General features: G+C 43.0%; 2 protein-coding genes across 2 annotated transcripts; one reads left to right on the forward strand and one right to left on the reverse strand.

Annotated features, from left to right (window-relative positions):
- Positions 1 to 13,110: 13,110 nt before the first annotated feature.
- CHRNA9 (cholinergic receptor nicotinic alpha 9 subunit) lies at positions 13,111 to 19,527 on the forward strand. The gene is made up of 5 exons (XM_041458445.1): positions 13,111 to 13,180; positions 15,322 to 15,467; positions 16,301 to 16,455; positions 17,113 to 17,645; positions 18,971 to 19,527. Exons 1-5 carry the CDS (start codon positions 13,111 to 13,113, stop codon positions 19,525 to 19,527), a joined length of 1,461 nt encoding a protein of 486 aa, XP_041314379.1.
- Positions 19,528 to 42,106: 22,579 nt separating this feature from the next.
- On the reverse strand, positions 42,107 to 119,648 carry RBM47 (RNA binding motif protein 47). Its single transcript, XM_041459430.1, has 6 exons — positions 119,589 to 119,648; positions 119,291 to 119,431; positions 50,785 to 51,944; positions 49,099 to 49,302; positions 45,311 to 45,513; positions 42,107 to 44,937 (listed from the first exon to the last, which is right to left on the reverse strand). The coding sequence occupies exons 3-6, from the start codon at positions 51,911 to 51,913 to the stop codon at positions 44,692 to 44,694; spliced, it is 1,782 nt and encodes a 593-aa protein (XP_041315364.1). The 5' UTR covers positions 51,914 to 51,944; positions 119,291 to 119,431; positions 119,589 to 119,648; the 3' UTR covers positions 42,107 to 44,691.
- Positions 119,649 to 122,452: the final 2,804 nt, after the last annotated feature.

The following is a 122,452-nucleotide window of genomic DNA, read 5'->3' on the forward strand; positions in this document are numbered from 1 at the left end:
GCAAATTAGAGGGTTTTTGACTGTGGAATGTAATTATTCCCCCTCGAAGACACTCATATACATGGCAGCACTTTCTTATTTATCAAAATTGACTGGTAACGCTGATCCTCTGGAAGATCCTATAACCTGTTGCATAGTGACAGGGTTGAAACATCGAGCGGGTATCCTGAGGGATAAATACTTGCCTGTAACAATTGAGATGTTGCGATCTCTCTTAGGAGTTCTGGAGTCTGCATGCATAACTCACTATGAATGCTTACTGTTTCGTGCATTATTTACTGTAGCTTTTTTTGGGGCACTTCGAATAGGTGAGATGGTGGCAAAGCACCGTAATGTACTGCAGCCTGAGCTGCTGTACCTGAGTGATCTCCAGCTGATGGAGAGGAAAGTGCTGCTTTTTCTGCCTTATTCTCCCGTGGATGAGGAGAGACATGTCATCAGCCTGGCGCTCTCTGGAGAGCCGTGGGTGTGCCCTGTTCTGGCCCTCCGGAGCTATTTGACAGCTCGTCCACGGCAGGAGGGGCCGCTCTTCGTGCACTCGGACTTGAGGAGTGTAACGAAGAGGGAGTTCCTGGCGGTCCTCAGACGTGCCCTGTGCCTGCTGGGGCTGTCTCCGGAGCAGTACGGCGTGCATTCCTTCTGGCTGGGGACGGCTGTCACCGCTGCGCGCTGCGGCTATCCTCGGGAGGACATCACTCGCCTGGCAAGGTGGCCCTGTTTGATCCCAGGAAGATTCTTGAGAGAGAGACCAAAGGAGAGTAGAAGCTAAGCGATCATCTTGTTTATGTAGAGTCAAATTTAGCTGTATAGTTTCTAACTTTCAACATGAATTTAGTATTAACACCCGAAATTAATTTTCTACCTCACAGTGGGGTGATCCTAAATTCACCCAGAACTTGTTTGTTCTGTCTGTATTTGAAGGCAGGGGGAATGTCAAACGTTTGTGCATAGACTGCATTTTTATCTTGTATAGTATCTTTATTATCTTGAGATAATAAATATTGCCTTTTTTAAAAGTTTCTGCCTACTAGTACTATTTCTGGTCTTTACTCAGAAATCAAGCTTAGCTTTGAGAACAAAGAATGACAAACTGACTTTTCTCAGTTTGTCATTCTTTGCTCTCAAAGAAAAATGGAGCTTTTAAGGTACTAGATCTAAAGAGGAAGGAGTTAAATGCTATTATAATTTGGCATATCTGTACACGTTTTAACACTAATATTTCACTAAGGCCAAAAGGCTACATTATAGTTACATATACATACATTATAAGCTACATTATAGTCAAATAACAGACACCAAAGGATGATCATCTTAAAATGTTGATCATCATAAAATGTTAGAAATTATACCTTTTACTGTTTAAATGGATGATAGTAACTTTTCATCAAATTCTGCCTCTGAAAAGATTAAATTAAATCTTCTAGATTCAATTCCCTGTGAGCATAATTAGCTTAATCAGTATTTTAAATAACAAAAATAGCACATGGTTCACCTAACAGTTAATGATTTCCTTAGGATGTGATACATGCTGGCCTTAATTTGGCCTGCTTTTCCCTGAATTTTAAGTTACTTTTTAAAATTGAGTTTTCAATGAGAACCATAAAGTACAATGGCTTGAATATTTCTAATTTTGGTGCTAATAGCATTTGTAGCACTTTGATAGCCTCTGGTGGAAAATATTTTTCATCATATGGCTGGATGGGGACAGGAGTTGGTGAGTCAGACAGTCTTTTGTCTGAGAACTGTGGTGAGCAAGCCTTTTAGATCACCCTTATTACTATCACTGCTTCAATCCCGTACTATGATTATAGCTCAACAGGATGGTTTTGTATCTTGCTCTGCACTATACCCTTCTCTAACAAAATTGGGGAAACAGAAGGATGGTAGCTAGCTGAAATTTAATGCTGGTTTGACCTCCATGTGGGTGATCAGCCGTGATTTCTGAGACTTCTTGTTTTCAGTTGAAATACACCCTGTCCATGCAGGGCAGCCCCTCCATCTCTGCTGTGTGTGGTGTTGGGCTCACTGTGGGAGTTCACTACAGTGCAGCAACACTTCTGTGGTCATGCTGATATCAGACATGTCAGCTAAAAGCTGTCTTTTGCTTGTTTGCACAGTGATGTCCATTTCTGTGCATGAAATCTGAAGTGTAAATAGAGCTAAGCAAATGTAGCATCTCCCCAGGAATTATCCTGAGGTGCCCACCAACTGCTGCTGCTCTTTAGGCCGAGCAGATACTTAGAACACACCTGCATAAAGAAGTGCTTTGTGCTCTGTGGAAGCTTTGGGTTTTTGCTGTCCCCTGTGTATGTGATGTGTCTGCTCACTGGCTCGTGCTCTATCTGGGCAGGCCAGTGTCTAGTACTGTTCCCTTGCTCGGAAAGGTCGGTGTGTTGGCCTTATGTTGCACAGCTTTACTAGAGAGTAGTGGTGGGAGGGGGGACTGTGGGGATGGCCTCTGTAGAAAGAGGTAAAAGGGGCTGCCCATGTCATATTTTTGTTTCCCAGTACCCAAATATTTTAACAGCTTGACCATTTAACTACCTGCTAGGACTCTTCCATTTAATTGATTTCAGCAATAAATTGTGCTTCCCAAATGGGGATACAGGAAAGTTTTTTGCAAGTATTTTAGGAGTGTGAGTAGTTGTCCTAGCAGACAGCAATGGCTGTATTAATGCTTGCACCTTTAATATAGGTGCTGTTATGGAAGCTTTTAGGTAAGTCTGTCTGCTGGGGAACCTGGTATTTGGCAAGCAAATGTCATGGTGATTGCTCAGGAATACTGGGAAAGTGGATGTCTGTCTTATCTGTAATTTCTACATCGCTGACACATGAAGCAGAAAAGATCATTATCTTTGTTCTTATTTCTGCCTACATTTTATACCTATAGCCAGAGTTTTGATCTTGCACTCCCAAGTAGAAGTAAACTTCAGAAGTAGCACCTCCTGCCCCTCCTTCTCCACTCGCCTGGGTGTCTGCAGAGTTGTTCCTTTCACATATTCTCACTCTTCCCTGGCCACACTTACATCTGCACAATAACTTTCTTCCTTCTTAGATATGTTATCACAGAGTCATTGCCACCATTTCTAACTGGCCCAGCCTTGGCCAGCAGCACGGCTGTCCTGGAGCCATCTGGCATTGGCTCTGCTGGACACAGGGGAAGCTTCTGGCAGCTTCTCACAGAAGCCACAGCTTTAGCCCCCTGCTACCAAAACCCCCTGGCCATGCAAACCCAACACACTAGTTCTTTTTATTTAGCTGTTCTAAAGCATAGAAAAAGAATAGGTAATAAGAAGGGTATTTACTTCAAGGTGTAAAATAGGGAACCATTTCAACTCACATTTTTCCCTATCATGTCAGTTAATGGTTTCATGCATTTTTATAATGTTATGGGTGAAAGGCTAAGTGTACTGGCTCTAGAAAAAACTGCAAAATTCTTTGTCATAGGATGCAATGCAAGATGTAACCAAATGTATTCTATCACCATCAGTTAAAACCAGGTAGAGCAGTGTTCTTTATCTCTTCCATGACCCATCCTTGATAACTCCAGAAGGGATAGCTCTGAATAGGCCAGCTATCAAAACCAGGTAGGGTAGTTTTCTTTATCTCTTCCATGACCCATCCTTTGTCCAAGGCAATATCTTCTGTTAATAGGCCATTAAGTCTCACTACATCTACACCACCACTAGACTGTCAGAAGAAGACTTCACCCTTCTACAAAACCACTGCTTCAACAAAACTACATCTGTCACTCCAAAAAGACTGCAGCCACCACTTAATCAGACTGCTACCAACACCCCCACCAACAGTGTCAGGTTGTATTCTGACTCTGTAAGTGTTGTTTTGTTTTATTTTAACTTTCCTAATAAAAATCTGTTATTCCTATTCCCATATCTTTGCCTGAAAGCCCCTTAATTTCAAAATTATAATAATTCAGTAAGAGGGGGTTTACATTTTCTGTTTCAAGAGAAGCTCCGGCCTTCCTTTACAGACAGCTGTCTTTTCAAACCAAGACACTCTTGTATTACTGATGACTCTGCTGTGGGATTTCACTGTATTATGTGCAGATACTGGTGAATCATTCATGCGGAAGCTCAAACTCTTAAAACTTCTAGAATTTATAATTGCTAATTTAAGTAATTAGACTCTTCAAGAATAAAGGGGAAGTAATAGAATAATAGAATCACAGGAATTTTTGTGTTGAGATCTTTAAGACCATTTAGTTCCAAACTCCATGCCATAGGCAGGAACACCTTTATTCACTTGACCAAGTCACTCAGAGCTCCATCCAGCCTGGCCTTGAATACCTCCAGGAATGGGGCATCCGCAAGTTCTCTGGGGAAACTCTGGGAGTACCTTACCACTCACAAAGTTAAAAAAGAAAAATATGTATTTTAGTTGGATCCATTTCCCATTGTCCTGCCACTACATGTTCCTGTAAAAAATTCCTCTCGATCTTTCTTTTAGGCTCCATCCAGTTACTGGAAGGTCACAATTAGGTCACCCTGAAGCCTTCTCTTTTCCAGGCTGAACAATCCCAGTTCTCTCAGCCTTTCCTCACAGGAGAGGTGCTCCATCCCTCAAATCAGCTTGGTGGCCCTCCTCTAACAGGTCCCTGTCCTTCCTGTGCTGGGACCCCAGAGCTGCTGCAGCCCTGCAGGTGGGGTCTCAGCAGGGCAGAGCAGAGGGACAGAATTCCCTCCCTCCCCTGCTGCCCACGGTGCCCTGGATGCAGCCCAGGACACGTTTGGCTCTCTGGGCTGGGAGTGCCCATGGCTGGGGCCTGTCCAGCCTCTCACCCACCAGCATCACCAAATCCTCCTTGGCAGGGCTGCTCTGGAACTGTTCATCCCCCAGACTGGGCTGATAGCAGGGGCTGTTCTGGCTGAGCACACCCTGTCCTTGGTCTTGTTAAACCATGAGGGCTCACTTCTTAAGCTTGTCCAGGCCCTTCTGGATGGCATCGGGTCCCTTGGGAGTGTTAACAGCACCACTCTGCTTGGTGTCATCTGCAAATTTGCTGAGGGTGCACTTAATCCCTTAATCTATGTCCTTAATGAGTTATTCAATAACAATGGCCCCAGTACAGATCCCTGAGGGGCACCACTGATGTCCATCAGGACTCTCAGCCATTGCCCACTACCCTCTGGATGTGACCTTTCTACCAACTTCTTATCCATCTAACAGTCCACCCATCAAATCCACCTCTTTCCAATTCAGAGAGAAGGATGTTGTGGGGGACTGTGTCAAAGTCTTTACACAAATCCAGATAAATGATGTCTGTAGCCCTTCCCTTGTACCCTGAGGCAGTCACTCCATTGTAGAAGGCCACTGGCTTGGTCAGGCAGGACTTGCCCTTGGTGAAGCTGTGCTGGCTCCCTCAAATCACCTCCCTGTTCTCCATGTGCCCTAGCACAGCTTCTAAGAGGGTCTGTTCCATGATTTTCCCAGGCACAGAGGTGAGGCTGACAGGTTGGTAGTTTCCAGGGTCTTCCTTTCTACCCTTTTTTAAGATGGGTACAATATTTCCCTTTTTCCAGTCATCTGGGACTTCACCTGACTGCCGTGACATTTCAAATATCACAGAATGTGGCTTAGCAACTCTATCAGCCAGTTCTCTCAAGACTCTGGGATGCATCTCAGCAGGTCCCACAGGCTTCTGTGAGTGCAGGTTCTTCAGGTGGTCATGAACTTGATCTTCTCTTACAAGCACTGCTTGCCCACTCCCCATCCTCCTGTCCACCTGCTCGAGAGGTGTGGGAAGAAAGGTTGATATTAGAGACTGAAGCAAAAAATTTGTTGAATAGCTCAGCCTTTTCCTTATCCATTTTTACCAATTTTCTAACACTTTTTTTCAGGGAGGCTACATCTGCTTTGAGGTTCCTTTCCTGGTTTATGTATCTGTGCCTAGGGGTTTTTTAAATTAAAAAGATCAAAAATTTTTCTTCTACATCTGGTTGGTATGCATTTGATTCCATCCTGATTGTGATGCTTATATCAAATACATATTCCTTAGAATGACAGAAGTAATGTTGCCTGCTCATTACTTCAGTACTAATCAAACACGTATGAATCTTATGTCCTTATACAGCTAAAATTTTAATTTTTTTAAATTATACCTTAGAATTCATAATCCTGAAGGGGATGAAATTTGAAAGTATTACTTATTTTCATATCTACTGAAAAGGAAGTAGATAACAAAATCAGATGTCTGCCAGGTTTCACACTAGGATCCATGAGTATTTCTTGCTTGCAGAATGAAAGCATCCTCTGCTACCATTCAGTGTCCTTTGATAGCTAAGATACAAATCGAGAAAATGGAGAATAAATAGCCAAATGCCTTTAAACCTCTAAAGGTTTTCTTTACAGTAGTTATATGGAAAATTATTTGTGCTATAAAAAGTGCTGAGAAGAATTTTTGAGACAAACTGCTAAGGCAAGCAATTCTGTCTCCTATACTTGTTTCTTGTCTGCTACCAACACCTGGATGAAATGTATCTAGGAAAAGAGAACCCTTGTAGACAGAGGGGTTCCACTGATTTGCTACTTGAAACGTCCTTAAAGTGCCCTTCACATATCTACCTAGAAGTCTTTGTCTCCTTGACTTCTTCCTTCTACTTGCTTTCAGATATGTGTATCCATCAGTTGTGGTGTTACCTGTACATCGAAGGCACCTGCTCATTCCTCCCTGTAGCAAGGAGGACACTGACATTCTGCAGCAGCTGTACTAGCAGCATGCTGGGCACAACCTCCCTGTTCTCCGCTTACCCTGTTCCTGCTTTTGTGCTTTCTGTTGAAGATGTTTAATTTCATATTCTTAAGTCATTCCTCCTCAGGAGGTTTGTAATTACTAATGTTGCAGACTTTGAAACTGCATAGAATTTGAAACGACATGTATTTTAAGATATCTAAAGGAAAATCAATGTTTTTCAGTCAAGATAGGTGAAGAAGGCTGTTCCTCGGGTTGTGATGCAAGCTCAGCTAGAAGCATTAGCATCGTGCCGAATGCACCAATTGCTCACTGAACCATCTCTTCCAGTGAGATGTCATAATGTGTTGTTGTCTTGCTCTCTGAGGCTGGCTGTGTATTCACTGCAATGTGCTGCTTAACCATACCAGCTACCTATATTGCCTTGAAATACTGGCAGAAGAGAAGAACTGTAGAACAATGTGTACCATAAGTCCCAGGCCTTTTTCCTTATATATAGCTTCCCACCAAGAACAAATCAATTTTCCATCAGAGGCCAGTGTAGACCGTACCTCAGTGTTAAAAGTGTTGGATAAGAAGCAGCTGTCTCATATGGCAATGTAATATGCTCCTTTTGTTAGAGCCCAGGAGCAAAGCCAGTATGGAATTTGTTGTTAAAATTGTTCCATGTTCTAGGAATGTTCTTATACTAACTCTTTGCTACTAGTTTGAGGAACTGATTAGTGTACTTTTATATACTTTTCTCAAAAGCTACAATAACCACAGGGTGATTGTAGGATGGTCTGACTTCTCATAGCTCTGTTACATATAAATTGCACTAATCGCTCTTACATTTTGTCCAGCATTTTGGTTCTCTTTCAGAATAAAATGCACTTCCTTAAGCTAAAGGCAGCTGATCAATTGGTAAAGCCCCCTGCCATTTTTTGGCAACCAAGGAGCAAATGTTTTCCAAAGCACACAAACCAATCAGATAAGATATGTGGTTGTAGTAGTAATTTAATGTTAAAACACTTTTTTTTCCTTAACAGCTTTTATACTTCATATCACCTTGTAGGTCTCTTCCAACTAAGAATATTCTGTGCACCTTCCACAGTACCTGAAAAATAGCAGCTACTTAAGCCTGTAAGATTCAGGTCAGTGTTGTAGGCCAACATCTTTAGATGGCAAATCCTATGTCTTTATTGACAAAATAAGCTTTTTCAGCTCACTCAGCCAAAGAAAAGATGTTTCTTGTTGCTGATTCCCTGTATTAACACTTCAACTTATTCTTTCCCCCCGAAGTATTTAATTCCAATACATTTGTTATGGGTTGAAAAGAAGAAAACAATATAATGCTTTTGGATGATTGCTTGGAATTTTGCAGATGAAAATCAACAGTATGAATACAGCCTTTCTTAACTGAGCCACTGTGCTCACAGATACTTCAGAAAATGCTGTCTTTAGCTGAAATGGTGGTGCTTTGTTCCCAAGATACAAATGACTCTTGTGCCAGAATGAGTGTAGCTGCAGAGTTTGAATAAATCAGCAGGTTTACTACAATGTTTTGCTCAAGAGGGAATATTTTTGCTTAAACCATAGCATAATGTAGGTGTGTTCATGCTAGGACATTTTAAAGGATGTCAGTACCCATGTACCACAAAATGTTTCAGTAGCTAAACCCATGATTTATCAAAAGATCTTTTCCCTCAGAGATGAGTAGTTGCTGCTTGCTTTATCCCACAGGGAGGTTTGTTTGGGCCTAAATGAATTGTGGTAATTTAGAGTTTTGTCCTCCCCTATGTAGCTGTGCCATATTTTGTGTTGCAAGGTGGATGTGAGTTTACCAGGACAGCATATGTTTTCAGGAAATGCTAAACCCTCCATGCAGGTACTCCTGTGGTCATGATGAGTTCTGGTAGTGTTTTAAAGGGGTGTTCCTATCAACCTCTAAATTTTTGGAGAGGGTGAAACTTTAGTTTTGAGTTAGTATCTAAACTGTTGCCTTTCAAACTCACCTCTTCAGACACCAGTTTTATGTCTGGGGTTTTTTGTGATACGCATACAAGCTGGGGCACCTAGAGCTGTCTTCAGCCTGCAGTGGGAGCTGGGAGACTCCCTTCTACTCCAAGAGCTGAGGCAGTGTGCTGCCTTCCATGGCTCAAAAGTGATCAACAGGAGGAAGATATTTGAGTCTGTCAGCACACTTGTAACAGTGTAGAAATTTTTCTCTAATTCAGCTTGGTCTGGAGCATCAGGCTGCCTATCACAGCAAACGTGATTTGTGTCTAAGCCCAGAGGTTGCCTTTGTGTAGAGCTCAGATTCTGCAACTGGCCATTCAAAGGCATGCTACAAAGCTGGAAATTATCCCAAAGAGAAAGAGCTGTGTATAAAATAACTTCCTGATACCTCAAATGATAAACTAGCTTTGTCCTTAACCCTGCCAGAAACTGATGGACAAATTACTAATGATCTTGTAAGCACTGTGCTGGAAAAGGGGTAGCCTGCTGCATATTAGATCACATTAAGTAATACCAGACTTCTAGGTTCAGAAAGTTTCTCTTCAGGTACGGGAATGTGGTTGGCAGAACTGCCTGTGTAAGTGCACCAAAAAAATTTATATTCAGAAAACGCCAGAACTGTAACATGCAAATGAGGATTTCCCACCTCTGGAAAATGTGGCTAATATTCTACTGTATCTCATGAGCTAGAATTGTGAACTCTCCTAATGTATTTCCTATCTTCTGTGTGTACAGCAGGGTGGAAGAAAATATGAATGAGTATGTTGGTTTCGGGTGGTAGGGGATTTTTAGAGAAGAAGGAAGGAGGAGGCAGTAGGTGGGTGAGAAAAAATGAGGTGGAGAGAAACATGTTGCATCTAAATGAAGTGCTGTGTTCTCTCGAGCTGTTGTTACCCGTGCTGTTAAGACCAGTTAGTCTAAGGAGAGAAGTCTGACTCTGAACAGTTAGTGTGCTGCTTGACCCTATCACAAGATAATATTCAGTAGCAAATGCTGTGAAGAAAGTGAATGCAACAGCTTCTGTGGGGAAAAATTGGCAGGAAGGCAAGTAGAAGCAGACTGTGAGACATTTCTTACAAACTGTGCTTAGAAACCAATCTGTTCTTCTTTATTGTTCTCGGATGAAGGGATGGATTATAAATGGTGAGGCCTGTGATTGTACAGTATCTGCAGCTTCTCCAGTTGAAGGCTGAAAACTCTTAATGGTTTTTATGCAAAAAAGGGTAAGAATCCATTAAAAATTCTGAAAATGTACATGTAAAAACCTTAGGCTCAAGAGCAAATTATTATTTTATGCAGGAGAAGGAGGATTGAAATAACAAAATTCTAAATATGTTTTTACACTTCTTACCTACATTGCTTATAGTTTGGCTAAGATAAATATCTAACTTTGAAAGTTTTAATATGAAAGAGATTTCTCATGTCATCTCCACTTCAGTCTGTCCTATTTATGTTTTTGATGATGTCTACATACTAGGATACATGTGTCTAGAAGCATAAAAAATTACAGGCGTTATGTGAGTGCTGTACAAGCTCAGTGCAGCAATGAATGGTCCACTCTTGTCCCACTGAGTGCTAACAGCTCTGTTCATAGCCCAGACTCATTCCCACGAAGTCAAATGTTTGAACAAAATACGTGGCGGCGGGGTTGGATGCTGTGCCATGGGCCCCAATCACTCTCCGCAGGGGCAGGAGCAGCCTGTGCCCCAAAGGAGCTTTGGTACAAGCCCGGAGAGGTTTGGTACCGGCGATGGCACGCCTGGAATTCGCTGCCTTGGAACCCGCCCGTGGCTGGGCTCAGCTCTGCTGCTCCCGCCGAGAAGGACGTCCGGGAAGACCCCGGATCCAGCCACGAAACGGGTTTGCTCCTTCTGCTCGTCTTTCTCTTTAAAAGAGCACCTTGCCTCGCCGCGGCTTGCATCAAACGTGAGGCAAACGATCCGCGAAACGGACGGAAGCAGGCTGCAGCCCGGGGTGATTTTTGGGAGATAAGCCGCCTGGTGCTCGGCGGGGTCGGTAGGCTGGGTGACAGGGCCATCTGCTGGCACAGCCGCGGCGACAGCATCCCTGGAATTCCGCTGCGAACGGCGCTCCTTCTGGGAGCGCTTCATGGCTTCGTTCTAACTTCCAAACAGCCGTCGCTCTTCTTAAATTATCTTTTTAAGCGGCTTCGTATCTTGTATTAATTTCTGATTTGGTAGCAGAACTTTTTACTGTAAAGAAAGACAACTCTTTAACTAAAAATTTAAACTTCATTCAAAAGTTAAATTGGATGTTTGATCTGGGGCTAGTATTGCCTTAGATCATGCCAAAACCTAAAAACTGTGTTCTGAGGAAGTGTGGCTTTGTAGAAGAATCTCTCAGATAAACGAGAAATTAATGTTAATGCTCGGCATTCCTACAAAAGATATACATTAGGGATATTTTGATTAAAAATACAAATCAGATATTTTGTGAACAAACATCAGCTAAATGGTCTGTCATACTAACATTGTTAATTTTTTTGTGTCTTCAATATTGAAAAGGCTTTTGGAGGTATTTTAGTTTACTTTTTCAAGCACTGTGCAGTCAATGCAGTGTCTCAAACGTAACAGACATGTCTAATATACATGTGTGCTCATGTTTACCTGTCTGTATGTTTAAGTACATCAGTCCACACTGCTTGACATGAGTGTATTGCTGATGTAACAGGTCACACGGTTGTCTGAAACCTGCAGCAGATTAAGGCTAATCCTGATTCCAGTAGTGTTTATAGTGACTCTCTTAAAGCAGTACCCGTCATCTCTCTTGTGATTACAGTAAGAGATGTTATGCAGTAGCTCCTTGCTGACAGAATGGCAATTTATTGTAGACTAAAATGATCCCCTGAGAATGCACTTATCTGACTGTATCCAAAAATCTTTTCTCTTCTGTCCATGACATTTGTTGTCTCTGGCATCATATACCTTCATCCCACAGAGAATGCAAGTTATTACATACTGCCTAGGGGCTGTTCTGACATTTTTGACTTCTAAACAGTTTTCTAGTTTTTTACTCCTTTCACAATTCTTCAAATGAAATGACAGATATGGATTTCATTACAGGACCTTGGACCAAAATTATTTATTGCTCACCTAGTAAACCTAGCCATAAATGTAATTGATTTATAAATCCCACAAAAGCACAAACATTAGCCAGTGGCTGCTTGTATTGCTGCTGTGTAGAAATAATGTGTATGGAGGGAAAACTTTTCTTCTGGCCAAAAGACTGTGCAAGCAACAATATTTTATGACCTCTGTGGATGAGGACTATTCTGGACCAAATTTTTTCCTGGTAGCTCATTCTATATTTTCACTTTCTGTTTTAATGACTGTTTTCTGTTATCTGTTCTAAAAGGAAGGCAGAATGGACTGCAGTATATCATGAAGGATGGGTTGGACTGTGGAGAGGAGGAAGTAACTCCTCTTGTCTGAGAAACTTGGAAGAAAATGTCTATGGTACTAGGAAGCTAACCTGACAACATGAGTAATATAGACAGAGCTGTTCTGACCATCAGGGTGAAATGGAAGGCCAGGTAAGGTATTGTTTCATGTTTATATTTTTCTCTTGAAACTCTTTTGGCTAAATGTAAGTGTGGTCCAGTAACTGTAATTTTTGTTGTCAAGTTCACCTGTGAAAAATTGCACTGTATAAGGGAAATGGCATTTTACCTGCAATGTCCAGTTTTGCTCCTGATTTACTGTGCTGAGTACTGGTCTCCAAGTTGTCTACACTTGTTGAAGTTCTTGTTTGCACAGTGATGTTGGGCTACTCCAAATATCAAATGTGTTTTCTGACTTCGGTGCAACTGCATCTCTTCCATGTGGCAACACGTTGGTAATGAAAACCTTGTTTTATCACAGTGGAAGAGACCGTGGGTATTGGGTTTTTTTCTGTGTGATATTGGATGTGTGATGTACAGTGTTACAATTCCTGTTAAAGTACTGAGTCAGATCACTTTCTTGTCAAGGTCCACAAGTTCCACAGAACTGGTTCTGAGCGGGCTCTTGCAGAATGTAAATGCAGTAAAACAAAGCCCTCCAAAGAACTGTAAAAGGATTTGTCATAAATGGGACGAAATCTTGCATTTGTAGTAAAAATGCAAGGGAATACAACTTTTGCAGTGATACCCAATCTGCTGGTTTTCTGTCTCAGCCCTAGCTTGAGAGTAGGCAGCGCTCAGGTTACTCGGAGAGGGGGGAGCAGGCGGTGGCAGGGACAGAGCCCGCGATCGCTGCGGGGCTCTGACAGCTGCGGGGGGACGAACGAGCTGCTTCTAGAGCCGCAGCAGCGTGTCAGCACCTTGATTTACTTCTTTGGATAGTTTTGGATGGTGGCAAACACTTCTGTGCCCTTGGATGAACAGTTTTATTTAAGGTCCAGAAATGAAGATGAGGAGCCTCTCCTCCTTTTACGTCTCTCTGTGGTTGCTGTTCGCAGCAGTGATACTCAAAGGTGAGAATACTGCTTGCTAGCTAAATGTTGCACTGAAGTTTATTTTATTCACATAGGATCTTGTGACCTGATGTACCCTACACGGCTGAGCCCCAGAAGTGTTTGATCTATTCAGTTTAACTTTGTGTCACTGATGCATAGACAAAACGATCATGTACGACCAGAATTGCAGTGCTCCTCGGGCAGGTTTGATTTGTTGGGCTTTCTTTTTAGTCAGGAAGATTTGCTTTGAACTCTTGATTAGTCCAGAAAGTAGGTGTGAATCACCAGAGATGTACTCCAAAGCACTCGTTCCCTGCAAACTGCCAGCTGGCATTTGCACGAGTCTTGCAGGCGTGCGGGAGCCGGAGTGCCGCGGTGACAATGACTCGAGCAATCGGCCATCGGCGAGAGCGGCGGGTGCTCCGCTGGGGCCGGGCTCACCCCGCAACCCACGGGGAGGAAGGCAGGGGCAAAGCGGGTGGGCACCCATCACCACAGGGCACCGGGACAAATTAACCTTTGTTTAGCCACAGGCTGGGCTTTGAACCAGATAAGGAGAAGACCGATAAAAAGCAGGTCCTGTGAGACGGCATAATACTTCTTATCATGTATGGTGATATTTGTCCTCTCCTTTATCTACTCTTATCTTTTCTTTCTTTTTCTTTCTTCTATACTTTCTTAAGTGCAAGCTTTATGCTTTTATATAGTTTCATTTCTATAGATAGTAACCGATACGACTACGTACCTCTTTCCCATTGTTGGAATTGAGGCAATTTTTAAATTTTTTTGGGTAACTTTTAGTCAGGGCTTTGCTCGCCTTTGCCCGGGGGAGGGGAATTGAAGTTAGTCTTCAAAGGACCGTTCACCGGGTGAGGTCTGATGAGTTTAACATCTGCATATGGGGAGTAGCCAGAAGGTACCCAGGAAATAAAGGAACATTAACGGGCATTACTCCCCCGGAGACACTTGGTCTGGGAAAAGATTGATAAGAGAATCAAGGAATGAGGGTCGAATTAGTATCGAAGGGATCAATAACCAAGAGAAGATTGAACACTAAGAACTGTGTAATTTAAAACGAGCGAATGTGAATTTCTTTGGGGTTTTTATGTGTAAATAGGTGAAAAGTCTGGTAAAGGACCATGTGCGATGGAATGGTTTTCATTGCACAATCCGGGCATGTGTGTATGAAATAATTTCTATTGCATGTCCTGCTTAGAATAACATCCTGCCCAGATTAAAGTAATGCCTAATTCTCTAACATGGAAGAGGAGTTGTTGGAGAGTTTCTGTTTCCCTGTAGTTTCAGTGACAGCATTGCATCATACACATAAATATGTGTATTTATACACAACCATTCAGGGTTGTTTCACTCTTATCCATCCCAAGGGATCTACTAAGAAGAACCTCAGTTACCCCACCTTCAGGGGTGGGTTTTGGCAGAGTGCTTCTGTTGTTCTTGCCTTTTGCTTGCAGAAATTTGTGTATCTATGTAAAGAGGCTGCCTAGAGAAACTGTGATGTACAAAACAGTATGAAACAGCAAAAGTATAATTTAAAACCTCAAGTTTTGGCCAATTATCTTTAGTATCTAAGTTTGGATAGCAAGAAGCATCTCCAAATACATGGTTTTGAAAAGATGTTGGTGCACAGACGTATTCACACATTAAGCAATTGCCAGCTTGTGAAGAAAAGCAGCTCAGACATTTTACAGGTGGTAGTTTAAAAAAAAAAAAAAAAGACTAAATTTTTGGAAGTAGCAGGAATCTTACCAGTGCTGCATGTGGGGACATACCAAAAGCCATTAGCCTGTAAGTGTAATTTCAGACCTTGCTGACTGGATGTCAATAATATCTGCCTGTGACAGTCATTAGTAAAATAAAAGTGATTATATTTACTTTCAAAAAAGGGAGGGATTGCTATATACAGTATCTTTCAGTGGGTGTGAAAAGCTCAAGTTAGCTATTCACTTGCTCCAGGTGAACACTGTCTTTATTTGAATAACTTCATCAGGTACTCTTCTGTAGCTGAACTAATGACATTCTACCATATATGAATGATAAATATGGTTATAGCAAATACAGCCTGAAGCAGTAGAAAGGAGGGGCTTTCTGATGCTGCTCAGTGTTTAATCTAATGTCCTGAACAAGTGCATGTTTTCTAGCTGTAGAATCAGCCAAAGGAAAATATGCTCACATGCTGTTTAATGAACTGTTTGAAGACTACTCCAATGCTCTGAGACCAGTGGAAGACACAGATAAAGTTCTGAATGTCACCCTTCAGATCACGTTGTCCCAAATTAAAGACATGGTGAGTAAAAGTAGAGTTCTGTTTTTCTAAAAATATGCAGGAATATACTAGATGCAAGCCTTTTGTTTGGAGTAGAAAAAGCAGCCTTCAGTCTGTCGTGACAACTCCAGGAATGCTTCCTCACGGGCAGGGGAGAGGGGGTGGCCTCAGGGACTGGGGGTGTGTTCTGCTCTCCAGTTTTTTCTACATTCTTCTCTGAAGAATTGCATCACTTAAGGCTTCCATTATAAGTCTGGAGACTTAGAGCTGCTGAACTTTTAAGACTCTTTTGTAGTTAGGTGTTGGTATCACACCCTCCAGGCAACTTTTGCTGAGTTTTAAATACAGCAAATGCTTTTTCTAAGCTGCAATTAATTTCTACATAAAATCCATAAAATTAGCCTTCAGTAATTTTATAAATATAGTTTTTTAGATACGCTTTTAAGGTAAAGGAAAATGTGTCTGGAAGGAGAAGGAAAGATTATTTTTATGACTTCTGAATTATAATTCCAAGGCCTCGCCAAGCTCCCAAATAATTTCTTAGCCTGCATCTGTTAGCTATTTGCTGTTCTGAAGCTTGGAAAAGGAAGTTAGGAAGAACTGGGGGCATTAGATACTGTGATTAAAACTAGGAAGGGTGCTGAGAGATGAAGGTTTGCACAAGTGAGAGTCCAGACCAGTGAGTTTCCTGTACAGTGTATGGGCCTAGATGCCTGTCTGAGAATTATTTTGTGGCCTGTTAGTATTCTGGCCTGTTTTGAGCACTACATAAAAGCCATGTCACAAATGCTGTCTGCATATAAGATGTGATTTTTGTCACCTTCAGCTAGAAATATTTCTACATTTTTATGCAGGATGAAAGGAACCAAATTTTGTCAGCTTACTTATGGATTCGACAAAGCTGGTATGATGCATACCTCAGATGGGACAAAGACAAATATGATGGGCTGGATTCTATCAGGATCCCAAGCAATTTGGTTTGGAGACCAGATATTGTCCTATACAACAAGTGAGTGTGGCTGGAGAAAATCACCTTGCATATTTGAGGGAGGGAGGGGGTTAAAGGAGAAAATGGCCTGCAGAGTCTGAACTTTCATCTCTACCTTACCTTAGAAAGGGGTATGTTTGTTGTCTTAACATTTGTTGTTGATAATCTAAATATTTTGCAATAAAGCTATAGACAAGATCTGAAAATTATGCTACCCAACAAATTTTCTGAATTTCTCTGCACTGGGAATTGAATACTCTGGCTGTCTGAGGTGCTTTCTGCTGAGGCTCCTAGAGAACTCTGGAAGATTGTCCACAAAAAGATGATACATAAAGGCTGCACTCCTTGTCTGCTCTCCTAGGCCAATAATGACCTGCAGACTGTTTTCATCTTTTAATGGACTCTTATCCTACTGTGTTCTGTTTGAGGTAGAGTTTGAAGGAACTATGGCCAACAAATGCAACATAATTCAGCAACACTGATGTTTGACATTCATGGGCATTCATACCTGTAAATAATGGTTAATAGTAAGTTCCTACTAAAATTCAGTGTAAATATGATTTCAGAAACACGCTTGTGATGGTGTGAAAGGAGGGTCTTCCCCACTGCCTACCATCTCTTGCCCTCACCCTTAAGTTTTTGTCTGTCAATCCTGATTGCCATTTTTCTGTCTTTTAGGGCTGATGATGACTTTTCAGAACCAGTAAATACTAATGTAGTGCTGAGATATGACGGAAAAATCACTTGGGATGCACCTGCTATCACAAAGAGCTCTTGTGTAGTGGATGTGTCTTATTTTCCTTTTGACAGCCAGCAGTGCAACCTCACCTTTGGGTCCTGGACCTATAATGGTAATCAGGTAGACCTCATCAATTCTCTTGATAGTGGTGACCTCTCTGACTTCATAGAAGATGTGGAATGGGAGATTCATGGTATGCCAGCAGTTAAGAATGTTATCACTTATGGCTGCTGCTCTGAGCCTTATCCAGATGTGACCTTCACGCTGATTTTGAAAAGGAAGTCCTCTTTCTACATATTTAACCTGTTGCTTCCCTGCATTTTGATATCTTTCCTGGCCCCGCTGGGATTCTATCTCCCTGCAGACTCTGGTGAGAAAGTGTCTCTGGGTGTTACAGTTCTTCTTGCTCTGACCGTGTTCCAGCTGATGGTTGCAGAGATCATGCCCCCATCTGAAAATGTACCTTTGATAGGTGAGCTTTACACACTTAGTCTTTAAGCATGACTTATTAATAGCCGGGCTATATGTCAGAAAATCTTAATGTAATTTGTGATTTCTGGAAAGATAAATTTGCTACATTTTTGAAACATAATGAAGTACTTAAAATATGTGTGGAATCTGTACAGGTATGCTGCAGTTTTTAGAAGTTATTTTGTGTTTATTTTAAATTATACATTAGCTAGCTGTTTTATATTTATTAAATATAATTAGATATTTCGAATTATGCTATCACATCTTGAAACAAAGCTGGTAATGGAAAACAATTTTAGAACTAACGCAAGAAGTATAATCAAAAGCTATAAGCACAAGGTCAGACTGTTTCAAGATACGTTTCTGTCAGATCCAGACAGTTGGATGGCCTGGCTGTCATACTCACAGCTGGCTTAATATCTGACAATTGCTACCCTGGATTATAGTTCCTGAGAAGTCATTATGTTGAAATTTAATTTATGTCTGGGAGTTCAGGAAAGTTCATGTGCAATGAGAGGAACCCAGCTCAGTCTGTTTTCTCCATTCCCACGCTCTCCCTTGCCATCCTTTCCAATCCCTTTGAAACTGGGCTCATGTCGCACTTGTCTGTGGCACGTCCTGCCTGTGCTGTTGCCGTCAGCTCTCGCTTCTCCTGCAGAGGCTGCAGAGCAGGGCTGGGAGCTGCTTCTCCGCACAGGCTGGTTGGGTGCCCAGCCGGGTGCTTCAGCTGCCAAAGCAAGGGCAGAGGAGCACAGCTTGTGCTCCTACAGCTGTGTGCTCCGACACGGGAGCAGGCAGCACAGTGATTCCGCATGCCAGCCGAGCAAACATGCCTATTCACTGGCATGTTTGAATGTGAAAGCGCAGATCTGCTGGTGTGGGGCGCGACAATAGCTCAAACAAAGTGTGATCATCACTGTTGTTAATACCTGAGGAAATGGGATTTTCAAGGTGCCATGTGAAGCCATTGGCATGGGGATTTTGCAGATCCTATGAAAAGAACAAGGCTCTTGAGAAACATTTTTGAGCTGCTTTCTGAATGGATGTGTCTGAAGTAATCAGAAGGTTTAGCTTGGAAATATTTACCATGCTAATACAGTAGTCACATATTCATCTGATAAAGACATGCCAGTAATGAGTATGAGATTTCATTTTAATGGCTTTTATCTTTGTTTTTAAATGGTGAATCCTGATCTAAGAGAATTAAGGTGATTAAAATTTTATTTCCCTTGCATTTATGCTTAACACTATGTTGTCACACTGTTACATTTCATTGAATTTTTTATTAGAGTAACATCTTTAATATTATTTTATTTTGTGTTCTAGGGAAGTACTACATAGCAACTATGACCATGATCACAGCTTCCACTGCATTGACAATCATTATAATGAATCTCCATCATTGTGGCTCAGAAGCAAAGCCTGTTCCACAGTGGGCCAAAGTGGTTATTTTGGACTATATGTCAAAAATCTTTTTTGTTTATGATGTGGGTGAAAATTGCACAAGTCCAAAAAGAGAGAAGGAAGAAGAATGTAGGTTAGAGGGGGATGATGGGTGTCAGAGGAGGCACAAAGAAGTGAGGAGTCCTCTTTCCACTAGGAATGACGACTGCAATCTCAAGGAGAAGCTCAATGGAAATTGGAATAAAAGCTATGGAGTTAATGGTGAAAATGTTAGGGAGACTGTTAATTGCTGTTCTTGTTACAAAATGCTGATTAAAAATATTGAGTATATTGCTAATTGTGTTAGAGACCATAAAGCAAACCGGGCCAAAGGAATTGAGTGGAAAAAAGTTGCAAAAGTGATGGACAGGTTTTTCATGTGGATTTTCTTTATCATGGTGTTTTTTATGAGTGTGCTGATCATTGGGAAAGCTGCTTAACTGAAAATGATTCTATTCCTTTTGTAAATCTGAATATTCTATGTTAGTTTGTTTAGGAGGAGTTCAGTGATAGGGGTGCTTTTGAGATCTTTGTCTTGCATTCTGTAACAATAAATAAATTGATTCTGTAGGCTGTGACAGTGAGTTGAGACATAGCACAACTGAGGACTTTGCTGGTGACCGTCCTTGCCTTTTAGTACGGGTGTGCTGATGAGGCTGCAGGACAAGCAGTCAGTGCTGCACCTTGGTGGGCGCTGGCCACTGCTGTCCGGGACAGAGTGCTGCAGCAGTGCAGCAGACAGCCCAGCAGGGAGTTGTGTATTCACAGGGCTGCATCTCTGCACCTTGCAATTTGATCAGCCTTTTCTTTCTTCCAGGGGAAAAAAAAAAAGTGCGTTTGTGATATCACTTGTGATACATTTTCTGGAGATCACCCCTTCACGACATTGCCTTTTTCCATTTTATTTTAGCTTTACTTGAAAACTTATGTTTTTTTGTTCCAGCTCACTGATCACTGTTCATTTCATAAGCTCTGCATGCTGTGCCTTTATCTTCTAATATGGTTGAGCTTACTGAATATGATCTTCCTCTTCAAAATGTTCTGCTGAAGAATGTCACCGTGTTGTCATCATGGCTCAAATAAGCCAGATTGCCAGGGTTTCTTTCTCACTGAGTCAGGGGGCTTCTTTGCAAGTCTTTCTCTTGAGCCTAATAATTCTCCTGTCCTTCCTACGTCTCATTGCCCTGGGCATTTGTTCAAGGTGTGCCTTTAAATGTTACTTGAGACTGCTAAAATAGGAGGCTGTGACTTCTGTCTTCTCTCACTGTCTTTACCTGCCAGTGTTCACCCTCTGTGTCTCTTGTTCACTCTTACAAGCTCTTTCATACTTAAATTTTAAACAGTTTACAGGAATGCCAAGGTTGCTCGGTGCATTACATAGCACAAAATCATGATTTACAGACTCTTTAAAGCAGTGCCATAATCAACACTCCTTGCTCAACACCTTAGGTCTTACATATATGGGAAAATGTTTGTTGCTGACAACACCAAAAACCCCTCTTCTGTGTGTTAATTTCTGTTAACCCTCTCAGACTGATGGAGCTCTGAAAGGTGTCTCTTTTAGTAAAGTAAGAAACCAGTACCTCGGGCATGCCCATGGCAAATAAATTGCTTTTGCAAAGCACCCTGAACTTTGAAACCATGATATTCTAGATGGGGTGGGAGAGGCAGAATGGCATTGTAATGGATCCCAGTCAAAAGTTCATGTGATAAAACTAATTTTCATAATTGTCGCAGTTAATAGGAGCATACCTGTGAATCAGTAACTTAAAAGCAAGGAGCTAAACTGGTAAAGTGATGCAGTTGTTATGCCCAAATTTATTAGAAGAAAGGGAATTGTCCTTTTTATTTTGATGATGTAAATGATGCATTGAATTGCTAATGGCAGGTTTTCTTTTGTGTGGAATAATTAACACTGTAAACTTATCTGGATTCTCATACATAATGCAAACCTTAAAGTCCAGGTTTTAATGTAAAGCTAAACTGGGTGTGTAGCCAAGAATAAACTCAGTATGTGGAAAAAGTCTCAAGTGTGTTCCCTGTGTATTATCAGTTCCCGCTCAACCAGGGTAACTTTGAGCAGCTCTTTGGAAGACAAGCTGTTCATTTTCGTTCACTGTGCAGAGAAACGATTGCATCCATTTGCCACATAGTTCAGGGGCTGGCACTTACACTGCCTGCTGGGGGAACCTGGTTTGCTCTTCGTTGTGGAAAAAGTTAGTGTCTGTAAAGCTGAGGGAGTAAGGTATTTAAAGATAAGGGTAAAATATTCAGAACAGGAGGCTTCAGCATGGAAAACTGATGACCAAGGGTTCATTTAAGGCTTATGGGCGGCATTAAGAGCTACTGTTCACAGTCTCTTACAATATAGGAACAGGGTGCATGAAATGTACACAGTGTGTGGTGGTGGAAGAGTCTGTACAACACACGATAAGGCTGAAGAACTCTTTGCAACAGGATTGGTGAATGTCAAAAGATTGTATGGATTTCAAGACTTAAGGGAAAAAATAAAAGAAAAATCTAAATACTGTCACCAAGCTTTTAAAGGAAGAGTGATATTTTAGGGATTCATGACTATATGATCTTCAGTGCTCTTCATCCCACTGGTGACACCCACTGGACGCAGTTTAAGATTTAGACAGCCCTTTAGTCTGATTCAGAATATCTTAGAAATTCAGTTTTTGTCCATGTCACTCTGTTCAAAATAAACTGCTGCAGTTGTGGGCTTTCCATGTGTAAGGGAAAGTTTGCAATCATAGGTGAATAGTGGGCCTCTGTCATTCTAGTACTTTTCAGTACTTTGCATGCTTGGATGATGTTGAAATAATGTTTTGTAATTCCCTAATACTTTTTATGTGAAGATATGATGGTATAAGAAATACCTTCCTTGCAAGAATATGACTTGAAAAATAGTTCTAATGATTCAAACTTATTAACTATTAAATTTGCTTTGAAATTTTTATCATTTTCTTTGGATCACAAGACATTCTCAAGTGTTTCTTTAACCCTTTATTTACATAAGGTGATTTTTCTTGATCTTGTAAGAAAGACTTTTCCATTTTTAGTTCACAAGAGCCCTGGATTTGATAAAGATTGTAAGTAGCAGATGATGAGTGCCAGTAGAAGCTGGTCCCTGAATTTTTGTGATGCTAGGACCCCTGAGCCATGTCTCTGGACTTGATCATCTTTCAGGGTAAAAACCATGATGTGACACTGCATGCCATGATTCTGGTGACAAGGCTGACCCAAGGCCCATCTACTGCCATGCAAGGGCTACCTGGTTTAAAGCTAGCTCAGGAGTTTCTGACTAAGCTGTAGGGACAGTAGCTTAGGTCTTAATATTTGCAGAATCACAGAATCATTTAGATTGGAAAAGACCTCTGAGATCACCGTATAATGTCCAGTCGTTTCTTGAATACTGTTTAATCTAATCCTATCTGTCTTGGTCTCTTCCTCTTTCCTTTGTGTGCCTCGTGCTTAGATCCAGCAATCTTTGAGGAAGATGAAATTCAGAAACTATTAATAACTACGATTCTAGTAACATAAAATTAGCTATTTATGCACTGAGTAACTCTGTTTACCATGAAGGCAGCAGGGTGACTTTATATTTACTGAGGAGAACAATGATGCTGTAAAAATATGTTTTAGATCTATGTGCTGCAGAGGCCTTAGAGGGATGAGCTGACAGATTCTTTTGTTGCACCATCTCTTGGCAGAGAGATCAACTCTCCCTTCTTGTACTGAGTCACTGCAGTGTTGAAATGAGGAAAAATAGAAACTGTCTCTTGTGATGCCTTCACTGTTCTTTTCACAAGCAGAATTACAGAGCTGAAGTGTAATGGGATGTTGGGGTGTTGAATTTTCAACAGTGGGTGCAGAAAGATAGAAGATGGTCTTTCCTAACCTAGGAAATCTGTTTGAGTTCATGGAAATTGGAGCAAGAGGGTTCAGACTAAATCAAAAAGGATCATCCTGAACAATAAATGACATTCTGAGAAGGAAGAGATTTTTTCCCATATTTCAGGAATTCATATGTCACATTCTAAGCATCTACATCTTTTGTCCATTGGTTAGCAAAGCTTGGTTCTCTGACACTGCCAGAATTATGATACATGTCTCACAGTCACTTCTCAAGAAATGCAGGAGTGTGGCAAGAATTCCTGATTGTGCACCAGTCCCAATCTGAGAAGATGAAGACCTGAGTATGATTGTTTTGGAGACAGAAGAAGGAGACTATGGACTGAAAGGCAACTCCTCTCATTCTGTTTACAAAAGTGTGAAGAATTCATCTTTTCTTACAAACTTCTGTTATTCATTGAAGAAAAGAATATATTGACTCTTGTTTTCTTTCTTAACATGTTTTCATCAGTGGCAATACACAGGATCAAAGGTGACCTCTGTAGTTTTTGTGCAGCCACCTCCTTTGTACTTGCAGGTAGAGTGAGTGACCTAGAGCTCAATTAAAGGAGGGGAGCAAGCTGAACATCTATTTTCTCACTGTTCTCTGAAGCCTACTAAAAAGGAGAAATCTTTATTCTTTGCTAGAGACTCTGTGGAAGGGACACAGAAGGTAGTGAAGGTGTTTGTATCTAGTTTGTGCTGTGCAAATTAGGGCTTCATTGTCTCCCGACACTTTTAAGAACTCCATTTTACCTTTGCAGTGAGGAATAACAGAGATAACCTAGCTCAGTTTTGTTCTTATGTCTGTCTTTCTAAACACTTTTGTACATTTGATTCCTAGTTTGCAGACCACTGAAGATCTGCAAGGCCACCAGGAGTGCCCTGCACCACAAAGGTGAGTGTCTCAGGTGGTGCCTTCTGGTGACCTGGGCTGCAGGGATGGGCGCTGGTGGTGAACTAAGTCATGCCTAAGTCACATGAGTTGCTCTGTGTGGCCATGGCAGTGCTGTATCTTCTGCCAGGTGTACTTCTAGCCATGGTGGTTGAGAAGGCCATCCGGAGGAACCTTTACATCAGGATGAAATACAAATCTAACCATAGAGGGTGGGATGTGAGCTTATGGGGAGCGTAGCGGGGTGGAAAATAGGGTCTGTGAAAAAGCTGGAATGTGGAACTGCCCTGGTCTCTTCTTGGGTATTCCTGCTTCAGAGTAGAAGTCCATCTACTGAATTTTCTAGAACATCTAGAAAATGCAAATTGAGATTAATAAAAAGGGCATCTGCAATTCCAAGTAGGGTGTCTATTCTACTTTCTGAAGACATTTATTTAAAAAGTGATCCACTACTACCTTTTTTAGTAACTCATCTAGGATTATGGATTTTTCTGGGGAGTAGGTATTGGTTTTTTTCCTTTGCCATTATCATGTTATCTGTCTTGACATTCACACAGATACTCACAACAAATCTTTATCTCTATTTTAAAATAATTTGAAACAGATTTTCATAGGTCATTATTTTTGTTCATATCACTCTTCACTGAACAAGATTTTATCTATGGTGTTGGGAGTGCTGGGGAGACTGCACACCACAGTCTTTCCTACATTTCACTTTTGTTTGAAGAATGCACTAGTTTTGATTAATTTAAATGCAATGCCAGAGATGTCAAAAGAAGAGTGGAGCAAAAAAATCATATGCTTTAAAAAAATTACTTAAATTTAACCCAGATTATTGTAGGCACAATGTTTCACTGAATAGAATTATTAAACTGGATTCATTGGGTATTTGCTTGCTATGTGTCTGTCACCACTAACAGACAACTGGATTAATAACAGTCTTAAATACTGTATAGTCACATCATACTCTGGTTTTGTCTGCTTTTGAATTCTCCATTAGCATGCTTAACAACAAGTTAGAAGGAAATTTTTGAGGCAATATAATATGAACAAATAAAGAATTATAGTATTATTAATGCACAGATCTGCATGCTTCTGTTGTTAGTGTGCCATAGATAAGTAACAGATCTGGCTCTTTTATTCATTCTGTATTTTCAGTTCTAGCTGAGCACTACCAAGCTGCTCACCACATTTCAGTAACAAGAGTGCCTTTTGTTAATGTTACATTGGAGCAAAAGCATAGCCTAACAATAAATAGATGGTAAAGTCATCTGGAGTAGTCTCCAGCAGTTAGGAAAGACTTTTACAGAGAAAGCATTTGGCTAGAATGTGGAGTCCATGTTCAGTGGGGATGAAAGTGTTGGTTTGACGCCCATAGGGCCACAATTGCTTAGAGGATGGTAGCAGACACAGCTGTGTTGCAAAATAATGCTACATAATGTTAGCAAAATGAAGAGGAAAGAGATGGGAAAAGCTAACTAAACATGAAGTGAAAAATGTAAAATTACTGAGACTATTGTTCAGCGCCTGTGAGTTCACTGGAGCATGTTCAAGCTGTGTGATAGCTACTTTAATTTTCCATGTCCCATTCACTGGGCAGCCTGTGTCCAGGGGTGCACTGTTGTCAACACTGGGGCTGCAGCAGCAGTGGGTCTCTTGTGGGGTAAGGGGTGACTGTCTCAGTCAAGGACAAGGGTGCCAGCTTACCCCAAATCATGATGAGGCGTCCAAGCCTTCAGCAGTTTGATGGATTATTGGTGGAACCCTGGGGACCCACTGTCATCACCTACTGGTAAAGCAGATCTACTCCGTCTCTCTGCTCAGTTCCCAAAAGGAAGTATCTGGTGGCTTTCAGTAGGAAAATTGTCACTTCTATGGTCTGGAAGGTTGGCTTTCTCTGGGCTACTTCATAGCACTAAGTTCCTTCTGGCAGCATGATTATTTAAATAATTTTCTGTCCAGCTCACCCATGTTTTCACAGGAAGTTGGTAGCTTCCTCCACAGGAGGCCTGACATGGCTCATAGCTGCTATAGGTGTATTTTCTTGTCCTGCAGGTCCTACTTTTGATTAGCATTTTAATATTCTAGCTGAATGTCAGCGAGACATCTGGGATGAATTAAACTTCTGTTGCTTTTATCTAATGTTTTTAACATAGCTGAAAACAGAATGGTGGTCACAAGATAATTTCTCTCCTCATAGTTAAAGGATGACAGTTTATGAAAAACTTTATGGAAAAGGCTTAACACTAACATCCCAAACCCAAAGGTGAACTGGCTTCTTACCCCTCACTCTGAAACAGCAGTGGAGTGCAAATGACCTCAGGGATATGCTGTTCAGGTGTGAGCAAAACGTAGTCAGCTGCAGGTCCAGTGTCTCAGCTCTGCTTCGGAATGCCATGTTCACTACCGTGCAGAGGTTGTTTGACCTGCAACAAAGAGCATTCTCAACACCTAGGTTCAATGTGGACTGGGCTGGATAAGTGTGTTATTTGAGACAGCACCACTGAGCTGCATGAATTCTCAGCAGTGCTTCAAGCCAGCAAATTTTGTGTCTCCAGGGGCATTATACTGGGACCCTAGATTCCTGAGGCACCAGCAGCAAACCAGGATGGGGCTCCTGCCCTCAGGGGAATGGTAGAGAGGTGAAGGGTGCTGGAAAGAATAAGGGCCCAAGTGTCTCTACTGTGAAAGCACCTTGCAAAAGTTCCTTCTGAGGAGTTAGTTCCTCATCTAAATCCTGAGACCTCTAGGGGTCATACAAGTACTGTTCTAGTACCTGGGGTGCTTCAAGGCCATGCTTGTAGGCAATTAAAAAAAAAAAAAAAAAAAAAAAAAAAAAAAAAGCGGCTCTTAACCCTAAATATGCTGTTTTCTCCAAGATGCAACAAGTGATGCAGCCTTGTTAGCACAGCTGCTCCTGTTAATCCTTTATTATATATATGAATATATGAAGAATTCTATCCTATGGGTAAGAGCAAAGATTGCTATTCTGAAAGGCTGCTTCAACACTTCCTCAGAAGCCATGCTTTAATTTATAGTGTGATTCAGGGGCAAACAGTCTTAGGAAGAGATCTGATTTGGGGTAGGCTCTTAGTCCTTGAAGTACTGCAGGTTGGGGGTTCCATGAGCCGTGGAGGTAGATCCCTACACTTGGTCAGAATAATCTGGTATATTGCTGGGACCAAGAGAAAATGCCTGCCAGAGGCATTTGGAGCTATGACAGGAGAAACCTGAGCCCTTGGCCAGGTTGTGAAGGTAATTTTCTCCATAAGAGCCCTCACAAAGCTGTGCTTTTCATTGGTAGCTAGAAAAGTGTGACTAACACCCCAGAGCTTTGGCTGCTGCTGAGCAGTGCTTCATTGCATCAAGTCTGTCTCTCCAACATTCCCCTTGCCAAGGAGGCTGGAGCTGGGCATGATTTTGGGAAAGGACACAGCCAGGAGAGCTGACCTACTGATCAAAGGGTATTCCATAACATAAGACATCTGCTCATCTATAAAAGCTATGAGGAAAGAGGAAAGGAGAGTGGTGGTAGGGAGGAGGTGGGGAATTTTTCTTCCATGGCAACTGCTATGTGTACTGAAGGCCTACTCCCCAGGAAGAAGCTGGACATCATCTCCTGATGGGAAGTAGAGAATAAGACTTTTTGTTCCCTTTGCTTCCATGCACAGCCTTTCCTTTTGCTTTATGAATCTGCCTTTATCTTTATCCATGAGAGGTTTTTTTCCACTTTATTTTCTCCCTCCCTGTTCTGCTGAGAATGGGAATGGTGAGAGTGACTTAGAGGGTACCTGGTGTCCAGTGAGGGTCAACCCACCATACCAACTTAACTTTCATTGTTGCATCAGATTACCATCCTCTGGAGAATTCCTGAAGTGCACAGACTGTGCAACTGCTCCTGTGAGGTAACAGATGTAATAAGACTGTGTTGGAGGAAATTTGGTCCAGCTCAAGAGACCCAGAGCACCTTAGCTGCTGCCTGGGCCTGGTTCATGCTCTAACCTTCCCCCATGACACTGTTTCCATTTTACCTGCTTATGTGCCTTGTAGGAGGTCCTCTTGAGCCCAGCCAGGCAGGTGGCTCCTTCCCCTTCCCTCTGCATCCCAGAGGGACTCATTCCTGCAGCTCTCCGTGCACACGGCAGAGGGGAGGAGGCCGTGCTGCTGAGCAGGCAGAACGGCTGCAGACACTGCCAGACTCTGTCACCAGCCTAGCTGTGTTTGCTGGAATGGTGATATGACCAGCAAATATTACCATTCCTGGGGGGAATGGTGATATTTATTCCCCTTCCTGGGGGGAAGGACTTCATCTTATGCAGCAGCAAAACATCAGTCACTGTTCACTTCCACTGTGCTGCTGCTGTGACTGTTACATTGCTCTTTTGTAACTTGTATTTTTTTTTTAAACCCACAAACAGAAAAAAATAGCTGGAAAAGAAGGCAAACCTTAATCAGACTGTATCAATATTGTCTTAAATCCATTAATACACAAAGCCCTGCCTGTAGAGAAGGAACATGCAACAATTACTGATTTCAGAAATTCCTGACATCAGAAAAGTTATAAGCAATTAACTCAAAAAAAAGGAAACCTTGTGGGGATGCCATGGAACCTAAAGTGGCAAGTTTTGCACAAAGATGATGGGGCTTTACCACAGGCTGGAGAGAACCAATGGGCAGATCTGCAGTGGTGTGGCATCTAGTTTTAATGAGATGCTCGTTTAAAGATGAGGCAGCAAAGTATTATTATAGCTCTGGGCCATGGTCCTGCTGCTGCTTGTCTTGCTGTGACTGAGGCCTGCTCTTGTGGCTTGTATATCAGCAAGCAATCCATGTTTTTTTTCTTTAGCAGGATGTATGAATAAATTGCTCTAGCTGGGGGTGAATACAAGACAGAACAGAATGATTTTGTTTTTCATTGCCTGCTTCACTGTGTTTAGCGAGGGTGCTTATCTAGGACACTGTGTATTGGTAGTGATTTCCCAATTCCTTTCACTTAATGACTGTAGCTGTGTTTTCTTTCAAAATTAAGCATTTCTTGACAAGTTTAGAGATGGCATTTGTAGAAGTAGAGCATTGTGCTAGAATAGCTGCTTTGGTTAAGTTCTGAGTCCTGCTGAGGTGCTTCATGCCCTGGTAGCAGGACCACCACTTTGGAATTATCCCAGAAGTGCGGCCAGCTTTCCTGCAGCTCTGCAGTTCACAGTGTCGACCCTTCAGGTGCACCCAGGCATTACTAATGAATAAACAAACACAGGCAATTTCTATTACAGAGATAAAGATTTCCCTTAAAAGGGAATAAATCTGTAGGGAAAGGGAATAGACTTCATTTAGTCCAGGAAGAGCTGTGGCGTGGAGCGTGTGTCGAACAAAACAGAGCTTTGTAAGAATTTTCAGACTTTTTACCTTGTATGTGGGCCTCCTCTCTTCTTATTGCTCCTGTGGATCATGCTGTCTCACTGTAAGTAAGATCTCTCCAAAGAGCAGCTTTATCTATACCAGGTAATTCACCTAATTGCATGCTATTGAAAGAAAAGATTTTTACTCTGGCAGGGAGCTAGAAGTTCCAAGGTTCATGGCAAAACTAAGAGAAAAAGTATCTTATCAAGGATCTATACAATCACTTGTAGTTTGCTTTTGTCTCTTAAATACTGTCCAGCAACTCTGGATCCTATGTGAAATAAGTAAGTTTACTTTTATGACCTCAGTATACAACACCTGATGTTTTGCATACCTCTTCTGACACCAATGCTAATTCCTTTCGCTGCTCTTGGTGGATGTTGCACAGCCTAACTTCTGTCTTGGCTTTTTTTTGCTTTCAACCTTGCTGACTTAAATGCCAGAGGTTTATTACATGCTCTCTGTCTGAGTTAATTTTTTTGGCCTCTGAATCTACTAATTGCCATTTGTAAATTTTCCTGGTGGTAAAGGTCACAGAGATAAAGACTGGCCCCCATGGCTCAACCTCTTGGCACATTTCAGGTTATGAAAGGCGGTGTTGAAGTCTGCTGATTAAATTAATTACTCTTCTGAGGTTTCATCATAAAGAAAAACTCTTTTGCCTTTGTGGTTCACTTCCATAAAATTTTTTGCATCATATCTCAGAGCTGGGTTAGGAACCTCTAATTTTACTGGAGCACAATCAGATGGTAGAAAGAGTTTGTTTGTCAAACATAAACCTGATCCTGAACTGGGTGTTGCATAGATGCCTTCCTCTGCTTCATAAGACTGGAAGGCATGCTGCTGCTTTTGCTTTCCCTCTAAACTTTCTGCCTTTGCTAGGAACATCTCTGGGCTGGACAAAAGCCTGAGAATAAAACAGCAGTGTTTTGGTGTCTAAAGCCACACAAACCAGCACTCAACGTTCACTCTAGCCCCGGCAGAAAACTCACTCATAGAAGTGTGTGCTTCTGAGCATAAGATACATTTTCCAAAGTCATGCCTGAGTGCCAACAGGGGATCTGGTGCCCTAAATGAACCTATTCCTATCTGAGGGAACCAGGAGCAATCTAGTACCAGGATGTTGTCATAGAAAGCTGGTCTCTTGCTGTTCCTTACATCCAGCACTCCTGGTTAGCCTTTGCTCCCTTGCACTGAAATGCCATCTCCACTGCTGTTCCTGATGGTCACACTGCCAGCAGGGTGGGGACAGCTGAGTTAGTACCAGATCATGCAGAATAGCCCTTGACATGAGCTGTTGGGGAGGATGTGTAAAAGCAAATGCCCCTGTCCCTGCTGCAGGCTGTCCCCTCCTGATTTTCTTTGCCAAGCTTGTTCTTACTGTGTTTAGTCACTGGGTACAGCATTGCAAAGCTGGCACTGCAGCTCTTCTGGAGTTGTTGGAGTAGACCTGATTGTGGTGTGCTGACACTTACTGAAGCTTTGAAAGCTCCCCAGAGCCACTGCAGCAGAGAAGGCCACTGCCTGCACGGGTAATCAACCCAGGGACATCTCAAATATCTCCTTGCTGTACTCTGGAGTCCCTGTGGACCAGCATTGCAGCCTTGCCTTTCCTACCATGATCATCTCCAAGGCAGCTGCAGCAAAGCCATTGTGGTACCTCTAAAATGTAGATTATAATTTTTAAAACAGGAAATACAGTATACATATGGCTATATAAATCACAAGGCAAGGTATAATCATTGCATTTATAGAATTATAGAATGGTTTGGGTTGGAGAGGACATAAAAGATCATCTACTTCCAAGCCCCTGCCACAGGTAGAGGTACCTCCCACTAGACCAAGTTGCTCAAGTCCCTGTCCAGCCTGGCCTTGAACATTTCCAGGGATGGGTCATTCACAATTCCTCTGGGCAACCTGTTTCAGTGCCTCACCACCCTCATAGTGAAGAATTTCTTCCTAATACCCAGTTTAAATTAACCCTTTCTCAGTTCAAAGCCATTTCCCCTTTGCCTGTCACTTGTGCCCTTGTGAAAAGTCCCTCTACAGCTCTCTTGCTCATCCAGTTCCCAGTGCTGAACCCCAGCTCAGGCAGAGGGGCTGGGGCCAGAGTACTGCAGCTGCCTGACCACCCCTGGCTGCTCTTTTCCATGCAAGTGCAAGCCTTTGGGGGTTTTGCAGAGCATTTGGAGAAGAAACGTATATATATATATAACATCTGTATCCTGTTGTACTGGGGAAAAACTGATTTCAGCTGTTTCCAGTGCCTTTGCTGGATTACGTTTTAGCACAGAATTTATGAATGCAATAATTAAATGTACTTTTGAAGCGGCTTCCCTGGCACTTCACTGTAGTGAAAGTAAGGGCGGCTTTAGAAAAAAGCCCCTCCAAGCAAGATCTAAAGGCAACATTCAAAATTATTCTTAAGATGCAATTTGCCTTCTCTTTCCAGCACATCCAGTCCTCATGTCTCCTCCTTTTTTACTTAGTCACTGCTCTTCGTTTTTCCAAAGCCCAGCTTCACAGCTCCTCTGCTCTATCACTTCCCAGCATGGAAATCATTTGCAGCAGGTCCTGGATCTTGGATACATGAGATTCCCAGCTGGAGCCAGACTTTGTTGCCCCTTGTGCACAGGACAGACTTGATACTGTAGGAGTACTATGCCCAGTATGTCCATTACATCTGCTGCATTTCTGCCAGATGTCAGGCTATCTTTCTAACCAGTACAGTGTTTGGGCATGATCTGAATAGCCTGAGCACCTATGGCAACCCCTGGCGCTGAAGTTGCCACCTACCTGCCAACACAAATTGCTTTCTGCAATATCGGAGCTGTTGTAAGCTTTATTTGCTCGGCGGACTGAGTGTGTCTGCTGTTTCTCAATGTGCTTAGCTTGAATTGCCTTGTGGAAAGTAGCTCTTTCATCCATAACTCCTTCCTTAAAATCAATGATAGCAAATACCAACATTTTCAGAAATGTTCAAGATGAGATTTTCACGGGCACAGTGCTCTAAACTGAGTTTAGTGCTTCAAAAGCCAATACAGAATGAGGGCTAAATCTTCGGAACTGCAGAGGAAATGCTGCTAGATGGGTAAGCATGTCAGAGTAACTACCAGAGTCTCCAAGGGTGAATGTTCCTTCCCACCTTCCCCACAATGAGACATTATTCTCCTTCTATGTTTCAGGCCCAGGAAAGTCATGTATAGTTTAAATGGAAGTAATGACAGGAAGGTAAAGGGAGTGTAAAAAGTACCTATGCAAAATAAAAGGGAGCCATGTCTGGTTGAGGTTCCATCTGTTTTATTGGAGAGGGAGAGTACTTGTCTGTTGACAGATACTAAATAAACAGAAAACATGTTCACCTGCAGAAATCCCCCAAGCTGGAACTGCCTGGAGGTGGAAAGGATGCTGGGGAACAGTAGATAAACTTGTCCTGTTCTTTCTCTTCTCTGGTTATTGACTTCTGACAGTGGTGGACATTAAATCTTGGGCTAAATGGATCCTGCATCAGACTCAGCACAAACCCCCATAAATTCTAACTGTGCAGCTGCTAAAGAGAGGGAAAGATGTTCCTGGGGAGTTAATATATTTCCTCCTAGGTTGTAAAAGGTGTGGAAGCAAATCCATCACTCTGCTTCTTCTCCACTATTCATCTTGGGCTGCTCTGAAATACCATTTTCTCTCTTAGCATTCCTTTTAGTAGCAAACAAGTTGAGTAAATTCAAACAGCTTTGCAGTTTGGGCTCAGCAAATGTAGAAATAAGAGCTCAAGGTAGTCACAGTTGTCTCTGTTCTGGCAGAGAGCCCCCACAGTACACTGGACTAGAACAGCCATTGCACGAGGCTCCTTATAATGGGAATGTCCAACCAAAAATCAAAATTTCACACGAGCAGTTGCTTTGGCAACAGCCTGCTAGCAAGCTGTCATCTAGCAAGCTGCCAGGGTAACTCTTTACCAAGTGGGGAGGTGTTGGCAGCTTAAACCCATGGGAGCAGAAGTGATGGGTCAGGGCTGCAGTACGGGGGCTGACGCTACGGCTGCCCAGCGCGGCACTGCTCACTCAACGTGTCTGTCCTGTTTGGGATGCAGCTCGAGTGGAGGCCTCTGAACAGCTTTTTGGCAGAAATTTCACAATGATTTGCCCAGCTTTATCATTTGTATCATAGTTCCTGTATCAGCTCATCCTTGTTATTGAGCCTTTTATGTCAATTTAAATGTATCTATTTCTAGCTTTCATCAGTTTGAGCCTCTTATGCCATCTGCTAGATGTCCAAAAGTTGCTTTCTTACTAGAAAATTGTGATCTGCTATATTTACTCTTCAATCAGATATTAGCTCATTTGGACTTGTTTTTTATCTTTGATCAATAAATCCTGTAACAGTCATCAAAAGCTTTTGTTACTTCTGATCAAAGTGGAAAAGTAAAATGTAGAGAATCACCTCCATTTTCCTTAGCATTCCTCTGCTTTTTGAGAAGAAGATTCTTATTCCTTATCTATTTTCTCTCTTCTCCACCCTCTTAAGCTTCATTACTATTAAATCCTATCTTTTGGTTTGCCATTATCTTCTTGGAACAAGCAAAGCCCTAATTACATTGAATTTCTATATTAAAAACACTGGGAAGCAGATCCTTAGCCTGCTCTGCCATTTCTGGAGTGAAATAGCTGCTTCATAAAGCTGCCCTTTGTTTTCCTTGCTGACCTCTTGCAGGTTTTTCCACTCTGCCTTCACTTTTTTCCTTCCCCCTTCTGGTTTCATTAAAAGCGTAGCTTTCATCTTTTGTTTTGGAAGGTGTGTGTTTCCATGGGCACTCATATGCTGGCCCTTTTGTGCTGCTTTCACATCAAACCCAGCAAAAGCGGAAAACTTACAGGGAATAAGACCTGAGACCTCTGAGCCCTGTCCAACCCTGTGACATTGTCCTGCTCATTACACCGAGCTTGTAATGTCAGACTGCAAGGAAAAGCGTTCTGGAAGAACATATAGATAGAATTTTGTCAGATGATGACTATACTTCCACCCCCTCTACTCATTTTGGAGCTTTATTGATTGGTCAATTAAGAAATAGCCAGGTAACAACTAATTAAAAAAAAAAAAAAAAGAAAAAGGGCTCTACTGGTAAGACTGGAATTGACAATTGGAAAATAGGAAAGATTCTAAGAAAGCCTGTCTAGATTAATTTATAATAATGCTTTTAAATTTATAATTGAAGTATCAGAAAGCTGTTCTGAAATATCTTTTTGGCAGGCATGTTCTCTTTTTTCCCCAGCATAACATGTGGTGCTAGGATGTCTTAGTAATCTCTTCTTAAAGACTTGTCATGAAATACACAAAGTCATTGAGTTATGTGTATATAAGACTATTACATGTGATCCCTTATCTTATACAATCTGTTCCAGGGTGTTCCTAAGTTCTGCCAAAGTCAAATCCTGAAACGCTTCTTGGTAGGAATTTTCCATGGTTGCGGTAAGATGGGAAGAATGTACCTCTGCGTGGGTGCAGTCTGATGTACCAGTCAAATCAGACCCACAGAGGAGCGATGCCACAGGAAGCCTGCTCATCCTTTGTTTTTCATTAATATTTTTGTCTGTTCCCTATTACAGGCAATGTAGCCTTTGTGGGCCCCAACAGCCAGGCCAGGTCTCCCCACAGCTTTCCCTGTTGGCAGACATGAAAATCCATTTCTCAAGTGAACTGGAGGTGAACCTCTTAAAGGTGAGCGGTGGTCGCGGTGTGTGTGGGAGCACTGCCATCGCTCGGATGCCGAGACCGCGGCAGGACTAAGCTGGGGCAGCGCACACGTGTGAAAAAGCTTTTGGTGCTCGATCCTTCTCTGGCTGGTGGCTCCTGCTGCTGGCCCCTCCTAAGCCCCGAGGAGATGCGTAATGCCATTGTGCAAGCAGGGGCGAGCCAGCAGAGATGAGAGGAGCCCGGTGGAGTAAGTCGTGGGGGAACGGGAGCTGCGTTGGGCCCAAGAATTATCTTAGCAATAAACCTACTCACAAGCATGAATGGGAGCAGGAGAGCTGCCAGTTAATAAAAAAGGCTCACAGCAGGAAATATTGGGGCTGAGCATCAGAAGCAGCCTGACAGGCAGAGTCACAGCGCATTTGTGGCGTTGCTCAATTTTATGTACAAGATGTTTTCTGTGCCAAAGGTGGGGCTTACACATTGCTCTGCCGTGCCACGCTTACCTGCCAGGGCATTGCTAGGTGTGCTGCTGCTGCTGTGCCCTCAGCATCGCCCTGTGGACGCAGGCAGGCTGAGACGGGAGCAGAAGCTGGGCTGATCCTTGAGCTGCCTTGGGCTGCACGGCTCGCCCCTCTGCCAGTGCCATGGCTCCTGTGGGGATGTGGCAGACCTGCACCAGGGAGCTGAGCCTGGTTAAACACAAGCCCTCGCTCCTCCCCTTGGGTCCGTCCTGGCCGGTGGGAGCTGGTGTAGCCAGACTGGGGCTGGCAGCAGCGGCTCTCCGGGGATGGTTACAGGTACTTGGGGTGTGTGGCTCACCTGCCACTGCTCTGGGCTGGTCAAAGCTGAGCCAGCTCCAGTCTGGAAACCTGGATGTCATTCTTTCATAACACCTGAGGTGACAAGCCCTGCTTAGCGTGTATGGGTGTCCAGCTGGCAGGTTCCAGGAGATTGCAGCAGTGCCTTTACAAAGGTACATTTCATCTTCAGCTGTTATCATGCTTAGACCAACATGTCCATGGATTGAGCGGACTGCAACAAAAAGCTGTTTAAGTAATATGATGAGACTAATGTTGCCCTAAAGAAGATGTTGGCATGTGTTAGCATGTGGGAGTGAAGCCAAAAAACACCAAAAGAAAAAGTCATAGTTCTCAGAACTCACACCACCCTAGGTGCCGAAGAAGAAAATCTCCAGTGCCCAGCACTCTGACAGCTGCTACTGCACTCCTCAGTCATTTGAGGTCTGCTCTTTGTGCTAACAGGAAAATCAGAGCGTACCCTCTGGACTGCGCCAGGGCAAGTCATGGGCATAGTCTGCAGAGTTTCTTGAACATCTTCTGGCCCCATTAAGATTTTCCCAGCCTGTGTCCTCATCTCAGCTGACAGTGTTGACTAAACATTGCCTTGCCAAGGGCTCACAACCTCACCTACTGTGTCTCAGGGGCCAAGACTGCCCTTGTCACTTCAGGGATGCATGCTGGTCCCTGGGGGTGCTCCATTAGGAGGGAGTGGCTGAGTGTACCCTGGCATCTTCATACATTCTGCATCAGCATGCTCCTGATCCAGGGTGGTGGCAGACCTGTGCCTCTGGTTGGTCTTAACTGGCTTTCCCTGTCACACTATGACAGAGTGTGCAGCTCACCAAACAGCCAGCTGGTCATTTTAACAGTTTATGATATTCTGGAGATGAAGCAGAAACTGTAGTAATTGCTGCTGCTCTATCTCAAAATGCAATTGGCTTTTGGGAAGTTGTTATTCATACTCTGGTTGTAAAAGCAAAATGGTGGACAATCCTCACCTGCAATGGGCTGACATGTCCCTAAATGCCACAGCCAGGACAAATAGTGAAGCTCACTGAGAGTTTTCAAAGTAGGAAGGAGTATTTGGTCACAAACAGATGCCCAGTCCCAGCCTTACCTATGTTAACCAACTCTGTAATGTTTTTTTAACTCTCTTGTGGGCAAATCATTTACTGTAATTTAACAACAACCACATGAAATTCACTTCCTTATGTTGAAAAAAAAAAAAAGACAAGAAAAATAGGATTAAATATCTCAGTTTATCTTTCCACATAGGTCACATGGCCAAAGTTGATTGTAAAATGTTGAAATACTAGTTTGAGGTGTAGCCAGTGCCAAGCGTTGCACATTTCCGTGTTCTCCCTCCCCTCCTATCGCTCACAAAGATGTCACAAAAAGACAAGGAAGTTCAGTTTCTCAGGAGGCAGATTTTTTTTTTTTAGTGTAGATTTAAAGTACCATTTATTATCCTTAAATCTAATCCTTTTAGACCTTGGTGCTGTCCTAGTCCCAAACCCAAAAGGAACAGCCTGAAAAAAACTTGTACAAAAGCCAAAGTGTGTAACGAAGTCACTTCATCGAAGAGTGCCTCAAAACCCCAGATGAGCTGCAAGGAGTGGGTCCAGAAGTGTGAGGTGAGACCCTCGTGCACCATGTAGCCTTTTGTGGAAAGAGCAGTGCAGGTCCCTGTGTTTTTGGGGTGTCTAGAGATCCAGGCAGGGGGCTCAGGCACAGGTGAGGTGGCTGAACCTGGTGAACACCTGCCTGGCAGGACACTGAGGAGACTGGGGGTTTGCATCTGCATTTGGGAATTTGGTTCCTAAGGGTCATGGGTGTAGAGGAGTTTGGGACTCAGAGGCAGTACAGTGCCATGCAAGACTTGATTTTTCTTCCCAGCTACAAATTACAGCAGACTTCCATGAATTCCTTTTCCATGAGCAGCAGCTTATGTTTGCTATGGTGGAAGCAGTGCTTCAGTGCTCTGCCAAGCTCTCCTGAGCTGCCCCACTGCTGCTTGGATGCCAGCATTGCAGCTGCTGACTAGGATTGTGTCCCTCTGTGTCCTGCACAAAGGCTGGTGAGCCAAGGGATCCACCTACTGGAGTGAAGCCAAGCTTTAAGGGAATACTTAGCTCATCCACGTGGCCAGAAAGCCTCCTGCGAGGGACAGCATCTGAAAAGGCAAAGACTTGAGAAATTAAGGATGCCCTGTGCATGGCCAAGACATGCATAACAACATTAATAAATAATCCCTTGTCATTACCTGCCCTTTGGAGTGACTGTAAGACACCTTGGTCCATAACCTATGGATTTGTTACAGGAGTGAGAATTGCTTATTGTAGTTATTGCTTCAAAGATTTGGAACGAATGACTTGCTCTAAGGGCAGGCTGTTTTGCTTCTGACTGACTTAAATGCATTTTTCTCTCTGCTAGTTAGCTTGAGGTCACTTCTGTGGGTTTTGTAGGCTGTTTGCAGGGGTTTATTTCATGCTTCATGAAGATTTTTGGGCTTACCTGTGGCTTCCTGCTTCCCACCAGTGCACAGATTGCAGGCAGTGGCTGAGCTAATGATGAGCTTCTGTGACATTGTAAAAACATGCAAGGATGGACTCAAAGTGCAACCTGGCTGGCAGAAATGATGTGTGTGTGTTTGGAAAGAGGTGAAAAAAAAACGAACAAAAGCATATTTTTCTTCACAGTAAAAATATGACGGTGTCAGCCAAAACATGAAAAGTGACCCAGCTTCCTCCAGGGCAGCCACCACCCCACAAACCAGCTGCGTGCAGAAGTGCAGGAGCAGTCAGGGTGGGCACCAGGTTTGTGATGGTGTGTCCCCAAATGCTCTGGGGAAAGGTGGCTGTGGGGAGCCCTGGTCAGAGGAGGTGAAGCCCCAGGGCCCACTGTGGGACAGAGTTTTAACTTTCACAGTCTGTTAGATGGAGATGTCCGACAACTGACACAGCCTGTTTAGACAAAGAGACAAAGACATCTGACACTATGTGGGGAAGACACAGGCATTGGTACATGTGGGACAAAGCTGAGCACACCTGAGCATTTGTCCCTGTAAAGCTTTCTGGTGCAAATAGTCCTTGACTGTTCATTTCCCACATGCAGGATTTGCAGTTTTGCCTGAGTGAGGATGGTGAGACAGAATTTCTATCTTCTTTGATTAGGAACCAAGTGAACTCCAGTTCTTGTCTTCTGGCTGGAGGGAAAAAAAAATCTGATCTAGTTCATCAGCTTGATAGAAAATACTTCATGTGGAAGTACTTCTACAGTTCCAAATTTCTAAAACTTTCCGTTGTCTCTTTCCTCTTTGGCAACTTGAACAATTGTAACTGCATGGCACAGCCTGTCTTTGTGCCAAAAGGGAGGGACTTGGTGCCATAAAAGTACCTTTTTTTTATTCCCTAGCTTGCAGCTTCTCCCTGCAACACCGTTCCGACCATTTTGCTGCCAGGCAGGACTTGGCTCTAAAACTCAGTCAAGTGTGATTCAGCATTTAATTGACACACTGGAGCATAAAACCTGAATATTACTGGCTTTTAGATGCATGGCAGAGGTAGTTTCTGTTGTTACAATGTAGGTCTTGGGTTTATTTATTTTACAGGTCAGCATTATGGGCCAGATTTGCGGCTAATTGGCATCCAGGGAGCAGAGAGTCCTGTAAGTGCTCAGGACTCATTCAGACCAGAAATGCTAGGGGTGTAACATCAGCCACGGAGAAGGAGGTGAAGCACTGCATCTACCTTTTTGTATCTTTGAAAAATGCATTTTACATATACTCTGAGTGGTTTTGTAGATGAGATGTTGCCATATCAGAGTGGTGCACTTGAATTTCTTCTAAATCTGTTCATGTAATAGTTGTAACACAGTTGTGTTCTGGATGGTGTTTCCTGAAGAAAGCTAAAGGTGGTTTTTAGCATGGTTTTTAGGATGATACCAGCCAGGGAAGAGCACATCTGTTCTTCAAGAACATGAAGAAAGACATTCAAAAAGGGAATGGGATCTTTGATCCCAGCATTTTGTGTTGTCACAGTGCCCAAGGCCTCAGCAGAGCTCCTGGCATTCCCAAGGCAGCAAGGTCATCTTGAAAGCACAATTGCATTTCTCTGGCATTGTTTATGTTAATATCCTGAGAATGACTTGCATATTTCAACCTTACAATGAGTTAATAATTAATTAAGATCTTACAGAACTGAAGACAGAAACCAGCAGTCTAGAAAAATAAAGAAATAATCTTGTAAAGTGTATGTTTAGAAAAAGTTGCATAGATTAAGTTTAACCTTGGGTAGCTTGGGTAAAGGGAAAAAGGAAAGAGCAGAAACATTTCAATGTGGCACAGTTAATCTCATTTGGGAAACATTGCTTTTTGTGAAGGTCATGCCTCATGTTTAAACTTCTATAAAGGGCTGTGGTTTGCTGGTGGTTTGTTTCTAATTCAAGTGAATTATTGAATCATTAAGGTTGGAAAATTCCTTTGAAATTATGGAATCCTGCTAACCTAGTACTGCCATGTTCTCAAGTAAACCATGTTCCCAGGTGCCACGCCCAAATACTTTGTTAACACTGTCGGGGAATGGTGATTCCACCACTTCCTTGGGCAGCCTTTCCAATGCTTGAGCACCCTTTCAGTGAAGATGTTTTTCCTAATAGCCAATCTAAATCTCACCTGGCACATCTTCAGGCCATTTCCCCTTGCCCTGTCACTTGTTACTTGGGAGAACAACCCCCACCTGGTTACAATCTCCTTTCAGGCAGTTGTAGAGAGTGATAAGGTGTCCTGTGAGCCTCCTTTTCTCCAGGCTAAACACCTCCAGCTCCCATAAGCCTTGTGTTCCAGACCCTTCCCCAGCTCTGTTGCCCTTCCTGGACACGCTTCAGCCCCTCAATGTCCTTCCTGTGGTGAGGGGTCCAGAACTGGACACAGGATTGGAGATGTGTCAGTGTTGGGTACTGGGGGAACAATTCCTGCCCTGGACCGGCTGGCCACACTATTTATGACACCAGCCAGGATGCCACTGGCCTTCCTGGCCACTTGGGCACACCATGGCTCATGTTCAGCAGCTGTCAGTCAATATTCCCAGGTCCTTTTCCACTGGGCCACATTCCAGCCATTCTGCCCCAGCCTGTAGCACTGCATGGGCTTGTTGTGACCCAAGTGCAGGACGTATTCCCAGGTCCTTTTCCACTAGGCCACATTCCAGCCATTCTGCCCCAGCCTGTAGCACTGCATGGGCTTGTTGTGACCCAAGTGCAGGACCTGGCACTTGGCATTGTTGAACCCCACAGCGCTGGCCTTGGCCCATTGATTCAGCCTGTCCAGGTCCCTCTGCAGCACCTTCCTGCCTACCAGCAGATCAACACTCCCATCCACTACTTGGTGTCATCTGTGAACTGACTGATGGGCACTCAGTCCCTTTGTTCAGGTCATCAACAAAGACGTTTAACAGGACTGTCCCCAGTACCGAGCCCCAGAAAACACTGCTCCTGACTGGCTGTCAGCTGGATCTAACTCCATCCATGGGCGTAACTCTGGGCTTGGCCATTCAGTTTTTTACCTGGTGAACGGTCTGCTCCTTCACGCCATGGGAAGCCAATTTCTCCAGGAGAATATTGTGAGAGACAGTGTCAAGGGCTTTGCCTCACCAACTAAGTGGGTCATTCCTGATAGTTCCCTGGTTTCTCCATCCACTCCTTCTGGTAGATAGTTGTCAGATTTGATACGTTCCAGCAACTGGGACCTCTCTGGTTAGCCAGGACTAGTGCCTCAGACTTCTCCACAGACTTGGTATTTGCAGCAGATTTTCTCCAGGGGTATTTACACCAAGGAAACAGCCAGGGAGTCTAGAGCACTGCAAATGAGGTGCAGCTTAGCTTTCTGTGTGTTTGAAGCATGGAGCATGCTGAAATGAAAAGGATGAACCAGTTCTCAGTGCTCCTGCCTGGCAATGAGGACATACAAGACAGATACAGGAATTTGTGCACTGAGTGGTTGGAAAGCACAGAGAGATGTAAGCTCCAGCTCCACCCACATCTAGGCACCGATTCTAAACTGCATACAAGGAGAGATTTAGGTTGTTCAGAGGATGGTGGAAGAATGGAGAGATGCCCAGTATGCATGCTGGGAAGGTCACTGTCCTCTGCAGGTGGTGGGACAGAGAAGTCAGTGGGACAGTTCACCTCCCCGCCCTGGAGGAGCCTGCAGGGATGCTGGCTGCAGCGCCCTGCTCCCCTCCTGCTCTGAAAACCCTCTTCCCAACTTGGAGGGGAGCACAGCCTTAGCAGAGTGGGATGTTGCAATGAAGTAACAGTCTCTGTTTTTAAAGAATGCTTTATTCACTACATCCTAGAAATGTACCATAAATGGAGCAAGAACTAAATAAACTCAGAGGCTTCTGACAATACAGAGAAGAGAGATACAATAAAATATCTAAAATATCAGCTCTTTTGAGAATAAGGCACACTAGCTTTGTTTTTTTTTTTTTTTACATATGCTTTTTTTTTTCTTAGAATAGTTTGTTCTTAACCTAAAGATGTTCACATTTCAAGTTATTAGACTTACCTCAGTAGTAGTGTACATGAAATGGTTCAGAAGTAAATGTCAAGACAGGAATGGGCAGGAGGCTCAGCATGACCTGGCTGCCTGCATGCCTGGGTCCTGCCTCCATCCCTGGGTACTGCCTGCTACTACCCTGGCATGGGCAGCACCCACTGTTGGCTGGGGACACCTCACGGTTTTCCCTCATTGGCTCCTTTCTCTTCCTGCCATCTCTGTGAGTAGCAGGTCCCTTGTCCTGCTGCCAGGGAGAGGATTAGTGGGAAGGGAGCCATCACCCTTCCTCTCTCCTCTGGGGGTCAGCCATGGCGTGGGGCTGGAAGTGGGCCAGCAGAGGCCCAGACCACTGGACTGCCTTTTCCTGGCCCCAGGGCTGTTTGTGCATGGCCCAAGGACCCACGCTGGTGTTTAGTGTTGAGCCATGTGAGACCTTAGATTGGAGGAGGCAGTGCTGGACTCTGGCTGGGGGCTTGCCCCTCGGGCTTTGCCCAGATCTCCTCCTTTCTCACCCTACACAAGGGCAGGACCTTGGGGCTGAGGTCTGGGCGTGCTTTCAGATGTGCAGGTACAGACAATAAAAGTTTCCTGGGAAGGGGCGTGGAGGGGCAGAGTCCAACCTAATGGGTAACCTCACAGTGCTTTCGCTAATGGGTTGACAGGGTTGACAGGGTAAAGGGGAGCTCAGCTTGTCTGAGCAGGAGCACCTAAAATACAACTGCTCAATTTTGAGGCAAGCAAAAGCAGCGTATTAAAAAGGTCACTTAACTGAGCTCAATGCAGTCTGGAAGTGGTTCAGTTGTCAAAATGAGGCCAATGTGAAACCCCTTTGGTATGTACTTATACCTCAAAAACTAAAGGAACATTGTTTACTGACTCCATGCTTCTCACCTTTTGTCACCAGACTTGTGTTTGTAGAGCTGATGCACTTCATACAAAGGGCAAGATATTTTTTACCATTTTACTCTATTTTACATTCACTACACTACTAAATAAAAGCCTTTAAACAGGCCACAAAACACTGCAAGAATATATTTACTTCTTAATAAAACAAACTTTTTTATAACATTGCAATAAAAGGTTTTTGTTTTGTGGCAAACCACATACCATGTAAATTTGCAACATAAAATGACTTTAAAAATGTATATTAAAAGATATTTACAAGCTCTATGTCTTAAAATCATTGGGTCTAATCACTCCCACCCCTGATGTGCATGTACAACTCCAGCTGTGGAGAAGGGGAATTAAGAGTGGAAGGGAGGCTGGGAGGGAGGCTAGCCCTGTTTCACTAATTCCAGTATCACTACCACCCCTAGTACCTTTGAAATTTCTCATGGAACACGATGGAGCAATGAGTAAGTAATGCTGCACATCTTCTTCGTGAGAGCATGGCTACTCTTGCTAACAGCAACATACGTTCTCAGTCACTACAACATATACTTCAAAGAATAAAATGAAGAGCATTGAGAAAAAGCCTTGGCTTTATACTGGATGAAGATCTAAGTCAAGACACCTCGCGTGAAACATCAGCTACTCGTTTCTGTACATGCTGCAACTACAAGTAGCTGCAATAAATAGAAAATCCAGTTGCTGAGGAAAACTTGGAGCCTTTCTTTAGCTAAAAACAAGCCTGCAAATCACACTGTGAAGAGGTATGTGTGAGGAGGCTTTTTTTTTTCTTTTCTCTTTCTTCCAAACAGGCAATATTAGTTACTTATGATTTCGAATGAGAATGAGCAGATTGTATTAATGCCAGCAAAAAATGCAGAGGTCTTGCACATTTTTCAAATTGCACTTTCCAGTATAATTTTTAAATAAGATACTTGTTGTTTTCTTCTTAAAAAACAAAACAAAACAAAAAACTAAGGTATGTATTCTTTAAATATTGAATATACTCTTCAAAATATATTGTTAAAACTTTCCCTAGCTGCTCAGGTGTGCTTTTTAATATATAGCTGATATATTATTAAAGGCACTACAAAATAGACATCTCTGGAGTGCAGAAATTACTAAAAAATAACCTTCATACCACAAATATATTGAAAATATAACTGCTAAAAAAAAAAAAGACCCTATGCAACCCTACTGCAGTGCATATAAATGCACGTCAGTGGTGGGCTGGATGCACCGAGGTCCTTTGGAAATGTATGAATACAGGCATGTTAAATTTTTAAAAATAGCCTAAAAAAGTTAGTGAAAACTTCAAGCATAGAAAATATTTCAAACATGTTTTTCTATGACATTCTTCACTTTCTGCATTGTTTTACTAAGCCCAAATGTTTTCTCTTTCGCAGACAGTTCTTTCTTCATAAATAGTAAAGTGTTCCTTCAGTGTGTGTTTCTCCGCCGCCCTCCTCTGCCGACAGTTTCAATACGTCTGGTAGACGTCGTGGATGGGCACCTGGATGGTGGCGGCTGGGAATGCCGGGGGGATGTAGCCAGCGTAGCCCCCGTAGGCAGCGGCGGCAGCGGCAGCGTTCTTCTGTAGCGTGGCTATTGTGGCCGTGGCCGCGGCAGGCGCCGCAAATGGCACATAACTTGTCCCGTAAATCCCGGCAGCGGGGATCCGCTGCACGTTGGGAGTCATGGTGTACACCGGTGTGATGGGGCGACCCTGGAAGGAAAGGGTTCAGACCTCAAAAAAAGTACTTTGTTGTGACATCCCACTTCTGTGCCCTGAATGGCAAACCCCCTAGAAGGGAAGGAGGGAATGGAGAGGGTAGGCAGTACGTGCCCTGTTGATGGAGAGTTATGCTGTCATGGGGGGCTGCTCCCCCTCTCACAGTTTGGGTCCCCCACAGTGGGGAAAGCAATGGCCCAATGTGCAGATGTCTAAGACAGCTCAGATGAATTTCAGAGCTCTTGGGCACTCTGACATCCTCAAGAGCGTGTCCTGAATGGAAGTAGGGCAAGAGACTAGGCTTTCCCCCCACCCTGGGTATGCATAGCAGGATGTATGGGAAGCAGGATTTCTGTGCTGAGCTCACCTGGAAGGGAGGAGGTGTTGAGACAGCTGGTATTACAGCAGCGGCTGCGGCTGCTGCGGCAGCTGCTGCGCTAGCTGGGTCCTGCTGGACAGCTATAGGGTTGATGATGTGCTCAACAGTGTGGATTTTGCCATCTTCCATCATCTTGGCTGGTGGGGCGGCCTGAAACATGGAGTACTGGGCACCAATGGCAGGGATGGCCACTAGGAGAGACCAGACATATCAGATACATTGGGAGAGAGTTTCCAGGACCTCTTGTCTCCCTCCCAGCTGTGCCAACTCTCCAGCAGTGATCCTGTGCTGCTCTTGTCAGGGGAGGCAGCCTTTTGTGCAGGCAGGGGAACTGGGGTACGTCTCCCCTCCCATGCATGGGAGCACCATCGCTGATGCACAGTGACAGGCTCAGTGCTGTTTGGTCCAGGATTTTTCTCCCATGCTCCTGCCATGAGTATCCTAGGGCCAGAGTCCTCCTGGGGACTGGGAGTTGTGACCCAGATTTACACAACCCCTTCTGACCACTGCTGTCCTTCCCTCTGGCCAAGAGTGTGGCCTGAGCACAAGGGGTAAGACTGTGCAATGTCCCAGTGAGGTCCCTGCTCCAGCTGTTGACATCGAGGAATATGTAGCTGCCATAGGAAGAGCTGCTCCAGGACAGAAAGCTGTGGTTTGTACTGCAGAAGTTACAGACAGCAATGGGTCTGCTTTACATGCCAACCTTTGGCCAACCCTGTGAAAATATCAGCTCTTTTACCAGCATTTCCCAGGACTAGCTTGGCTAAATGTATTTTATCCCCTCTGTCTGCTACAGGATCAATCTACTCAATGACATTTAAAAAAACCCAAACAAACTTATCTTTAGGGAATTCTCCCTCATGCCAAAATTGGACAACATGATGTAATTGGAGCCATGGTCTTTCAGAAAAAGGGAGAACACTCTGGTCAGAATAATAGTGCTCAGGATAGTGAGTCTGTACATGGTCCAAAATGGGGCTTCATGGCTTGCTTAGGGAAGAAACATCCTTTGCTGAACATTCCCAGTAATCACAATAATTGCACATGGCCTGGCAATGTGCACTTGTAGCCCAGAAAAACCAGCTGTATTCTAGGCTGTATCAAAAGTTGTGTGGCCAGCAGGTTCAGGGAGGTGATTCTGTCCCTCTGTTCTGCTCAGGTGAAACTCCACCTGGAGTGCTGTGTCCAGTTCTGGGGCCCCCAATATAAGAAGGATGTGAACCTGTTGGAGCAGGTTCAGAAGATGTTAAATGAGATGGAGCACCTCTGCTGTTAAGTCAGACTGAGAGAGGTTGTTCAGCCTGGAGAGAAGATGCTTCTGGGATAAAGACCTCTACTGGAGCTTTTCAGTACTTAAAGGGGACCTATGAGAAAGACTTTTTGGTAAGGCCTGTAGTGATAGGACAAGGAGTAACAGGTTTAAACTGAAAAAGGGTTGGGCATAAGAAAAGAATACTCTATAATGAAGGTGATGAGACACTGGACAGGTTGTCCAGAGAAGTTTTGTGCAGCTCATTACTGGAAGTGTTCAAGTTCAGCTTGGATGGCCCTTTGAGCAACCTGATCTAGTTTAAGACATCTCTGCCCATGACAGGGGCATCGGATTAGATAATCTTTAAAGTCCCTTCCAATGAAAACCATTCTATGATGCTATGATTTCCATCATTGCCTCATATTGCATGCTTCAGCGTTCAGCTTGTGAGCTTTTTAGCAGTAAGGTTATTCGCAAGAAAAAAAAAATCGATAAATAATGGATGATGGACCAAGAGGTGGCATTGGCACTTATGGGAGGTGCAGCCACTAAGCCAGAAATGAAGCCTAGTATGTACTCAGGTTTATTTCTGTGCAATGAAACTTTGCAATGTTAATGTGTGCAGTTATGCCTGGTGGAAGGATGTGACAGAAAGCAGTAGTCTTGCTCTGATCCTGGAGACTGCAACAAGGAAGCTGATCAGCTATCTTTCAGGCAGAGATATGTCCTCCACCAGTGGACTACCACTGTTTCCTCAAGCAGAGACCCCCAACTCATGAGGTTTTCAAGTTCTCCTTTTACTTCAAGTCCATGTGGTCAAGTCAAACCGGTTTTATCTCTGGTTTAAATATCCTGGATAATTTCTCACCAAGGCAAAGAGCTCACATGCTCCATTCTGCAATAACTTCTGGCAGAAAAACAGTAGCAGGCATCTGGGGTATTGGGGTGACCTCCCAGAGTATTCCAACTATTTGCAAAGAAATGAGCTTTAAGGTTGGTCTAAACAGTAGGCAGGAAACTTTGCAGTCAGTACATTTCTACTCCTCTGTTCTGGTAACATGCTTTCAAAGTCATACCCTCTTAATAGCAGAGGTAACTCTTGCGTGTGGTACCTCTTATTAGATCAGCTGATCTGACAGGAAAACAGACCAGGTGCTTTTGTGCTCAGAGGCTGTTCTGGAACCATACGACAGGGGAAGGTCTGATAAAAAAATGTGAATCTCAACATGCTTCAAATGTAGAAACATTTTGACTTGAGCTTCAAGCTTTTGTTTGGCAGTCAAATGAAATATAGACACCACTAATAAGCATGCATTTCCAAGCTCACTTTTCAAGCATCCTTTAGTAATACCTGGAATTCCTAAAGTATCTTTGCAAACACACATAGCGGTAATATTTTCTGGTAGTGAGTGGGTAGTTTTCTCAGGAAGTCTGATCTTTCTCCAACTCTAATCTTAACAGCCTTCCTTTGTCTCTAGACTTCAGGTATTGTGTCATCCAGCTGTTATGAGGAGCTCTTCACAGACTTCATTAGATGCAAGCTGTAATTTTCACTGACATAAATGAAACATGTTGGGAAACCACAGTAGCTCTATTATTAAGCAATGCTTGCCATTTACAGTTTACTGACATCTTGCCATTTACAGTTTACTTGGAAAGAGAAATGGAAAGAAGACATCAGGACTTCAGGATGGGGTCCCCATCCCCTTCAAGAACCTTCTTCCTCAGGTTACTTTTTCAAATAAAAATCTTTCCAAACAACATCTGGAGGAATTACATAGCTTCAGCTTTCCTCTTGTTCACTTGGGAATGGCAAGGGCTGGGTACTCAGCTGACAAAGCAGCAGAAGGGGGCAGCCCCTGCCCCAGCCCTTGGACTGCCCCATCAGAGCCCAGCAGAGATGAGAGCACTCCTGCAGGCACAGAACAGCAAAGGTGGACCCCGAGGGCTCCCTGCCTTGCTCCTTCCCCATAACACTGATGGAGATGGAGGAGCTTGCCTCACCCAGGGACTTTCCTGCAATGGGAAAGCCCCAGATCCTTTTCTCCGCCTTGTTCCACTGGAGCAAGATGGACTAAACAGGGCTCCAGTCTGGCTGGAAATCTAGGATAGGAATCTCCCAGGGTGAAATTAGCATTGAAGACATTAAAAGAGAGGAAGATTGCTCTTAGTCACTATGTTCTGGTTTACAGGACTAGAAGGAGAGGAAAGTCTGCTTCCTCCTAAACAAATGCAAAAGGGGAGAGGAGTGAGTATCACTTTAGTTCTTTTTATGCTGGCCTGAAGAACTCCCAAATATTTGTGTCCCCTATCCCACTGTGTGCCTTTTGTGTGAAGAAAGTCTGGCCAGGGCCAGGAGGCACTCAGCACAAGGGAGCACTGAGCCCCAGCCCTGGGGCCATCCCCATTGCTGCAGCTGCAGTTGTGGACTGGCCCTGGAGGAGTCCTCACATGCTTGAGACAGGGCTTGCAGTGGGGGGCTGCCCACCACTCCTGCTTTGCTCCCCTCCTTACACATACTAACCTGCACCAGGCTTAATGGCCACTGGATTGACTGCAGGTAACTCCAAGTTGGGAACCAGTTCAAATCCTTTCTCTTGCTGTTTTCCTTTGCCTTCATGGTACCTGCTGTAGATTCCACGGCCGGCGGAGTATCCCCCCAGGTAGGAGCCCCTGGGACCCGGAGCTCTGCTGCCAGCTGCACCTCGCCCTCTGCCTCGTATGCTGCCTGCTTATGATAACAACACAGAAGATGGTGAATAATGGAGAGTGACAGCCCCGTGGGGAGCATGAGTGACCCCAGGCTGAAATCTGGAGGCTTGCACTTAGAAATGTGGCTGCTTAAGTCAGCATGATTGAGTTTTAGTGACCCTGCTTAGGAAAACAGCAGTGCCTAAGAAGCATCCGGTAAGCCTATGCTTGTTTAGCTTTTGATGTTTGTGAGCATATATTAACTGCTCATTTATATTGATGGAACTCTTGTGGCAAGTGTTACAGGTTCAATACAGTCAGCAGAGAGCGAGGGGATCCTCTGGCTGATTCTGTGCATTAGGAACAGCTTCTGCTTTCCCCTGTCCGTCAGAGGAGCCCAACTTGTCAACTGCCTGCAATGGGACCCTGCCAGGATGGCACAGCATCACAAAACCTGCCCTTTAATCAACTTTGTCCCATGACTGCATATATTTTCACTTATGTTGTTTAATTGTTTTCTCTGCTATTTTATTAGGTGCATATAACCCATTTCCAAAAATATTGCCTTTATGTATCTTAGTGACTCCACATGTGTTATGAAGTATCTTGCACACTGCAGTATTGATGTACTTTATGATGGTCTACTTGAATATTTAGACTGTTACTCAGCTCTGTCATAGTTCATTGCAAGTACAAATCTGGAAATTGAGAAGAAGCTGAAATTCTTGAACAGCTAGGGCTAAAAATACTTCTCAGTTTATGTGGGTGCTTTAAGAATGTATTTATGTTAAATTGCTTCTTCTATGGAAATACACATCAAATGTCAGGAAACTCTAATTCCTGTAAGTACAGGATAATTGTAATTATAATACCAGTTATAGCTGCTAGGGTTTTTTAATGAATAGGTGATTTTTGGTTAATTTTTAATGATTGTAACTGGTAACTAATTAAAGTATACATAATAAAATAATTATTTTTCACTCATGTGATTCCTTCTGCTTGTAGTTCTCAAATGACTTTATGAAGGACAGCATTGCTGTCATTTTAATGTGGAAGGTAAATGACACCTAGAGAGCTCCTAACTAAGGGTTTCCTTAACCTCCTTCCCTTTGGATAGGTCACCATACCCATGCCTCCAGAGCACTCTGTCATAGGATCCAGCTCTTTGAAAGGAGACGGATTTGAAAGATGATGGAATCCTTAGACTTGCTCAGACTTAGTACTTCACTCATAAAACCCAGATCCCTCTGTTCCCCATCCCATGCTTAGTTTTTACCTATTCTTAACCCTATGTTTGATACCTCTCATACTATCTTGTACATTTGCAATTATTTATAGATAAATATACTTTGTGTAGTCATAAACTAAAGTAAGACCAAACAGAAATATGACAAAAAGGCCTATACAAGAGTATTAAGAAAAAATTGCCTGGCACTAGCTGTCCTTTGGCTGACGCAGACCTCTGGCATCAGCCTAAGATCAAACCTGCCCATCACATCCCCTAATTGTGCTTACTAACCTTTCACAAAGTAATCTCTGTTGGGCCCGATCAAGGCATTGTATGGATATCCATAGTATGCTAGTGTGTATGGATCACAAGAGTAAACATAGTTAGGTTGCTGGGTTACTTCGGAGGTTGCTGCAGCTCCTCCTTTTGCTGCTTTCTGGTAGCGAGTGTATTGCTCCTTGTCTACCGGCTTGGCCAAAGTAACCTCCAGGCAGGAGCCCTCTAGTTCAACACCATTGAGGTTGTTCATGGCATGAATGGCATCTTCCCTGGTTGTAAAGTGCACAAAGGCGTAATCACGTATTTTTTTCACTCTCTCTACACAGCCAGGGTTAAACTGACCAAACACCTTTTTAATGGTGTCCTCTGTGGTCTCAATCATTAAATTCCTCACATATAAGATTTTAACAGTCTCCATGACATCTTCATCCACATCTATCTCTGGTTCTGCCCAGTCAACAGCAATTTGATGTCCCCACAGTTGGATCCTTCCAGGCATGAGTTTTCTCCTGGCCATGGCTGCTGCTCGATGGCTCTCATACTCCACAAAGGCAAAGCCTCTGTTCTTCATCTTGTCTGCGGCGCTGGCATACACGATGACATCCAGCACGCCTTCTGTCACCTTGGCAATCTCTTCCAGGATCTCCTCTCTCTTCTTCATCTTGGGAATGCCTCCGATGAAGAGCCGGCAGTTATCCACGCTGCAGCACACACCCAGCAGCCTGCCGGGGCGGATTTCGTAGTTGTTCAGCTCCCTGACAGCCCGCTTCGCCTCGTGCTTCTGTGTGTACATCACGAAGGCGTAGCCACGGTTCTTCCCATCAAAGTCCATCATCAAGCGCATCTCGTAGATGCGGCCCACAGACTCGAAGACGGGGACGAGCTCATCCTCGTAGACATCGCGGGGGATTTTGCCCACAAAGACCTCGCAGCCACGGGGAGGGTGCAGGCCCTCCCAGCCGGGAGGCGGGCCGCCATACTTGCGCTGCCCGTTCTCCTGGATCATGCTGTATCCAGTGCGGGCCATGAGGGCCAGCAGAGCTGTCTCGTTGGGCGCACCAGCAACGCCTTCAGGGACTTTTGTGGTGGCCACATTAGTGGAATCATTGCTCATCCTTGCAGTGGAATCCTCAGCGGTCATGGTGTCAAACTCATTCACGGCGTGATAAAACCTGGGCAAATGAAGAAGGAGGACACTCGTTAAAAGCTAGTAGCTACCATGAGAATTCCACCTCTCTCTCTCATTTTCCTGTAGCTGTTCTGCAAGTTTGTTTTTCAAACTGGGACTAAGGCTGCAGGAAAACAGAGGAACAAGCCACACCAGCCTGAAGAGTGATACTGCAGGGACAGTGCATCCTGGACACAGGCAAAGCTCCTCTTTGAGGGAATGGTCGAGGATCACCTGGCCATACATCCCAGGCATCAAGAGCTGCTGTCAAAGGACACCAAAGGCACATGAATGATGCCACCAAGTACCTCAAAATCTCATGACCTTTGAGATCCTTGTCTTCTCTTTGAAATGGTAGGAAGGAGATTACACAGAATTGGGAGAGAGAAGATACTGACAGGAAACCACCTACAGAGCTTCTCCCTCTCAGTCACTCATCAGTTAATCCATTTACTCCTGAACAGCACAAACATCAGGTGCCACATTCCACGGTGAAAGGTGGCAAATGCATGAGAAGCACCAGACAGTTTCCATTTGATAACAACCCCTTGCTCCTCTAGACCTCTGCAGTAACTGTCAAGTAGGAAATAATAAATACACTGTAGCAGTGGGGGTGGGGGACAGTTCTTGTTCTTTTGTGCAAAGAGTGATCTGACAAGCTTCTGAGTTGCCTACTGCTTGTGCTACAATGTCTGATGTGTTTGTCTCTTCAATTATTACAGCAGGACTCGACAAAAGCTGAAGAGAATCACTCCTTTATGAGAGGCTGTGCTTTAAACCAAGCACAGCACTGCAAGCCTGCAAGAGGAAGGCAAATCTCAGAAACCTTATTCTGCATTTGAACACAGGCAGAGAGCAGGAAATGTCGACATACAGGAAATGACCATGCTAATAACCAAAACTGCAAGACAGTGGGCTTTCTTTCTGAGCACAGTTAAATAAGATGCCTTGGACTCTGAGAGTAGTTAGTTCATTGACTTTCAAAGCTGCAGTGGTCCACCAGACAATTTAATACAAGTGATTGTATATGACATGGACCATTACATTTTAGTGCTATTTGCACATTAGGTGCTATAGCATTTATCTGAGTAAACTGTATCTTCCACAAGGACCTTGGCTGTACGGAATCAGAGAGCTGTGGACCCTGCCACATCCCTGTATGTCTTGTTTGCTAACCACTCCAGCATACAAGCAAGTGTGCAGTATTTCTCATGAGAATTGCTCTGGCTTTTGCTTCCAGATAGGATTAGATAGACTGCAGAGTCTTTCAAAACCTCTGCTTATGCCTTGTAGTGATATTTAAGTCACTTAATCATGACACTTCTCTATCTTTTGAATAAAACTTGCAGGCTAAGCTCACAATTAGTAATTTTTCACCTAAAATTATTGGTTTTTGTTATTTGGACAGTTCTCTAGAGCTTCAGCCTTTTTCACCTTTGCTACATACAGGGATGAAGATCATCCCTCCTTCTTCTCCCCATGTCTCTGTCTGGCCAAAGCCTACTTTTTCACATCTTCTCACTAGCAAGTCACATGGAGTTGGGTGGGTTTTTTTTCAACTCTAACCTCAAATCCTTTATAGAAGCACCACTTGCTCTGGTTATGCCCCATGTAGCAGGCATGACTTGTGTTTATTACTCTGAATGCCACAACCTTGCATTCAGCCCTATCCCAACTGCATTTTGAGTAGATCCCACCTATTAAATGTTACACAATTGGCTCCTCCCCATTGTGTTTTACAACTCCACCAGTCTTTCCTTCACTGATTTATTTGTCATGACTTTCATTCATCACCAGTCTGTTGATGGAACTGTCAAAATACACTGACTCTTGTAGGACACTGCAAACCACTGTAAGAAATGTTCCCAATATATGGGTTTGACAGGGTTATTTTTTATTTTAAATAAAAAAGGACGAAGCTTCAGAGAGATTTATTTATTCTATACAGTTTTCTTATTCAATGAGACACAGGTTTCTCTCTGTCCCATAATTGCACTGGTGACCACCAAGGAAGATCTTTCATTAGTGCAGCAAGGCCAAGTTCACAAAAATATTGGCACAAATTTTAGGCACCAAAGTCTGATTGGTTCACAAAATCCACTAAAATCCTAGTAACCTCAGCACCTCAGATGTTTTTCAGTAAACCTCTTGAGCTATCTAGAATTGTGCTGGTCTATACCCAGAGGTGCCTCTGCATGAGCCAGGGCAAACACTGTTGGGCCTGGTTCATCTCCTAAATGCATTTGGGATTGGGAAACCAGACCTCTGAGCTTTGGTCTGTAGTAGGACCTGATCCTGCCTGTGGTTTTGGGCCGTGAGTGTTGCATGCTGATGCTTCTGAGCCATTTTAATTTAAAAATATGGAGAGCAGAGGAGAAGATAAAGAAAGTGGAGGGCAGTAAAAGGGATGCTGATGCTCAGGCAATACTTTACTAAACACAATTCCTTTGAAGCCAGATCTGTCATGGATAGCTTCTTGAACTATTGTTGATACAAATTTCTCTCAGATTCAAATATTACCCTTTAACAGTTAGACATTTTAATTTTATTCCTGGGAATTATTTGAAATAATTAAGAAAGTTAAGGCAGAGTAAAACAGCTTCATTTTTCACTTGACAATTTGCTTCTAGAAGTGTAACTTCACCTTTCTTGGAATAAAAGCAAAGCTAGTTGTACAAACACTTTGGTGGGAAATAATCATTACCTTCACATGGGCCACCTGTTAGCAAGTCAAGTACTTATCACCCCAAGTTTGGCTAAGTTTAAAAATTACCAATTCCATTCAAACCACCTGTTTTAGGTCAACTTACAAAATAAGTCTCTATATCTCTGTTATCTGCAGGGCTCTGTGTCTGGGGCTATAGTCTGGAAAGCTACAGATTACTACTGGGTTTGTGGAGTGAGGGGAGATGAAACAGAATCTCCCTTGACCTGCAGAAACCAGTTGGTAATTCAATGGCCATGCAGGAGATTGTATGTTCTCCAGCACTTTGCATTGCACCAGAAAGGTGATTTCTCATATTGCAAGTTTTACATGAAGCTCCTTCTAAGTGCTGCTGGCCACCTTTGCTGCAGACACTGCCATACGCCATTTGTGATAGTGCATAATTAAAAATTCCTTATGAACCTAAAACACATTTATCCCTATGTAATTTATTTTGAATCAAGATTCATGATCAAATGTGGTTTGGGTTTTTTTTCCTGTGCAGCTGCACAGAGTTGGGTTTCATAAGTAAGTACTACCTAAGAAAGTTATAGAGCCCATATAGCCCTAATTTTTGTAACTAAATACACACTTAACAATTTGTTCATTGCCACGTTGTACAATCAACACCTTGACTAAGTTCATACAATCAACAGCTTGATAAATGTTACCAGAACATTTATCATTAGCGATCATCTGTAGCTTGATGAGAAAATGCACAGGATGTCTGATCTGAGCTCTTCTCTTCTTCTGTTACTGCCTTTCAAAACAGGCTACCAACACAATTTAACCCTTTTCAGACTGAAATGCAATCCCTCTCAATAAAACAGTTTATGAAAATACCAGTTCCCAAAGTGTTCAAACCTGCAAGTGCATTTTTTAAGTCAACAGTCATGATAACCTGCTACTCTGTGTTGTGGGCCTACACAAGGCATGGGCTGGTATTATGGGTCTAGTGGCCTTAACAACGCCAAACTGATTTCCAGCATCCAATAAGTGAGATTAATGCTAGAAAAGGCAAAAATTTAATCTCCATGAAAGTGCAGTGTCTTTGAAATATAAGTGGTTGGTTTCTGAGCTCTGAGGAGGAAGGCACATCTGATCTTGTTAACATAGATTCAAAAACAGAGAGACAGACAAATATGTTTTTAACAAGAAAGGTTATGTTTTGAAGACACCTAAGTTTTAAATGACTCACTATCAGGACTGAAACAAATCCTTGGCTTCTTTTTAGAAAAAGGTAAATCCTGCTTGATTCTTCACACCATGTTAGACGGATGCTAACATCTGCCAGCCTACCCAGGATCAAGGCTTACGAGCCCCTCAGTTCAGCATCTCTGTTCCAAGGACTCTTCCTTGCACAGGTGAACTCAGACATATATGTTTCACTGAAACCATTCAAATGTCACTTCACCTTGCTTACAAAACTTCTCTGCTGCCAGTAGGAAGGGTGTAAATAGCTGTTGCGCTAAACATTAATTACCTTATTTTTAAAGGTACTTTTTTCCCACATCCCAGAATATTAAATGGCAAGCTTACTGTTGGCAATGACTGACCCAAAGCATACTGTGAGCAGGCTGATTAACTGAGACAGGTATTTATTAAGTAGAAACACCACACCTTGATCAACAGCAATACAGGGCCAAATGGTGATGTCCCTTGTCCCAGGGCAAAGGCAGCTTGGGGCCCCATCCAGAAAGCAATGCCCAAAGTCCATGTATGAACTTATCCCTGGGTCAGTCCAGCACTGGGCAGTGGCCTGCAAAGTTAGGCAGACACATTCTCCTCTGTTGACCCTAGTGTGGTCAAACAGGCTTTTACAAACACAGGGACACAGCCAGTGTCCTTGTGCCAGTAACTGTGTGCCCACTTCACTCACGTGCTCCTACAAAATGAGGTTGTTTTTGTCTGGACTTAATTCACCCCTCCAGTTTTGTGTTACATGGATTTAGTGGCATCATCTGTGGGTGACACAACTGCCGGCAGTCACAAAGCCTGGGGACAGCACCACCACAGGCAACAGGAGAGACCAGGGAGATGTGCTGTCTCTGTGATAACTATCCAGGGAGGGATGGGGACACCTGTGCCCCACCTGCAGACCCTGTACTGCACAAACTCCCACTGAGCTGGCAGGGCGTGTCCTCATGGACTCTGTACAGCTACTGCTTCCTTCAAGAAACTGCCACAGTTTTGCATTTTAAACCACAGAGGGAAAGACAGTTGCTGAAATTTCAAATTCACCCAGCTGACAGAGGAAAATAACAGCTACTGGTTTAAATGTGACCTTCCCAGTGTTTTACTTGAAATAATAAGGGAAAATGTTGATCCTGATGATGATGGTAGGCAGCAGCTCTAAAAGCATGGCTGTTATTAAAGTTCTTTATTTTCAAATCCTGACTCTATTCTCATGACAACTTTATATTCATAAAATGCATACAAAAACAACAGCTTACTAAGAACAACTGTGTAATTTTATCACAAACATCAGACACCCCAGAAATGCTCCTGCATAAAACCCAGTTTGCCTGTTTAGAGATCTATTGGCTGAGCAGAAAAATTCAACAGCCTCATCAATTCTAAATAAGGTAGTGATTCGTGCATTGCTTCATGTGTCATGTGAAAGTTACCTCCCTGCTTAAAGAATATTACACTATCATTATACATCACTTTGCTCTTTCTTGACAAGACTGTTACTCTTTTCTTCCTCAGTAATTTCATAAATGAGCTGAACAAAGCAGGTGTCTTTGAGATTGTTGCCAAAGCTGAGCCATGGCATGCCCAGCTGCAGGATCTGGGGCCAGTGTGGGGATCAACAGGAACTGGATCACACCTGGTATCCTACGTTCTGCCATTACCGAAATTCAGGTGTCCAAAGCTGAAATTTGTGGTGGGTCAGTGCAAGAGAGTGCAGCATTTCAGGACAGCTTTTTGTCCAAGGCCATTTTCTGAAGGTCTTTTAGGCAAGAAAGCAAAGGTTACAAGGGATGGATGATGCCTTCACCCTTTTACAAAAAAGCCATACCTGGGGCCAACAGGCCATGACAATGACTGCAGTGTGTCAGACACATATCTTTACCTGCAGCTGAACTGAGTGAAGAAGTTGCCCCAGGCTAGGTGAAACATTTTGAAAAGGTGATTTTTTATAATCTGGACCATTTTGGCAAAACAGTAGAAAAAGTGGTGAACTGTGTCAGCAGACCTGAAGGGGCAGGAACAACGGCTTGATGAGTAGCTTGTGATGAGTGGCTTGGAAGAAAGCAACCTCAGAGACCATTGACAATGACATGTCTGTCTGCTGTGCAATTTATCCTCCTGCCAGCACTGCTAAATGACTGCTTATTCTCATCATCATCTGCATGCCTCAGCTGGGTCATTGACCTTGTCCCTCTCCAGCCAGGGTCAGGAATGTTTTGGCTCAGGTGCTGCACAAAACACTATGAGATGTGCATGGAGCAGCATTTGCTGCACCGTGTATTTCCCACTATGTTCAGACAAGAACATGCACAAGCAGAGGCTCTCTGCCCACTAGAAGTACTATACTTAAATATAGAGAGCAACAGTGCCTGAGAGGTAGGATAAAACCAGCCTATTAAATCCTGAGGCTGGCTGCTGAAATTAGGACAAAAGGAAACAGCCTCAAGTTGCACCAGGGAAGGAAAGATTTCTTCATTGAAAGGGCTGCCAAGCATTGGAACAGGCTGCTCAGGGACGAGGTTGAGTTACCATCTCCAGAGGTATTTAACAGACATGTAGATGTGGCACTTAGGGATGTGGTTTGGTGGTGGACTTGGCAGTGTAGAGCTAACAGTTGCACTCAACGATCTTAGAGGTCTTTTCCAACTTAAAGGTTCTATGATTTTATGAAATTCCCAGCTCTACTATGGTGACAATTGGCATTCTAATCTAGAGCCTATCATCGGAGTTCTGACCATTGATTTAATTTCAAGAGTTCATATTTCATGCTTAAACTTCAGTTTTATTCTGATCAGTTATGTTCACTTTGTATGGGGCAAGTTAATGTTCAAGGCCTGAAAAGCAGTCTTCAGGGTGGATTTACCGCAGGGAGGGTCTGTGCATGTTTTTCAGTTGCTTAAATTTGTCTTAAGTGACTAAACATGTTAAAAATGGTTGGTTCAATTTAAAACTCACCAAAATCTGTTGACTGACATTTGATTGTATTAGGTTCAAAGAAAGAAACAGAAAATAAAGTGTGATATTTCTATCAGTAGTCACATCTAGCATGACTTCCCTGACATCAGTTATGAGACCCTAATGGCTGAAAGAGGGATATATTTAAGATAGGGATGAGCACTAAGAAAATCCTGCTTTAAAGGTCTTGCAGGGACAGGTTTTATTCTCCAGGCACCAATCAAAAGCAATGTATTTGGCTTAAAAAATGGTAACAAAATTACTAGAAATATTTTCTTTTGCTTCTTGCTCCTTTTCAGGAGGAAAACACCTGAAATTATTCTGTAAATTAATGTCCTGGAATTTCCCTGGTTAAAACTCGAACGCTAATCAGATAATTCAACAAGGAATTTGTACAGTCAACAATTGGCTACAGCTTCAAACTAGGTTTTGAAGGTTAAACTTCTTATTTGTACCATTACCATTAGAAGAATAACAATCACAGATCTAATTCCCTTAACCATATTAAACCAGTCCCCTTGGCCAATTAATCTTACCTCACAGCAATTTTATGAACAATTTTAAAAATGGAGCTAAAATTATGATTCCCATACAAAATAAAGTCACCTTGTGTTGTGCAAACATCTTGCCCATTCTGTTACCAACCCTCTCTGCAACTTTCTACAGTATATTTAATCTTGTGTGTGATCCACTTGCATTATATGTAAGCACTATTCATGCTCAGCAGTGAACATTCCCAGGAGGAAGGTCCCTCAATGACCTGACCTCCTGCTTAAAAACTGCAAAAATTATATTCAATAAGATATGAGTAATAAGTTTGGGTAAGCAAAACCTAGACTCCCCTCTTATTTTATATAATGCACTTTTCTGCAAGTCATTCAGAACTTTGTCCAACAAGTTGTGTAACCCCTGTTTTATCCTGTTTGCCCCAGCTCCATCTTTTACCCACTCCAGTTGATACTAATTCATAACTCTTACCTATTTTGATAAGACTTATTACTGGCTGAAGTTATCACCCTACAATATATGGAAGCCACACATTGAGGAAGGCCAAGAAGATGAGACACGGTTTGTGTAATCACTATTATCAGCTGTCTAAATCAGGAAACAGCACAACCATCCCCTCTTCCCCAAAGACCCATATTTCAATCTAGTCAATAAAGTCCATCATTACCATGATCAGACAGGAAAACACATGGTATATAAATTTCAGCGTACTCTTTCCTATTTTGGATGAGCTGTACTTGATTGGAAACTTTTTGCAGTGTTTCTTTACCAAAAATGAAATTAAACACTGTTCTCTGCAGGAATTCTGATACAGGTAAGTGTGTCCTCCTCATTAACTACCTACTTTAGAAAGCATTCTGCTTGGAAAGGGAGAAAGTTTCGTTCAGGGTGGACTAGAGGCTCACAAGCTTTTGCCATAAGAAGGACAGGAGAAGCAATGTTCTGCAACTGAAAAACAAAACCACAACTAGACTAATCTGTTAATCATTACACGGGAAAGATAACACATTCACTTATTTCACTTCTTGTCCTTCTGAAGAAAAATCTTATATATGAACACGGTGATTTAATTCAATAATTGAAAATGTCTGTCAAAGTCTTTGCTGAACTCTGTGGTGCAGGAATTTATAACACAGCGTCTATCTGTTTACATAAATATTACAGTAATATGTTCCACTCTGCAGTGCTACCAATTGTATCTTAAAAAGTTCATAACCTACAGTTTTCTTCTTAGCTTTTCTGCTCAAACTTTTTCCTCTAACTCTCCTGGAGATTCTAGAGTGGAACATAACACATCCTGCTTGTTCATATAAAGTCTACTCGCTTAGTCAAATTTATTACAATAAAAATAGCTTCAGAATTCTCAGTTTACCCTAATCCCGTGCACTACTTTTATTGCAACATTCTAAGCTTTGTGTATACCACGTGAACACTGCAACAACAGGGGGCCCAACCTGCAACCCTGCTTTCAGCAGGAGGCAGAGATTCCAGGAAAAGCTGAAAGTGGCTCAACGTGTTCCCTCCCCCTCAGGTCACTGAAATGAAAATCAACATGAAGCAAACCACAGTTGGGATGTGAATGTTCGCCGCTGAAAGTACATTAAACTCAAAGCATTTGGCTTAGTCAGTGGCTGGGGTTTTGTCTTTTTTTTTTTTTTTTTTTTTTTCCTTTGTGCACTGACATTTGACCCTTTTTATAATATGCACCTTGCACCGCTGAAACCCAGTTAGTTATTAATTAAGCTCAGGTACCAATGGCTGACTCGTACATATCACCATTTTAACTGCCTGGCGCTGCCCGTGCGCGGAGGAGTGGGGGCTGGAAGTCAATCGTCTCTCCGGTGAAATTCTGTCATATCGGCAGAAAGGAGCTGCAAAGTGCAGCAATTTGTACCTGACCTCTGATCTAAGAAGTTTGTACAGACCTTTGAACGTTGGGTTGGAGAATTGAGAAACAAGGTTTACAAGTACAAGGAAGAGATTTTCAGCACTCGTTACCTGTGCCCAGTGCTAATATTATAAATTTAAAAAAAAATGTTTAACCAAGGCAGGAAATCTCTCAGAGGGCAACTCTCCCGTGCTGAATTCAAGGCAATTTAAGTCTACTGAAATTACAGCTCACTTGGAAATATCTATGGTTTTGAAATGAAATTTCTGTTACTCCAGAAAAGGAGTGGGGTTTGAGACACATATAATTTGAAATTCACCTTTTGTTGACCTTAAGTGAGATTATTTATCTTTTAATTAGAAGCTGAAGAAAGAAGACAAGGATCATTTGATTCAATATAATTTTTTTCGGCAAAGACTGGAGGTGAAATGCAGAATTGAATGGAAATCATTAAAAAGAGTAGCAAAATGGTGACTCCTTTGTTAATTTTATTTATATGCAACATATTCTCTAAACTTGATTATACAGTGCAAAGCTATATGAGAAACCCATGGAAAAAGAATCAAACCAACAACATAACAACAAGTTCTTGACAGACAGTCATGTAGCCTTGTCTTGACAAACATAAAGGACATGTTTCGATGTTCTGTTGGATTAATGTGTCAATTTAATCAGAAACCTCTCTCAACTCTTACACACATGGGCAAGGTCTTTGGTGCAACACCATCAGCTAACACCAGCTGCAGACTGCATTGGGTGTGAAGGCCTTCGGAGATGAGCTGTGATAACACGACTGAAAAAGGTGTCCTGTCTGCAACCCAGTCTGCCAGGCCATGGAGCACTGCAGGGGCAGCAGTAACATTTGCCATGACATCCCTCAAACGTTCTGAGCACAGGCTGTCATCCAGGGCAAGCTGGGATGTGCAAAGGGAGAGGGGGTGCCTTACAGATACATTTTGAATCATGATTTCAATCCCACCTAGCTCAGGACAGGACACCATTATATACAGCTGCTGCATCTGGTCCACATGTAAACTGACATTTTTGTCATTGGTTTTAATTACTTTCAACAGCTACATTTATTTTTTTCCTGGTTTAAGTTCAAACTTCGCTACTGTTATCAGCACTGACTCCAATAAAACAATAAATTAATAATTAAATAAATAAGGATGAACAGATTAATAGCATGTGTCCAAAGTCACATACAAGTCTTACACATTTCACATGCTGCTTAAGTAGAATATGAATATCAAAGCTGACGTTCTTTAATGCTTTCAAATTTTCAGTATGCAGATCGAGCTATATAGATTAATTTGTATTAATAGTACTTGCATATATACCCTGTTTACTTAAATCTTCCTAGCCATCTTCAATCTACAAACCCCAAATTCTGCACCAAAACCCGATAACCCACTTTTAAAGTTTGATTTTTTATGTCAATCTCTTGAAAAAGCAGAACAAAATACCAGGCAGCCCAGACAATGGCAGACAGACTGACTGAAAACACCATGTCAAGCAGCTGCAATTGGCTGCCTTTTGCTTCGTTAATTTAAGATAGCAGACAAGATATCTCGGAAGCATGATTTTGTTTTCTTCTGTCTAAAATATCAGTAGTTTAGTGTTCATTGTTCTGACATTTGTTTTGGTATTTGCTATGCAAATTATTTTAGATATTCACATGTTGATCTCACAGCTCAATCTTACAAGCAGTTGCTTAATTCTCAAACAATCCCTTAGGACCCTCTAAAAGAAGGCAAACCCCTGAACCCATACCTTGATGATGACATACTTTTGGTCTCAGCTCCCTGATAAATGAAAACCAGATAAAAAGCCCTACAGAGCAAACAAGATTTCCCTTACCTCTCCGCTCCTGCGATCGAAGTGCAACAGGTTGAGGGGACTCACGCCTTTGCCCGAGCAACCTTTCTTCCTAATGGCAAGAGCTGTGCAACCTGGTTATAGAGTTTATGCATCTCTTTATTGGCCAGCGAGCGTTAGCCATTTAAATTCCTTGGGAGTCATTTGTTAAGGGCTCTTAGGCTGAGGCTAAGTGGGTGGGACGGGAGGGAGAGGGGATGTTAGTGCTGCCAGACGCAGCGAGCTCTCCAAAGTGGTTTGAAGATTAATAGAAAACTCTGCAACGAAGGGATCTTTGGAGGGAGGGCTGGGTCCAACCTTCAGGGAAGCATAGGAAAGAGAAACTGTAACATTTTCACAGGTAAAAAGAATTTGGAGAGAAAGATTTCATTCAAAATTCAAAACTTGGAAAAAAAGGAGTGAAACATGTACAAACAACTCCTTCCTAGCACAAGGCGTTGTGCAAATAGCTTGGGTTACTCACGACAGATAAGATAAGAAAAGGGCATATTTTGCTTGACTGCATGAAGCTTTTTCAGTGAAATATTTCTTTTTCTTTATGTGTGTCTGGCAAAATTATTTCAGGCTGCGCTGAATCGATTTACCTTTGGCTGTAGGAAATACAAAGGGTCTGCAGCTCCTGGAGTGAGAAGCAGATTTACTGAACATGTCGGCGCTGGGACGGTAGGAATAACTCAGCCTATGCCGTGTACCCGACATGCACTGTGTCAGCAGTAAACACGGAAACTCCAATGTGTTTGCTCAAAAGGAAAAAAAGCACCTGGTGCAGAAGTAAAAGCACAGGGGTGGTAAAACATGATTCATGACAGTAGAAATGGTCTGTACATAACAACGGAGCATTAGGCCCTGGGAGCACTTAGGCAAAGCAAACAACACACCTTCTCGAGCAGCCAAGAGGAGGAACTGCTCCGAAACACTCTTTGGATGATAGATTTGCCCAGTTGGCAAGCAGTGTGCACAACCAGGCGGCGGGAGAAGAGGGAGCAGGGCATGCCTTGGGAGATGGCTAATTTCTGGGAAAGGAGACAGCCTGAAGAAGGCGAAAAGCAAACAGCATGTTGCAGTAGCAAAACACCTACAGTTTTCAGTCCTTTCCCAGGTGTTTTCTACAGGCATAACCATTCTTTTCTTCTTTTTCTCACTTTTTACTGGCTTTTCCCACCCCAAAAAGAAAGCTTGATCCAAACCTCCATCCAAAGCAAACAAGCAACAACCACAGCGCATCCACGTGTGCAAGGAAAAGTGTCTTAAGCTGTCAGTGACAAACCACAAATACAAGTATATTCTTCAGAGTCAGTTTGTTTGAGATAGTCCTACATAATAATTCATTCTTGTCCTCTGAGTCCTTTAGTCTGGGCATGTAAAACTTAAGAAATAACCATATATTGCCAAGTCAGAGGCTGGTCAATAGGGAAGAGGGGTAGGGGAATTAGTGGGTGTAGAGATAAGCACTCTAATATTAGGAGGCTCCAAGTTAGAGAGAAAAATCTGGAGGATGGCAAAGACTGGCAAAAGAAGCATCTTTGTGGTGGTTTCTGAAAGAAAACAGGAAGGAGACCTGTTCTACTTACACTGCAAACCAATGGGTGATTACAATCACTCTGTTCTGGATTTTTGTTCTTGTTTATCCACTGTACTGGGCTGTGGTGTGTTAGACACTGTACAAACACACCTGGAGCGTGGATCCTGGTCCCAGAGTGCTGGCAGCCCAAGTCTACCGTGCAAGTCTTTCATCTTCAGAATTCATCCCCGTAAATGTTAAGCTGTAAGAGCTGTGGAGAAGCAGGTACTGCCCTGCAGGCAGGGAAGCTGCAGCATGGAAATTTAAATGGTTTACCCAAGACTATGGAAAAAATCAGTATCAAAACTGGGAAAAAAACTCTAGGAGAGTCTGCCAAAATAAGATCCATGCCTCAATCCCACTGATCTCTATAAGAAAATGAAATAAAAAATCGGCAGTTATGAATTTGCAAAACTCCATCAAATTATTTTAAAAATTCAGTATCTTTCTCTTATTTCATATTTTTCTGTTGGAAAACAAACCAAACCTACTTACAGCTAAAAATATTGTAAAGTGAATCCTATCAGCTACAATTGTGTGTGTACTTGAACGCCCAGAGAAGACTACTCTGGTGTAAGTGAAAAAGCACTGATGCTATCCATCAGTGAGCTCTTTGGCTCATTTTCAGAAGGCTGTTCAAATGCTGTGTCAATTAGGATCATGTAGGGAGGCCTCTTGAACCCATGGTTTTCATTTCATGTGTTCACTTTTAGCTGCATCCTGTTGTTAGTTTCCAAGTTATTTTCCCATTATTGTTTAAAGCAAGAATCATCAACATATCATCTGTTGCAGGGTATACTGAGGTATACCAGTGGCAGTTGCAGGGTATACTGAGGTATACTAGTGGCAGAATTAAAAAATAAATTAGTTTTTCTTGCAGGTTATGCTTTTAGAAGAAACTTCAGAAGTTAGGGCAGAATTCTGCAGTGTGTGTCCCAGCTTTCCCTGACATTAGACACCTGGTTTCCTTTGACTTCAAAACCATTGTGTCCATAATGATTGCACAACTCTTTATACACTTCTTTATGATGGCATGTAAGGAAGAGTGGAAGGTGTTAAGGGCAAAGCCATGCAAGCAGCAGGGAGAATGGATTGCGTATACACCACATGTTCCTCTCTTCATACAGTGTCCATTGCTCTGGGCTAAAAATATAAGCACTTCTTTCCTAATGTACAGCTGACTACAATGAACAAAACCCACCCACTGTTACAATAATAACAGATATATTTAGTTGTCTTGTCACTTTAATTATTGACAGTGAAGCAGGGGCTAAATCCTAAGAGATGTGAAAGGGAACAGTCCAGACCAGTCCATGCCCATGTTTCATTTAAACCTTCCATTGCCTTTTAATCTTTCCTGTAGTGGGATTGCAGGTGAAAGATTTTTCCTAAATAATTATTCTCCTGAACACAGTGATAGAAAAAGCTAGAAATGTAAAGAAAAAAAGTGATATTCACTGGAATATGGTAATGCCTGTGAATGGGGACCTTCCCCCTGATGCAGAAAAGACTTCCAACAAGTTGGTGTGCTTCCCCTCGGCTGTCTCTCTTCTACAAGTAGACACACCAACTGGCCTTTACAGATGGAGTGCACCAAGCTCCTCCTCAGTGTGATGGCAAGCTCTAATGAAGCATTGGATCTGCTTCTGAGATTTTTAGAAAGATCAAACCCAAGTGCTTTGGGAGATCCAGAGGCTGAGCACATGTTCATCATTTTATTGGCAGGATGTCATTGTCCTGATAAGAGTGAGTATTTTTGATGATTATGGTAGTAAATAGGTTTTCAGGAGATATTTCATGATGGAAATTTAGCATAATGTGACAGTGCAGACATGTGAGCAAGTGAAATGAGAAGGGAGAGTAAGGAGTGAGCAATGGGTTGGCCTTTATGATTTCATTTGCTCTTCAAAAACTACTGAGAGACTGCAGTAGAAAGAGAAGGGAATGTACCAAGTAAAATATTTCACTGAAAGGACACATGAATCTAAGAGTGACCAGCAAGGTGTCTCTAATCTCAATCTCAGAAAGTCTTGATCAGTATATTCACACATAAACCCAGTGTCAGTAACAATACAGCCACAAAAATTGGGATCTCATAATGTTAGAAACAGCATTTTTTTTTCCTTTTCTATCATTTCCTTCTCTTTTTAAAAAAGTCACTCTGTAGTTTGTGGAACAGGTTCCCACATGTTTATGGAACAATTTTATTGCCTATTTGAATGTTTAAAGGGACAACACCACTTTATTTAAATTAATAACATGTTATTTTACACATGTTCTTATACAATGTGAGTTAATACAGCAGATCTTGCCATTTCCTGACTTCCCTAAGCTACTGCAGACCAAAACCTGGGGAGACCCTTCAGAGAACATAAAGCCTGTAACAGGCACAGCTTTCCAAGTTCTCTCGCACCCAAGCTTCTTCTATGCATAACCTATGTCAGTGTTTTGATCTTTACCTTGCCACATCACAGAGAATTACCCTTCTGAAGACGGACTCCCCCTCTGCTCTGCCAGCCAGCCACATGCCTTTTCCCACCGTGGAGATGCCAAAGTCACAGTCCTGAAGGTGGAGTACCAACAGGGGGAAATTTGGCCAATGACACCTTGGGCTTTCCCACTTTGTTTTTTAGTCTTAGGCTTTTCTAGTTCATGGGCAGTGGGATTTGCTCTGATAACCTTTATGGTCACTAGGCAAAGATTTTGTTCTATTTTTCGTAAAAATCTATATTATTGTCATTCTGCAATGAAAGCACAGAGGATCACTGTAACAGTCAGGCTCAGTTTCTCCATGTAGAATTTTGTGCTTTCATTTAAACTTGAAAGCAAGCTTTAGGTTCCAAAACGTAAGACAGATACTGAATAAACCCATGGAGTGCAACAGCTTTTTAATCAGCACACAAAACAAAAGGGAACCAGCAAAACACAAAGTGGGGTTTTTTTTGTTTTTATATAGCCATAGCCATTACATTTCTGTGGCATGTTTGCTTTCCATTAAAATAAATACAGGGTGGGTTCTGGATAGACATATCTACAAGGGAGATTAATACAATAATTGCCTTTCAGTCCTAGGGTAAATAAAACACTACATAGGAAAAGGTTTTGCCCTTGCTAGTCTGATGTGGCTACACCAGACCACTCTTTCACACCACAGCTTCACCAACACGTTAAACTGGTGCTGTCTCCACAGGGTCCCACTCCATCCTTACTGCAGCCTCTGCATGTGCTGCCACGAGCATTTGTGCAGCTGCACCGTGCACCCATCCACACCACCTGAGCAGCTGTGCTGGCAGAGGGGTAAAAGAGGGTGGGACCTGTCCCTCTGCCAGCATTGCTGGCTTAATGCATTTATCAAGTCACCAGCATTGAGCAAATTCATGGCAAAACAGGGGAAGGGTTTCTTTTAAAACCTGCTGAATCGAGTTTCACAGCACAGCTCCTCCTCTGAAGAGGCCAATGAGGTTCCACAGGGGGGGTAAACGACAGCCTTTCTCTAACACCAAGGGTCTCACTGAATCATCCAGGGAGACCAGAGGGAATAGCAAATTGCAACTCTTTGTAAGTCTGTATGCAGCTGGTGAATTTTAGCATTGTAGGTATTGAGGGGCTGAAGGTCCTGGAGGAATCAAGAAGGAGGGGCAGCACAGTAGTGTGAGCTCAATAGGTCACAGAAAGGTACCCAATGGCCACCTCCTGTGGCTAGCAGGGATATCCAGCCAGCACAAGCCAACCATGTACCAACCAATTTTGATAACTAAAAGGTTACTGGCAAGCAACATTCTTGCTGGTTCCTCGCAGGGCCTTTTTGCAAAGAAAATCACAGGGTTATGTGATACATGTTCACAAGAAGGAGAATAAAGACCTCCAAACATATATTTACAGGAGCTTTCAGAATCAGAATATGAAAATGAGTGTGGTTAGCATACACAGTATCTTCTAGTAATTGCTCTGCTTTTTTATAGCTCACAGTAGAATATAAGGATATTAAGGGAAAAACTCTTACTCCAGCCAACAGACATCATCTTTGGTCAGGGCATAAGCTTTTCTGTTTTCATTCTTAATGTCTTATTGAAAATGAAACAACAAGCATCACATAGAAATTGTGTGCAAAAAATGGTTATCCAATAAGGAAACTGACAGCGTTTTCTTTAGGAAGGCAAATTTATTTTTCTTCCTCCCAGTAACATGAAGGAAAAGTTTAGACTACAGGACACTGAATGATCTGCTGGGGAATTTAAAATATCCATTAACTCCAGCATCTCTAATATTGTATTTTATTACATGTCCACAACTTCCATTTCTCAGAAAACTGATTTACTATCAGGATTAGAAAAAGCAGCTTTTGATGATGTTGGCAGAGTGCGAACTCACATGCACAGCAAAGGCATCATTACCAGAGAAGTCTGTCTTAAGCAGGCTGTGATGGGACTTCCCAAGGAAGGAATTTGTGTGACTCAGTCACCCATCAGTGGTGGGTGCTGCCATGAGGCCGGAGCGGGGTCACACCTCTGGGCCCATGGCACGGCAGATTTTGTCCAAGCGGTCCAGCACAGATTTACCCATGCTGTCACATGCCTTACCTAACCTCAGCCCAGCGCTCTGGCTCCTCCTCTGCCAGCCTCTGCATCCTGTCTGCTCCTCTCCACTGCTGACCGTCCCTATGGGCAGGCAGGACAGGGGCTGCAGACCTGCTTCCAGCTGAGCTTTCTTCTCTGCAGCCAACATTGTACCAGAAACAAGCTGCAGGCATGCTGCCTCTGAGCCACTCTTCTGGGGTGACTCGAGCTATGGTGCCAGTCTAAGGTGCGCTTCTGCAGTGTAGGAAACAGGATGGATTTGCCTGTTATTCCACCAAACATTATCTACAGCACAGGCAAGTCCTAGAGCTACATCTATAGCCAGCCACCTGCATGGTACACAAACACAAGTGTAACATAAGCAACTCTTGATAGAAACTTTGCAACCTTGTGGTAAAAACGCTCACCTTAAAGAAATATGCTTAAATAGTAAAAGGGCACTTTCACCTCTGCAGCTGCACCTGGGCCAGGGCTCACTGCTGGTGTGGGACTCTCAGGCATCAGCCCCTGACTGCCTGAGATGCCCAGGTCACCCTGTGGGGTAGAGCCAGTCTAATTAAACTTGAAAGTGCTCAAAGGCTGTGTTAATGGGCAGCTCTCAATAACCACAGTGAGGTGATTTTTTTACAGAACTACACTTCTGCTATAAAATGCTTCTGTCTCAAAGAAAACTCTCAGAGTGCTGATGACATACCTCAATAGATATTTGACAAGATAAACCAGGCAAAGTGTCTGTGATTTCAAGGACCGTAATAGCTGAAATATCTAGGAGTGAAAAGAATGGTCTGAATGGCAGTAATTATTAAATCCAATAGCCAAATTGCTCTTTTCCTTTCTTGGCAAAGAAAATATCTCTACAATGACCTAGGATCTGCCACTCTTGAGCCACTGACAACCCCTAAGCAGGAGATATGTCTCATTCAGGAAGAACCTAAGTCCCACACTTCCTATCTCTAAGAGAAGGTTTGTATTTTCAAGAGGACATTTCCAAACTGGCAGTAACTAAACCCTTAAGTTCAGACCTGGAAATGGTCCTGAGACAGGGAGATACTTTTACTTTGGTTAAAGGAGGGGCTGGAGCCACAAAATGAGTTGTTCTGAGCAGTATCTGCACTCTCAGCTCTGCTGAAATCTCTCTCAGATTTCATCTCTTCTGCAGGGTGGATGGATGTAGTCACTTGGACTGCCCAAGCTAGGCCCTGTGGTTGTGGCTACCTTGTTTTGGGGGGAAGGAGAAGGCTTCATCTAAAAGGTTGTCTGCTGTGCTGTCTTTGGGTTCAGGGAAGACACCCCATCATGTTTTATTTGTTAGCAGAGATATAACCCATGTGATCAACTGTTCTGCTGTGGAGCAGAAATAATGCTCACCATGCACCTGAGACATGAGCTGTTTGCAAGGATGAATGTGCAATTAAGCAGGAAATTGCAGCTTGTCTGTGTTAAATGAGTGACAAATGGCAGTCAATATGCAGAGATATTCCCTTTCTTCGGAAAAAAAAATTTTATATCTTCTCAGGAACTTAAAAAGGTCAGTGACTTTGCCCTTCCTAAAAATAAGCAAGGTAAACTCACTCCTAAAGGAAGCGCAATAAATTGGTGGGAATATGTATAGGTTACATCTTCAAAGTAACCATTTTCCCAAATATCCAGAGAAGGAGCTGCAACAGTCTCCACGCAAGATAAAATGGTTGAATGTGACCTTTGTAGGGCTGTGTGCTGTCTTCAGAGAACCAAAGGAGGTAGGCAGAGACTTACGCATGAGGACATTGTCCTTCCTGCTGCCTCACCCGTGAGTATTCCATAAGATTAGGACAGAATGTCTGAATATGAATATGTAATATATTGCTATCTAGCACACAGATTAATGTGGCAACCACCAGGTTGTCATCTATCCAAATACTTAGATTTTCACGTCACCGCTGAGATCTGAATTTTCTATCGGTAGGAGAAAGTATTTGTTTTGTTTATATTTAGGGGTGTATATGAAGGGGTGGTTGAAATCTTGTTGGTGCATTAAGTTTATTTGAATGAAGCCAATACACTCTTGGTGCCACATCATCATGCTTGACATGAACTATGTCATATCAGGACTTTAATTTGACTTCTCATATGTTTCTTGGTATGAAACTGGTGGTATGTAAAAGAGAGCACATTCCAGAAAAAGCAAATAAAGTTATCAGGTGGTGAGGTTTGCCTTGTTCTAATCTCTGGCCTTTGAAAGGTGAAGCAAAATTATTTTCTGAAGATGTACCACAAGACCAATGAAGAGTAGTAAGGTTATTCTGAGGCTTTAAACAGTTTTTCTTTGGAAACTCTCAATTCTTTTGGGAACAGTTATTGCTAGAAGTGAAATCTAAGTGGATTAAAATTGCCTTGATGATGCCAATAAAAGAAAGTAATTTCTTTATGCAGTTACTGAGCTGTATCATTTCAGAGAGGAAAAAATGTAATATTTTGTCTTTGTGTATTTTCTCCAGAAAATACCATTTTATACACTGGAAAAAGTTACTTTTGTTCTGTTATTGATCACCTTAGAAGATGAAACATAACACTAAAAGAGCACTTGGGGAGCACAGCATGGGGATTGCTGTACATGCTGTGGCACTGGTGACCTGGAAGAACAGGAGCCTCCACAATGACTGCCTGTTTCTAACAGGGATGCTCAGTGATGCTCAGAGCACAGGCAGCTTCACAAAAGGATCAACTTTCCTATCTAAAGCACAAGACAGTCTCTTGCATTTAGTAGGTAAGGAGACAGATTTCTGAAACAAGATTTTCCATAACCACCTCCTCAACGGACATTGTGTTTTAGGGCATCTACTACTTCACTGAAACAGGTCTCTCACTGTCCAGGCTCCCTTTGACACAGCCTGAGCCCCTTCTAAACACCATAGGAAATATAACCACGACCACAGTACTGCCATGGGTTATGGTGACTAACCTACAGGTCGTTCCTCAGCTGGCTGCCAGAAGGAGGTTTGTGCCCTGCTAAGCTGTCACACAGCTGGTGCCTCCATCAACAGGGTGTCTCCAGCACCTGGCCATCCACTGCCTCAAGACCTCAGCCAGGGACTTTGGAGATCACAGAGAAGCAGCAGGACAGACCTTATGCTTTCAGATGCTCTTTTACTGAAACTATAAACGAAACCTAAATCATTACAACCCCTAACAATGACTGGAACTGATTAAAGGGCATTTTACAAAAGGTTCCTCCCTGGGTACACTGTGATCGTGTTTCGCCGAGAGCAGCCAGCTACTCTCCTACTTCAGCTGGCCAAAGGTTAGCACGTCAAAGCGAACAAAGTCCAGCAGCAGTTCATGGTTAAAAGGCTAAAGCCACTCTGGCTTATGGCAGGTGCTCTAGCAATAGAGCTGCTGTGACACTGAAAACACACACATAGAAACTACTGTAAAATTTGGAAGAGGAGAGGGTGCATTTTGGCACAGAAGACAAACAACGTTTGCTGCTGTAACTGCGCAAACAGGCAATAATAGACTCATTGTCTTTGCCTGAGTTAATTTCCCTGTTTGCACATCCTAACACTTGCATGCTCTTCCTGGTTTTCCTGAATGTGTGGTGCTCCCATCCTGGTTTCTTAAAAATGGTCCCACACCCTGCCCCTGCAGGGCCTACAAACTCATGACTTCCAGTCTTTCATCTCCACATTCCCACTTGGGGCTCTCTCACCAGGAGCAGTCAGGCCACTCGTGGGTGGGGAGAAGTCTCAGACAGTTCATGCAGCCTTGGGAAAGCCAGGACTAACTCTGAGATTACATTCATATGAAGCTGAGGGAGAAGCAGTCAGAGCTGAGCTTTCCCCCAGTGGTGTTTGGGGAAGCAGAGGCCAGCAGGGCTGTACAACGTGCAGGTGATGGCACCCATGGTCTCGGCAGCCACACAGCCTGCAGGACACGGTGCAGACAGGGGCAAAGGGACAGGCTGGGAGGATGGGAATTGCTGGGAACCTGGACTAAAGCTGGAATTGCTCTGTAATTCTACACTGGTATTGCAGAAAAGCAGACTTAATAAGTTGTGTTATAGATCAGCCTGCTATAATGATTTTAAATCCTCCAGTCCCTGTCTGTCAAATACACACTGAGATAAGTAGGAACTAAGCATGCTCAAAAGCCTTTGAAGACTGTATGGGTGCCTGGATACTGTAGATACTGGGCTTGGGAGGTCTGACTTTAATTATTCATGTCTTAGAACAGCAACATATAAAAATCCAGTTCTGTCTTTCAAACACAAACTTTAATCGCTCACATATTGCCCAGGCCACAGAAACTTTTCAAAAAAAAGGACACAGTAACATTCTAACCCTGAGTAAAAATCAATTTTCTGAGACTATGCTGTATTTTATTTCATTAGGCATCATTTTAAAATTAACCTAGACTTAAAGAAACATATTCCAGAAGAGCTGACCTTATAATGAAACAAGGAAGAAACACCGAGGACAGGTAGGAATCTGAAGAGTAGAGGATATCTTCAGGTAAGGATGTATAAGGGAAAAATCCCATTGCTTGTCTGCCTGTTGGTTTGGAAACCTCTGACAGCAAATATACTGCACTTTATTTCGGCAAAGGGAAAACACAGTTTATATATTATCCCATTACAGGGCTTTGTTTCTGATGTCCTTACGCTCAAAATGGCAAAAGCACCAAAACAACATAGTGTTTAATATCAAACAATGCTCTTGTTTCTCATCAGAACAGGGAAGTCAATGCTTCCTCAGCTGCACAGCCAGAATGAACATAATTACACATTTAGACTGGGATTATCAAAGAAAATAAGGAACAGCGTGAAAGCAGGGCAAATTTATGATAGCAGCAAAACCTGTTAGGAGCTTCTCTAAGTGCCTGTCAAGCGACAAGCATGATGTTTTCTAAAACTCAATGTCAGTTCTTAGCTCAGAAAAAGGAATCGGCATCTGCAGATGTGGCATGGGGAAAAGGAATACGTTGCATTTCAGTGCAGACTGGCACACAAGATCCCCAACTTTTGTAGCTGGGATAGAGGTTACTGCTGGCATCTCACAACTCAGATAGATTCTCTGCCCTGCTTTGCAGTAGTTCTTTCTCTTGGTTTGACCCATAAATTACATTCTGGACATGAAAGTTCAATTGAAACTTAGTTCTTAAAAGGATATTTTTAGTTCTAATCATGTATGCTCTCCACCAAAACTGTGTTTTGCTTAAAAAAAATTCTCAACAGGCCATAACATAAGCACATCACCTGGACTTTAGCTTTCATATCTTGAGGAGGAGCTGCAGAAACTCCTTTCTGAACAAGGATCACTTTTACTCCTAGGAGGAGATTCCTGGTGAAGGAAGGACTCGCCCACTGCCTGTGCTGCACCTCCACTTGACCTGTGAAACAGCAGGGCATGGTACATGTGTCCTGTCCATTCCCAGCCAATGAACCCCTCTGCTCTCTTTTAGGTCCTCTTTTAGAGAGAATCTGCCAATTCTTCCTGACCAAAGTCAAAATGTGGCTCCAGGGACAGACAAAATGGATCAGCTTGTGCCAGGAACGGCTGCCTGGGCTGAGGCAGCAGAATCTTCTAAGAGGATTGTTGCACTCCCAGGTCACCCTGTGTCACCCTATGCTCTGGTCAAATTATAACGATGCCTTAGAACTAGGAGGGTCATCACATGTACTAGAGAAGACGTGGGTTAATTGTTATATGGATGAGCCAGCCTGCTCCAGAGAGGTTAGCAGGCCACCCCCAGCTTCTGACACAAATAATACATTGATATTGATTTAAATTAATAAACTGCCTGCTACCTACATTTATTTTCCTTAAGAAACACAGCATAGTTAGTAAATGTAAGTGAAAACTGCTGGTTACAAAAATTACTCTAAACAAAAACAATATCTAGCAGGCAAAATAAATTTGGAAGTCTGAGGTGCAAGCTGCACATGTTTTGTGTCATACCTCCAAATGACTTTCTGTGATTCTACTGAAACCTGCCAGGAAAAACCTACCCTGGGGTCAGGTGAGATAAAATTTATTTTCCTTCTGGTTTGTCAGAAGTGGAGTAGTTGCATGAAATGTGGGCCTACAACTAAAAGGTTATTTCATTTATAAGTGTGCAGAAACTTGCATCTAGCATTGGACCAATCAGAGGATGCTGCAAACGTTCCTATGTCTGCCCCCCTCTCATAGACATTTGCAGTGCAAGTGGTTAAAAAAAAAAACCCTCACAAATGACAATGGCATCTTCTCCTGGGAAGAGACAGGCAAGCAGAGGAGAGAGAGGCACATCATGGCACAGCCTGCTGCTGACAGCCTTAAATCACCAAAGAGGAATGATATACTGTGCCATTACACCCAACTTGCACAGAAAGCATCCCACTGCTAGCAGGTGAATGTCAAAGTCGTATTTCACAACCAGATTTCAGCAAAGAGGTCATGCTTTGAAGATGAGAGGCTGTGCAAAAGAAACAGGCTATTTTTAAAAGTCAAGCCCCATGCTTGGGGAAAACCTTTTAAAAAGTAGCCGCCAGCACAGCTGTGTTTATGGGTCTATTCAACCAGCGAGCTGGCTCATAGAATTTGAGTGCAAGCAATGATTTAACTTCATGACCCAAGCAAGAAACTGGAACACTCCAGAAACAATTTTGGCAAGGGTCCATTTAATGAGTCAGAGTGTCCTGTTATCTGATGGCATGCTTTTACATGGGGGGAGCTATTTTAATTGCTGTATAATAATCTGAGAAGCTGCAAAGGGTTGAACACTTCCCCCTTCAGCACCTGCCCAGTCAACATGCATCATGGTTGTGCATTGTGTCCTCCTCAGCAAGGCAAAACTGCTCTCTCTCCACTGGACCTATCTGGTCATGGGCCAGGGTAGGGAGTCACCCTGCACATGTCCTCCGGACAGCTGGGACTGTGACCTGGGCTGCAGCTCTCCTGTCCTTTCCTGTGAACTTTCCTTGCTTTTATGGCTGGGGAAGGGGTCCCATCTTCCTGGTATTTGTGTCTGTTCTTTTTCACATGAGCAGCCAGGAGAAAAAATGAGAAATAGAGCGTGTTCAGGAATCAGAAATAAATCCTATTTGAAAGCGGAAGAGATGATTCAGATGGGTACATTTGTTCTGGTGATGGTTTTCATAAAAAAAACACCTCCCAGCCTCTTTACTCAGTCCCACATTAATTTTCCAAAAAGCCCCCAGCAAAACCCAAATATTTGACCCTTTTGATCTGTTCCTGACAGAGCTGACAGGAGACTTATAGACACTATGAATTAACTATATGACTAAAAACTGCCAGTCGCAGATATTTTTATAAGCAAACAGGAAAATCTATTGCATGTAAGAAAAACACCAATGTAACATGCTAATCTGAGGTGTCAAAAAGCTGCTCTTACATCTAAAAATATTTAACATTGTAAAGTTGCTTAATTTAAAAAAATAATGTTTGGGTTTTTTTTTTTTTTTTTCTTCTTTGGTCAGGCAAAGTTAGATCTGGAATGATCAAATGCCAGTTGCTGAACTATGTGCAATTGCTTTTCTGTCAGGAATTGCCATAATTTCTAATACCAAAACTCCACCTGCAGATACAGGAATACTGAATATTAACTGCCTTCCAGAGTCAAGGTGATCAGAGGCATTAAAGAGGAGGAGCAGAGGGACTTGCTTCCACATCTGTTTGTCAGGTCCTTGCATATTCCCCTCTCATACAAACTCACAGATCTTGCTGGCAGCCTGAAGGACACAAACCAGAGAGGTTTCCAGTGCCTGCTATCTTGACACAGAAACTAATCTACTAGACAGAATAACCGTTTTTTAAATTGCTTGCAGTTCACTCACAGAAGAATAACATTAACATTAAGTAATTTACATAATTTCAACTCTGGAAAACCTGTGTTTAAACAAAACAGCAAAATCCCTGGAACTGGACTGGAGAAGCATGAGAAAAAAAACAAACAACAAAACAACAAAACATGGATCCTATCTCCCACAGCCTGGCATGTTAGCACAACTCTATTCCAAAAATTTACTTCCTAAAAAACATGTAAAAATTTGACCTCTTGAAAATAACCTTCCTGCCCCCTTCCCCCTCTTTTTTTGTTTAATGTACCTTTATGGTATATTCAGGAACAAAACAATCAGGCCTCAAAGTTCAGCACCATTATAAAATTAAGTGCCAGTTAATAACTTTCCAAGGAGAGCAATCATGGACTCTGGACACAAAGTCTAGTGAGGTCGCTGGAGTGTCCTACATACCCAGGGCAAATGGAGAGCTGCACCATGAAGTTCTGTTACGTGGTGCTAGCACAGAATCTCTTTGCTTAATCAGGTAGAAGTTTAAGAAGACTGCTTATCACCATAAGGAAAGAGAGGGAACAATTCATGAAAGCATGAGTTTACCAGTTTTGCTACTGTCCATCAGAAATCCTAAAATTTGACTAGGAATGATTATTATGTGTGTTTTTGAAATAATTCCTTCTTGACCTGTTTTTAACCTAGTTCTTTAGTTTTCCACAAAACAAAGCTCTAATTAGACTCCTGATGCAGTGAAATATCTAAGCAAATGCAAACAGTTTAAATTTCATCACATTAACAAAATTATGCTGTGTCTAAAACTACACATGTACTGTTGGGGGTGGATCCTCCCTGCATCTCCCAAAATGCAGCCAGAAGTCTCAGTAAACTTCCTACCACTGTGGTTAATGAACAGAAGAGTTTCACTGTCTTTTCACATTGCCCTAAAGACACTCCCAAGTAATTCAACAATTCCTTTATTGAAACTTCCTTGTTTAAATGCAAATGAAGAGCAGATCTGAGCCTACAGTGTTGAATAAACATAAATTGAAATGCCTTAACCGGATTTAATTTTCATGCCTTCCCTCTTTTCTTCTGTCAGGAAGATATGTCATCATGAAGTTTAAAAGAATCCTCTTTCTATTTACAGAAGGCTGCTCACCTTTCCATTTGCCATTTTTAAGATGAACTAAAAAGAAACACATTCTTCATTGAAACACCCTTTACACCTGCGCAGAAAGCAGCCACTCTGAAAAATGATCAGTTGCAGACATGTACATTATTCCAGTTAGTGAGTCAGAGCATTTGTATCCAACATCAACACTAACTTCCCATTTACATCAAAATATTCTGCAGCACAAAATACAGTACTCCTCGAGTGAAAAACTTAGCATATAGAACAGTACCATATTCAACAGCTGTGCATGACTCTAGCTTTAATGTGGGCTATCTGTTACTATGGTGGTACTACAGAATCACAGTGGTGGTTTTCACTCTGGCTGATCAGAACGAAATTTCTTCAGCCTCATTGGAGGAACTGCTCAACACAAAATGGATCAGGAGGGTCTTTGCTGACTTTTGTTCAGGGTGAAACCCCATCAGGGCTTCGAGGAAGAGAACTGTAGCCTGTTGAGCCTGTCAAAATAGATTTGCACTGGATGTACTGACCATTCTCCTTATCTCTGGATTGTGAAAAGGAAGAGCCTGTTGCCTGTTGTCAAGAAGACAGGCTTGTTTAGGCTCTTTATATTGCTCCTCAGCACTCTAGTCTTGGATTTCCAGCCAAATGACGCCTTTCTGCTGTGGGGTGTGATACACCCCTGAAACAGGCAGCTCTTCTGAAGTCCAGGCAGCTGGTCATCAGCACATCTTACTGCTCCCCACTCCCCTCTCCCACCATTCTCCCTGTTTGTTTTGGTGACATTGCTCCCTTCCATGGAATTTTTCTCAATGTTGTCCTGATATACCAGGTGTCCAGAGCCCTCTTCCTGCCTTTCAGCCTTCTCTCAACCAAGGGCAGCAGGGTTCCCCCATGCCCACCACCATATCAGGTCCTCTCCACAGAGATCTCCAGGATCAGTGGTGCTCATTTGGATAGATGTACTTGATCATCTCCCACTCTCCCCTATGATTTTGGTTTTGCAGGCACTGTGGTATGATAATGACAGCATTACTCAGTTTCAAACAGTGTCCCCTCCGCTGAGAGATTCCCACCTGACTGCTCACACAGAGCTAAGCTTTCCACTTCTATATTGATTGACAAGAAGTTGTAAGAAAATGTCGAGTAGATGAAAATATAGGGATATACAGAATGGGGTCCATAGGCACATCCTACTAATTTTTTGGCAGTACAGCCTGTTTTTCCCGGCAATCTATTCAGAGCTATCCTTGATGTCACGCCCATATAATGACCCAGGCATGCATTGCCCTTTCAGATTTACTCATGAGCACAGTCCCTTCAGTATGTAGGATGTAATTGCAATGTAGGTCCCCAGGATAAAGTTAACAGGTATAAACCTGCTACCAGATAGAGGAGGATTTGCAGAATCAAGATTTTATCTATTATTCCCATTGATTAACACCAATGGACCAAGTAATCCTGCTAAATTCATCCTGAAGATGCCTATCCACAAATTTTCTATTGTCAAGTCCTTAGTTTCAGATTTATAAAGTTGTCTGCCCATACAGAGCTAACTACAGGTGTGGTTTGATCATTTCTGGGAACCACTCAAGGAAGAGCTTTGTGATAGAGTGGCTGTGACTTGGAGAAACATGAACAGAAGTGCCATAAACGAGGGTGGCAAAAGCAGTTTCTGTGCATTACAGAATTTTTACATAGCAATGTTCCTTTTAAAGCATCCCAAATTTTTCAGGTGAAAGTATTCTGTTCAGTAAAGCTTAGCATGATTCCAGCTAACAGTTTGTTTAAGGCTGTTGTGGGGTCTGCTTCCGTCACAGCAACAGAGATTTCCCAAAGGAAAGAAGATAAGAGCAAGATGTGCAATTTTAAGGGAGACCATTAAAAACTACATTGCTGCTATAGTACCATTGCATTTTGTCTGATATTATCTTTGCAGGAGGTAGGAAAGACTGGAATAATGATTGTTTTCTGCAGTTCGTCAAAAGGTGATGAGAAGTTGGTAGAGGCTGACTCTTCACTCAAAAACCAAAAAAATATTTGGTTTGAACAATGCATTTTCATTTTTAATCCAAATACTCATTAGATGCAAGAGATACAATCTAATGTCCTCTCAAAGTTGTTTCTTTCAAAATACAAAGGTTCAATGACACTATGGCACTTCTGCTCAGTGTCTTTTTGCTTTTCACCCTTATAGCCGGGGGGTTGCAGGGAGTCAGAATATTGTTCTATGAGACATAAGCCTTGGTTTAGTTCAGCCATTAAAAAACATCTATGCACAATTATTTGTTATTACTTCTAATTCTGCCTTCTAATGTGCAAGCAAATGGTGTTTGATATTGACAGTTGTTTAATGCTGGAATTAAAGGGAACCATTGAGGCCCAGCACCAGGGAGGGGAAGGCAGAACTGTCATTCATCTGGATAGATATGCTTAATCATCAACTATGTACTGCACTCTGATCTGTGCAACATCTGACTTCTGAGGAAATAAAAGTTCTAAAAGTTATTACAGGAAGCAAAAAATTCATAAAGAAATATCACTGAAAGCACACATTGCAAAGAAGGAAAAAGCCAAACGAAGATCTAAGCACTCATTTCTCTTTGGCACCATTGGGAATCACATATACATGCATGCAGCACAAAACAATTTTTGTAATTAAAATAATTAAAGTTACTTCATTTTATGGAAATTGTATTTCACATTCAGCTGCAATTCATAGGTTAACTTTGTGTTATTTTAGCAAAATTGAAAAGCTGGGGTTTTAATGCATCACTGGTACTTCTGCTCGGCTAGAAATGTGCAAAGGTAAGTTTGCTTGTATCTAATCACTGTCTTTTAATGTTTGCATTTTACCTGATAATTTCATTCACTGCAACAGAGAGAGGAAAGTCAGCTTATTGTCTCAAAATATGCTTCTTCAATTGGCTCTGAAAAAATAAATAGCTTCCCTCAGAAAACCCTTAGTCCTATAAAAGAAAGTGTTCCCCAGTAAGATTTACACTTCTGCCTTAAGGAAATAAACTACTGAAATGCCAGTGTTTTAAATTGCTCCCAAAGTGACACAAAGAGGCTTTTCTGATCGTGTGGGTCATGTACATGTAGACTTCTATAGAGAAGACTGTCCAACATTTAGAAAGAAAAGTCAGTAGTTTTTCTTTATAGAAGGAATGAGTCTTCTGCCAGAGACTGCAGAGCTCTTGCTCTTCTGCCCCAAGCCCAAAGCATCAGCAATGGCCATAATCAGCTGCCATGTGGCTGTCAGGGGGAAAAAATGTAACTACAAAGGTCTCATTTGGGGTGGGCTCTTAAAGAAAGAGGTCCAGCACAGCAAGACACGAGTTACCCATCTGAACCAGGTAATTTGTTGTCAACATCTTTGTAAGGGGGAATCTCACCAGTGGTGTGATAGCTGCTACATAAACATGTACAGTAAGCAAATGTAAGCCACCAGAACGAGCACTCCAGTGCAGGAGGTCACTGAAAACAGGGCCTGGATGCTCCTCTTGGCACCCTCCAGGGACAGCCCTGTCACTCACCCAGGGACTGAGGCTATCCCAGCCTCTGAAGGGGCACTGCTCACCTTGTGGGGCCCTGGCAAGCATGGGCAAGCTGGGAAATCCTGACACTTTCCGGGGAGGAGACAGCAGAGTTTTGCAATGCTCATTCTGCAATCCTGGTTGCATGAGGGTTTTTGTTAGGCAGGGTTTCTTTTTTTGCCATTCAAATATCTGGCCCTTACATTGGGAGCATCACTCCCAAAGTATCTGAAGAGATTATTTCCATTTAATATACCCCTTTAACATGGTAATTTCTGGTTCAAATATAAATTAGAAACTTAAAATAGCATCATTATGTGAACTTCGTGAGATCCAGGACATTTTATTTCATACAGTTTTAGTGTTAACGCCTGTGTCACAGGAACTGCCTTCAAGGGTGAAGAGAGTTGTTTTTAACTAGCAGCTCTACAACTAGCCCAGTCTAAACACCAGTCTCAGTCTTTTTTGCCTTGTATACCCAGAAAAAGGTTTTGCAGACCAGATTGTCCTCGTGATCCCTGTGCAGCCCTGCTCCTTTCAGTCTGTGTACACAGGTTCAACCAACTGAAACTCGGTAAACAGCTGGGCTGAAAATCAAGCACAGGGGATGAAACCGGTTTGCTTCATTTTAGCATGTGTTGATATGTTACTATTTACTGAAACAATTTAAATTGTTTGTAATTTACAGATGGTCATGGCTCCCTTATCCTGAAAGTTGTCTCAAACAGGACTTAAAGACTGAACAGATCCTGTCTGTGAACTGTCAGATAAGATTTTACCACTTTTTTTTTTTTTGTTACTGCAAAAGAAACTTCTACATCAGTCCAAATTTACTGTCAAATACTGTTCCTAGGAGGAGAGGGCAAGAATCCCACAACACTATGACACAGATGAAAATCACAGGTTTTAATCATACCAGTTCACCAACAGACTGAAACTATGATGCAGTCTTTACCAAAATGTTTATTGAATCATATTTCAGTCCTTTAAAGCAGCCTTTTGTGGGAATCCATTTGTTTTGTTCTCCAGCAACCTTTCCTTGCACTTTTCTCTAGGAGTTTTAGTACTGCTAAGAGTTGGAGCCACACTGAGACTACTTTTAATAAAGTAAATGTGTTACCACACTCCACTGCAACTTTACACCACAGAGCATGTACTGAGCATAAATATCATGTAGTGTGCAAGCACAGTGAGCAAACACATCAAGAAAATCTCTGTCACGTCAGGAAGGATCTAAACATGAAGCAAGCACAGCGGGGGCCAGACACTGATAAACTGGAAGCAACAGGTTATTTTTTTTTTTAAATCTCTTGCATTTTGTTTAGCACACAAAACATACTGATGATAAATCATGAATACAGACAACATGTCATTCATTTCACACTGAGCCCTCTTCAGGATTATTTGACAGTTGCCTGGGATGTAAAAAGTAATCTCTGAGGAGTCACGATAGGTACATTTTTGAAGACACATCCAGATCAGCAAAGCACACATGGAGGATGGCTCCTGCATGAATGAGTCAGTTTCCACTGTCTGGCAGAAACTTTCAGTCACTGAGCAAAATTAAAACAATTATTTGAATCTATTCATCTAAACCTCTCTGAGTGGCATATGCATACTAGGAACTTAAATCCTGGCATTTTTTCTGTTTCTAGTGTCCATGTTCCACGTTCCAAGGAACATGGAAATAAGCTTGAAAAAATTAGTCACTTTGCCTATTTTTGCAAAGCTCGGTCAAAAATCAGCAAGTATTTTTCAGCATGAGTCACTACCCACATCCCTCTTGCAATAATTGGATTACACATTTTCATTAAAATCTCTGACTATTATTCCTACTCTTCAGTTAGAAGAAGAGCAGAAGTCAGGTTTGAGTTTTATTAGAAGACAATGACATTTTCAAATGCACTAATTTTGTTTATTTTAAGACACAACAAAATCCAAACAACTAGTTAATCAGCCCATGCTCTAGAGGACACCGTTCAGCCAACTACAGTTGATAAAAGCAAACTGCAAAATAACAAGGCTAACTCCCCTTACTGCTTCCAGGGAGACAAGCTTTGGCAAACCCTACAACCCGGCACCATTGCCCTTCTGCCTTTCAAGGCTGGCAAAATGAAAGTGGAAAACGGTACCTGGGGAGAAGCTGCAGAGTTCCCGTGGGCACTGGCTACCGCTGGGCTCTCGCTGCCTGCCGGCCTGCCTGCCTGCCTGGGCAGCCCTGTGCTTCCAGCAGCTCGGCTGCCCGCGCTGGTCAATGTTTTACCAGGCTGGGAACAGCCCGTGTCCCACCCTCCTGGCAAACATCTGTGCGAGAAGGCAGTGCCGGGGCCACGGGGGCAGAGCCAGCGCTGGAAAGGTCGCTCCTCTTCTACCTGCCCTGCTCTCCACAGGGAAAACAAAGCACTCGAGAAAATGAAAACTTGCTAAGAGGGAGATCTAGGGAAAGCATGTCATGAAGGGTAAAAAAAAAAAAAGATACATAAGCAGTGCTATTAATAGATAATTTGTGGCAGGTAAGTCATGATAACCTTTCTGTGTATTGTTCTAAGGCTGCAGGCAAGCCTAGGCGTGCCTTGCTGAGGGCTGAGCGAATGCTTAATTTGTGGGAGTACATAAATTTCCAAGTAAATCTTTTGTATGAGACAGCACTCAGACAAATGGCAGCTAAAACTCCAAAATTATAACAAAAAGACGAGAACCGCATGATAAAATAATGCAAAGGGAGCCTAAACACAAAGATGGGAAAGAAATGGCCAAAGCAATCTGCAGCACCTTGCTCTACTCCTGTGTCTTGGCTTTTCAGGAGTGCCTCAGAGTTAAAGCTCTACCTGTGCTAAACAGAGGTTTCCTGTTCTCAGGAAGTTAACAATTCCAGAGGGCAGATGAAATGGGCTGGCAACTGAGCACAGTGCTGATAAGGTGACACTGCTGCTCCCTGAGGAGGAAAGGATAGCTGCTGAACTTGGGAAGCACCCAGAGGCTGGGACTCAACATGGAGTGGCTGCTCCCAACATGGGAGACATTTTCTGGACCCGGTACACAGATGTTTGCCCATGGAGGAACAATGGGAAAATCTAGGCTACGTGGTATGTTCTGGTTTTGTGATATTGCCTTGTCTGTCACGAGATTTCAATCCTGGTTTGGGGAAGAGTAATTAATTTCATCTCATTTGGATCCCCAACCTAAACAGTATGTATTTTAATGTACGTGTTTAAGGAGAAAATCTACATCATAGCTGCTGCAGCTAGTCAGATTAGCTGCTAACACCTGCCACACAGTGTAACAATGATCATTGTAATGGGGTCCATGTGATGGGGTTGCTGTTGATCCGGATCTTGTACAGCCTTGCAAAGGGTTGGGGATGTCCATACCCAGGGATGCTGGGTGGAAGGACACCAGCTGAGTCCAGTCAGGTTGAAAAGGCACTCTCTGCCTGCTGGGTACACTGCTGTGTGTGTATTCACAGGTGGCCAGCAGCACAGCTCCATCCAGCTCAACAGCTTGCACACACATGTGACACCGTTGCTTCAGCAATGGGCTGTGGCTTGACTCCAGCAGATGTGTCACTGGAATCAGGAGTGCTTTCCCTGAGCCAGGACTGCCCAGAGCCCAGGGCAAACCTGCAGGGGCTGATGCATGGCCACTTGCTGCAGTAACACAAGCCCTGTGGCTACAGCCTATACCAGATGCCCAGCGTGCCCAGCACACAAAAGTCTGCTCAGCTCTCCAAGGTCCATTTGCTCTGTGTGTTTTCAGGTGTGTTCCTCCCTCTTGCCAGTCTGCATTCACCTCCCCTCCCCTTTTGCCTGGAAAAGGAGAGGCAGAAGGGGAATGTCTCATGCATTTGGTACTATGCCACCATGGCAGCAGCCTGTGACTGCCTGCTAGGATGCTTCTTTACTGGGAATGGGCAGGATGCTGCCATGATTAGAAAAGGTATGTGGACTTCCCTACAGCTGCTAGACACAATCCTGCTGCTGTAGGACAACCTGCAAGACTGATCAATATCTTTTGCATGAGCCTCATGAATTCCCAACATCAATTTATATGTATACCCTCTGGATGAAAATCCCTCCCAGCTGCTTTACAGCATCTGCTCCCAACCTGTGAGGAAAAGTGCAATAATTGTGCAGGGGAGGGAGGGACCCATCTTCTTCTGCCAGCTTCTTGGGCTTGTAAGCCACATCATGATAACCTCTTTGTGCCTTGCTGATACTGCAGTAGGAGTAAGAACACCCTGCTATTCCACAGAGCTCCTTGGAGTCTCAGCTGTGGCTACCAACTACAAGACCCCCAGGCAGAAGGAGGGGATTTATCTGAAAGAGCTTATCTGGCTTAAGACCCTGCCTAACCAGATTTAGGGAGCAGGAACTTCTCATGGCAGTCTTGCTCCACCTGGTAACCGATGCTGCTTTCAGAGAGGTTCACTAGATAGGCAAGGGAGAAGGTCCAGCCAAGCTGTTTCTCTCTTCAGTTTGGATAAGGAACCCGTTCAAGTTCTCTCAGGTTTTCCCAACAAAACCTAGTTGGAAAACACCATGTTTCTGTGAAAAGATTTACCTTTGCCAGTTTGATGTTTCCTGATTGCAGTAGCATTTCACAGAAGACTCTGGAGGAGACCTGGCCACACATCTCCATCAGATAAAGTTTTTGTCACTGTTGTATTCCATGTCATGGTCTGGTCTTTGGTGAGTTGAAAACTGAGGCTGCAGTGGTGAGATCTGGCAGTAGAAGAGCAGCACACTGGTACTTGGGTTATGGAGCCAGCCCAAATTTAGTTTGCCTGGCAGCATGGACAAGATTACTGCCTGTTATGGGAAGGTTGTACAAATACTCAATTTTCCATAGTGCTAACAATTCTACAAATCATGTTAGCCTGGCACAAGCCTGAAAGAGTCCAATAGTGTGTTGTATTGACACTCCAAGGCCAGAGGACTTCGAAGAAACTCAGTTATCAGTTGTAGCTGCCAGATATAGCTACCACAGAAAAATGATGGCTCTACTACAGCACACCTAAAGTTGTATCACGTCCCCCATGGCAAATAGAGCAGTGCAAAATTTGATGGGTCCTCCCTCTAATCTGCCCTTGTAGGTTAGCTGATACAAAGCAACAGAAACCAAATCCTTTTTTCATTGTTGCATAAGAAATAAGTAAAGAACCTTTCCTGTATAGCCATCACCTTGAGAAAACTCAGTCTGTTATTCACACATTTTCCTCTCTCAGAGATGAGGTTTCCACAGGGATCAGAGAGCAGTGGATGCTTCTGAGGAGGCCAGGTCTGCCCTGGTGTCACCTGTCCCAAGTGTGCTGCCCCAGGCTTTTGCAGGTCTCTGGGGTGGGCTTCTGATTAACACACAGCCCACAGAAGGGACTGGGGCCCATGGAAACTTGGCATTTCAGTCTCTTTTCAGCCTGCAACCTTTGTCACAGAGCACAGGTTTCAAGGGCAATGTAACACTTGCATATTTGCTTACTGCAAATGGAGGAGGTGCCGGGTTGGACAGCATACAGACTGAAAAGTCAAACATTAATTTGATACAGACATCGTATAACTTCGTACTGGCTTGAGAGCAACTAATACTTAGGGATATTAAAAGTGAGAAAGCACCTAAAATTCACAAAGCTCTTTCAATGAAACACCTATTTACTTACAAATTGTTAACAACCTTAACAACACAGAGACCAAACAACAAAACTAAAACATGGGTATCAGGTAACAGAGGGGAAATTTCTGTGAATCTTAAATAGAGCTTAATTTTGTTCCAGTTCTCTTTCAACAGATGCATTTGTATTTCATCCTGCAGGGCCACACTTGCTTTGGAAAAGAGTACAGGCAAATCCAGAGGGGCTACTGTGGAGGCTTTGAAAATTTTCCATTCCCAGTAAAGAACCTGCATCTGAGCACATGGGGCTATTAGGAATATGTTTAGACCCATCCCTAAGCAACGTGTCGAAACTACCCCAGGAAATGCAGGTACAGCACTGATCTCCTCCGACAGGATCTACATCCCCCTCTCTGGAGCAGAAGGACTAGCAGCTACCTGCTGCTGCTAAAAAGCAGGTGGGAGGGGGAAAATAATGGCTGTGAGCTGTGGAAGATCTTTATCACAGTAAAACAGCAGAGACCTGAAGTATGAATTGAGAGCACTATTTCAACAGTGGCCTGAATGCTGCACACATGAGGACACCTCTCCAGATGTGGGTTTGATTGGGTGTCTGGGCTCTTGGAAATCCTACCTGGACATGCCAGCAGTGCAAGATCTACAGTCCTGCCATACCTTCTCATCCTTTTGGTCCATAATTTAGTATCTTGTGCTGAGCTTTCAGATCAAAATGCCCTGTAGATATTCATCTATCAGAGAATGAGTCCTCAGTGCTTGACAAAATACTCCTCTGGATGATAAAGAGATGGTAAGGAAACTGAAACATTGCTGCTAGCTGATCCCAGAGCTGTTTGGCTTGTGGTTTCACTGGATAGGAGTTGAAGTCATCACTATTCCCTTAGAGGGAGCAGACCTTGCAAAATACGCACGATACGTAAGAAAAGTTGATCATGATTCACAGAGAAACCAAATGTTGATGTTGATTTGCAAGCAGTTTCTGTAGAGCTGCTAAAAAAGAATGGGCAACACTGATATAAAATAATATATCAGGCTAGAAAACACCCTACAAAAAGGGGCCTTTTTTCAAGACACAAACCAACATATCCCACCTTTCTTGTTCACTCCCTTATTTGTAGCTTTTTTTTTCAAAAATACTATTACGAAACATTATCATCCAAAGCTTTCAGGGAGTATTGCCTATTTTTACTCTATCTTGTTTTGTAAGGCCACACTACACTTGTGATTTGGCAACTTCACACTGTGGACAAGTATTTCAAAACATTCCCTTCTTCTGAACACACAGCTGTTAAACCACTTTTACATGTATTGCTGCATTTTGTGATGCCACCCACAGTCGCTCTTAGGAAAGGACCTGGGAAACTCAATGTTTTAAAATCAGGGATGTACATACCCCATGGGTTTGATTTTAATGCAAAAGTCTCTCATCTAAGCTGCTTCTGGGATTTGCTGGGAGGGGTATTTGTGGCCTGGATGCTTTAACAGTGTCCTCATCTTATCCCTGGACCCTTGTATCCAGTTGTGGAGACCAGGTGCAGAGGGGCAAGTGGACAGGTCTGGGAGGAGATGCCTTCAGGAGCACTGTGGCACCACAGCTGGCTGGCAGCCATATCCCAGTGGCACTGGCTGCAGGTAGCAGTGTCTGTGGGGCATTGGTGTGTAGGGACCATGACATTAATTTATTTATTATCTATTATCCATTATCTATTTTTATGTCAAGATACATTAGGTTTTAAAATGATTTTGTAAGAGCTGACTGGACATGTGGATCTCTAAAAATTTAGCGTTATTCTAATAAAAGAGAATACCTGTGTTGCTAACAATACTTTAATTCCACTTTCTTGGGCATTAACATTGGAACTGAAACTAGCCTGTAGCCATTCTAGCATTGAGCATTCTTCTTACACTGTCCTTAGCACCTTATTTTAAATTTGGGCAAATATTTGCTCTCAAATTCAGTTCCTAACATTTGATGACATAAAGAATCTTCATTAGACTCCACAAGTGCAGCTAGTTGCTTTGAATGAACCCCAGGAGACAAATAATGTTTCTAATTTAAAACAACACTTAAGAAGATAGTACATACAGAGATTTTATATCTTAATGGAAAAGAATGGGTCTGAATCAGCCTTTCCAGAACATGCTGCCAAGATGATGAATGAAATATTTTTATTCTTATTTGCTTCACTCAAAATCTCAGAGGAGATATTGATACGGTTCTCTGTGAGGCCAGTTCCTGAGGGCTGTACTTACGTATTTGGAAGCTATTATTTACTTAATTATCTCTGTGCAGCCCAAAACATCCCAAAGCTTCAGTACACAAATGCCTTTTACAGCACATCCACCTCATCACCAAATTCAAGGCACAAGGAAAAACATTTGTAGAGGAATGGGATGAAGATCTGAAGGCTGGACCCACACAGTGGACCTCTTGCTTTGTGGTTTTCCTATCACCTGCTGGTAAGAGGTGTCTGTCTGCCTCTCACTTCTCTCTTTTGGTGGAACCCAAATATTTCCTACCTAGAAATAGCAGAATGGCTAAGACACAGCTGGAGGTAGATGGGTTACCACAAAAACATCAGTTAGTTGAGGATGCCAAGGATAGAGTGAGTGATTTGATGATTGTCTGAAAGGAAGTTAAGAAAAAATCATGGAGATTAATAGACACGTAGTTTAGGAGGAGCAGGATATTGGGAACTGCTTACAGGGTGAGTGATAGATGCAGAGGAAGGTGGGATAGAGCTGGAAGGCATCTCATGCGTAGAAGAGATAAGAGGAAATCCACAGTTTCTGAAGGGAAAAAAAAAATAGGATGGGGCAACCCGGCTGCTGGAGTGAAGTACGTTGTTTTAGAGGGACAGCTGACGAGACATAGTAATGCTTGTGAGAAGGGAGAAAATGAGGGCTGAATTGGAAAGAGGAAGTAGCAAATACAGGATGTGCAGATGATGGCTCTGAAGGATGTGCCTGTGAGTCAGATAAAATAATAGAGTACTTGAAGAACATAACGAAAAGGACATCTAGTCCCTGGGTGAAGGAAGAATTGATGGGTAGTGTGCTTTCAAGCCATGCATCTGGCACCACTGCTCTGGGTGCTGGAAGGCAGACTGCTCAAAAGTTGAAGAAATTGAGTCCATCTAGAGAGAGAAAAGGGAAAGGGTCAGAGGGGACAGTGCAACGGAGCCTGACCACATTAAAAAAGGGATATTAGGGACAAAATTCCTGGTGTGGTAAAGCTGGAAGGATGCAAACTATTCAAGAGGGACTGGTGGGAAAGCTGAAGTGATGACAGCTCAGAGGTTTGAAGATCAGAAAATAAACTGCCTATGGGGATCTGAACAGTTAGGGAGCATTTTTGTGACCAGGGTGAAGTCTTGTTTCACTTCCAAGAAGTCAAGCAAAGCCGTGAGGCTGAGAAGGTAGAAAGCTAACAGAGACATGGGACATTGAATGACAGTCACTGTGCTGAGAAATGAGAGATCTTTGGGGCAGCAGGAGAGAGCCTGAGGTGCAAGATTTTGGGAGGAAAACAATGGGGAGCAGTGTACAGACGGTTGAGCAGGGGGGAGGAAAGAGAGGCAGTGCTGGGTGCAGTCTGCAGGAACTTGAGCTTGCTGACCCTTGCTGGCACTCAGCGGCGCAGGGTCAGAAACGGGCGGGCGCCATGGCTGGGGAGGGCAGGTCCGGCTGCTGCCAGGGGGAAAGGAGGAGCGGGGTAATGGTAGAGGAAGAAAAATGTCAAATGAAGCTTTTTCCTGTTTATGTTGAAAATACCCTCAAGTAGATTTTCATACTAATTACAAATATTAATAAAAAAGGCTCCTAGGAGAACCAGTGATACCCTCTCTACAATAGCTACATCACATGTGCAAACAAAATATGTTGTTAATCTTGTTTTTTTTCTACGTAAGGACTAAAACCAGGTATCATTTACCCCTATGCATACACAACCAGTAATAGTTTATGCTTGTAGAGTTGCCATCTGTTGTATGAAAGCTGAAGAGCTGAGTAACACAATGTTCTGTACCAGAAAACTGCAGCATTTAGCCATTTTATCAGTTCCCCAGAGTAATTTTATGGTATTTCTATTTTTTAAACCTTTTCATAACAGTGAAAGTGGATTTATTTTTCCATGCAAAGAAATTATTTAAGAGCAAATCTGTAATGCCTACTCTGGCAAGCACATTGATGCATTTTCTGAGCTCAGTGGCAAATTGATCTTCAGTCTGGCTGTTCTGAGGCAAGCAGCATGGCTAGTGAGAAAATCACGATTCAAACTCCCAAGTTAAAAAATTCATCTTACTCCTGAGTAAGATTTTAGAATTAAAAACCTTTCACCAGATTATGCAGAATTCACTTTATAACATTTCATCTTAGGCAGACAATGTATTTTGAGATCTGATATACAGAACCCTGCTCTACTCACTACTGTGAAATCAGGAGCTACTCTACACATGCATTTCAGTGAAAATAAAGTGCTATGTACTTATAAGCACAGTCACAGATATTTGTGGTTGTCTGGGTCTCAGTCTGGCTTAGCTGCAGGCTACAATCCAGATTTCAGGCTTGGACTTATGTTAGAACTGGAGTTACACACTGTGCTCTCACTAATCTTTGCACAAGATGGAGGGACTCTCAGGACCAGCTTGTTCTTGCAAGTCTTCTGCTTAGAGCAAATCTTCCCAGAGAAAAAGAGTTTGCATTTGAATTTAGCTTCATCTGTACTAGAGCAAGATCTTATAATACTAGAATTATAGAATTACAGAATTATAGAATAATTTGTGTTGGGAGGGACCTTTAAAGGACACCTAGTCCAGTCCCTTCAGTGAACAGATATATCAACTTGATCAGGTTAGTCAGATCCCTGTCCAATCTGAACTTGAACACTTGCAGGGATAAAGCATCTAACATCTCTCTGGGTAACATGTTCCAGCATTTTACCACCATCATGATAATTTTTTTTTCCTTATATCTAGTCTGCATATTTTATCTATAGATATATCTATATTACATGTAGATATATAGATATATATACCTATAGATACAGATACATCTATTTACCCTCTTTTACTTTAAAAGCGTTACCCTTGTCCTATTGCAACAGGACAAGGGTATCTGTCCCCATCTTTCTCCCTTTAGCTACTGGAAGTTGCTATAAGATCTCCCCAGAGCCTTTTCTTCTCCTGGCTGAAGAACCTGAACTCTCAGATTTTCCTCATAGGAGAGGTGATCCAACCCTCTCATCATCTTCATGGCCTTCCTCTGGACTTGCTCCAACAGGTCCATGTCCTTCCTGTGCTGAGACCTCCAGAGCTGAATGCAGCACTCCAGGTGTGGTTTCATAGGAGTGGAGAGGGAGAATCACCTCCCTTGGCCTCTTGGCCACATTTCTCTTGATCCAGCCCAGCCTGTGGTTGGCTTACTGGTCTTTGAGAGGACATTCCCAGCTCATGTCCCAGCACCCCCAAGTCCTTCTCCAGAGAGCCATTCTCAATTCCTTCATCCCCAGCCTGTCTTGGTACCAGGGGCTTCCCTTACCCAGGTGCAACACTTGCACTCAGCCTTGTGCCTCATGAGGTTCCTATGGACCCACTTCTTGGTCCCTAGGGATGGCATCACATCCCAGCTTGATGCCAGCTGCAAATTTGCTGAGAGTGCACTCTTTGGCTTGTTGTTTTCAAAACAGTCCCCTAAGCAGTGAGGACTTAAAACACCTGAAAGTATTTAATTTTATTCAACACAACTCCATTTGTTCCATGAGGATATTGAAAATCACTGAAATTTTGCCTGTTGTGAACTTCTAGCTGGGCCATTTTTATGGTACTGCACATCAGTCATGGAAAGCTACATTTTTTTCACTCTTTTTTAAACAACAGAGTAGATGCATGAAAACAGCTGTTCAGAAATAACATACAAAGAGTCCTAAATGGATATCATAGACCACTGTGAAGGCAGACCATGAATCGTATTTTAATGATTACCAAGACTCCAAGCATCACCAGATTATGAGCAAGGTCTTAGAAGATGCCTTAGTAAAGACTGCTCAATTTATCACCATCAAAATACCAAATTCTGAACCCAAACTGTTAGTGTCCTGTCCCTAAGTGTAAGAACAGTGCTACAAACCTGTTAGCAGTGTTTTTTCATGATTGATTACTTTCCTTTTTTTTTTTTTTTAACAATTTGTCACCTGAATCTAGAAAATAATCCTTATTCTTCAGTGATAGTTGGTATTTCATGTTACACCTATATACTTGTGGCCTTTCAAATCCTCTTAATGGTGTACATTTCCTTAGCCTTTCCCTTGAAGGAATTCCAGCTCACTTGTTTTTCACATGGTGCTTTCACTTCCTTTGACACACAGTCAGCTCTGAAGGAGAACACTGGAATGATTAAAGTCAGAAATTAAGAAATAATACTTGGTTTCACTAAGCTTACTGTGACCATTTTGAGTGATAGGATAGCCATTTATCTGATCTCACACATTAGTCAGATACTGGTTAAAAATGTAGGGATGGGAAACTGAGTGTCTTGGCCACTAAAGATTTTTCTTCTTAGTAAAGGACAATACTGTCTCCAGACAAAATGTACCAGCAGCAAGCACCATTCATCACAGGAAAAGTCAGAATGCTGTCATATATTTAATTATTATAATTGAAAGTGGCTCCAGATCATGAAAAATGTTTCCATACCATCACCCATTGCTTGGGGTGGCAGTGGGGACACCAGACTTCTCAAAAGCAAAGAACTGCAGAGAACAAGACCAGGTCCAGCACAAAAAGGAGCAATGGCTCTGCTGTGTTTTGTCTGGGGCCAGCCAAGGCTCTTAAAAATTTCCTGTTTGTCACTTATGCTTGCTTCATTAGAAGAAACAGATTATCTCCTGCTAGACACTGGGCCTGTTTGAGCCAAGGTAAGAATTGCCATGCAGCATCTTTTCAGACACAGCACACAGCTGGCGTGAGCCAGCCCTCCAGCCGAGCTCTGACAGCCTCACTGCTCTCTGCAAGCCCCCCTCCAGGCTGGGCAGCGCTTCGGGAGCTGGAGCTGCGAGCCTGCCGCCAGCAGATCTCCCGGGATCCTGCCTCCAGCCGGCACTGCTGCCAGCACGGCCACGAGGCCGCTGGGGGAGCAGGCCGAGCTGGGAGTGCCTGCCGCCCGCCTGGCTGAGGTGTAACCCCGCACGGCAGGAGCAGGCCGGGCTGGAGAGTGCCTGCCGCCCGGCTGAGGTGCCACCCCGCAAGGCAGGAGCAGGGCTGGAGAGTGCCTGCCGCCCGGCTGAGGTGTAACCCCGCACGGCAGGAGCAGGCAGGGCTGGAGAGTGCCTGCCGCCCGCCCGGCTGAGGTGTAACCCCGCACGGCAGGAGCAGGCAGGGCTGGAGAGTGCCTGCCGCCCGCCCGACTGAGGTGTAACCCCGTACGGCAGGAGCAGGGCTGGAGAGTGCCTGCCGCCCGCCCGGCTGAGGTGTAACCCAGCACGGCACGGCAGGAAAGGTAAAGGTTAAAACTCAGCAGGGGCCGCTCTCGGGAACGAAGGTGACGGCATGTTGGAACGCCGTCACTCCTCCACACAAACAAGTGAGGGCAGCTCACACCGTCCAAATAAACAAATAGAAGCACAGAGGGAGGAAAAAAAAGCACCTTTTGGATTTGCTGCCATTCTTCATGTGTACATTTGACACTCAGATGTTATTACAATGCATGGATGCCATGGTTCAGTTATTGATTGAATCCAAGCTGCTGAGCCCATTTCTTGTTCCTCACTGATGTCACTTTATTGATAGGTTGAATAAAATTTCATTTGCTTGTGGTTAAGTAAATCATCAGTGAAATTCTTTATTTTCTTGCCGTGGTAAACCCACTAAAAACATGAACAAGGCAGAGCATCAATAAATTTAAGCTTGTGGGATCACACTGTGTATGAGCCTGAAATTCCAGACTGTGAATCAGTCTATGTGGCAGAGCCTTTCGTGATCCTTTGTATAAAAATGGAGTAAGCCTTGTTGAAACATCATTCTCATCAGTGTGTTAGTCAATGTTTTGGGTGTTAGCATCTTGCTGATTGCTTTATTTGTTAAGAAACAGTAAATAAAATGGTAGTGTGTAGCTCCTTTGGTGTGCAGATCTCTCACCTGTGATGCTGTATCTCTGAGGGAGGAAGCAAAGGAGAGATGGATTTATAAGTGCAGAGTTGTACTAAGGAATTGCTACTGTTAAAACAAAGTTCACTCCATCCCTGCTCCTTCTATATGATAATTGGAAATGGAGGCCAGGGGTTGTATTGTTGTAGCTCTGCTAAAATCTCTCCCTTGCCACCTGTAGATCTATGTGAAGTAGTATATGCAAGGAAGGAAAGAAGATAAATGATGCTCCAGAGAAGGTGAAAGGAATTCTCATGGCCTCATTAAGAACACATTCCCTGAAAGCTGGTTTCTAGAAAATAAATTTTCTATTGATTTCATTCCAGTTGAGTGAAGAAGGAAAAGGTGAGACTATGGCAGTCACTCAAAAAGAGGTTCCAGCCCTATCATATTTTGGTGATATTATTTTAGAAACCTGTGTCTCTGAGATCCTTTTTGCCTTGTGAATAAGATGCTGAAAGAATATCCAAGCTAAATGTCTGCATTTCTAACCTAAAGAAAAATACCATGCTCAGTCATGAAATTCTCATGCCAGTCAGAACCCACTGACATCCCTGGGATATCAGATCATGGGTTGACACAACCTCTTTTAACCTAATGAATCTGCTTTCTTCATTAAAACAAATTAGCACAGTTCCCCTAGAGTCAAGGTAGAGGTACTGTTTCAGAGAGCTTCAAGCAATGTGACTAATATCAAGAATAAGTTGCTTTATCCCCTCTGAAACAAAACTTAAAGCTCTATAACAATTGATACTTATATAAAACCTTAAATAATGCACATACCATTTATAAAACTTTTATAAAAGCCTGTATTCCAGGCAGTACAGATATGTACATATCTCAAAAAAAGCCCATGTGAAAACATGCCTTAGCTGCCTGCAGCCACAGAAAAGCTCACATCTTGTGACTACATGCATCTCTGCACACATTTGACACAATTCTCATGATTTTTTGTATGTATGTGTGCATAAAACCTGCAGTATCCCTTTTTAAAAAAGTATTTGTAAATAAAACTATTAATTTTATTTTTAAATTTTAGAATGTTTATTTAAATAGTTTTTACAATTACTAAGCCATAGAAGTATCAGAGTGTTTTTTTCTTCATAATAGATATTTCATATACTTTGCCACATTGTCACTCAGATATAAACCCACAAAACACAGTGGGCCAGAAACAGCTTGTCAGAGCTTCCCCTCCTCACAGCTTCAGACTTTAAGGCAATGGGATTGCACTGATGTTTTTAACAAAGTGCTTATCTTTCCTGCTCTGTAAGACAGGGGGATAAATAGTACTTTTTTTCCTGCTAGTCTGAAGATAAGCAAGTTAATTTAAACTACCAAGAATAATGTTTCTTGCTATATGTTCTCAAGTACAAGGGCAACCCAAGCTTTGCTGTATTGCTGTGACCCGTGTTTTACTTATTTGGAGGACAAAGGAAGAACTTGGGGTCATTTGTTAATCCACAAACTTTTCAAAAATTATTTTAGTTTCAAAGAAGAAAGTACAGATCTCAGTTCTGAGTCTTCCTATGCACAAAAAGAGGGACAAAGTGGAACAGAAGAGACAGAAGGTCTTCTTGGCTAGGGCAATCTTGTCAGGCTAGTTTAACCAGGTTAAAAAACCATCCTAGTGTAAATAAATGGGAGCACTATAGCACGTGGCTTCACAAAGCATAGCCTGCAATTTATTGGACCCCAGACAAAATACACTATCATGCAATGCTGCCCTTGCCACTGAGCCCTACTGCTGTGTCTTCCCATGCATCTGGTACCTATAGCCATGGTGTAGCTGACCAGAGGTACTGTGGCACCACTGCTCTCTGCAGTGCTCTCCCCTCCAGCTCAGGCATAGATGGGAAGTCAGAGCACCTTAAATTAATCTACACATCAGAAAACTGATATACAATTGGCTCACAATCCAAATAAAAATATAATAACAGCGTTATTATTTCAGATTTTTGGGGCTCATGCAGCCCAGTAACCTGTCTGCAGCAGTGATGAAAAACGGACCCCTGAAGAATAGCAACAATAGGATGAAGGTAATTGATCTTTTCTGCAAGTTGTCTCCCAGCCTCCAACCATTTTCAGCTCAGGGGTCTCCTCCAGCCTGATCTAGGTTGCCCAGTGGTGGACCTCTCTTCCAAGTACTTGCGCAGTCTTCCCTTGAGTGCCTGAAAAAATTGCTGCAACTGTCATACCCTTCGGTAAAGGGTTTCACAAATCCAGTAGTTGCTGCATGAAGAAATATCTTCTTTTATTCTGAAAATGGCTCCTAAATCTTTGTCTAACAGTCACTACCTCTTGCATTGGGAGAGACTGTGAACGGCTCACCCCAAACCACCCACTTCACACCCTGGATTTTATAGCGCTGAATCAAAGAAACCTCCGTGGTGATCTCTGCCTGAGCCTGAGCCTACTCAGCCAGAGGCTGACTATCACATGTGTTTTGGCTGCTTTTTTCCCAGGGATTAGGGAATTTACTAAAATGTTCTTGTTACCAGGGTCTCAGCACATCCTTGTGGCAAAGCCCTCACCCACTTGTTGGACACTGAGCACGCTGAGCACAACAGCCACACAAAGCTTGGTGGGGGTCCCTGGTCTCAAATATTTAACTTTCAAGAGTGTGAGTGCTGAATTGCTCCCTTCATGGTACTTTGCAAAGTACCAAAGATTTTGCTTTACCTGGTGTATTAAGTTATGGATGTTATAGGTAAGCTCCCCTCATTACTTAGGTGCATTCAGTAGCTTTTCATTGTATTGCCTGACATCATGTTTCCCTTCCATCACATCATTCTGCCACATTTTAATTTGCCTTATGGCTTGCTTTCACTTAGTTGTAAGTAAGCCAGAAAACAGAACTTTTAATGGTCATCAGCACTGCAAGCACTCATCTATTTATTGCTTCCTGCAAATATTTGCATGTGATACTACTGAGTAAGATTTTCAGTTGCCCTTTGAAAGCAAAAAATTGATGAGCTCAGTCAGCACACTTTTTTTAAAAACTGGCTTCCTAAGAAACGATTTCTAATCCTCCATGTTTTTGGTATTTTAACTTCTCTCAGTAAGTGGGCTGGAATGGAAATACTGCCTGATCAAGCAGATCTTGTTCAGGCAGCATACCTTCAATTGATTTTACATCCATTCATCAGAATAATTTGCTTTAAAAATTGATTTTATGTCTAGCTAGAACACAAGCAAATATGTTTAAACTGGGTACCCCGTGTTTACATGTGCACCATATGGCTACCTGGTTTACCTCCCATAACGGGGCAGAAGGGCATTTTTAATTATTTACAACAGGGGCAGCTCATCATAACCACATCCGTAAAAATCAGCTTGGCCAGTCATATTCCTCACAGGTCTGTGAAGCATCCCAAAAGCGTATCCTGCCCTGCTCACTATGCAGACCTTCCAGACATCTTCTCCCCTGCTGGGGCAGGGGAGGGCAGGCAGGGCTCCCCACCCTGAGAGTAAGTAATGGCATCCTGAAGAAGAGCAGCTGGAGCCAGGAACGAATATGTGCAGAATGGTGGGGCAAATGTACCAAATACCTCAGGTTAATTGACAATCAGTTAAAGCTAATGCCTAGGAAAGCTCTCATGATATTGCAGACTCAGGACTGAAAGTGATAGATATAGAAGGCTTACATCTCCGCAACTTTAAATAGAGGATGCTGAAATTTTTTCTCATTTATTTACTTACTTACGTTTACTATGCTTAGTGATTTTCCAAAGCAAATTTAAGATGACAGTATAGACCAGAAATAACTCCATGGCAGCACACTCAGTGGGGGTGACTTGGTCAGCATCACTTCTACTGACACAGGTGTTTCCAAAACACCACAGTGGCAGCAGACAGAGCAGAGGAAGATAGTACTGCTGTAAAAGTGCAGTGAAGTGATACCCCTGTGAGACACCACTCATGGTCCTTCCCTCCATTCTCAACAATCACAATATTGCTCTGGTTTCCCCAGGGACCTGCTGGAGGAGCACTCTTAAATACTTCACACAGCCCCCCAGGATCCCTCTGAGAGACACTGCTGGAGAAACAGCTTGGACCTGAGAATCATTTATGGATGGGCTCATGGGTGGGCTTTGCACAGCCAGGGTCCTGGTTCTGTGGCAGAGCTAGTCTCAAGTTAGTAATTGCACATTAAGCATATTATGCAAGCATTTATTCCTGCTTTTTCACAAGTACCAATTCTTCTGCTTTGTGACAGCCACTCCTTTTCTCACTGATTTCACGCACCACAGGAGCACAGGTCCCGTTGGCATCAGCATTCTCCCCCCAGCCTTGCCAGCCCTGCTGCAGTGACCCTGTGCTTCCTGGGTTAGGACCCATGTACTGCTCAAGCCATGTTTCTCCTGGATTCAAATTACTCAAATCAAAAGTTCAGCAGGTTCTATGCTCAGTCAGTCTGTTTATGTGTTTATTTGTTCCAGTAACATGCCAGGTCTTCGCAAGACTTAACAATCCCATGAGAAGTTCCTTGCCTTTCTTCAGAGCTGGCTTGACTTGTGCAAGCACAAACTGAGGGGCTGCTTTGGGGGGAGAGCAGAGACGAGGGGTAAGTGAAGGAACATGAAATGTTGTTTGGAGCCAACAAATTGCCATTAAAGAATGCTGCCCACTTATGTAGAAAAACTGGGTGCCAGCCACTCACCAACCCTGTTATTCAAGTTCTACAGCCTGCAGCAAAAGGCTCCTAGAATTAGCTCTCCCAATCTGGTGGTGAGACACCTCTGATGTCTGAAATGGGCTTGCCTGGGGGTTGTTAAATACCTGCTCCATGTGATTGGACTAATTAAAAGTTTTTAGCCAAACAAACCCCTGTTTGTGAGGGCATAAGAGCTAAGAAGATTAGATGTTAGTTAAAGTAGACATAACTGAGAAAACAAAGTTGCTGCTGTTAATTCTTAAAAATGCTACCCCACCGTGTGCGGGTGAAAGGAGTGGATAACAAAACTAATAGGTGAAACAAAAGTCTCAGGTGACAGGTATATCCCATCAGAAAAAGTGCTTCCTTGAATTCAATATTACAGTGTAGCAGAGCAATATATTTATTCTACATAGAGATGGCAAAACCAGCTTTAGTAAAAATTGGTCTTGATCTCTATTCTTCTTGCAAAGGACATGTAGGTATTTTCTATTATTCTACAGGTTTACTACTATAGCTCATTGACAAAACACGTATATACAAATAGCCCCAGAAGATGGCTAAGCACAGCACAACTGCACACTTTGATCAGAAAAATTGTCTTCTACTACACTAAGAAACTGGATGGGTCTTGTTGTACTGACCAGCTGGGAAATCAGTGCCTCTCAAAGACTTTCTACCCTGTCCTTCCAGGGGGGTCTCAGTTAAAAAGAATCAGCTTCTTTTACTTTTTCATAGGAATCAGAAGTCAACTGTTTTCTTCTTCCAGTAGGGAACTGCTTGCAATTGCATCCCCAGTAAGAATAGGTTAGGGAAAATTGAACTTGGATCCACAGCATATTTGTGCCGAACAAATGTTTCCTCCCTTCAAAAAACCCACAAAAAACCACAAAACCCAGGTCATTAGAGCCTCCAGACTCCTCCTTCTCCCCCTCTGCAAACAGACTCATGTCTTATGCTTGCTTAGAAATTCTTGACTTTATTCCCAGTGAAACTGTTCAGTTCAGCAGCAGCCAGCAGCCCTCTCCTTCAGCATCTGCTGCTACCTGTCATTTTGCCTTGTTTCACTCCTTTCTGGGCAGACATCCCATGGATCCCAGGTTTTTATCTTGATGCCTTCATTCTCCCCTACCAGCCTCATTCTAGAACACCTGCTAAAGCTGCTAGCACTAATTATACTTTTATTTGAATGCAAATACTTTGCTTGGGGACATAACAAGTATACACCTGATTTTGGAGCCTCTGAAAGAAGGCTGTTGAGCTGATCAGTGCCAATGAGGAAGGGAGAGATGTAAGAACTACCTCCACAGAAGTAAGTGAAGTCAAACCACGTCAGTGAGCATTCCTAGGTGCTGGAATGGAAACCACTTGCACCTTTTAAGGTCCAGAACAGCTGACACACTTTGGGTCCATGTCATTTAAATGCCAGCTGCCCAAAGTAGAGGGCAGATCGTCACTCTCCCAGGCACAGACCGAGGTTAGGGTGAGCTCTGGATCGTACCTTATGCACAGCGTGGGTGCAGGCATTGGGTTTTGGCAGGGGACACAGCATCCTTCTCTGGAGGCAGCCAGCCCCTGTGCCAGAGAGCATTTGATTTACTAGCAGAGATGTAGCTAATGGGGAACAGAGATAGAAAACCAAACTCCTTATTTAACAAGTAAAATAAAGAAATCTTTTATATCTGGAAATACTGAGGCGGATGATCAAATAATTAGCACTGCAAGTTTGTACTGCCTGCAGCTAGAAGAACTGCTCTCTGTGGAAGCAGGAATGTGGTTGAGCCTGCAAAAACGTGATAAGGGATCTGTACCTAAGATTTTTGGATGGTCTGCATACGTCACAGGTAAGTTTCCAGAGAGTTGAAGGAGCATTAAGGACTGGACTCCCATGGAAAAACTCCCTACTCTACCCAGCTGAGGATGACTTAGCAAGCAAGTGCCAATGCCACATTTTTTCTCCTTCTGAGGAGGTGTAGCAAAACTAAAGGTGTAGAAACAGCCTTTCTATTTTTTATATCACAAGCTGACCCCACAAAAAGCAATAAGAAAAATTCTTTTTACTTGCTTTTCTCAACCAAATAAAAAAAAATCAATTTCAGTTTAATTTTTTTCCCCAGCACTTTAGAGGTTCCTTCAATTTCCACATAAAGTGCTCGCAATTGAAAATTGGAAACATTTTCCTTGGAATTTTAATTTTTATACAGATAGTCTGTTTTGCAAACTCAACCCAAACTTACAAATAGTTTTATTTTTACAGAATCTTCACTTTTGGTAAGTATGTAAGCTGTTTACACATATTTTTGTCCTAGATGGAATCCTGATGAGCTTGCATATTGTAAAGAAGAAAGTACAGGTATGGATTTCTGTGCTGATGTTTCATCACGTGTGTGGGCTGAGGTTGGCTGTAGCTATGAAATATAAATGTAGTATATACAGATCTTGCTGATCTAGTAGAAGTATTAAATAATGAGTCTCCTGGCTCATTTACAGAAGATGATTCAAGCAATCCATAGGTTCCTAGGCTGCTGCACAAGATCACAGCCTGATCACACGTGTATGATGGCATAAACAGATGAATAATAGCAACTGCATTTTCAGTCCCACCCACATTTCGTCTTATTTTTTTAAATCACATTACACCTACACACAATGCTTGGCTAAGACTGACAAACACAGACTACAAGAAAATCAATATGTTGTTTTCTGTACGTGTGTATATTAGGAGGAAATAATATCTGGGAGTTTTTTCCCCTTTTTTCTTGTTTTTATTTTCAAGGAAATAAATCTGAGAAAACAAGCGACAAAACTCATTAGTTGTCATGGGATTTCAAACGCTGAGTCCTAACACAAGTGCAGGTAAGATTGGACTAGAGTAGGAGACAGCTGACCTGTTCCAAAATATTGCAGCCTGGCTTCCCCACTGGGCTGCTGTCAGCCCCAGCACATGCCATGATCTTGCCTCTGTTAAGAACTGGAAGAGTCCTGGCCTTGACTGGAGTGGAAGCAGGACCAAGCCCTGCTCAGACGGTTTCATGCGCTGCGTGTCGGATGTGCGTGCCAGCGTTATGCAACGGGGTGAAAAATGAAAACCTGTCAGGCACAGAACTGGTGCACTCAAGGACATACTGGTATTTGTCTTGCAGCTTTGCCACTCTACACTCTGCTTTGCCACAGGGATTAACCACGTGCCATTGAGAGCTGCCATGATAAAGTCAACCAAAACACTTCATTTTTTAAACTTTCAGACCATGATCTAAACTTTTGCGGGAAATGGCTTGCTTGGCCTCAAGTTTTTATTAAAAAAAAAAAAATTAAACTGGGAAAACATTTACTTTTTCCAGCCTTCTTTCCCTAATTTTCCCCTCCTTTGTCCCTCAGCTAACAAAGTAGCAGATTGAATTCACATCCCAATTCCTTTATTAATTATTTTTTCAACCAAGTGAGTAGGTATTGTAAGTTGCCAGTCTTTGCTTTCTGGAAATTCTTTGGTGTATTACTGCATAGCAGAGTGGTGTGACAAGGATAAAGAGATTAGAAGTAATTTCATATAACTCCTTGTGTCAAAATCTGCAGAGGGCTTTTACTGGTAACTCTGAGTGTTGCTGAAATTCTTCATTAAAAACTTTCAATATATGGGCAGGAAATCTCTAAGCTCTGAAATGCAAAGTAACCAAAACAGAGGGAGAGAAAGAATATTAAATCAAAGTCTGAATAGAGAGGGAATACAAAGGAAAAAAAAACCAAAAAACCTCACCCCACTCAAGTACTTCAGTAATAATGCATGTTATCTGCAGGAGGTTTGACATCAATTCAGCTTTTGAAAGCCAGAAAGCCACATGCTGATTTTCACCAGTTTCAAGTAAGTGGGCATAACCTGTGCAGACACAGGCTCTCCTTACCAGCCTTAGACTGCCTAGGTGGCTGTGACCTGCTTGATGGTCACTACTGCCAGCTGCCTTGGCTCACACCAAACTCAGGCTGTGCTTTGCCTGTTTGCTGTGAAGCACACTTCACATACAGCCTAGACAGGTGAAATCTGGCCATTAGACGAAGAACATTTCCTAGTATGGTGGTCAGGTATGGCCCTAGGACTGTCAGTGTGAGAAAGCAGAGGTGAAGCACACAGAGAAGAAGGAACTAAATATGATCTGGCCAACACAGCTGGGCCATCCTACAGACCTGATGAAAAAGCTTTGAAGATGAAAAGAGGGTGGTTTGTGTTCTCTATGGTTTCTCTATTAAATGAACAGAGGAATGGACAAACATTAAATGATAATGTCAGTCCTGCATTTTTTCAAAGTTACTATTGTGTTATGAAACAATCACCAGGTATTGCAGTCCTGCTCAGAGCCGGTGGCCTTGCAAAACAGAGAAAGTGCAGATGAGCGCGAGCACAGGTGCATGAAAGGGAATGTGCTGTTACCACCATGGATTAAGAGAAGACTATAATTGCTCTGTCCCCTATTTGAGGTGCATACTCTTCTATTTTGGGAGGTCCTTTTCTCTCTTTGTGAATCATTCACCAATTAGTTTCCACAAACATGTTCATGTCTCAGGTTTGCTCAATGAAGGCTGTAGTATAATCTGCCGTGTTGCAGCCCACCCAGGACAGGAGTTTTCTTCCTTGTCTTCAGCCATTTGCTATGAATGAGGGAGATTGCTCTGTGTGCTTAATTTCTGACCCTGGATTCCAAGCTAGCTGACCAGGGGATTCCTTCCCTCTGCCATCTGTGGCACCCATTGCATCAAGTGTTTCTCAGTTGTCCATTTCTGCTTTAAAAAGAACCAAACCTTTGCCAATATGTACTGGCTAGGAAATATAATGCATTCAGGCTTTGATCCTGCATCTTTCTTGAGTCACAGTTTTGGGATGGGAGGGAAAGCAGCCCCATTGTACGGCTGTGCCTCAGCCATGGGCTGCCTGAAGGCGAATGCAAAGGAGAAACACAGCCCTGTGTGGTGGGCAACCCGAGTCCACAGTCCCATCATCTCGGTCTCTGACCAACCTCCTGTTCCTCACCTGAAAACAGCTTAACTTCGGGCAGCCATCCCTTTTAACTGTCATCCACCAAGAAAAGGGGAGTAAAACAGCTCAACAGCACAGGGTGAATTGCTACATTTGACTTCTGCCACTTTACAGGCCACTTTAATAAGCAGATCTCTAGAAGAAGTGCACTGTGGTGGCCAGAGCCATGCTGAACATATTCCCTAAACAAGGAAATGTCTAACCCTAATACATCTAGCATGGGTAATATCCCAGTCCTCAGCACACTCCTCACTCTATGTCTTCCTTCTTTACCCCCCTATCTTTTCTTACCACGCATAGGACACCAGCCTCATTTAGGTTTTCATTTGTTTTTTCAGCTGCAATGCTGTCAGTGAAAGAGGCTTGCCCTGCAAGGTTTTGGTCACCTGTTCTGCTTGGCCAGTCTCATCAGATCTCCAGCTGACCAGCAGGGATGAATGTGGGACCACTGCATCCTCAAACCAGCCCCTAAGTCAGCAGAATTCAGACTGTGAGTGACTCCCACCCATGAGAAGCCATGGTTTGCTCCTCATTCTTTTACCCTACGAATGTGCAGGGATGGAGATAAAACACAGAAAAGGGCCATGGCACAGAAATGACAACCAAGAATCTCCTTCCCAGCCCAATACCTAATCAGCCACTGATGATGGGGATGCCTCTACTTGTGAGTTCTCCTCCTGGCCCCACAGATCCCTGACAGTGGCAGTGGCAGGAGGCTGGCATCTCCCCACCCCAGCCACTTATTTCTGGTGTACTCCAACACAGCTCTGCAGCCCAGGAGGGACAAAAGCATTGCAGAGCTTTCTTTGGGTACCCTCCAACCTGACACGTGCCAGGTGCCATTGCCCTGACTCCCACATTTCACCAAGTGAAGGTGCCAGCCTGGGCCTGGGTGGATCTTGCAGATGTGTGTATGGGGGGGGTGAGTGGTGCAATGTGCTGCTCTCCTGGAGCACCTCGTATTTGGAATGTGGGTGCTGCAGATTTGGTCTCACACTGCTCTGGACCCTCATGGCAGACAGGGGCCTCCTTCGCTTGGCATGCAGTAGAGAGGGTGACCTTGCTCCTGCAGAGGAGCTCAGACACCAACAGTGGCTGCTGTCCCCACCATTCTGCCAGAGACAACAGGAAGTGACAGCACCTGATGCACTGCAGGAAAGGGAAATCCAAAGCTAAGGCAAATAAAGAGGCTCTTGATTACATCTTTCTGCCTTTGGTCTGCACATGGATCTTATGTATCACTGGCCAAGTCATTTAAACCAAGCTTTGTACAGATGGTGACCAGCAGCACGTTCCTTGTTTCCAGATGGGAACATTTTCTGGACTGCAATTTTCTTGCAGGAGCAACGAGCACTTAGAGCTGCAAGGGAGCTGTTTGGGAAATGCGTTTTGAAAATGTGGATTTTAAGCAAAACTAAGTTTTCTGGAAAGTGGAGTTATGAGGTGAGCAGTGTGACTGACTCATACTAGTAGCTGAAGTGCAAATAAAACAAGAAAAGAGGACAATTTGTTTTGCCTGGAGGTGAACATTAAATTTCTGAATTCTTTACCCCATCATTATATTTGGTGATATTTTCTAAATGAAATTCCACTCTACAGAAAAAAAAAAAAGTGATTGCACAATTTTGAAAACATGGAAATAACACATCAACTTATTTGTGTACGTGTATTTGTGACCACCCAAAATAACCTCTTAGCTTGACACAAACCTATAGCATTTGTGACCACCCAAAATAACCTCTTAGCTTGACACAAACCTATAGCTAGAGCTTGCTTACCCTTAAGTACACTGTTCGGTGAAGATGACCTTTATCTAAGAAAGTTCACCTGTGCCTGGCCCTGGTATCCTAAACTGTATAATCAAAACTATGGCAAACTTCTTCATTTATATCCTGTGTCCCTATTTTTTAGAAAATAAATATCAAATGGTTGTTATGCAGATTATCTCATTACTGTTTGTAAGTATTTAAATGTTATAGTAATGAGCACTACTAAAAAGCCAAAGAGTAATAAATCTCTCTTCAGAGCAAAGGAATTCAAGAGCATGAACCATTTACATCCCAAATGGAAGGAGGAAAAAAAATTAAATATTTAAAGTTCATTGTCCACCCTAATTTTTTATGGATGGCATATGCAAGGCTCCTTCAAAAACCCTCATCACCACTGAATGTGTCAAAAAGCCACGATCATACTACAATAATTTATATAAAGAAAGCAAACTAGGATTGTGCAGACTATAAATGTAGCACTTCATATTTTTATGAGTATGATATATCTGTGCATGGTTTTCTAAGCTTCCCTGTATTTTTTTTTGGATGCAAACTGAAACCCAACCCCAGATTCCATCATGAGGCATCCTACTGATGTGTGTGTCACCAGAGTGGTAGCACATGATATTTACTGCTTGGACTTCTGTTTCACAAAGGAACAGTAAATGACAAAGGCAGGGCAGCAGCAGAGAAAGAGGGAAGGGGCAGGAGTGGGGGACTCCTTACAGCTCCTTGAGGGAAAGTTGGAGGGGTGAATACCCTTGAATTCACATCCCAAAGTGCTCTGGCTTGCTCTGCATCCAGTCTCCTTGGATGACTTGCACTTTCTTCTGCTCCTGCCCTTGTCCAAGAGCAGTGCCTCAAACTCCCACATTTCCTTTCTCCTGTCATTGTCTCTAGCCCTGAGAACTCCTGCCTGGCTGGCTCTGAGTGCAATCCCCCATGTCAGACCTTGATCCCAAAAGTGCTCTCTCCCTGCCCAGCCACCTCTTCTCAGTCATTTCTGAGTTATCAAATCCCCTTTTCCATCAGCCTTCTGACTCTGCATCAGCTTTTCAAGGCAGACAGTGGTCTTCTCTCTCCTGCCTCTTTGTCTCTCTTCTCCTTCTTCCCACTAGGTTCAACCTGTTCTTCAGGAGCCCCACGCTCCAGTGCCTGTTTCTTTGCTTGCTTTATCTTCAGATGCCCTACAGACTGCTCTTGAACACAGGGCAGAGAGCCCAGCAGGCTCATGCTAGAACTTTGACTCAAGTTTTCTCAAAGCACAGGCAGTATCAACAGTGGGTTTGGGGACTTGGAAGTTAAAAGTTGAAGTTTCCAGTAAACACATGGAAACTCAGTTTTCAAAGGTTCATATCCTGCTTGACCCCTGCACAAGAGCCACTTCCCTGCTTGAGGTCAAGTACTTAGGAAACCTTAGGAAGAAGTTGCAAAATTTGAAAAAAACCAAATTCTCTAGCTTTGATTTTCAGAAACTGTCAAATACTTTTAGGCTAAGTGACTCTTGGACCTCTATACAGGTAAATGCAGAACAATTCACAGGCCTCAGGCATCTTGCCATACAATGCAGAGCTCTGCAAAATTATGAGCAAATAAAAATAGTCTCCTAATAGAAAATGCGGGACATCCTTATTAACCAGAGTTGCTCTGTCTTCTTCCTTTTACATCTGTTTGTACAATGGAAACTTTTGGATGCTAAATGTCATGCACTTGAAGCAGTTACAGTCCCGGATCTCTGTAGGTTATATTGTGTGGGCACTTTTTTCTGGAGTGGGCTACAGCAGTTATATTTATTTATCAACACTGAAGCTACAGGCACTTTAGCAGTACATTTCAAACTGCTTTTCCAAAACCAGTGGTCTGAAGCAGAAACCTGGGACTTGTCCCACCAGCATCCTGGGAACTCCTGGCTCTCCTCTGCCCCTGGAGTTTCACAGCAGGTGCTGCTCACTGCTGTGCCAGCAGGACCTTGCTGTCACTTCACAGGGACACAGCTGGATCCTGAAATGCTGGCAGTGCCCCCTTCCCATCCCTTGACAGGCTGTGCCATTGCAGTGCTTCACGGAGTCCCCCTCACCCCAGGGCTGTGGGACTGAAGGAAGGGGAGCTGAGGCAAGGAGCCCAGGGATTGCCAGAGGTTTGGGTAAGGTGTCCAGCTGTGACTGGCACCTTCCCTCATCCTTCCCCAGAACTCGCACAGCACAATGGCCCAAACCTATCACAATGGAGGTGGAAGCCAAACACAGAAAAATCCCTGAGATTTGCTGAAGTTCCCCACAGACTGGCCATAGCAGACCTCACAACCTGATGGGATGTTCAGCTATACCAGAAGAAACCAGTAACACAAAACAGGTATCCACAAAAACCACTGGACTGTACCGTTGTTAACTCATGCATATTATTTTCTATGGCAAGGTTTCCTAAGTTTTATACTGGTGCTTTTCCTGCAAAACCAGTCATTTGTATACTTTTTGCTTCTTGCCCGGCTTGTTCTACACCCTGTTGCACATATGTGTACAATAGTACGTGTGAACTCAGAAGAAACCTTTATTTAATAGTGATTGACATTTGCAGGAGCTTTAAGAATGCAATGATTTTGGCATCAGTTACTTTCCAGGTAAGGATTAACAAACCAATGTGTCAAATACCAACTGATGTTCTTTGTTTGAAAAAGGCCACGTTTCAAAATGGCAGCAGCTTTCAGATTATTTTTTCACAAAGATTGTGCTTTGGTTTGGAAATAGGGAAGCACAGCAAGGATTGCAACACAAAACAGATAAGATTAGATTAAGAGGAAATGTGATATAAGTGTTTTGGATCTACAGAAGGGTGAACAGAATTATGTTCATCTCACACTGTTCGTGTTACAGTGCTTGGTTTAGAAGACACAAAAGCAGTGTCCCCTCATCGGAGCTCAGGCAGAAGCTGAGCCCTTTCTCTGTCTTGGTATTGTGGCTGAAACCCACATTCAAACAATGTAGAAAAGCAGTGAAAAGGAAAGTCTGGTTCATCCACCTTGCCTGTCATTTAAAGCTCCTGACGTTGGCCAGAAGGGGGTTCACCCCTTTTGCTTTTCCATGGTTCTAACATCTCTACATCCCGCTGTCTGGTGTTTGCAAGGATGCAGAGTGGGTGGTCTGTGGATCACCAGGGCACACACAAGCCAGTTCAGAGCATGCATCCTCTGCCAGGATCCCTGGCCACAATGCCAGACTCACTGACTGACACAGACAGAGCATGCAGAGAGCATGGAGACCCAGAAACTGGCACCACTGCCAGAAGGCAAAGGTGAGCCTCTGAAGATGGGGAAGCAGTGAGCCAGCTTTGAACACAGACCTCCAAAAGAAACTTGCATAGCAACAACAGCAACTAGCAAGCTTATCTAATCCTCTTTGCACCAGCCTCAGCTCTGCAAAGCGTTTGTCTGACCCATTTGTGGGTATTCCTAGGGCACAGGGGATAGATAACCTTGTATCCACAATTACAACACAATCACAGCTCCCAAACTGCAGCAGGATGCTTTGTGATTGCTTTGGAGTACAACAAAAAAGACAACATACAGTTACCTATGTATTAAAAACATGAAGGTGCGTCCAAAGATACTATAAATTTACACCCCAGCTTACAAACCCCCTGTTCAGTCCATGTTTTGTGTACTGGCAGCATGCACTGAGAGTTGAGGTCTTTAACTGATTTTCACTATTACCAGTATGAAGCTTTATTGAGAACTTAACCTTCTAGACTTACAGATGCAAGGCATTTTCCATAAGATTAAGTTTCTTACACTGCCCATGGGTACGTAGACCTCACTGTCAGCAATTTTGCTTAAATTTCTTTTGGATAACCTGTATTTTTGACACAACTTATTTATTTAGAAATAAACTCTGATGTATGTTTTGGAAAATACAGAGGCAGAGATGCTTCATGCTTCACCTCTTTTATATATGTAGTACATTCTTTAATTATATTATTTAATTAATAATCTCTTGTGGCACTTCTCAAGAGTGTATTTCTGGTATACAGAGGGAGAGAAAAAAATATGACACAGTGGGCAAAATGATCTCATAATATCATCTCCATGAAACAGAGATAAAGATGGTAACTTACAGTGCTTTAGGAATTGAAAATCCAGCACTGAGACTGATTTTTGTTGATACCTATAGTGCACATGCTGTTTAAATTTTTTGTATATTTATGTACAAATATACAAATATAAATAATGTCTTTTCCTTTTACAAATAAACAATCCAAAACCTCAGTGATCTATAGATGGAAATGCTAGGATTTTACTCAGATTTCAGTCTCCTTCGTAAAGGCCAATGGGATGGACACCACAACCTGCTGTCAGCAACCCCACAGCCCAGAGACTAGCAGGATCACTGTTAACACCTCTCAAATCTCTGTGTTTTTTTAAAGGTGCCTCTCTTCCCACTGGCACACCACCATAAACCCATCTTCGGGAGATGACAGGAATCAAAAAGCCACTGTTGAAACTCCAGATAATGCCCTAGACAGAGGAGGGGGGGAAATCCCTGAAACTCTTCTGTAAGCAAAGTGCTTGCCCTGGGCTTTCCTCATTCTGATGTGAAAGCCAACAGACAAGACCACCAGTGCCTTTGGTTTAGCAATACTTGCTGTATTTACTCAGGGCTTCTGGCAGCTCATTCCACATTCCTCAGAGCTGTAGGTTTTATACAGTGCCCTGTATATCAACCAGACAGTGTACCTGATAAACTTCCCCTGAGGCAGGTGGCCATGGGAATGGCCAGGAATTTGTGCAGGAATTTGCACAGGAATTTTCTTACTTAGACTCATAAGGTTAACAAACAGTAAAAAACTAAAATTGTTCACCAGTCAGTCTTGCTGCTTACCAAAAGTGTAAGCTTACAGATGACTCCCTGCAGAAAACCAGAGCTTTCCAAGAGAAATAAAGAGTCACCATGGGAAGACACCTTTTCACCACCTCTGGCAAGTACCTGCAAACACCTGTGGTGAAACACAGGTCAGAGAATGGACCTTAAAATGTCAGGGAGGGCTCCCAGTTGGAAAGGCAGAGAGGAGCAGAACAGCACAGACACAGCTATGTTCAAGAGCTGTTGCCTGTCTCAGACCCTGTTCCCACTGATCACACACCATGGAAGGCAGGGCACTGTGCTGACATCCCAGATACCTCTTGCCACCCCTGTGGTGCTTAGGAAGATTTATTCTGCACACATACAGTCTGACCTGTGACTCACATTGGTAAGTTGAGACTTGGGACTTCAGTATGTGGAAGAAGCATGTAAAAGCCTTTTTGTTTATTGTTGCTCAATACAATTATCCTCTATGAAAATCACATTTTTTCCTTCCGTGCAGGATAACTGTGGCCTGTTTGAGCCCTGCCCAGGTTGGAGCTTGCTTCTGGGCCCTGGGGTTGTGCAACGCTGCTGGGTACATCTGCAGCCACCCTTGGCCTGGGTGCTCAGGGTGAGCAGACAGCTTTGTCAGTAGCATCTACTCATCCCATTTACTTTGTAAACACTGACTAAGACACCACAATGGCAGGAACAGCAAGCACATTCAGATCTCCTTGACCCAGCCAGAGGCACCTCCACATTCATCGAAAGTGTGCACTCAGTAAGTCAGATGAGTTGTGTCTTTTCTTGCCTACTTCATGAGGCCAGGAAGCTAAAGGCAGAATTCATCTTCAAGAGCCACGGACTATACTGCAGTCCCAAAAGTTTGAATGCACTCACCAATTAAGTCTAGGTCTGCTTGCAGCCTTTACTGTGACTATGCTCCTATGAGCTTCCAGCGCCGTATTAGTGCTACCTTTAATGAAAATGCTAATGACAGTGAAATGCTTCCTGTGAGGACTAACACACATTAGGATGTGGATAGTAGTGTATGAGCTCTGGTGAAATTTCAGCATGCAGTCAACAGAAATTTTACTGCCAGAAACATGGCCTTAAGTCATGGTAATAATGTTAATATTTAATTGAGGTGAGTTGAACGTGCTCTTTTGTTGCAAAAACATCTAGAGGACATGTCCCTGCGTGCATGATCGTGTTTGACTCTACCTTCCCTCCTTGCCTTTCATGCTTTTTTCCGTGCTCTGGCTCTTCCTCCCTCCCCAGCCACAAGAGCTCCCACAGTTGCACCCTGCATACTGCTCACACCTCATACCCTCTGTTTGTCACCCCAGGACAACTTCCAGCTTTAAATACCTGTTAGCCACAGTCTATTCATAATTCCACCCTTACAAGTCCTGAAATCTTGAGCACAGCTTTCAAACCCTAATGAAGCACCTCTGTCTCAGCTTTTCTGATCTCAGTCAGGGATCAGACTCTGTGAGCTGACCTTTTCCTCCCCTGTCTCCTTCCTCCTCCACTTCTTTCTCCTCCTCCTCCTCCTCTTTTCAAGGATTGCTCATTTGTCATTTTCTCCCTGGGAAACTGGGAACAGCCCTACAAATACCTTCCCTTCACCCAAGTCCATCACCTTCCTCCTTGGGTTTTGATTCCCCATTTTCTTATTGCTGCTGATTTATGCTGATGACCCATATCACCCTCTTTGTCATGCTATGTCCATTTTACCAGTTCTGTTCCTCTTCTGCCCTGATCCTTTTCTTTTCCTCATTAAAAAAGACCGTTTATTTGGCATGCACTGTCCAGAGGCTATCTACTGCTGGGTTTTTCCTGCACTAAACTACAAGTGGTCCCATTCAGCACCATCCATTAGCCTCCCCCATTATGTCCACCATTCCGCCTTTTTGCAATTTCCATTCCATCAACCCTCGTAACTTCTCTTTTGCTTTTAGCCCTTACCTCTATACCAAGTTAAATTGTAAAATTCTCCCTACATTTCAATTTTCTTAGATTCTCTTCCCCATAATATCCAGCTCAACCAACACAACTCAGTTTTTTCTCTTCTGCTAGAAAGGTTGAGATATTGTCTGCTGAAAGCCCAGCCATCACTTCCAGCTATATGTGGATAAAGCAGAGCCTCTAATACTGCCCCCCTCTCAAGGAATACCCAAAGTCGCTTGTCTCTCCTTTCCACAGTGACCATACTGCTCTGTTTGCAGGCAGGGCACAATTTTTATTTGGGCAGCCTTTCTTTCAAGGTACAGCTAAGACCTGTTGATACTTTCTGCATGCATGTCAAAGACATTGGCTATTCTATCTGCCCTCAAAACTTAAATGCTTCCCTGGAGTCTCACCCTCACATTAGCTCATGAATGGTGACATTCCTTTTTGCTCTTTCATAATTTGATCCACTGTTGATCTACAATCTTGATCCACTGTTTTATCTTCCAAATATTATTTCAAGAGTAATTTTCATAGCTTTGAATGTGCCACTCATTTTCTGTGCTCCTATTGATCCTCTTTCCATCTTCTAACAAATAAAATAAAAGGTGTCCTTACACACAATACTTGCCTAGGCAGGCAGAGCTGAATAGCACAACCAGATGTATTTTGCAGCTTATGAACACCCACTTTATGCTTCTCATCATATGCCCTTCTGTTTTCCTTCATAATTCCTCACTGGGACTGCTTCCCTGGTCATAGCTGCAGAGGATCTTTTCTCACCTCTCTGCAATTCCTTCTAAAATCTCTCCCTTGCTGCTGAGATAGCCCAACAGCAGCCAGTGTGGTGGCATGCTGCTCTGGCTCTGTACCCAGCTGACCCCTCACCATTTCCTTGTGCTCCACCTGCATCCATCTCCTCTCTTGCCTCTCACCAGCTATTTTGTTCATAAGCCCCACATGGCAGGGACAGCCCTTCCGCTCCGCCTGTATGAGCAGGTCCACGCAGCAGAAACACCCAGGTCAGGAATCCCAGGTCTGTGACACAGCAATCATAAATGACATCTTGAATGTTACTGGGAACTCAACTTGCTGAAACTCAGCCTACACCCTGACTTGTGCTGGAGCTAAGTTTCTCTGGTAAAAGACAAAAAGGCAGAAGCAGTACCTCAGTTTATTTCTATGGCACAACTCCAGCCCATCCACTGGCTACTCAAAAGGCCAAAACATGAAAGCAAACTCTGAGCTACATCACTTGGGGTGTTGCTTTTCCAGAGTAAACCTTCCAATGGCTCTCACATTGGCAAATAGGATAGAAAGCCTCTCAGTTGTTAGAGGCTGGTTAAGCTGTTCTCTCTTTGGAAATACATGAAAGTTACTGTTGTCGCATTATTATTGGTTGAGGATTCTTATGCCTTTGTAGTTTCTTTCCATCTCATGGCAAATAAGTCCATCTGTGCTGACTCAGTCTCAGCTTTATGACATACCTAAGCAAAAGATAACATCCAGACTCTAAGCATATTTTGTAAAACACACTTTAAAATATGAGAAACCTCTTTCTTCTTTTCAAACAAAATCTTACTTGGGATCAGGGCAAATGAAAGCCTGGAAAGGACAAAAATGTCCTCAAGTATCAGGTAGTCAGCTCTGCAGTTACTAAAAAGTTGCTTTTCTCTGTTGAGTTTACTGTGTCACCAAAGCTCTACCAGCCATAGCTATACAAAGCCTGCATTGTGTCAGCAAGGCTACTGAGATGTTCCTGATCTTGGCAAGAGCTAGGTGTACCCAGAAGCATTTTATTGAAAAAAAAAATTACTACAGCAGAAAGAAATATTATTTTAGGCCTCATACTGGAAAGATAAAGGTCAGAGTCCTTCCTTCTGCTAAGAGAGCAGACAAAAATATCCTGTTCATGGGATCCATTTTACAAACTTGAAAATTGCACCTAAAAATTCCCTTATGAAACAAATTTCAAAGTGACTACAATATAAGGAAGGATTTGTTGGTTTAAGTAATCGGTAATTTGGAGATTGCAACTTCATGACAAAAGAGGTAACTACACACAGCCACACTCTTTACAGTTAATCTGTTATATCTGTTTCCTTGCTACAAAACAAACCTGATCTTTATGTTCACCTTTATGTTCATCATTGATTTCTTTTTTTTTTAACAGGAACAGGATCTGGCCGTATTTATTCACGAAGAGCACATACTTGCCCCTACTACATTTCTCAGTAAATCACAGCAATATTGGTTCAGGAAACTACACGCAAGTGATCAGGGCCATGTGAATGAAAAAGCCAAGATTACCTTTTTGTTTCACCCATAAATATGGTGTCACCTCTGATGGAGTTTGTCACCCTAGCAGTGCTGTGGGCTGCTATGATAACCCAACAGGTACCCTCACACCACTCCAGGGTAACCCCTGGTTTTCTCTAGCTGTCAGATGCTCTCACAGCTTTCACAGAAGAGGGTGTAGCATTTGACAGAGTGACAGCAAAATGAGGGGGCTCAGCCATGTGGAGGAAGCCAAGACTCCAAAATGTGGGAAGCTGCAAAAGCAGACCCCAGTGGCAGGGACAGCTTTGCTGAAGCCAGCCAGGTGAGGGCCACGCAAGATTAAGGGTTTAGACCAAACTGACATAGAAACAGAATTCCCTGAAGGCTCTACCTTCTCCACCGCCTATATAAAATATTTCTATTACAATGTTTTCAACTTCTAAAAAAATCCGTTGCATTGAAGGCAGCACATTCTTTTATTTTCTAAAACTTCAAAGAAAGATTTTGCATCCTCAACTGCAGCAGGAGCACTCAGAAATTATGAGCTACCCTATTTGTATGCCAGTCCAAAAACTCCAAATATTGCCCTAACAACACTGGGGGCCCGGAGCCTGTGTCTCAGAAGAGGTCAGACCCCAAAAGCAGAAGAGGGTGCTGTGCTCTCCCCGGGCTAGAGGCGAGGTGGGAACAGCTGCCCTCAGCTCTGGCAGGATGCACAGCTTTGAGACAAGCCAGGAGAACAACCTCTCTCCGGACGGGAATATGCAGGGGAGTGGCGGGAGAGAGAGCGAATGTGCAAAAGGAGTGTTTGTCTCCGTTTATCTGGCAGACAGCAGTCTGTTAGCTTTAGCTTCGAGCCTGCCGGACACCAGCAGCGGCCCATTCCCGGCCTTATCTCCACCTCCTCTCTGAGAGCGCACGCTGCCTTCCAGCTTTCCAGCTGTATACCAGGCTCCGCTTAACACCGCGGGCGACCCCTGGCCCCGGGCGCGGCAGCTGCGCGGGCAGCAGCGCACCCCGCGCCGGCAGCAGCGCACCCCGCGCCGGCAGCGCATCCCGCCCTGGCAGCAGCGCACCCCGCGCTGGAAGCGCACCCCGCGCCGGCAGCGCATCCCGCCCTGGCAGCAGCGCACCCCGCACCCGCGCTTAGCAGCGCACCCCGGGCTGGCAGCAGCGCACCCCGCGCCCCTGCGCTGGCAGCGCGCCCCGCCTGCGCCGCGCCTTGCGAAACACGCGCGGCTCCCCTCCCGCGTCATGTGAGCTCGGCCGCACTGGAAGACAATAATTGCAGGCTCGTCCAAATTATCATTTGTGCAGTCTGGGAGACACATCAGGGCACCGATACTCAGCTTGCGTTAGCCTCGGGCGGCTCATTTCAGCCCCGTCTAATGCCTCCTGCCAGGTCAGCCCAGTTGAGCCGATAAAATTTAGTAGGGATTTTGCGACCTGTAAGGTCCCAGCCCATCTTTAACCTTTACAATAGATTGGCTTTAGCTCAAAGTTTTATCTCAAGCTCCTGAGAAGAAATGAGCTGCGTAACCTTACCTCTAAAAATTTTTTTTAATCTGCTACTTCTTTTAACATGAACCCTAGTATTTCTCATCTAATCACGCATATCTCAGCGTGAAGAAGATGCTTGACCTCCCGATGGATACATGTATTCTAAATGGTCTTCAGAAACTTTTCACAGATAAGATCCCATTCTTATGCTAATGTCTATAACAGATTGGCAGACAGCAGACTCAGAGCCCTCTTGTCACCTCCCTGTCACTTGTGCCACGGCTCTGTGGTCTGTGCAAACTACATTTTTAGTGTTCAAAAAGAAAAAACAGCCATGGAACCAAACACTACTTCCGAAATTGACTCCAAAGACATTAGGCAAGTCACGCTGTGCTTTTTCTTTGACATGGAGAAACACATATTTTAAATTAAAACTCTTAAGATCTGCAAATCGCTTCTCAATCTGTCCTTTTTTAGTACCTGCCTCTCACCTGTCATCTTTGTTCAGAACCACCAGAAATCTGTCACTTGGAAAGAGTCACCAAAACTCCACCGAAAACCCCTGCAGTTCTCTCCATTTGCCTTTCCCCCCTAAAAATACCTTAAAATGTATTTTCTGAGTGAACTTCTGGTCGCTTACATTGTCAACCCAATCACAGAAGAGTAAGTACAATCCAATCCACAGCTAAGGACGGAGGAAGTGCAGAGCAAACCGAAAAGCCACGGCACCTACCTGGAGCCCACCTCAGCGCCCAGCACCATCCGCAGCAACGGCAGCGCTTTGGGGTAGCGACCTTAACGCATTGTCCTTCCTACCGCGCTGCTAAGCGAGAGTTGAGCAACTCCTTGCCCTGCTGCTTGGAGCAACAGCTCTCCCAGCTTAACACCCTCTCTTGCTCTCTTGGCTCTTCGCTTCTTTGCTGCCTCTTTTTTTTTTTTTTTTTTTTTTTTTTTTTTTTTTTTAACAGAGTTTTTGAGCACTAAAACTTGCAATTAGTACCAGCTAAGCCAAAGCCCCTGCCCGCCCCTGCCCTAAGCCGCACATTCCAGGGCGCTGAGCGGGGCGCTGAGCTCCTTGCCGGCACAGCCAGCTCTTGCACCCCGGCTTTCTGCCTGCAAACTCGATAAGGCTGCAGGAGCTCAGCAACACGCACTGAAACTCGGACAGGGGAAAAATTGGTCTCTAATCTCCAGCCTGGGTGGTTTTTATTATCCTCCTCCCCCCCTCCTCTCTTTCTCTCCACACTCACAGTAGCAAGGTTGTCTCCGGACTACTCCCTGCCTTAAACTCACCAAACCAGATTTTTACTCCCAACACCTTCCCGTAAATCTGAACTGAAATTTTACCCTGCTTGCTGAGTTCTGGCTGGCTGAGGGCCAGCCAGCATTCCTGTTGTTTTAAGAGGGCAGATTAAAAAAAACCAAACTAAACAAACAAAAACCCCAAAAAACATCAGCAGCAAACCCCTCCCCCAATAAACGAACAAAAAAAAACCCAACCCAAACCCCAAAAACAAAACCAGAAACAGAAACAAAACAAAAAACAACAACAACAACAAACAAACAAATCCAAAAAAAAACAAACGCCCCAAAACCCATAGAAGAAAACCTGAAGAGATGCAAGGGCTGTATCTATCTATAACAGCTAGGAAGGAAGCAAACTTTTAGAGCAGCTTTACTAAAAATACTGTGGGAGGGAGTGATTCGCATTTATCTCTAAAGGGGCTAAAACAGTGATTTTTTTTTTTTTTTTTTTTTTTTTTTTAGCAGTGTCAGTCATGAGAAAATACCCTTCTCAGCCATCTGTCTCCTTCAGGTGGATGGATATTTGAAAAGAAAATAAACCTCTGGTACTCACCTGAAGGACGGCAGCAGGCATCAGCACAGCAGGGAGAGGAGCCTGCACCTTTGCCTGATCGAGTTACCCCAGGGCAGCGGTAACGCTGGTTTAAAAAGTGCCACATTTTACACTTTTCTGACCTAAAGTTACATGTGGTTTCTAGAAAAGGAACAAAAGAGAAACCAGTTTATATAGACAAAGAAAACAACAACGAAGCCTTCTTTTAAACTCCGTGTGATCCCTCTGACCGTTGTCTGGAACGCTTAAAGAAACAATGAAGCAAGACTGTAAACTTTCTTACCCCCTTTTACGCTACCTGTCTGTGCCTGGCTAAGGGCTTTGATGTATTGAAACAAAGCACAAGACCTGTTTATAGTAAATGAAACCAACCAACAGAGAGATCTAATTCAGACTTGTGACTAAACAAACTGGAACAGGAAGCACACACCAGCAGATTTTTTTTAAAGTAGTAATTCCTGCTAGCATTGTCATGAAACAGGAAAAAAAAAAGTTTTTCTTCTCCCTTCAATAATTTTTGTTCAAATGCAGCAGTTTTTGCTGGTTTTTTGTTTGTTTGTGGTTTTTTTTTTCTTTTTTTTCCCTGGAGAGCAAAAACCCAACAAACCAACCAAAATCCCAAAACAAACAAGCAATGTTCATCTGTATACGCAAATATTTAACAGAGCAATATTTACCACTAGTGGTGACCTGGAGATATTATTCATCTATTTGTTTCCCCGTGTAGGTCATTTGTGCAACTGATTAGTATCATGACCCTCACCCCAATTAACATCTGTAACTGATGAGTAGACAGAGGATCTTCATCCAGCCTAGTTCAAGTATCCAACAGTAGATTAGAAGTCCTGCAAGTTAAATTTTTTAAAGAATAACTAATATTGGAGCTCAAAAATAGTGAAAGAAATTGATTTCCATAATTCTTTGTAATTAAAAAACCACATTATTTTTACTCTTAATTAATTCTTAGTTATTCTTAATTAAGAATTCTTCTTAATTCTTCTAAATTTTTAAAATACTTATTCAGAGCTGGGTACCTGCTATGCTGCCTTTTTTCTGTGACATTACCTATACTTTTTAAAAGCAGTTTGTCCTTCTAAACAACTGTAAATCTAATTGTATTATTTTTCAAGCATAGAAAAATCTCACAGGTTTTACCTAAGCAAATCCACATTCACTCCCTAAGAGAGTTTTGCTGCAGGTAGAAACCAATTAATCAAACTACTATTGGTATAATATGTAAAGTTCAGTCAAATGTTGGAAAGTTCAAGTTAACAGTGTGTTCTCTCCAAACTATTGCAATTCAAAAGTTGATAAAAGCATGTGATTCCAGTTTTAGTAAATGCATCAAGAACCAAAAAACCCCCCAAAAAAATCCCAAAAAACAAACCTTTCAGAACTTACCTGCATCAATCAGCAAATAATCATGGAGAAAATTTTCCTAAAATACTTGAATTAAAATGGGAGTTCAGCATTAGCAGCAAATATTATGCAGTTAAATTCTTTAAGAAAAAATAGTCCAGAATAGTAAATAATGAGGGGTTTAGTGGTACAAAAACTTCTTAAGTATTCTTTAGTACTCTTCTTTAAAATCATAACCCATTCGCCCAAAGGGAGGTTTTCCCATAGAATCCTCATCTGATAAGTTTGCCAACAAAGTTCTCAGGCAATCCATCTCAAGCAGAGAGAACCTATGCTCCATTTGCTCCATTTAGAGGAGCAAATTGGCTTTTCTGGCAGAAGTAGTTCCTTGCCAACATGTACAGATTACTTCTAAATGAGCGTCTCTGTACTACAATGGCTAGTACAGAAAGTGGAAAGACGTGTGAGTGCATTGTCCTGCATGTCCAGAACACAGGTATACTGCCAAAAGCCATGGTTGCACCACTCTGGTAAAGTCCGCATACCCCTGCAGGTGTAGGGATGATCGTGACACATCTGCTCACCACTTTTGCATGGACTTCCAAACTTTGGTGAAGAAAGCAATTTTTACAGTTCTCATCTACCAGCAAAACAATAGTGCAAAAACTCCAGTATTTATTGCTTGTGCTTTACTCTGATTCACAGATTCCAGATCAAATAACAGGTAATGTTGCCAGGTTGTTCCTTAAGTGAACTTTCTCAGCACAAAGGAAAGTAGCAATTCAGGAAAGCCTCTTCTTGACCACCAAATGCTGAATCTATCACAAGCAGAGATAGGATAAAAGCAGCCTCAACAATCAGTTGTAGGAATTGTTGTCATTGAGGTTTCAGGTAACCTAAAATTAAACATTAGATCTAACTGATAGAATGGCAATCTGAGACATTTTTGACACAAGGATTATTTTTCTCCCTTTTGTCCCAATTGTCCCGCTGACAAAGTGTTCTGAGGGGTTGTGAGCTCCTTACATAGGAAGGAATGAGTGACCCACACGTAATTTGCTGCAGCACCCTCCAGTCTGTGTGTTAAAATGAAAGAGCAGTCACAATCCTCCAACATGAAGAAGAAATTTCCTGTTTCTCTGCCAAGCCATGGCAGGGTTTCTGACCAAAAGAAATAATTTAATGAGACCATAGCAAAGCAAATTAAGCTAAGTGCAGCATGATTAGGCTGTGAACACTAATCTTTAAAGGCAATAGCATTTGATTAAGAAAGGTGTCCTCCAAAGCTGATCTTAAAATTGCAATAAAAAATGTCAGGAGGGTTGGGGTGTTTCTTGGAGGTCTGTGTCTCCTGAACGGTAATTTTTCCTTCTGAATATGGCTTACTCTCTTATCAGATATGTGAAATACCTATTGTAGAGTTTGTCACTCCTGCCCAATAGCTGACTTCACTGCAGCAAGAAAACTGAATGTTGAAAGTTTGGTGACTGCATTTCATTAAGGAGATTATGGCAAATTTTTTTTTCCCCTCTCTCTAATTGGGAAACTATGAAAAAGTGAGAGTATGTTACTCCAGAATGAACTTCTAATTATCAGAAAAGTAATTGGAGAAGTAGAACACTTGCTACTTTTGTCAAAAATTAAAAAGCCTCTACTTAAATTCTAAATTTTGTTTAAGTTTTATAACACAAATGTTTCCTACTACAGGTTAAACATTTGAATATAGTTCAGTAATCAAAGAGTCAGTAAATAAGTCTGCAATCATGCAGCATTTGATTTTTTCCCAGTTAAAGTTGATGTTTG

Source organism: Pyrgilauda ruficollis, unplaced genomic scaffold (genome assembly GCF_017590135.1).
Source record: "Pyrgilauda ruficollis isolate IOZ18807 unplaced genomic scaffold, ASM1759013v1 scaffold1, whole genome shotgun sequence".
Lineage (NCBI taxonomy): Eukaryota > Metazoa > Chordata > Aves > Passeriformes > Passeridae > Pyrgilauda > Pyrgilauda ruficollis.

Bases quoted from the DNA above. Each gene is read 5' to 3' on its own strand.
- CHRNA9 (XM_041458445.1), top strand. From the start codon at position 13,111: ATGAAGATGAGGAGCCTCTCCTCCTTTTACGTCTCTCTGTGGTTGCTG. The intron at 16,456-17,112 runs GTGAGTGTGGCT...TCTGTCTTTTAG, and splicing joins GATATTGTCCTATACAACAA to GGCTGATGATGACTTTTCAG. The intron at 17,646-18,970 runs GTGAGCTTTACA...TTTGTGTTCTAG, and splicing joins TGAAAATGTACCTTTGATAG to GGAAGTACTACATAGCAACT.
- RBM47 (XM_041459430.1), bottom strand. From the start codon at position 51,913: ATGACCGCTGAGGATTCCACTGCAAGGATGAGCAATGATTCCACTAAT. The intron at 45,514-49,098 runs GTTAGTATGTGT...GGTCTCTCCTAG, and splicing joins GGCCATTAAGCCTGGTGCAG to TGGCCATCCCTGCCATTGGT. The intron at 44,938-45,310 runs GTGAGCTCAGCA...CTTTCCTTCCAG, and splicing joins CAACACCTCCTCCCTTCCAG to GGTCGCCCCATCACACCGGT.